General features: G+C 38.2%; 5 protein-coding genes and 1 long non-coding RNA gene across 14 annotated transcripts; 4 read left to right on the top strand and 2 right to left on the bottom strand.

The window, feature by feature from the left end:
* Positions 1-25543: 25543 nt before the first annotated feature.
* Positions 25544-30602, bottom strand: syt4 (synaptotagmin IV). The gene is made up of 4 exons (XM_055199333.2): positions 30308-30602; positions 28814-29652; positions 26828-26948; positions 25544-26620 (listed from the first exon to the last, which is right to left on the bottom strand). The coding sequence occupies exons 1-4, from the start codon at positions 30339-30341 to the stop codon at positions 26310-26312; spliced, it is 1305 nt and encodes a 434-aa protein (XP_055055308.2). The 5' UTR covers positions 30342-30602; the 3' UTR covers positions 25544-26309.
* A 2558-nt stretch (positions 30603-33160) lies between these two features.
* vbp1 (von Hippel-Lindau binding protein 1) lies at positions 33161-37903 on the top strand. The gene is made up of 6 exons (XM_055199336.2): positions 33161-33318; positions 33594-33718; positions 33984-34050; positions 34221-34319; positions 36538-36676; positions 37390-37903. Exons 1-6 carry the CDS (start codon positions 33238-33240, stop codon positions 37464-37466), a joined length of 588 nt encoding a protein of 195 aa, XP_055055311.1. The 5' UTR covers positions 33161-33237; the 3' UTR covers positions 37467-37903.
* A 3602-nt stretch (positions 37904-41505) lies between these two features.
* Positions 41506-45700, bottom strand: rab39bb (RAB39B, member RAS oncogene family b). Its single transcript, XM_055199320.2, has 3 exons — positions 45071-45700; positions 43274-43500; positions 41506-42460 (listed from the first exon to the last, which is right to left on the bottom strand). Exons 2-3 carry the CDS (start codon positions 43486-43488, stop codon positions 42034-42036), a joined length of 642 nt encoding a protein of 213 aa, XP_055055295.1. The 5' UTR covers positions 43489-43500; positions 45071-45700; the 3' UTR covers positions 41506-42033.
* A 154-nt stretch (positions 45701-45854) lies between these two features.
* Positions 45855-50371, top strand: LOC129440153 (ras-related protein Rab-38). 2 transcript variants are annotated; one of them, XM_055199307.2, is made up of 4 exons: positions 45855-46099; positions 46236-46433; positions 49603-49883; positions 49983-50371. In XM_055199307.2, the coding sequence occupies exons 2-4, from the start codon at positions 46241-46243 to the stop codon at positions 50181-50183; spliced, it is 675 nt and encodes a 224-aa protein (XP_055055282.1). In that variant the 5' UTR covers positions 45855-46099; positions 46236-46240; the 3' UTR covers positions 50184-50371. The 2 variants fall into 2 exon arrangements, with proteins under 2 accessions (XP_055055282.1, XP_055055274.1); XM_055199299.2 differs by having other exon boundaries at positions 45856-46433.
* A 3156-nt stretch (positions 50372-53527) lies between these two features.
* On the top strand, positions 53528-57413 carry LOC129440150 (uncharacterized). The gene is made up of 3 exons (XR_012360426.1): positions 53528-54057; positions 54200-54280; positions 56450-57413. It is a non-coding gene; the product is annotated as an uncharacterized lncRNA (long non-coding RNA).
* A 4089-nt stretch (positions 57414-61502) lies between these two features.
* LOC129440115 (phosphatidylinositol-binding clathrin assembly protein) lies at positions 61503-135233 on the top strand. 8 transcript variants are annotated; one of them, XM_055199220.2, is made up of 21 exons: positions 61504-62877; positions 81369-81511; positions 92137-92212; positions 92302-92404; positions 92619-92712; positions 92825-92936; positions 95819-95925; positions 97221-97262; positions 101136-101156; positions 103048-103133; positions 105844-105967; positions 112084-112217; positions 112389-112486; positions 115877-115987; positions 116933-117064; positions 117362-117392; positions 117477-117627; positions 118382-118405; positions 128159-128215; positions 128306-128422; positions 132342-135233. In XM_055199220.2, exons 1-21 carry the CDS (start codon positions 62748-62750, stop codon positions 132354-132356), a joined length of 1908 nt encoding a protein of 635 aa, XP_055055195.2. In that variant the 5' UTR covers positions 61504-62747; the 3' UTR covers positions 132357-135233. The 8 variants fall into 8 exon arrangements, with proteins under 8 accessions (XP_055055233.2, XP_055055225.2, XP_055055195.2 ...); XM_055199258.2 differs by lacking the exon at positions 115877-115987 and having other exon boundaries at positions 61503-62877; positions 116948-117064; XM_055199250.2 differs by lacking the exon at positions 115877-115987 and having other exon boundaries at positions 61503-62877.
* Positions 135234-135560: the final 327 nt, after the last annotated feature.

The following is a 135560-nucleotide window of genomic DNA, read 5'->3' as shown; positions in this document are numbered from 1 at the left end:
CAAAGTTATTTTAATTATTTAATAGTATTTTACAATTGAAAAGCAAATAATTTTTTTATTTTACTTACACAGTTTTGCTGTTTCACATTAAGGCTTCTTCTGGCTGTGAATTCGCAGAGCGCGGCTTTATGCACGTGAACATCACAGCATTTCTTACTCATTTAGACTATATTAAAACGCGCAGATTATAACTGGCAAGACTGAACATCTACGATGTTTGAAACTATAAAGGTTGATTTGTGATAATGGGCTCTATCTTACACCCGGCGCAATGCAGCGCAACAAAAACCTAGTCTAAAGTCAATGGCGCAATATGTTTTTTTGTTATTTAAAGAGCGCATTAGCAATATGCGCCGAAACGGGACGACAACGCGGGTTTGCTTAACACATAGGATACATAAATGCACAGCAGCACGAAAACGCTTTTAAATATGAAAGATTTAAGGATTGAATGAGAAAGATTATTATTGAGTCTCTTGGACATAATTGAGGACTAATTATGAGACGATAGAAGGCACAAAGAGCTGCTTCACCTGCAGCCTGGTAAATAAATGCTTTGCTTTAAACAAATGCATGTTTTTAAATGTTTTTAAATGCTACCTCACGGATTTATTGTATATGATGACTCTGTACCTGTGGATATGGTGAGATGAGAAACATTTTTAAGTAATGCTTAAAAAACTGACGCTGTCCAAGTGCTGAACCTTGCGGAGACTTTGCTGTTTGTAAATTCTTTATCTCCTGTTTGTAACGTAACAAATAAAGTATTTTTACAGTACAAACCTTTTCTTACATACTTGTAAATTATTTTTTGATGATATATTAGATAGCCATTTAAAGCAATTAAAAGCCTGCTTTTTTACTTCCATGGGGCAGGTGGCCTTTCTGTGTGGAGTTTCTGCATGTTCTCCCTGTGTCAGCGTGGGTTTACTCCAGGTGCTCCGGTTTCCTCCCAAAAACATGCAAGTTAGGCAAATTGGAGATACCAAATGTCCCTCCCCCAACTTGTGTATAAATCAACTTGTCTGGATAAACTTGTGTATGGATTACCTGGTTCTCGCCATGAATATAGCCGTAGATGCTGGAATGGGGTTAAGAAATAAAGGAAGAAGAAGATTTTACTTCCATGACTAAATGAAAACGGGTTTTAAAGGTTTTAATGAAAAAAATAACAATTTCAAAACAAGTGTAAAACAACACAATTATTTAACATTAATCTTAAAATGGGGATCTTCTTCCTCCGCTTAGTTTTTCAGTTTCAACTGAGGGGTTTTACCATTAACGGCTATTTTCAATCAACAAGCAGTCGGTGTTCATGCCAATTTGATTGTTTAAGATAGAGCCTGATTTGTGAAAATTATATCATATATATATATATTAATAACAAACTACTTTTTTTACTGTTTCAGACGGACGTCGGTCTTTTTTATACTACATAATCTCTCTATTTTCGCACAGTCCTTCCCGTTCACTTTGAACATTTCTCGTTGTGAATGAACGTTGATTTGCGTTTAAATACCTGTGTCTGAACCATAACTTGTTGCGATGACAGATGCGCACAGGCTGAATCTAAAACTAGTCAATTGTTTCTGACTGCAACACTGCATGTTCATTTTAATAGCCGTTAATTATAAAATGTGTAGGCCTATCTGTCTTCCGCATTCACCGGCTTCCCAGCAAGCAATTTTGGCTAAAACAAGGCAAAATTTAGGTTGTCAGTGAAAGTCTAATAGTATAATAGCCCAAGAATAGACGATGCTTATGTTTACAACATGTAAAAGAAATTAAAGCAAAAACCTTGAACACCTGTTGCTTACATGATGGAATACAGTACTTCTCCAAGTTTTTTTGGCAAGCGGCATGTAACCAAATTCAAGGTTATTTAGGGTAGAAGTGTGTTCCTATTGCACAAGCCGGACTATAGAGTCTCGGTTTTTGCTTGCTGTGTTAACATAATTTGACAAAACTCGAAGAAATGTACAAAATGCGTAGAATGATGATGTTTACATGCATGAAGCAAAGCACTGCGATCACTGCCAAAGAAGTCTGAATGTGAAATAGCTAATAATCGCGTTTTTTAATTTTAGTTTTAAATGTATAATAAAGGTGCCAAAATCATAAACAAAAATCTGAAAATACATCAATATTTGTTTTTTTGGGGTAGGATGTTCTAAATACAGTTTGAATTTAAAATTTGAAATTTAATATTGCATTTTAAAAATACAACAACCGTTTATATTTTATTTTTCATATCATGGTTTATAAAGGAAAAATGAATGGACGCAAAAGTACACGGACCCTATTTCCTTTCATTCATGGTTTTGTTGATTGTTAATTTTGATTTGTATTTATTTCTTTTTGATTTAATTGATATTTGGTAAGATAGTACGTTCACTCTTCTGATTTGAATTGATTTTGCGTTCATTAAACAGAAAATTTGGTTAAAATATTTTGTTATATTATGTATTAAATATTTTTTCTTAACTACATGCATCCCTTTGCAATGTCTAGTAATATGCTAGCAATGCTAAAAGTAACTTGAATGCTAAAAGTAATATTAATAATGTAACTGTAATTTTTACTGTAACTGTAAGTTTGTTATAATCAGTGGTGTCATAACAAGACTTGAAATTTACTTTTGACTGTGTGAAAAATTAGTTTTTTTAATCATCCGGCCTGACCCTTCTCTGTGAAGGTTAATATTATATCTTTTTATACAACAGTTCTTTCTGGTTCTCGAATCTGATTGGCTAAGAGCTATGCGATATTGTGCTGATAACGGCACTGTAACCGCTTCACCTTGCGTATCATTCCGCCACCTAGTGAATGGAGGTCCTAAGCAGGCTCATCTCTGAATGGAAAAACACAGACGCCCTGATCCATTACACGTATGCGCAAGGTATACAGTAGGTGGCAGTAATACTCCCAAGGAGTGAGCAGCCATTAAACGAAAAGAAGGAGCAGACGCCCTGTTTTGAATCACTCTCCGTGTGTCTCATTATTTTACTAGCTCATAAATCAGTCTGTGAATCCCCAATCGGAAGTTATGCCGTCAAAGATCAGCTCTCTTGTATACGTTAAAGTTAATGGGAGAAATGTCTTGTCACATCGTGTGGACGATTAACACTTGGAAAGAGGAATATAAACACTCGTTTTTTTCAGGACCTATTATCTCTTATCAGAACGCGAAAACACCGTGCAACTGCAGGTAACGTAAGCACCGCAGCTTTTAAATGTGGACATTGATCATTTACTTTATCGTGACGTGACTATTAAATCATGTTATGAGATATCGCCACTGGTATATTTATAAGCAGCATGCAAAAACATCTCTCTGACACGTTTTATATAGTATAACGTTTTATATAGTACTGACAAGAACAAAGTTAAATAATAATAATCGAGTGCTCGTATCGCGTTAAGAATAAATGAGAAAGCAATAGTAACGTTATACAAGTATAGTTTTATTCACTTTTTTCGCGCCAAAACAATAACACCACAAAAGACACTAAATATGAATAAAAAAACAAGTAATAGTTTGATCATGACACCAAATACTGCTGATTTGATCTCATTTTGACGATCATAAACAAACAAGGCCAACATGAGAGCCAGGTAATCCCTGTCAGAGATGTAGCCCAGAGAGGGCGGTGGTCAGCGGGGCGAGTGAACACTGACGTCCGCTCATGCTTTGGTTCTCATTCGTACCGAATCTCACTAAGCAAACGTTCAAACAGGCGCTATCTTTACTAATCGACTGCAGATTTAAATATAATACATATACATTCTCGACTGAACTAATCTTAAAACTACACTTTGTGACCAAGAAACGGTAATATAAAGTAACGGCTTTTCCGTCCATTGAGTTGTTATGAGCTTCAAAGCAGTGTTTCCTGTCATTCTGGCCGCCCTCAAATCCGTGGCGGAAGAAGTAGTTCTCAAACAAAGAGGCTTTTAAAATAACTCCGTTGTTGTTTTCTTGTTTTCGTTTTTCAAACGTGTGCCGTCGAACTGTTGTATAAAAGCAATATCGCTCTCGGAGTCGTGTGATATAGCTCTATATCATCACGGCTGTGATTGCCTCCGGCACTCGGCCTACGGCCTCGTGCCTCTGGCCTAATCACAGCCGTGATGATATAGAGCTATATCACACTCCTACTCGAGCGATATTGCTTAATTAAACTCATTGACACATTTCATCTCTGACAGTAGGATATGGACAAAGTCCACATGCAGCATCTCATCACATAATCATTCACATTTCTGTCTTTCTTTCTTTCTTTCTTACCCACAATATGGTGTAAATAACAGAAGCAAGACTTTATTTATTTGTATTCTGTGCGGTGACTGGATAGTCTGCACCTCTGTATGTGTGTAATTTACTATAATGAATGATTGTTGCTGAAACTCACAGTTCAGGCTCCTGGGCACATCAGTTAAATAATAAAAGAATGTTGCCAATGCAAAATGAGCTTTATTTTAAAATATAAAGGGGGTGAATGAGAAAAGTCATTTGTAGTCTTTGCAAGTCTGGCTACAAGGGACATAAATCTGCTTCTGTTTCATGCTCACTGTGGGTGGATCAGGGCTGAGAGGGTGAGAAAGAAAAAGACAGACAAAAATGCTTAGCACAAAATGCATGAGAAAACAAAACAATAAAAATTAATGCTAGTTGTTTTTAAGCTTGATGCTTTATTTGCTTTATTTCTGCCAATGATGGCTATTCACTCTGTATGCTTTGTTGCTTGTGCCTGAAAATCTCCAGAGGTTTTGTGAATGACAGAAAGGACACTGTGATCCTGTGATTTGAGTGACATTCTCCTTGCATCAACAAAACTGGTCGATGTTTGCCTAATTACAGTGTTTCTTTTTCTCAGACACACACACACACACACGCACGCACACACATACACACACAATTAAAGATGCACAGGCTGTCTGGTCAGTTGTAGATCATTAGCCTTGCATGTGCTGGAGCAGGATGCAATTAAAATTGGTTGTTTAATGCAATGACCTGATGCTCTGAGATCATCTTCAGTTTACCCCACCCACACAGAGGTCTAATCTGAGCTGCCATGGTGGTGGTCGGGTGTTGACACTAGTGAGCTTGTGAACACAGGACTGCTGATATTCAACATAAACATGGTCACATACTGTACAGTCAATATTCTTCAATGTCAGTAAATGAGCGACTTAAAAGGTCAGACTGACAAAACCAGACAGATGACATTGAGAGCTGCAAGAGTCGAGTTCCTTTAAATGGCTGCGCAAATGTTTATCCTTTGTGCTGTGTCATACTGAAAGAAGAAAAGATTCTCAATGGCAAAGAATAGAAAAAATACTTACATAAGCCTGCATTCTTTGCTTTGAGTTGTTGTCAGGGTTGTCGAAATGTAGGTACATTTTCTTGTGAAAGTAAACTATTCCTGTGGTTAAGAATAGTTTAGCAGACTCTCCGAAAAAAAAGTTTCAAAGTTGCCACTGGGGCGGTACCTTTTCAAAAAGTACACTTGTGTACCTAAAGATGCATATTTGTACCTCAAAGGTACAAAATGGTACATAGGAAAGAAACCTTCCCAGTGACAATGTTCTGTCATAAAGGAACTATACTCTCATTCTGGCGTAATAATCAAGGACGTTGCTGTAATATCACCCAGGCAATGATATTACCCACTGCCCCGAAAATAGTCCCCTGACATTGAAAGTTAGTAAAGGGACTATTTTCGGCTGCTACGTACAGTAATATCATCGTGCCTCCTGCAGCCATGTTACAGCAGCAAAGTCCTTGATTATTACGCCAGAATGAGAGTATAGATCCTAGAAATTTTTTGTCGGTCTTAGTACACAATGGCCCTCATTTATCAAAAGTGCGTAGAAACGGCCGTATATGTTGGCGTAAGATTATGCTTACACTCCTCTGACCGCCTGATTTATGAAGCTGTGGGTACCTCTGAAATTTAGGTGTACGCAATACCTGCCCTTCATAAATGCTGTGGCTGAAAACGATCGTCATAAGAATAACACGCCCCTATATATTTAAGTCTCCGCTTCCCCCACACCCTAATTTTACGACATGGACACACAAAAGACGGTAAAAAAGAGAAATGATGTGGAGATCGAGACCATCACCAGGGAAGTAGAAAAAAACAAATTTCTTTATTTGGAAGCTTAAAGAGTGGGATAAAAGGGGCCCATAAAAAAATATGGTCCCAAATTACCAGTTCAGTAAATAGTGTGGGGGTTGAGAAGCGCACTCCAGCAAAGGTGAGAAATGTTTTATTGCTTAATAAAAGTGATCAAGTTAAACATGAGTGCTCTTGTTTATTGTAGGTGAAAAAAAGTGGTCCGATCTAAAGATGGCCACAAAGAGGCGCATTTCCGCAATGAAGAGAAGCCAGAGTCAGACTGGGGGAGGACCACCGGATCCAAGCCTCCAGCTGACACGATGAGCGGGTGGCAGCCCTCATCAGAACAGCGTCTTTAGAAGGTATCAGGGGGAGATACCGACGACATTTATGGTAAAAATAAAATTTTATAGACCACTGTAAAAAAACACAAGTCAACTCGTTTTATTTAAATTTTGCTGTATTGTTTTGCAGATGATGACACTGCAGGTCCCAGCGCCCTTGAGGCATCTCCCACTCAGCCCATCCAGGAACCCTCACCCAGAGTCTGAGCAGGTCCAAGCGAGGGAAGCCGAGGCTCGTCCACCTGCCTCTCGCGCGCAACGGCCAAGGGTCCTGACGAATGAGGTCCTGGAAAGACAGACAGAAATTTGTAGACTACTGGTCGAAATTAACAATTCTTTAGTTTCAATTAATACGACATTAAAACAAATAAATGAAAACTTAAAAAAATAAAAAAACAATGCAAACTGAGTCTCTGTTATTTTAACTTGCCCTTAAAACCGCCGAACAAGGTCCTGTCTGAGCTGAACAGCTCCTAAAGCCGGTGGTGCTGCCCACTGCTCCACTGGCATCTTGGGTCTGGGGCCAGCACGTCAAATGGCACACGATTCATCTCAGCCATGTTGTGCAAGATGGCACATGCCAAAATAATGTTGCATACTTTCTGTGGCGAATAGAGCAGCGTGCCCCCCGCGTGTGCCAGGCAGAGCCATCTACCTTTTAGAAGCCCCACGCAGCGCTCCACAGTGGCTCGTGTTCGTGCGTGCGCGTGATTGAAGTTGCGCTCCTGATGCGTCTCGGGGTTTGGCACAGGGGTGATCAAAAAGTTTAAAAGAGGATAACCCATGTCACCTGAAGAGGAAAAGAGAGGTTAGGAAAGGAATATATTTTGCAAACTAAATTAGCTCTTAGTACTCACCTAAAAGATAACCAAGACCCCTTAATGCGTCCTCCTGCAGTTGTCTGCGCACGCTGCTGTGCTAAAAAATTTAGGCATTGTGGGTGCCTCCAGGCCATCGTGCCACAACATTAATAGGCAGAGTCTGGCATCACAAATTATTTGCCCATTGACTGAATGATAATTTTTGCGGTTGATGTATGCATAATCATTAACCGATGGTGGTTTCAGACGCACGTGGGTTCAGTCAATTGCACTTATGACATTGCAGTCCTGATGCCAGCCAGCACGGATGGCAGCATGCGGCTCATGGTGGGTTGGGATATGCCAGACCTGTCTGCAATCTCCCGTTGAAAGGTTCCAGTGGCCAAGAACCCCATTGTGGAGAGAACCTGACTGGAGCAGGTAAGGCCCTTGACCACCAAGTTTCACGTAGGAGGTAGGGCTCCAGGTTATTGCACAGCTCCAGGAGAAAATGCCTTGGAAGTCGGAATCTGTTCATCAGCCATTCATCTGATTCATTCAGAAGATCACGCCTATCCCTAAAAACTTGTTCCCTTCTCAAGGGCGCATATGCGTCTTTTAAAAGCGCCGGGTCAGCCATCATTGCAAACTGGTGTATGGTGGAAATCCAGTTTAAATAGCTGTTTGAATGAGCAAATGCCCTATCACAATCCATTACTTTACAGCACGTGTTTTGAAACAGTTAGCACTTCACATTTCGTATCACGTCACATCTATTAGGGTGTACAATAGTGATGATGATGTGATGTGGAGTACCATTCATTCAAATTAATAATTGCATGACAATTTGTAATGTTATCATTAGTATTCTTATGTTTTTTAATATTAATGAGGCTTATTGTTATTTAGAAGAATGTCATTATTGTTTGTATTTTTATTATTATTTAAAAGAAGAAGAATGTAGTTTTTATTATTTCTGCAGTCGGAATTATTTTTTGGTCATTGAAAGCCTTTCATTACTGAACCCAGTCCGTGCGCACCTGCCGGGCCTAACCCTTAAACGTCAGGTAAAGCGCACAGGCTCGCAACTGAAGGAATACATATGCCAACAAATCAAATGCTTTGATAAAGTCACACAAATTAAACATTGAAGTCCATGTTGCACAAAAATAAACACTGAAGTTTATAATTACCATGTTTTCTTTATTTTGTGTTTTTTTTTTACAGTGGATCACAATATATCATATCTTTAAGTAGTCAGTGCGTTTTGTGGTGTTAGGAAGTGTTTTTCTGCGCATTTCGGCACTAACTCAAAACGTGCGTTCATGTACACCACCTCCTGAGCTGGTGTAGGATTTGAGCGTGCCTTACGCCAACGTCCATATTGATAAATCTCAAAGTCACCGTGGTTTTAGGCGTACGCTGGAAATATGGTGTACGCACATTTGATAAATGAGGGCCAATTTAACTACAAAAGAGTCAAGTTTTAAATAGGAAAAATATCCAAACTCTATTTTTTAGCATGATGCTAATGGTCTAATCAGATTCAATGGATTATGCTAAGCTATGCTAAAAGTGGTAGCCAGGGGCGGATTTAGTGATTTGGGGGCCCAAGGCAAAATCATGTGTGTCGGGGCCCTAACTCTTTCTCATCGCTATCTCTCTCTTTTTTTCTCGAGGTTACCTAAGTTTCAGCCCCCAATGAGGTTGAGATACAGTGTGTGTATATATATATATATATATATATATACACACTGTCAGAAATAAAGGTACAAAACTGTACCTTTTCTGTCACTGGGGCTGTACCCTTTCAAAAAGTACAGCTTTGCACCTGAGGATTTCATTTTACTACCTCAGATATACCAAAGAGAGCTTATAAGTACCTCAAAAATACATATTAGTATCTCAAAAGGTACATATTGGTACTAAATGTTTACATCTGTACCTAATGGTCCATACAATTACCTTTTTAAAGAGTGCTGCCCCACTAGCTTTTTTCTAACAATGTAGGTCCTTAAGGTACAGTTATCTACCCAAAATTGTATTCTGTTTTGTATTCCTGTACATACATATACATACATACAGTATTGTTTGAATACTATGATTGGATTTTATATTAACCACAGTACTACATGGTAAAAAAGATGTGTAGATTTATGTACTTTTTTATTTTACTTTGTGTACTGAATTTCTTTAATATATTTTCATTTAATGCCACATTACATCCACAATATATTTTAAATTAAAATACTTTGTATTCAAATGAACATAATACGATGAAAAGAAACATAATATGGTTTTAAAATAATGCAAGCATAGGTGTTAAGAACTCGAGACAAGATAAACAAGGAGTGAAATTTGACTTTATACAGTGGATGGTAAAGCGTCATGTATTGCTTCTGCATTACATTATGTAAATAGTTTTTATATGAATGAACTATACAGATGTCATCTATCAGATACATCATGTACTTTGACGTTCGCTAGTGAAATACAGGGCAAAGGCGATGCATGGTACAGTTTTCATATGAGATTTAAATGAGACTAAAGCGATCACGAACTTGTGTGCATATTGGGGAATGCATTACAATCTTTAGTGGCGCTGGGCAGACATTTCAGCTGACTAAAACTTACCTAAAGGCTACTGTACCTGAGATTACACGCTAATATTATATAAACTGTAGAACCTGTATTATTTGCGGAGCATACTCACCGGCACACTATCAGTGTCCGTGGCCGAGAGAGAGCTGTGTCTGACGGAAAAGAGGTTGCTGAGAGCAGCACAGAACGTGTGGTGTTTGTGTGGAGAAAAGTGGAGACTTTGGCTACATTTTTGTGTGAATCATCTTTTCTGCTCGATTGGTGTAGCAACGTTTCATTCTTAGTTTATTTCCTTGCAGCTTCGCTCTTTTAATGTATCATTCTCTCTCGCTGCTGCCTGCAGCTTTGCTGGCTTTGTTGATTTGAGCTACGCGCCGCGCGCATGCGCTGGTGCATGGAATGATCCACTCTAAACTATAATGGGGGGCGGATTTGTGCAGATGTAATAATAACGTTCAAATCTTTTATGGGAATATACTGAAAAACACAAAAGATGTTTAAATAGAATTCCTAATTAAACAAAATTATTATAGTCTTTTGGAAATCTTGATGATAACCAGGGGCAAAAAGTGGCAGCTCACCAAGTACACCCCTGCGTTTTGGGGCCCCTTGGTAACGCGGGGCCCAAGGCAATTGCCGACCTTTGCCTAATGGGTAAGTCCGCCCCTGGTGGTAGCACCAGACCCGGGGATCGGCTGAATGGATTCCAAAGCGTTGAAGGTCGGATGTTTGACTCTGGGGGAGCTGGAAGATGGGCATGTTTTCAAAAAAAGTGGAGGGTCCCTTTAAATCTTACTTATTTTTTGTAAAAATTGCTTTAATTTTACTGCATGGAAAAGCTTTCTTCAGATATTTTTTCATAAAAGAAGAATCCACAAAAGTGTTTACAAATGATGTATGAATGAATTAAACTACACTTTTTTTTTGACTGTACTACCACTTTAAGATGAGAGATGAGAGAGCAGATTTCTTTGACTTTGGTCATTTAGCTCTACTGCTAATCTTTGTGTCTTTTTAAAGGTCAGTCTTGCACTAAACAGCAAGCACAAATTAGGCTCCCCAAAGAACAGGAAGAGATAAAAGGGGGAAGTTGGGCTGGGCGATTAGATCTTAGACTGATCGATGGAGGATATATGATCTGGTTCAGTTTAGTGCTGTAGAGAGAGGGAGAGAGAGACTAATGTTTGCAAGGGGAGAGAGCTGGGTAAAATACCAAAGTGTGTGGGTATGGCACGGTATCTGAGCTGACTAATGGCTGTTCATGGCAAATCTTCAGATGACCGGAGGGAATAGATGAGTTTAGCGGGAGAGAGTGAGAAAGAGAGCGAAAAATGCAGATATAGATATGGATATTGAGAGTGAGAGAGTGTGATAAGACATAAATTGTTCAAGAGAGTCTTTAGCACCAGAGAAAACTTGGAAAACATTTTAAACCTTGCTGACATTTCCCGACTCCCTTGAGCTCGCTCGCTTTTTGTCTGTTTCCTCATACGTTTTTCGTTACATTGCTATCATTAAAATTGAGTACATAGTCTCAGATGGCACAGCTACTGTATAGTACAGGCTCTAAAATCAGTGGGAAGGTCTGGTTAAGAATTCATAGGCTCCATTTTAACCCCAGTCCTGAAACTGCTGGTCAGAAATAATTCTGTGGATGAATATGTATTGTCCATCTGAAAACCATGTTACAGGTTACTGTTGTTAACACTTTACTTTACTTTACTTTACTTTATTGTCCACGTAATGGAAATTTGTCTCTGGCTTCACATACATCAATACAACAACACATAACACATAAAATACAATAAGAAGTGAGAATAAAAACAAAGTACACATCAATCATTACCATTTAAAATCTTGACAGCATTTGGCACAAAGGATAATTGGTAAACCTTCCTACTCGTGGTTAGCTGCCTATAACGTCTTCCCAACGGCAGCAGTTGAAACTTGCTATGTAGAGGATGAGAGACATCCCCTACTATCTTTAAAGCCTTTTCCTTACTTTTTCTCTGTGTCTTGCCAATTATCTTGCTTGCCTCAATCACATTCTTGGAAATCACAAGCTTTTATTCACAACAGTCAGGTTACCATACCATGATGTCATATTAAAAACCAGAATACTTTCCACAAAATTTTTATAAACCATTTCCAGTATAATCTTGCTCACACCAAAGTGATTCAACCTCCTAATTAAATGTAACCTCTGGTGAGCCTTCTTACAGATGCTATTGGTATTTTCTAAGAAATTAAGTTGGACATCAATATATGTCCCCAAATACTTAAAATTACTGACAAATTCTATTAGATTTCCATTTAGTACTACAGGTTCCACCCCCAAAATATTACGCTTGTCTCCAGTTATTACCAACTCCTTTGTCTTATTTGTGTTTATCACCAGTGCACTCGACTGGCACCACTCAAAAAGGGCTTCAGCATGTTCATAATATGCAGAAGCACTACCAGCATCCACTTTCATAAGACCCAAAAGTGCCATATCATTGGCATATTTAAGGACACTAAACCCCTCATTGTTTATCTTATGCTCATTAATATACAAGGAAAATAATATTGGTGATAAAATTGCTCCCTGAGGGGCTCCTGTATTTAAAGCAACACTATGTAGTTTTTTTACCTTTAAATAATGTCTCTAAAATTATTTCAGTGATAGAACAGCTTTTAACTTGACAAATTGTACTGTTGCTGCAACCTGAGCAGCCTCCTAGCTGCTACAAGCACACTCTGAAAGTGGCGGTGGAGGGTAGAGCACACAGCCCGCCCCTCCCCCTGCCTGCAGAAGAGTGTCTGATACCAGGCACTGTTGCGCTTTTCAACCACATGGGGGTACTGTAAGTCATTTTTAAATGGAAACTACATAGTGTTGCTTTAATGTGATAATTCCAGACAATTTGCCATTAATAGCCACTCTTTGCGGGCGATTAGATAGAAAATCTTTAATCCCCAGATAAGTCCTCCATTTACCCCCAAATCAATCAGTCGCTGAATTAAAATGTGAATCTTCATCGTGTTAAAAGCTGATGTGAAATCTAAAAACAAAATTCTAGCATAATTTGAAGCTAATTGTACATGCTCAGCAACTGAATTATATAATGTTAAAACTGCATCATCAGTACCTCGTGCTTTTTTGTACGCGAATTGCAATGGATCCAAGACATCACTCACAAATACATTAAGTGCCGCATAATTACCCTTTCCATACATTTCCCCAAAACAGATGTTAATGATATTGTTCTAAAATCATTTAACCCTTTTGCTCCAGTAATTTTGGGTACAGGACAACTGTGGGGACCTTCCATAGGTTTGGTACTATTTGTGTATTTAACAAAAGCTGGAATAACTGTGTAAAGACCCCTGTCAATTGATAAACGCAATCCTTTAGTACACGCCCATTCAACCCATCAGGTCCAGGTGCCTTATTTGATTTTGTGCGGGACAAGCAATATGCAATTTCATGTTCTTCCAGGGTAATGTTTTCATATAAGGGAATATCAGAACAGATCCTATCAACCTCAGTGCTACATTCATCAGTGTCAAATCTGCCAAAAAATACATTTAGTTCATCAGCAAAAGATGCATTATGAAAGTGAGTGGGGTTCATTTCCTTTCCCTTCCTTCCCATCATCACATTCAGTCCCTCCCAAGCTTGCACCTCATAGGAAAAATAAATAAGATTGTCCAGTGAGTTCTTAAAGGGACACTCGTACTTAAAGGTGCAGTGTGTAATTTTTAAAAGGATCTCTTGACAGAAATGCAAAATAATATACAAAACCATATTATCAGGGGTGTATGAAGACCTTTTATAATGAACCGTTATGTGCTTATTACCTTAGAATGAGACGTTTTTTATCTTCATACACGAGGGTCCCCTTACATGGAAGTCGCCATTTTGTGCCGCCCAGTTTATACAGAAGCTCTTAAAAGACAAACTTTTTACCAAGTTGTCTCCGATAATGACATGTTTGTCCAGTGACGGCTACCGTAGCTTCCCTATGTGTTTCAAAAGCGAGAGGTGAGGAGTGGACTGAGCCATTGGTTGCAATTCACAACCTCACCACTAGATGCCGCTAAAATTTACACACTGCACCTTTAAATATGCTCATTTTAAGGAGGCACAATGATATTACACAGCAGCTGAAAATAGTCCCCTTAGTATCTTTCAATAGCACGGGACTATTTTCGGGCATTACGTAATATCATTGCACCTTATGCAGCCATGTGACGGCAACAAAGTCCTTGATTATTACGCCAGAATGAGAGTATAGTTCCTAGCCATATCTGCCTAGAAAATAAAAACTTTTAATTTTCCGTCGGCCTTCGTACACGATGTAACTACAGCAGAGTCAAGTATTAAATATCAAAACTCTTTGGTTATTTTTTAAAGTGACACCATGTAATTTTTCAACCTTCATAATAAATTTTCAAGACCCTTGTGATAGTACATCGACTTTAAATAGGTTGAATGACATGTCTACCATAGCCTGACGGGGTCTGTATCACTTTTACTCGTATTTTAAAACTTAGGGTTTCTGGTAGTAACCAGAGCACAAAAAAAACTACAAAATTCGACTGCTTTACGGCATACGTCACTTCCTCCACACAATTTGTTTTTAATGTGAATTTTGCTGGAGGCTACTTAAGGAGTGTAGAGAGCAGTTTCTACTATGTGACTCTGTGGCAAAGTCTTTAGTGTCACGGACCTATGACACGGGCGACCCGGGTTCGATTCCCCTTTAAGGCAATTTTTTATATAAACTGTTGATTCATACATAAATGCGATGTTCTTTATAAATTACGGCGATTATATTGCATATAGTTCCCTGTATTCAGATGCTGTGTTCACGTATTTACCTTTCTTTTACTGTGTCTATGGTATTTACATTACAATCCAGGATGCTACAGCAGTCAAACTTGCTCACAGTGTAAAACCAAACCCTATTCATTCACCAATCAGATCCGAGCGTTTCTCTCTTCTCTCTTCCTCATTTGCTGCGTTCCGCTGTCACTCGCGTGACGTATTACAAAGCGGCAGACCTAAACGCATCGGTTTACTTGGATTTGGAGCGATTTTCACACAAAAAAGAGGAATAACGAGCGCCATTGCGGAAAATCCTGGTGGCGAGGAAGAGAGAGGATGCAACAATATTTGTTTGGAAAAAGGCAAGGAAATACGTCTGGCCGTTTCTGAATTGGAAGGCTGCAGCCTCCGGAGGTCAAATATGCAGGCTGCACACGTCATCAAGCCTGGGTTATTAAGGTAAACTGAGCATTACATTCGCAAGTCATAAGGATACTGCAAAAATTTACGATTAACTAAGTATAATAGTCAACTTTGTAATTGTTAATATTGTGAAATAAGACAGTCTTGATGACGTATACAGCTTAGAAATAAGACATCCGGAGGCTGCAACCTTCAGATTGAGAAATGGCTTCTGCCACGACGAGTTCCTCATCAGAAAGTTGTAACATGACTGCGTTTCTCCCTGTTGTCTCAAAATGTTGATCGTTTAGCATTTTAAATGTTTAGTTTTTAGTTTAGTTTTAAGATTGGCCAGTTCCTTTCCTTTGCGACAGTGCTGCGGCGCTTGTGGGCTCTAGGGGCGCTAGAAGTGAAAAATACGTGTCTAGCACCCCCTAGTGGCCAAAAAGTTTCATGGTGTCCCTTTAAGCGTGATGCTAATGGTCTAATTAGATTCAATGAATTAGGCTAAGCTATGTTAAAAGTGGTAGCGCCAGACCATCAGCTGAATGGATTCCAAAAAAGAATAAAATGTTTAACTGTAGGGGAGCTCGAAAATTAGAATATTTTCAAAAAAGTGGAGTGTTCCTTTTAGTTTTTTTAGACCCTTATGGCAGTAACAATCTAACTTGCAACCCCCATTATTTGTGTTATATGGAAGCCAACATGGTAGCAATATAGTCACTGTGTTACTTGCAATAAATGTAATTTTATTACTTTATTTTCAGAAAATATAAGTAAGTAAGGAGACAAGTAACACCTGGACTTGTTTTTCAGATTTATGTTGTCTGTCTTTATCTCTTTTACGCCCCAGTCCTTCTCTCTCTCTCTCTCTCTCTCTCTCTCTCTCTCTCTCTCTCTTTTCATTCTGAAGGTATTCCCTTCTTTATTTAGATTGCACTATCATTATGACTTAGGCTATTTTGCATTTCATTCGTGTGTGTGTGTGTGTATGTGTTGTTTTGGCTGTGCATCCATCATGTCTCCCAGGGTTTTGAGGGCACAGAAGCAATTTGTCATGTCACATTCCCGCCAGTGATTTTTGGACCGTCTACACACTTTCCCCAGTCACGACCGCTCACTCATTTCCTCACTCCCTCGTTCATTCACCCTCTCCGTCTCCATAACAGCCATAGAAGTTTTGCCTTGACAATTTGGTGGAAGCTCTATTCAGTATTTCACACACGCTCAGGTGCAGCTGCTTTGCTTTATATTCAGTCCAACTCTCAAGCGATAAGACTTATCTTTTGCTGTGTAAGTGTGTATTAGTACATGTACTGTCTTAAAGGGGGGTCTAAAGCTATTTCATGCATTCTAAACGATTAATACTGTTTCAGAATTGGATTCCTTCTGCTTATAGGCAAAGTGTCCAAAAATAGTTTTTCTGTGCAAATTGATTAAGCCCCGCCCACTTAAAGTCTAGCATTAACATAGTTTCCACCCTCAGCGAGTTGTACTCTGTCCACTAGATACTATTGTCTTAGACTGTATTAATCAGATCTATTTTAACTGAAAGTGCTCACTGTCTGCGTGTAAGAAAGTTAAAAGCTGTCGCTCATTTGCATTTAAAGGTACAGACAATAAAACTTGCTCCCATCCAAATAGGTTCATTTTGGACATGCTATAATAAATCATCTGTGAGGTATTTTGAGCTAAAACTTCACAGACACATTCTGGGCACACCTGGGAGATATATTACATCTTGTAAAAAAGGCCATAATAGGTGCCCTTTAAAGGTAGGGTAACAGATTTGATCCTAAAACATTTTTAGTTATGCTGATTAAAAGTCTCCTCACATCCTGATAGCAATTATTGTGTTAAGTTGTTTAAATGTATTTGTAGAAATTTATGTCATCTGTGAAAGGCGTAGGACCAAAAAATGTTCAACCAATCATAGATTTCGGTCCGAACGGACGTTTCCTTTTTTGTCCCTCATACGTAAGCGTAATTTGAATGCCACCGCGCAGCGAGTCCACGCAGACACCATACGTCATCGGCGCGTTCACGTGCGCTCACCTCCTGTCTGTAAACAGCGAGAACAGCAAACTTTTCTGCTGAATTGACAACCTTTACAGGAGCCACAAAACTAAAGGCATCTTTTATAACAACAACAGCAAAAACTGCCTGGATCAGTAAGAGCAAAAACCCAAATGAACATCGGTAACTTTACTGCTTTACCACGAGATGCAAACAGCTGCAGGAGGCAAAGGGTCTGAAAGGGCCGTTGCACTGTTTATTTTGGTAAGGTAGGTACGCGATATGTTTGTATTGAGATGGATTCAGATATTCTACTTTGATGAAACATTGTGTTGCTTATGAAACTTGTGTTCGTTTACGGATTAGCATAACAATATAGTTACTACGTCTACACAAAGGACGTGTGCTTAAACTAATTCTGATGTAAACCAGTTGTTTATGTTGGTTATTTTGGTAATGTTATTCACTTTGTACTGCAAAGTTTTGTCACTGGTGAATGAGACATGAGATGTGGCTGTCTGATCTGTGCGTGTTCATGTGTTTTGAAAGAGGCGTGACTTTGGATGGCGATTTGACTTGAGGGTGGGATCGGGAATGAAATCCTCAAGTCAAATCGCTAGGCGGCTACCGTTAGCATTTTTCAAAATGTGTTACCTTACCTTTAAGGCTGAATTTTATTGAAATGGGGCAGTCCTAACACAGGCGGTAAGTAAGTGCATAATGTAAATGACATGAACATATGTATGGAATCATAAAGCCGGGTACACACCAAAAGATAATCGGGCTGATTTTGGGCCGATTTCCCTCCTTCCGACAATCCTAGCTATGTCCCGAGTATCGCGAAGGTTTCACAGATTATCTTATCAGATTGTCCCTTCATGTAAGGTGTGTAAGAGGGTCCGAACCTGCTCGGAAGAACGTCGGAGCCGCGCCGATCGCGAATCGTAAATATTCAACATGTTGAATATTTACGATCAGAAATCCTGATGTGTGTGGGGAATCCCGAGGACAAACGCGAGCATGCTATTGAGATAATCACGTGAAACGAAACCATATCCAATCAGAAAGCGAGATGAGGGAAGACGGAAGCAGTCATGGCGCAGTACAAAGGCCCGCTTCTCAATTCGTAGGTCGCATTTGCAGGCTGCATAGACATCATCAAGACTGTCTTGTTTTTAGAATATTAACAGTTATAAAATTAACTATTATTCCTAGTATCGTATATTGTTGTAATATACTTATGACTTGCGAATGTAATGCTCAGTTAACTTGAATAAACCAGGTTTCATGACGTATGCAGCCTGCATATGCGACCTCCGCAGGCTACAGCCTTCGGATTGAGAAACGGCCAAAGTGAAGTTGATGTGGACAGCAGAGATGGAGGATCAGCTTGTTGATTTGTGGCAACAGTACAAATGTTTATACAACGTGTCTTGTAAAAATTATTCCAATCACTCTCATTGAAATGTCTTCCTGCATATCGTCCGCCATGCTTATTCTGAATTCTCGCGAGATTGAGGGATTTCCTGTGTTCACAGTTGAGACTCTGGTTAAAAATCTGTTTGTGTGTGGTGTGCTGTCTTTGACTCATAATGGCACACCACACACTATAGGAGCAAAACGGTTAAATCTAGGATTTTTTTATCCTCATGTTTGTGGTCTATCACATTTTGACAATCTTATAAGATGTAAAAAATCTTCTGGTGTGTACCCAGCATTAGTTGTCCAGAAATAGTGGGATAATGTTTTGTATATGTTGCCTGCTCATGCCTGGTACGTGCAGGGGCTCGGGTGTTTCTGTGAAAGTAACAGTACATCTGCCTTTTATAAATCTGATAAAACTAAAGACTCTTCAGAGATATGATGGATGAATTATTACTCTATAGGTACTTAAGATTAACATGAGATTAGCAGAAACACTGTGTTAGGTGACCTTTAAGTATAAAAATATGAAGACCTCAGATCCAAAACCCTCCATGTTCTGTAAATGAGTATTTTTTTTACCAGATTCTGCCAAAAAAATGTATTTCTGAATGGCCTGAGGCTAGGATTTGATGAACAGAATACATGCAAAGAGCATTCAGTTAATATCGTCAACTCATTTTTACAGAGGTGGCGTTTAGCGGCTGTATATTTAGAACATGCACAATTAGTTGAAAAAACACATTTTATTTTACACGTACCTTTTTTATCAATACTTGAATAAATATATTGAAATATTGTCCATTGATCTCCATGTTTTACATCCAACCATTTGTCCAATTCTTCAATGTATAATCAAGTTAAAGTCTCATTAAGCCAACTGTGAATTTGCTAGTGAGTCATCCAATTAATAAGCAAATGAAGTTCCTTATGCAATAAAATTATTATTTAGACAGTCTTTTTAAAGGTCTCCAATTAAAGTTTTTATTTAATTAAGTGTGTGCTTCAAAGGTTATGTGGTTGTTCAGTTGTCCTTGCAGTTGAAGGTTTTCCTCTTTCAGCTTTATGAGTCACCATACTTCTCCTCTGATATCCTGTCATGCTCCTGGACACATTCATCTGTAATCAAAAGGATTTAAGCCGAAAATAGCAATTTCATTCATTTTATTTTAATATTGTTACTGTATCTGTGTTCACATCAGGTAATCTTCCACTGTCCACAATCGTCCACAGCATAATAGTTCCTGGAGACCAGTGTAGCAGTGCAGCTTTTTATTTGCACTTTAAAGGTAATAATAGATTTGACTGGATGTATGACGCACGTTCTGACCTGGCAATTAGGTTCTACACAATGTTTTAAATTGATGAACAGATGTCTCAGGGACATAAGCTGTGAATGTGATCCACACTGCTGTGTGTTGAAGTTTTAGGTGTCAAGCATGATGACATTTAGAAAAAATAAAGAAGTAAAATGAAAACACTGTAAATTATGTAAGGAATAATTGATGACAGGCTGTAGAATTATAAGAAAATAATGCACACCCAAGCTAGTTATGCAGTGTTACACCACGGGTGTGCATTATTTATAAAAAAAATTCAAAGGACCGGAGTCAATTATTCCACTCATGGTTACCACTAACATTGCTATGGTGCCTATATTTTTAAAGGGGACATATCATGAAAATCTGACTTTTTTGATGTTTAAGTGCTATATTGGGTCCCCAGCACTTCTATCAATCTAGAAAATGTGAAAAATATCAACCCAATAACTTAGTTTTGGTAAATCATTCACTGCAAGCATGTGAAAAAATAGGTCATAGAAATTTGGCTCCCCTTGTGATGTCAGAAGGGGACAATACTGCCCCTTAATCTGCACTATCCAACCACGGCACTGCCATTTAGTGCAGAGATCAGCTCATTTGCATTTTAAAGGACACCCCAAAACAGCACATTTTTGCTCACACCTAAGAAGTGGCAATTTTAACATTTTATAATTAATGATCTATATGGTATTCTGAGCTAAAACTTTCCATACGTATTCTGGGGGGACCAAAGATTTATTTTACAGCTTAAAAAAGTCTTGTGAAATGTCTCCATTAAGACGTATAGTTGCACATAAACGTGTAGAGTATTATCATCATTGCCATTATGCCTTTTAAACACCTCAAAGCCATCCATTGTGATGTGTCTGGGGGACCTTCAGCCCATATCTCAGCTTACTGTGTATTTTTCCCTCTTTGCCGTTTAAGCATCTGTTTCTTTTCATGTTTAATTATTTCATTCCTGACACTACAGTCATGAGCTGCTCTGAATACTAAGTCAGAGATCCAGCTTTCATAAGCAGCACATCTCCTCCCTCTCTCTTTCTCTCACATCCTCCTGATATTTAATCTTCTCCCTTCATCAAACACTGCTTGACAGATGCAATGTTCTCTCCATTTTTATCGCTTTCTACTTCTACTTTTTTACTCGCCATTATCTCTCTCTCTCTCTCTCTCTCTCTCTCTCTCTCCTTCTGTCTGCCCTGTTTCTCTCTTACTATCGCTTTGTTCCTGTGAGATATTGAAAACCATCCACTTTTGTATATACGCCCACCAATTTCTTTCTTGTTTTCTCTCTCTTCTAAGTCCCTCATTCCCCAGTACAATGTTTTGCCGTTTCATAATCTGCTTTATTTGGATGAAAAATGATTGGACTTTTCGTACTGCCAAGAAGCAGTTTGAACATTAAACTTCCTTGCATTATTCTTTCTTTATTTAATATTTACACCATTCCAGCATCTATGTCTTCATGGTGAGAAATGAAAACTGTAGCATAAATTCTACCACTAACGCCCCATTCAGACAGCCAACGACAAGCAGTAGCAGAGCGACGCGATCTCATTCATTTCAATGGAAACCTGGCGACTTCCGGCGTTGGCGACCGTATGGGCGTGTCCAGCGACGCAAGAAAGTTAAGAAAAGTTTAACTTTATGCAAATGTCGTATTTCGTAACCCCTCGTTCAGACAGCCAGCGACGTTATCGCTGTGTGTCGCTTGTCTCTTTCAATGAGGCGTTTCTAAATCTGCTTGTCATAAACAAATGAGTACCATCCACCCCAGTAACTGACGAGAGAAGGATGACGTGAACTCCACTGCTTTGTTCTAATTGGTAGTCGCTCCCGAAATTCACTCGACATTTGCATAAAGTTAAACTTTTCTTAACTTTCTCGCGTCGCTGGACACGCCCATACGGTCGCCAACAGTCACTTTTGCTCGTGTCGCCGGAAGTCGCCAGGTTTCCATTGAAATGAAAGAGATCGCGTCGCTCTGCTACTGCTTGTCGTTGGCTGTCTGAATGGGGCGTGAGAAGAGCCCTATTTTAACAATCTAAGCGCATTGTCTAAAGCGCACAGGAACAACATCTAAATGGGCTGTCCGAATCCACTTTTGCTAATTTAACGACGGGAAAAATGGTTTGTGCGCCGAGCGCATGGTCGAAAAGGGTTGGTACAATTTTTTAATGAGAAATGGGAGTATTTCGGGGGTAACGTGCAATAAACCAATGAGAATCTCAGCTCTCATCCCCTTTAAAAGCCTGTTGCGCTGGCGCTATGTCTAATCCCTATTTAGATGATGGACTTTGTAAACTGAAAAACTAAGCGGAGGAAGAAGATCCCCAGTTTAAGATTAATGTTAAATAATTGTGTTGTTTTCACTTGTATTGAATTTTTTTTTTTTTGGATTAAAACCTTTAAAACCCGTTTTCTTTTAGTCATGGAAGTAAAAAAGCAGGCTTATAGTTGCTTTAAATGTATGGCTATCCAATATCATCAAAAAATAATTTACAAGTATGTAAGAAAAGGTTTGTACTCTAAAAAATACTTTATTTTTAACAAATAGGAGATTTTTACATTCAATCCTTTAATCTTTCATATTTAAAAGCGTTTTGTGCTGCTGCACATTCATGTATGTGTTAAGCAAACTCGCGTTGTAGTCCCGTTTAGGCGCATATTACTAATGCGCTCTTTAAATAACAAAAAATATATATTGCGCCATTGCCTCAAAATAGCAACGCGCCAACAATGCGCCTGAACACACCTCGTTTTCAGACCAGAACGCCCATGGACGCAAAAGGGGGCGCAAATGCATTTGCTATTTAAACAACGCGGCGCTAAACGTGAAAATTATAATTGCGCAAGGTGGAAAATAGCAAATGACACTTGCGTTGCGCATTGCGCTGCATTGCGCCGGGTGTAAGATAGAGCCCTAAATGTGCATATACTGACGCTGATGTTCAAGTACAACATGGATTGTAGGCAACAGTTTACTTCCTGGGATTTATGATGTAGTAAAGACCAATATTATCATAATTCCTCCCGCTTTGGACTCACAGTCTGTAAGTTAACTCCAGTTAGCATTGAATTGATGGCAAGATCCAGTTAATCCATACACAAGTTTTATTCAGACAAGTTGAACCATACACAGGTTGGGGGAGGGACAATTTTGGTATCTCCAATTTGCCTAACTTACATGTTTTTGGCCTGTAGGAAGAAACCGGAGTACCCGGAGAAAAACCCACACTGACACAGGGAGAACAGGCAAACTTCACACAGAAAGGCCACCTGACCTAACCGAGGCTCAATTCCAGGGCCCCATAAGAAAATGACGTAATGTGAACTCAAACAAGAATACATTTAACTTAAAATTTCAACTTAATTCACCAAGTTCAGTAAACTTAATTTTAAGTTGATTTAACTTGAGATAATTTGTAATATCAATTGCTTTGTCCAAAATCTCCATTTAGTTAACTGAGTTACTTGTAGTGTTATAAATTTTATTATTACACAAAATTCATGACTCAGTCATTGAATAAACTTGATTCTTTACATAACACAAAACTGTGTCTTTGACATGAAATGTCAGTACTGTGGAAAGAACTACAATAAAATGTGCTAAAAAGGGTTAATGTAAGTAAACACTGATCGCCTGAACGCTGACTTCACAAAATGATCATTACAACAAAACAATATTAATAATATAAGAGCTTAAACCTCTATGACATTTAATTAACAAATATTTAAGTAGTTAAAGTTCTTATCAGTTCTTATTCTGTGAAAAAGCTAAATATTGAGGCAAAAGAGATTATGGGTATTCCTTACAACATGTGCTGATAATTTTAAGTTAATTTCACTTGAATGTTTTAGTTTAATGAATTGTATATGCTTAAAGGGATGGTTCGGCCAAAAACGATATTAAATGATTTGCTCGCCCCCAAGCTGTCCGAGTTGCATATGTCCATCGTTTTTCAGACAAACACATTTTCAGATATTTTAGAAAATATTTTAGATCTTTCTGTTGATTAAATGTAATGTTACGGGGTCCAGCAATAGACCACGACCTTCAAGTCCAAAAAAAGTGCGTCCATCCTTCACAAATTAAATCCAAACGGCTCCAGGATGATAAACAAAGGTCTTCTGAGGGTAATCCGTGCGGTGTTGTTGTAGAAATATCCATATTTAAAATGTTATTAACGTAATTAACTACCTTCCGGTAGCGCCGCCATCTTGGAGTCATCCGCATTCAGGATGAGCGCTTACGCAGCATACAGCGGTTTCTCTGCTGCTGCTCTGTCCCCCGCCCTCCGAATTTGTCATACGTCACTAAGAAAAGTGCGTACACTACGCTAATACTCTCTCCTGAGTCTAAGATGGCGGCGCTACCGGAAGCTAGTTAATTACGTTAATACAATTTTAAATGCACTTTTTTTGGACTTGAAGGTCGTGGACTATTGCTGGACCCCGTAACATTACATTTAATCAACAGAAAGATCTAAAATATTTTCTAAAATATCCGAAAATGTGTTTGTCTGAAAAACGATGGACATATGCAACTTCGACAGCTTTGGGGTGAGTAAATACTTTATTGTTTAAATAAAGACAATATCTGGGTTAACAGCTTTGTTGGGTTAATAAATAAACCACTCATGGTTGGGTTAACAACAACCGAGCATAGATTTATTTATACCCCAACATGTCTTCTGTCTAATATTTACCCAGCATTGGGTTAAAAATAACCCTGCTGAATTTAGGGTGCTCTTGGTACATAATTTATTCTTTCTGCTTTATATTTACTTTTGAACCTAATTTGTCCTTTATCTCTTACTTTAGCCAGACCCTGACCATTTTTTACAGTTGAGAATTGTTAACAGAGAATTGTTCCCTTTTAAAAAAAATCAGTATTGCTGGTCCCTTGCATTCAATGCTAATATACTTCTTGTTGTTCTTTCAGGCTTCCCTTAGTCAGCCAGCAGAAAGATTATGTTGACTGACCAGCATTTATTGCTAGTTAACAACATGGCTTCCAGATACACCAGCCTCAAGCCTGAATAAACCAGCAGAGCTATTATGAAAATGTTTATTTTCAGAGATGAGATGTTTCATTATAATAACTCTTTATTTTTCCACATCTCTTGACACCCACGTGCATGTGTTCTTCCGTTTGCTTTTGTAGCACTGCTGTGCTTTCCTCTCCATTGCGATTTTTAAACTATTTTGCTCTCATACAAATACAATTTCATAAAATGCCTATTTCTATTTGTTTGCATTTGTATTTATAGTGTGTGCACATGTTGTTTCAGAACTTCGGAGCACTGACACAGCGGTGTCGCACCTGGCTTGCTGACGTCATTGTTTAGAAACATAACTTTTGATCTTTTTTGCCATAGAAGAACAGAACATTCAATCACGTCTCTATATTCCAAGCCTTGCCAACCTGCCTACATGGCTTTCTGAAGATAAAGCTCTATTTTAATGCCATATATCAAATAACTAGGTCTTGCTGGCTGCATTTAAAAAAGATTGCCAGGAACAAAATGGAACAAAACACTGCTAAGAGTCTAAAGGAATGAGGGTGGATGTTAGCAGCCTGGCGTACAATTTATATATTTTAAATTTGTACATTACATCATCTCCCTTTCTCTCTCAATTATTATTGCAGCTATAAACAAATAAATTTAAATTAAATCACTAAATAATGACATGAGAAGACAGTTTTTTCTCAGAACTGGATATTTTATAATAAGACATGTACAAGTCACTTCCACCATTGTGCTCACAGTGAAGAGAACAACACTTCCTTGCACTCCACTACAACTGAACTACAGGTAACACACACACAGACACACACTCAAATTCGCACACATATATACGCGCACTGCATGCGGTCTTCAGTTCAGTTCGTGCAGTTGTTCTGCAGTATTACATCAGCCTCTGCTCGTGTGTGCCAAATATAGAAGATCCATCCTCCCAACGTATGAAGTGCATTCAGGCAAAAACATGAAAACAAACCCAAGTCAAGAAATCAGGTATAAAAGGAAGAGAAATTAATACATTTCCACATCTGAATAAATAAAAGATTAAAGCGTCTTTTTAAAAAATAAAAAGTATTTTACATAATCACATTACCAGGATTTTCTTTAATTGTATCGCATGAAGGGCTATTATTAACAGTGAGTAGAGAAGAACAGCAATAGCGACATTAATGACATTCGGTACTGCACAAGGTGGCAATCAATCGGGTTTCGAATGAAGCAAGCATCATTGGGCATCAGAGACTGTCTTTGGAATCATTAATTGGCCGGGATCAGCTGGCGCCTCCCCCTAAGAAGAAGCCCCGCCCCAATGATATGACTCGTATGACTGTTGCTTGACAGAGGATATAACTGCGACAAGTTCGACTCCCACCCACTCATCCATGGATTTTAATGACAGTTTCTGGGCTCCTGTTGGCATGGCAACCAACAAAGCTAGTCTTCAGACAGCACGTGCCACTTAGCGATCTGTCGCCGCGGGTGGTCGCATATCTCGCGCCAGTGCTCGCCGGCGGTGCCAGGGGAGGAGGTGCCAAGGAGAAGCCGGCCAATGATGGGCGTACGGGACGTCCTGTCGGAGTCCAGCAGGAGGAGCTCAACGCTGGTGTCTCGCAGACCATCCTCCGAGGGCAGGTCGAAAACAAAGAGCTCGTTGAAGACGGGATTGGGAGCACATTTTTTCACATGCGTCTTCTTCTTACACACTCGCTTCTTCCCCTGGAACAAGTTCACCTTTACGTAAGGGTCTGGAAAGGGAGGGAGACAGAAATCGATACTTGAATCGATATGATAAATGAGAGCATCATCTGAACTGACAGCTTTACAAACTGTTTTAGTTACGGTTGGCACATATGCATTTCCTCAGCCTAAAAAAATTAAATCATGTACAAATACGTCCAAGTTATGTAGATTCCACAATGTTGACCTTCAACTATTTTATACCCAGTGCTCACCTGATGGTCCATTGGAGTCGGCCTTGGGCAGGTGTCGAGCTTTCAGTACCACCACAGTCAGGGTGCTTGTGGTGGATTGATAGCACAGAGATAGTAGCAGCTCTCCACGACCGGCACTCCTCTGCAGGTATAAAGATAAAGACATTTTAGCATTCAGTTTAGGGCCTTTATCTCTCTCATCCATGAAGAAGATAATATCTATCCTAATGCACTGCATTAACGTCAGTGTATGTATTGTGTAAACGAGGCACTTTAAAGAGGACAACTTCTAAATGTTAATGTTACGAGAAACTGACTGTGAATCATTCCCTTGGCTAAACACCAATGTATGACTCCAATTATGTGTGAAGACGGCAGCATGTTGCCTTGGCAACCCATCAGCAGGGTTCTGCCGCTGCCACAGCAATGACTCTGAATATCTCTCTGCCAATGAGGCACAATTATCTGTGTTTAACTGCACACAGCCAGTCACCAATGAAAGATAAGAGCCGTCCTTTCAGCTCAAATGGAGCGAATTCTTTGGCGCATAACAGTGAAGTTGTGTCGTCAAAACTAAATTTTAAAAGCCATCAAGGGCAATGACTTCAGCCTTATGTTTTGATCATATATCACAGGCATTTCGGTCTCCAACAATGCTGATGCAAAGAGTGCAAGTAAATGGATACCTCTAAATATTTACATAGATTGTAGACTCTTCTTTAACACTTTAGTTGTGTTATGTGTTGTCCATTACAGGGTAATTAATAATTTAGAACCTGTGAACAATCAATACTTTACAATGGGTGGAAGGTGTTTTCATTGATCCAGCTGGACAAACACACACCCACATACCAATAATTGACTGCTCATTAAGAAGACATGCAACTTATTGTATAAGTTGGTAATTGAATACGAAGGGGCATCCAGTACGCACATAAAACCTTCATTAAACAAGCAATAGTACGTGTTGAAACATTTGAGAGTCAACACAAACCCAGTTTCTAATGCTGCGTTTACACCAGCCACGGTAGAGGCGGCAAGTGCAGATGATTTACATGTTAAGTCAATGCAAAGACGCGATTAGGTATCCTGCGGCGGTTCCGCGAGAATTGAGTGTTGGCGCGGGAAACGCGCGAGTTAAAAAATCTGAACTTCGGTGGATTTACGCGCTGCGTTAACCAATCAGGACCTTGCTGTAGTAGTGACGTGATTACAGGAAGTGAGCGCAGTCTCAGCGGAGTCACAGAAGCCCCTCCCATGACGCGAATTTCCGTGTGAATTTGTCGAATGACTAGAATTTCACGCGCGGCTTTCACGCAAGAATGAAGCGAGTGAACTCAAATGTTCAAGCTTCCAACTACGCGCGAAATACCGCGGCTGGTGTGAACTCTGCATAATACTGACAAAATCACCACACAACAAACCAGTATAGTGTATATGCATTTGCACATTGACAAGTCTCATTAACTCTTTCGCCGCCATTGACGAGATATCTCGTCAATCAAGAGAAAACGCTTCCCCGCCAATGACGAGTATTTTCGTCTTTCCGCAATGCCGCTTTTATCCACCAGGTGGCCCTTCTACAACTTTTTAAACCCGGAAGTATTGCCCTATGGCAAGCAGCTGCATGTCCGTGTCTATTTTAAAGATCGCTCTGAATGGGAAATCTATGAAAAGTCCGTCACAAAAATGGAATTATCTCTGCTTTTTGCTCAAAATGTGGTGTTTTTGCAGAAACCTACTCATATTCAAAAGCTGATTACAAAAGAACTACTGAGGGTAGGATGAAACGTTTTTTTGTTTGAAAGCAGAGGGTCTGTTCTTTCATTTGATGTATTGTATGTTTATATATTTAAAGAAGAACATTTGAAGGCATTAAACTTTTGTGAAAATCATGAAAAACGCTGGCGCTGGCAGTTTTTTTTTAAAACGCTGGCGGCGAAAGAGTTAACATACATATGTACTAAGTATCAATTGTAACAAGAAAATAGAATGAAGGCAACTTACCCTGACATTCCTTTTAATAATGTCCCGGCTCATGAGGACCCGCCCTTCGGTGAGGTCGATGTCAGCCAAAGGAACAAGGGTCTCTCCGATAACTTCGTCGCGTGAAAAACGATCAAAACTCAGCACCATGAAGTGCAGAGCCAGCTGGGACACGCGTGCGTATGGGATTCCATAGAAGCTGAAGGTCTCGTCGAAGGCTGGATCCAGAGTCTTCCTCAGGACACGTGTCTTCACCTTATGCTTCTTCTCAGGCAGCAAGGTCAACTTAATGTAGGGGTCAGAGGTCAGCGATTGCTCATCAGTGGGAGACAATCCATGAGCCTCTTTGATGTGAACCACGAATGCTTTCTTCTCAAAGTTGTACTCAACGGAGAAGAACAGCGTCCCCAGGCCACCCTCCCTATCCTGGGATTTTTCCACGGCCGGGGTCGGTGCCTGACTTGAAAGGTTGCTTTCAGGAGTACCAGCCTCTTGATTACCACCCTGCCCAAAGCCTGCTTGAAGGGATGGGATATCCAGGTCCGGGGAACTACGCACTTTCATTTGGAAGTTTCCGTTGAGATCTCGTTTCTCCAGGTCGAGGTGGAGATCTGGTCGCCCATTAGTGGGACTGGTGGTCTGTTTTTCATGGTCTGGTGTCTTATCTTCTCCGAACTTTTTCTTTCCATTTAGGCCCTCGGGATAGATGTCGACCCCCTTCAGCATGTGGACAAACTTGTAGGGTGGGGTCTTGTTACTGGTCTTATTGTCTTTGCGCTGACAGCAAATCCATGCAAAGATCGAGACACTGAAGACCAGGCCGAACACACTCACTACAGCCACGCTCACAGGAACCTCCGCTATGTAGAAAAGAGGAAATTTGGAATGCCAAAAACATCAATATTTTCTTTCACTTGATAGGTATATAGTCTCATAATTGTATTGAAATATGTCACTAATAAGAGAATGGCGATTTTTAAATTATATTAGGAGGTCCTTTACAATTAAATTATCAACCAGAAAAATAATGGCTGTCTTTCACACCAATCAAGGTCACCAGAAATCAGTGTGGGAACTTTAAATAATGCATAAAATTAATAATACACCATTTAAATTGCTGTAAACCATGTAGGATATATATACTCATCGTGGTTGTCAAAACCAGTGAAACTATATTAATGTTGTGTGCACTAGTGTCTGGGTATCTGGAAATTTCCGTTTTCATGGTGGGTGCAGCACCCCACTGAATTTGCCAAGGCGCTATGTCAGCCTTTCTGTCTTTTTTCTGTCTTTCTGTTACGGATTATTAATCTTTAAACGCTTTTGACAGCGCTGCTGTCACGCGTCGCTTTAAACATTTTCAGTTATGTCATCGTCTAACAGACCACGCACCTAGTTATGACGATGCCAGCCCATCATGCATTTCCGTTACTGAGTCACGTTTAAAAACATAAAATTACAATTAAATAAATAACATTTGCACACCTAATTGTGAAGTAATTCAAATTTACTTACCGAAATGAGCGTCCTCTGACTCCACTGGTGCCATTGTAAACGCGCGCTCTGTCCAAGGTACTGAAAAGATGCCGCCGCGCACGACTCTTTACCGCACGCCTTTCGCTTCAGACGGATAAATGCAGGGCTAAATAATTTTACAGCTGTAATTGATTTAAAAACCCAAGCCTGTTTATTGTTGCTCCCTGAAACACAATGCGCACAACAACCCCTTTCCGAGAGGTTTCTTCACACACACCCAGTGCTGATACTCGCTGCGCTATGAATGTGCCTGAAAACCGACGCCACCCCAATTCCCCTCCTCCTTCCCTCCAGTGAGTTCATCGCTTCTGACGCAGTTCTGACGAACAACTGTGCCTGAAATCACTGCCCTGCGCACTCATGTCAGCACAACAGGTCAGTATATCATTGAGATTGCTCAAGGTTTACGGCCTGTTTGTGTGTGTGTTTTCAAACATGTCCGAGAAGGTGCAGGTGAAATGGTTTTTGTTACAGGTCTAGGAAACTGAGCTGGTGACTAAATTTATTTGAAAAATGCAGACCAAATTATAAACCCAGACAACTGCCCATAATGACTAGGCCTGATAATGGAAATAATGTCTTCCAGAAATACACGTTTGTTAATAGTTTACCACGTCATTAAAATGTCAAAATGTAATAATAAACACAGTTTCTTTTTGTTTTACTGGCATGGGTTTGGGTCCAATGATTATGCTCAGTTTACCTGTTTACATCAGTTTGGTTACACTGGTAACACCCATAATTGGTGTGGATTAAAATGTCTGGAACAATGTATAAATGCACATCGTTAAGTGAACTTTTAAAGGATAGAATAGCTAATTTCTCACAGGCTTGAAAAAGTGACCAACTGACCAAACAAACGGCTTTCGTGGAACAAACATAACTTCCTGTAAATGTCATAAAGGAATCAATAACAATGATATCAATAACAGAAGTAATGCTCCGTTCAGACGGGTAACAGCGCCAACGCATGTGTGTCTGATAAAACCGTCTACACCAGTGTTACCCAACCAGGGGGGCAGGGCCCACAGGGGGCCCTTACGAAATTTAACCATGGTTTTATTGTGTTAAAAATGTAGTAACCATGGTTTGTTGGTGTATTGATTACTATTAGCAAAACCATGGTTTTACTACACTAACCATGGTTTAAATATGGTTTTTGAAAAACATTGTTGTCAAAACCAGTGGCGGATTTAGCAAATTGGGGGCCCAAGGCGAAGGTATGTATGGGGCCCCTGTATCCGATCTTTTTAAGAGAATGAAAAAAAATGTTTTACTCCAAAATGAATGTTTCCCAAAATATGTGTCAAAGAAGACCCATATAGATTTGTCACAAACAATCATTCCATTTGCTGAAACAGAGAAAGTTGTGACCAAATTAAGACTCAACAGCACCCCATAGTGGAGGAAAACATCCCCAACATAACGTAAGGGTTCAATATGTTTTTTTCTGTAGTAATGTTATATATTTCATCACAACATCATTTTTATCAGTGTAGGGCTATGGCTATTACTAGCAGACATTTGACTCACCAAAGCCCCATCATTGCTTTTTTCTTTACTTTGAGCAGCTTGGGTAGGCTAAGATTTCATTTTCGCATTTATATTTGTCTTGATTAATCTCTGTTTGTGTACTTTCCCAGTCCTCCTGTCACTCTGTGTTAAAACCGCCTCTGGTTAAATCCATGGTTATTTGTGGTTACCATGGTTTTACTACAGTAACCATGTTTTTTCTTGTTTTAACTGTAGTAAAACCATGGTTAATTTTCGTAAGGGGGGGCCTCAGCAGATTTCCACGGGGACCTTACATTTTTTAAAAACGGGACAAAACAAGCATTAAATAAGCTAAAACATCAAAAATCAAGATGTTTCTAAATTTTTGGCCATTTTATTAGCGAATATACATCTGTCTAGTCATTCCAAGCTCCAGTTAATTTTTTTTTTTTTTTTTAATTGAGTGAGTGCAGGACCTGTAAATATTGTTGTGGGCAACTAGGGGGCCTTGAAGTGAAAAGGGTTGGGAACCATTGGTCTACACCACATCACCCAGCTAATAAAAAAAGGTCTACCTGGGGTCCGTTTCAGGAAGGAGGTTCAACCAACTCTGAGGTAAAATTTGAACTCTGAGTTGATTTACCCTGAGATGGGAAACTCTGAGTTTTCGGTTACAGAACTTCTGAAATGAGTTAGTTCAATCTGGGAACAGATCTGAAACGGAAAACCCAGAAGTTCCCTCATTTCAGGGTTAACATACTCAGAGTTTGCACGTACCTCCTTTCTGAAACGGGCCCCTGTCCCTCTGTTTCTTGCTGCACTAAATTTTTCAAGTTTATCAACTTGAATTAAGCCTACAATGATTTCCAACTTTCTGACTTATGAGAGTTGCTATAATTTATAAAAAAATAAAGTTGAATTAGCTTAAGTAATTAATTTTATTTTCATAATTTATAGCAACTCATGCAACAAGGAATTTCTACAGTGTATGGGGCTTGTAGTGCATATAAGCTTGTAGTGCATATTAGAGTAGTCTAAATATAATTTTTAAACAGACTGAAGGTAAATTGTCATGTGACTTTCATCTTATCGCGAATGTAAAACTCCAAACAACTGTCTGGTAATAGCAGAGAGCCTATGTCGCTCATGGCGTTGTTTGAATGCAACGCGACATCTGCTGGTTAAATCCGAAGTTGTTTCAAAAACATACGGCGATTGCACTGAATTTGAACATAAAGAACATTTTAAAAGTCTCTTGACAAAAAAAACATTGTAAAGACATCTGTGAACCAATATAATCCAACACTCACTTAACGTTAAAACGATACGCTTGTACTTTTATTATGCAGTCAACACACATACGTAAGAGCAGCAGGCGCGTGCGTAAAGAGGAAGAGCCGTAAAGTCTCTCCAAAATGGCGACGACCATAGAGAGTGGCAATGCAGGAGCTGCGAATAAGAAAAAACACCTTGGTATCCCCGAAGCAATATTTGTGGTCAGTCGGAATATGACACATGATTATATTTCAAGTTTGTACTGTCGGTAGATTTCAGAAAGGGCTGTACGATGGTCTGTTCTTTATTTAAACGGCTTTCTTAAGCAGAATGCGCCCTGCTTGTCTCCTTATAAGGCTGGAGGCATTGCTTGTTCATGTCGTAAACGTGCAACGAGCTTTGGATGCATGGATAAACAGTGCTTTTATACTCAATAAACTTTCAAGGGTTAGATGTTGTTGGTGTGATATAAAACATTGTTATTGTGATTGTGCAGGAAGATGTGGACGCCTTCATGAAACAGCCCGGCAATGACACAGCAGACGCCGTACTGAGAAAGCTGGATGAACAATATCAGAAATATAAATATATGGAGCTCAATCTGACCCAAAAGAAGCTCAGGTTTGATTATGACTAATTCTACAATGTTCAGTAAAAAGCAATAATTAAATTTCTTTGTCATAAATAACTTATTTCATTTGAATAAATTAAATATACCACTGATATGTATAGATTATGTAAACATTTGTGTGACTATTGTTTACTTTAATTTTCTCTGTGTAGGTTATATCATGACCAAAAATGTTTTTACTACTAAGATTCTGACAAATAATCAGGAAATAATATTATTTTGATACCTTTAAAAGCTTAAATTGGTCTTTTCCAGGTTGAAAAGTCAAATTCCACAAATTAAACAGACGTTAGAAATTCTACGGCATATGCAGAAAAAGAAGGTAAACCGATCAGTTACTTCAATATTGATTTTTAAGTCCCATATCTTAAAGTAAACATACGTTTGAAAAGGTGTACCAGATCTAAGATCAGCTTCCTAATGATGCACGTTTGTTTTGTTCACTGTCATTTTCCTTGATCTCTCATATTTTGTTTGTATGTCCAATCACAGGACACTACAGATCCCATGGAGACACATTTTCTGTTGGCTGATAATGTCTATTGCAAGGCCTCTGTTCCACCTACAGATAAAGTGTGTTTGTGGCTTGGGGTAAGTGTTGATGTTATTTTGTTGCATTAAAGGGGACATATCGTGAAAATCTGACTTTTTCCATGTTTAAGTGCTATAATTGTGTCCCTAGTGCTTCTATCAACCTAGAAAATGTGAAAAAGATCAACCCAGTAACTTAGTTTTGGTAAACCATTCTCTGCAAGCATTTGAAAAAATAGGTCATTGTAATTTGGCTCCTATTGTGTTGTCAGAATAGGATAATACCGACCCCTTTATCTGCACTATCCAACCACGGCACAGCCATTTAGTACAGAGAGAAAGGAAATAATTCACAGCACAACTGAGTTTCAACTGCAACAAACCACCATCATTGCGATCAGTGTTTGCACTTCATCCGCTCATTTGCATTTTAAATGACACACCCAAAAACGGCACACTTTTGCTCAGGCCTACAAAGTGGCAATTTGAACATGTTGTAATGAATTATCTGTGGGGTATTTTGAGCTAGAACTTCAATTACACACTCTGGGGACACCCAGAGTCTCTTAATATGACCCGTTTAAGAGCAGAAATGAATTGATCACATTTACCTTTCTGAAAGATTCTGCATCTTATTTTGAGACAAATATAATAATATTTATTATAGTGTAAGTAAATTAATCTCTTCCAGCTATTATCTCCAAGCCCTTGTCTCAAACAACTTGTTATATAGAAGTCACTTGTTTAGATCTTTTTACTACTAATGGATTAAGTCCAACCCTACTTTGGTCTCCTGGGTTGCTTATAATAAAAACATTTTTGTTTTATCAGTTTTGTAAAACAGTTTGTGACAGTCCTCAATTTTGATTGGTCAATAACTGTGTTTTATTCATGATATAAAGCACAGTTATGACCGCTGTACCCAATGATTCTGTGTATCACTGCCCAGCACCCTTAGCAATGTAAACATATGTGACACATTCTGGTGCTGTTCACAGTTGGTCAGGGACTATTTTTTACAACGGAAGGCTTTTATTCATTTTGGTTAATGAAAATTGCATGAATACTTATAAAATAAAAAAATATATTTGTGTGGTAACCATTTTATAAAAGCTATATTAGGTACTTAAAGCAACACTATGTAGTTTCCATGTAAAAATGACTTACAGCTCCCCCATGTGGTTGAAAAGCGCAACAGTGCCTGGAATCAGACACTCTTCTGCAGACAGGGGGAGGGGCGGGGCTGTGTTCTCTACCCTCCACTGCCACTTTCAGAGTGTGCTTGTAGCAGCTAGGAGGCTGCTCAGGTTGCAGCAACAGTACAATTTGTCCAGTTAAAAGTTGTTCTATCACTGAAATAATTTTATAGACATTATTCAAAGGTAAAAAAGCTACATAGTGTTGCTTTAAGGTTAGTACTATATCATAAATAAGTCACAGGAGGCCTGCAACCCTTTCAGCACAGCCTCTCATATCCTACTGCTTGCATATAAAGTAGGGCTACACGATAACTCGCATGCGATACCACGCGCATCTCGTCAGTAATCGCGGTTCCTTTGATTAGTAGTAAATTGCCATCAGCTGCTTTCAGATAGAGCGGCATTTACTACACAGAACCGTAGTTCCCTGACAAGCTGGGCCATATCACATACATATAATAGGCAATACGTCTGTGATAATTAACACAAAATTGCCCCGATTGTCAGTGAACTACGGTTCTGTGTAGTAAATGCCGCTTCATCTGAAAGCAGCTGATGGCGATTTACTACTAATCAAGGAACCGGCTTTACTGACGACATGCGCGTGAACAATCACATGCGATTTATCGTGCAGCCAATACATAAAGCACAATGTGAGTATTGTTTTGAAATGTGGCACATTTGGTATGACATGGTTTGACATTATGATTTTCATAGGAGGGTAGTGCCAATGGTGTAGTTGGACCTTGGTTTGTACAGACGACTTGTGTAGTCTTTTTAAGTGCTTTGTAAACACTGTAGCTTATGACCTGCGTTTAGTTTTGATCACCAAGCTGAACTATTATGTGGCATTGAAAAACGTATGAACTAAAATTGTGCTTTTAAAGCACATCTTTAATTTCTTTGTGCGGAGCTTTAAAGGCGTGGTTACTATGAGCTTTTAATGGCTTTGTGAAGATTTCCCTGTTGTGCTCTCTTTTGTGTTTTTTATTGCTTATCTCTCGTCTTTAATTTCTGTTCTGGAACGTGAGTGTGTAGTTTCATGTTAATTTAAGTGTAATTTTTTTCTTGCATACCAGGCTAATGTCATGTTAGAGTATGACATCGATGAGGCCCAGGCGCTGTTAGAGAAAAACTTAGCGACAGCTTCTCGGAATCTGGACGGTCTGGAAGAGGACCTGGACTTTCTCCGAGACCAGTTCACAACCACTGAAGTCAGTATCCTTAAACAAGGCCAGCTGTGGAAACGGGACTTTTTTATTTCCATAATGATGGGCACTTCTTTATTGTCTAACAAAACATAAATATTTATTTGAACATCATCTATACATTTTCTCATCTATACAGCTAAAAAAATGGCTTCTTTGTGTGTGCCAGTGTTTTGTTAATAATTAAAGGCGGAGTCCGCGATGTTTGAAAGCCAATGTTGATATTTGAAATCACCTAAACAAACACGCCCCACCCCAATAGAATCTGGACCTTCTGTTGATAGAACCGCCCCACACATACGCTACCCGGCATGGATGTCGGTTAGTAGACACGCTCCTTACTGCTGATTGGCTATAAGTTTGTTTTGGTAGTCGGCCCGTCTCCTTTTCCAAAGCGTTTTTCAAACATCGTGGACTCCGCCTTTAATTTTGATATATAACTACAAGAGGTATCACGTTTTTTACCATATGCACTATGTCCTTGTCATACATGTAATGTCATATCAATTCCTATTAATCAGTGACGCTGTTCGCACATGCAACAGTGGCTGAAAGGAATTTTTTACATGAAAATTCAACAATTCACATCACATATGCTATGAACGTCATATTTTCCAAAAGGAATATATATATATAAAGCTGATGTTTGCATTGTGAAACCTTCTTCATTTTAAATAAGCGCATTTAACTTCTTTGAGATCCACCTTAACTATCCTCCAACAGACATGGCACGTGTTTACAATTGGGACGTCAAGAGAAGGAGCAAAGACAATCTCCTCAAATCTGCTGAGCGGTCTTAGTGGAGGAGACATCATTTGGTCCCACCCCCAAATCCTTCCCTATCTGAAAATTCAGCCTCATGTATCTGTTTGCACCAATACCAACTGTTATCTATTGATTTATTACTTTTTAAAGTATTTTTTTTCAAGTAAAAAGGTGAAAAACATAAAACAAAATGAAAAAATGGCAGTTTTCTTGTTTTCTTTGAAAAATTAGCTGTGTTTCAGAAGGTGATACTTCACAGGGTCTACACATTTGTCTTCCTCTGTGTGACTCTCATTTGTTTTTCAGTATGCATCTGAGATTTAGGTTCTCTTAAGGTAAACTGCTCTAAATTCAATGGCCCCTGTGTCTTTCTGTGGACTTTTACTTGCTATGTTTTGGTGGAAATGCCATTTAATATACATGCATGAAAATATAAAGGGGATTTCTTACCTCAGTTATCAACCTCCTGCAATTCCCTTTCCTTCACTGTTCCTCATCTAATGCCTGTTTTTCACCTTGTCTTTAATCTTCTTTGTCATATTGTATCCATTAAACGCTGAACACAGAACTAATAATGAAGTGATTTGGAAAAGGCACAAAATTAGTGACATGGTCTGTGTTATTAATTGCAGTTTTTTTTTTAATAACTTCTGATTGAGGTTCTGGTGATGAACAAAATCAATTTGCTTCGATCGGTGCAACTTATTAAATATGTGGCTGCATTTCTATCTTTTGCTTCCAGTCATTAGCAGTCATAAATGGTAAAATTGGGTCAACTTAAAGAGGTGGTCTGCCCTTTTGCCATATTAAACTGTGTTATTACCTCAACTTAGACAAATTAATACATATCTGTCTGGTTTCGGTGCGTGCACTGTACGGCGCGTCGTGGATGTGTTAGCATTTAGCCTAGACCCATTCATTCCTATAGTACCAAACAGGGAAGCCACCAAACACTTCTGGGTTTTCCCTATTTAAAGACAGTTACATGAGGAGTAATACCTGTAAGTAGGTGCCACAAAATAAAACTTTTTTTTGGTACCATAGGAATGAATGGGGCTGGGCTGGATGCTAGCGCATTCGCGGCGCGCTGTACAGTGCACGCATTGAAAAAAAAGATAGGTATGTGTTGGTTCGTCTGGGTTGAGGTAGTAAAATAGTTTGATGTGACAAAAGGGTAGACTATTCCTTTAAAAAATAACTTTACAAATTAACAAATTTTCAACTTAGAATTTTCACTTAAACAAATTTTTAGGTGTTTCCAATTGAATTCAGTTTTTAAGTTGATCTAAGCAGCTTTCACTTATTAAAGTGTATAGGAAACAGTGGAATCTTAAATCTTTTATTCGAGGGTGCACGATGCAAAGCTCGTCACATTATATATGTGTGTGGCACTTCGTGTCAAAATATGTTCGACGCGTCATGTAAACTATGTGCATTACGCATCACATCAAAATACGTCTGCTGCAGACGCTTCGAGGGGGTTTATTATAAAAGAGACGCTCACGTTTTCCAGATACTCACTTAATCTCATATGTAATCAGAGTTTAGTGATAAATTAGTGTATTGCGAGTATTTTTTTTTTTTAACTTGAGCGTCTCTGTTATCAGAAACCCTTTTGACATGTGTGCAGCAGGTGCATATTTTTACATGGTTCACATGGCGCCACAAACACATATTTTGACTGGACAAGCAACACGCGACACTCCAAACTGATTTTTTAAATTCACGCCCCTTGAAAGAGAAGTCACCGGCCGCCATTGATCTTAAACTTATGCTGCCTATACAATTACATTCACTTGGAAGCAACAACCATAGGGCTGGAAAGATGCCTTGACTCTGGGTGAGAACTTGGCAAGTGATAACACACAAGAAGAACATTTTTCACATTAAGTTTAATCTCGATTTATATTTTAAGTTCCCTTGATAAAGACATACAAGGTGTCTCAAATTATTTGAAATCGTAGCAAGTGTACTCACAGTCTTTGCTAAACCAATCCCTACCTGGATCCAAAAGCTAGACGGGACAGTGAATGGTAAACCCAGTCCAAAATCCTCTGGTCCTTCCCTGAGATCTCCTCATTCACTTTATAAAATGGCAATTATTATCTAGTATTGTGACAGACCATGCTCAGCCAGTCATGGTACCATTGTCTTTTCCAGTCAGATTTTAGGAGGCAGATTTACTTTGTTGGACCTGAAATAAAGACTCACTAACACTCTTTGGGATAAAAGGTGAAAAAGATGTACCATGGTGCAATATGTTAATTTCTAAATTCAATATGTTAATGTTTCTTTATAATTCTAGAGTGAGTAATGGGAAATTTTAGAGGCCTTTTATGATAATGTGTGATATAGATATGTTCTAGGTATGCTATAGTAAAACAATGCCCCCAAATTGAATCATTTTTGGCTTCCATACATTTGACTTCCAGTACAAACAGCAATAAAAACACACCTTGCAATATATACACTCACAGAAAAAAAGGTACATGAAGGTACAAAAGTTGTCACTGGGACAGTATGTTTTTAAAAAGTACACCTTTGTACCTAAAAGGCACATATTGGTACCTCTAAGGTACCAGCGAGTGGTTCTCTTTTTCAGCATGCGCCCCTCATGTATACGGTGCATCCCTTAGAAAACGTATGGAATAAAACAATCGAAAAATTAACATTTGAATTAAACATTAAATTATACCATGGGCCTGTTAAATGCTTTATTTTGATTGGTTGAGAAATGTTCCATGGGTGTTGATTATTTTTCTGTAAAATGCACACCTACCCTTTCAAATACCTTAAAATAACCACAAGAGCAATGTCATAGCAATTTCTGTGGTATAAGTGGAATAACTGACACCGGTCCTTTAAAATATTAGAAAATAATGCACACCCAGTGTTAGTTCGCTTCGTATTACAACCTTGGTTGTGCATTACTTTTGAATAATTAAACAGCCAGTTGTCAATTACTCCTAACCTATTCAATGTAGTGCTGTTGGTAGTGCTGCACAATTAATCGCATCGCAATCGCGATGTCAGCCTGTGCGATTATATGACAGCAAAATGTTGCAATTATATTAAATAAATAAATGTGTGGACTTGTTAACACAAACTTTCTGATAACAGTTTGATGATTTTCCTTGCTGTTTAAAAAAGAAAGAAAAACGAACAAAAAAGGCAGTGCACGTGATGTGCGTCGTCACTTGTGTGTGCGCAGCGCGGAAATACCAGAGCGAAGATGGATGCAGAGGAGATTGACAGTTATCTGGTAGCTGAAAAAAAACCTCTATGTCTGTTGTATGGCGGTATTTTGGATTTAGGATTACTGACACTGAGCAGTTGCTATGTCACGTGGCAATACGAAAACATTTCTTGTTTTACAAATACACATTTTAGCATTATTACTAAACTGTGTGTGGATTTTCCTTAAAATCCATCAAGTTGACTCATGATACCATTTATTATAATCGCAACCGCACATCGCAATATTAGCATCAATAACCGCAATGGGAAAATTACCCAAATTGTGCAGCCCTAGTTGTTGGTTAGGCTTATTTTTTCTGATATTTAATTACACATAATTTATGATAAATTTATTGATATTATAAGATGTCATCAAACCAAACCCCCCTGGCATCTTTATAGGGCCCCCAGTTTGAAGCCCCTGCCTATGGTACCTCCAAGCTACATATCTAAATGGTACCTATTGGCCTTTTTAAAATACCGTCCCAGTGACAAAAAGCTACAACTTCTGTCCTTTTTCTTCTGAGTATGTATTAAAAATGTTCTACCTCTGTGTTAATTCACTAAACTAAAAAAGAGATTCTGAAAGTTCAAATTTTGGTTCCCTAAAGAACATTTCAATCAATGTTTCAGAAATTAATTATTTTTTTCCTTTTTTTGAAAACAAGTACCATTTGTGCATGTTGTGGATGTTAAAGGTACCTTATGGACCGTATCAACTAAGAACATTTTAGGAACTATCATACAACTTGTGTGACAATTATCTAAACCATTTTGAGAGCTGAAAATTTAAGTTGTGTAGCCATGAATATATATAAAAAATTACAGGTCAGATGTCAGTTCTTTATATTGCATTTTTTCCTCTCTTGTCATTGTCCTTAAAGTCAATAATCAAACAATCCACACATCAAACAATCAAAGTGTTCATGTCTAAGATCTTCAAGTCCCAAACATGAATAGGTATCCCAGCTTTGTCAGTGAACTCATGTACAACTCCCCTGAAGACACCCGGAACAGATTTGGTCCCAGATACAAGTGTTGTCTGAAGCAAACATCTTCACTTTTGAAAGTTGAACTTTCGTGTCTCAATATGAATAACGGATGGGCTGATACAGTTAAAGTGCAGTTTGGCCATTCTTTATGTGGGCGTCAAAAAGAAAATGTATTAACCATTCAGACTACAGGAATCTGTTTGGCCATAAAGTCGTGTGATTAGGGATATGAGCAAAATAGTACAGAAAAGGATAAATAGAGCACAGTGGGTCTTTAGGCATTCAACAGGCATAAAAGTGGCAATGATGAAGACTGATCCTGTGATTGGAGGAAGCGGTATGTTTGAAAGCTAACACGGCGGTGATTGCTGATTCAACAGAAGCAACGGCGGTCACCCTTTGTCACTTCTTCTGAAGAATGCACCACATTTGGTACAAAGCCACTCTTCACTCCTTCCCAGCCTTCCTGGATGGTAATCTCCCCATTCTTAACTAACTCAAATATATCCTGTGTTAGCTCTGTGAATGCTCTCTCCACGTTAATAGCATCACGTGCCGAAGTCTCCACGTAGCGCATGCCGTACGCCGCTGCAAGCTTCTCGGCTTCTTGGCGGCTTACCTGCCGCTGTGGTTCCAAATCGCATTTGTGGCCGACCAACAAAAAGACGATGCTGTGGGGCTGGACGTGGCTACGGGCCTCCTCTAGCCACTCGTGAACATTCTGGAAGGAGCGCCGGTTTGTTATGTCAAAGAGCAGCAAACCTCCAACAGAGTTACGGTAGTAAGCTCTAGTAATAGACCTAAAGAGGACATAACAAAATCAGTGAATGATATAGAAAAGGTCTGTAGGAGGAACTGTTTTAGATGGTTACATGGGAGGGAGTTTCATGGACTTTCATGGAGATTGCTTGTATTAGAGGATAGAAATTAAAAGAAACTGTAGAGATTAAAACAGGACAAAAAAATTGGTGAAGGAGCAGTAAAAGATAGAAAATTAAATTAAATTAAATTAAATTAAATTAAATTAAATTAAATTAAATTAAATTAAATTAAATTAAATTAAATTAAATTAAATTAAATTAAATTAAATTAAATTAAATTAAATTAAATTAAGACTTATCTCCATAAGTCTGTCAAAAATGCCATTTAAAGGGACACTCCACTAGAGTTAAACATTAGATTTTTACTGTTTTGGAATCCATTTAGCTGATCTCCGGGTCTGGCGGTAACGCTTTTAGCATAGCTTAGCATAATCCATTGAATCTTAGTAGACAATTTAGCATCGCGCTCAAAAATAACCAAAGCGTTTTCGATATTTTTCCTATTTAAAACTTGACTCTTCTGTAGTTACATCGTGTACTAAGACCAACGGAAAAATAAAAGTTGTGGTAACTTTCAATAGCAAGGTACTATTTTCGGGCACTGCGTAATATCATCATCAGTGTGTACATTTTAGTGGCATCTAGTGGTGATGTTGCAAATTGCAACCAACGGCTCAGTCCACGGCTCAACCCTCACATTTAAAACGCACAGAAAAGCTACGGCAGCCACCACAGGACAAACATATCATCGTTGGAGAAAACTTAGTAAAAAAGTGTGCGGCCTTGCAATACCTGAAGCGCTCCTGTCCGGCTGTATCCCAAATCTGTAATTTAACCCGCTTCCCAGGTTCAATCTCCACCAAGCGAGAGAAAAAATCCACCCCGACAGTCGGATCTGACACCTGTGCAAAGCGGCCCTCTGTGAATCGTCTTATTAAACATGATTTTCCAACAGTGGAGTCCCCAATGACAATCAGTCGAAACTGGTAAAGCCAAATTGCCTCCATGACTACTCCGGTCTGTTAAAGGAAAAAAGCACATTTTAAAAAGTTGTTGCTGCGATGGTACCTTTTTAAAAAGTCCTGATATGTACCATTCTGGTGTATATATGTATATATATGTACCTTTTAGGTACAAAAGTGAACTTTTTTGAAAAGCCCCAATGGCAACGTTTGTATCTTCTTGTACCTTTATTTCTGAGAGTGTGGGTAACATTTTACAGAGAGGTTGTATAGTATTTGTCAACATTAGTATGCATAAGCTAAAAGGAAATAACAATGAGCAATATAGCTTTTGAGCATTTATTAATCTTTTTAATCTGTTTATTTTGCATTATTAATAATGTTAACAGTTAGCTTACAACTTTTTTTATTTTTAAAAATGTATTAGTAAATGCTGAAATTAACAGCTAAGATTAATAAATGCTGTAGAAATACTCCTCATTGTTAGTTTATGTTAGCTAATGCATAGCCTAACTAATGTTAACAACCTTGAAAGTTTTACCAATTTATGTCATACTGCATTTCAAATAAGAAACAGTCACTCTAAAAACAAACAATGCTATATAGCACCAAAAGTGGTTCTTTGCTCGTAATCATAGAAGAACCGTTTTTAGTGCCATATAGCACCAGTGAAGCACCTGTAGAACCAAATAGGGGCCATATAGCACCACATATGGTTCTACATAGCACTATTTGGTTCTACACAGGTGCTTCACTGGTGCTTCACCGGTGCTATATGGCACTAAAAACGGTTCTTCTATGATTATGAGCAAAGAACCACTTTTGGTGCTATATAGCACCGTTTGTTTTTAGAGTGTACAGTAGTAAAGATCACTTTAAATCTTTTGTAAGAAGAGTTACATAAGCATTAGAAAATAGCATAAACATAGCATAACATCTTAACAAAAAAAAAACTTAAGTGTAAACACATACACTGTAAAAAATGTCTGTAGAAATTACAGTATTAATGGGTATTACTGGCAACTAGCTGCCAGTAACTTACTGTAGATTTTACATTTATGTTATTTACTGGCAACATTTTGTTCAAAGTTAAAAGAACATGAAACATTTTCAGACTTTATCTTCTACAGTAAGTTACTGGCAACCAGCTGCATAATTACAGCAAATTTTTTACAGTGTAGTGTAAACATTAAGGGGTTTATTGCATCCATGGCTTGCAACCTGGCTTTAGGATGTAAGGTAGTAACTGATGGTTATTGTATACACTTCCTTATTGCTATTTAAAGGCATCCCTGACACAGCAGTATCACATTTTTTCTTTATTCATAATAAATAATTTTATTCATGCATTTATTTCTGTGTATATGTTCTTAGACATATGCAATTTAATGATAATAAAACCTTTATGGCAGTTATCACGATCCAGTGTGTAATGTCTGTTCGATTTGATGCTTTCTTGATTAGGAGGGTAGCCTATGGCTATCGACTATTTTTGCAATCAGACTGCTATTGTTTTCTGTTTTAAATTGACAAAATATTGTTTAGTAACCATTCTCTATTTTGTGTATACAGGCGCAACCACCACGCTTTATGAGTATATGCAGATGCTTTATTCGGTACTACTTACATTGTTGTTTGTTCGGCTCAGTGGTGGCAAACAGCAGATTCCATAGTCGTATAAGAGTTTAAACCTCTTAAGAAAACGATGGAAGAAATGTCAGACTTAACTATTCACATAATAAATCAAACTAGCCGAATTATAAAATAAACATCCGTCTTAAGACAAAAACAAACAGGTGCAAACTGCGCCGCGTAGGCGGTCTCTTTTCCTTGGTAAAAGATGAGTCGGCGTGAAGTTGAAATTGTCTGTGTCTAGATTAAAGTCGCACAAAAGTCAAAGATTCTTTATGTCTGACATGTGTACATCCACCATCTAAAAGATTTAGAAATGTTTGGGTGTTTTGTGCTGATGAAATGGAAGCGACACGAGCAGCATCATATTCCCTGACTCATCCCGCATCAGCACCAGTACCACAATCATCCTAATAGCAGCGACAAACAAACGCGCGTGAACATTATAAAGACAAGTTAACCTAAAACATCAAATATTTTCTGTATGTTTAGATTGTGCTATACAGCAACTAAGTTAGTTACACAAATCGACTATTTTGTATTTACTTCCAAATTAACTGTTTCTTCATGTAGCATTGTTTTCATGTATCCACTTTGTGAAAGATGTTTTGATTACTATAAGTTAACAATTTTTGCTTCCGAGAACGGTTAAATTTTTCGTTATTTAAGTTCCTAAAAATAACCAAACGGAAACTGAATGCAAACGTTTGTGTTCATTTCTGTACATGCGCTCCATATTAGAAGTGTTACGAGCAGGCAACCGAATATGGGAGTTGTAGTTTATTCTCTATGCCTATAATCCAACGCAATCTCCGTTAATGTACAAAATTTGATTCAGTAGTTCAGTTGGACTTTTAAGGATGTCTCGTTGTTTAGTTTAAAAGCCGTGGTATTGTTCACGGCGTGACGAAGAGTTGTCAACAGGCAAATTGCGAAGCTTCTCACCTCAGAAGAAACAGCTTAGGCTATGAAAAAGAGCTGCAAAACTTGACAGCATTCAGACACGCACCCACAATACCACAGCGTATGTTTGACAGTTTAGATTGTATCGGAGACAACAAAAATGTAGAAAATTCTGCGTATAGGCCTTGTTTAGCAGAAACATCTTTATTGTTTGATAAAAAAACAATTATTTTGGACTTCAACTTAAATTTATTCAGCTGAAATGCAGCAGGAGCGGTTACTCAAAGTCCTTGTCATTGGAGATCTAGGTGTGGGGAAAACGTCGATAATAAAGCGTTACGTCCATCAGGTTTTTTCTCAACATTACCGCGCTACTATCGGTGTTGACTTTGCTCTCAAAGTCTTGAATTGGGATCACCAGACCGTCATACGACTGCAGCTTTGGGACATTGCGGGTGAGTATCCAGAACTTTTCTTGCAGTTGCAATTTGTGTAATTATATGTCTGTAATTTTTTGTAAATTACAAAACAAAATGATTGAGTTCTAACGTCATTAAATAAAATGTTTCTAAAAAGGGTTCTTCAAAGTGATGCTACAGCATAAAAAAACCAGTTTGGTTTCAAATACCCTTTAGTTTCATTTTTTATGGTTCTGTTGATGCTAAAGGTTCTTTATGAAACCATACTGCCTAACAAAGCTTTTGTAAACTTTATATTTAAAGGTGTCACTTTATAGATAAATACCCTCATGATGATAGACTTACAGAGATGACATTTAATAATCGTACTTTCAAAATGAATTTGTCAACATTTCGTTGAACTTCATAAAAGGTTTATGGGTTAGTTCACCCAAAAATTGAGTCATCATTTACTCAACCTGTGGCTGGTTGCATAAACCTTTAAGACTAGTCTTAAAAGTTAGTCATGAATTTTTTTCTTCAAGACTGATCATAACTGTTTTAAGTATGTTACATAGAAAGGTAGATTGTTCTAATTTAAATCCAAATAATAAGACTGATTAGCCCTAACTAATTGCTAGTTAGTTAGACTCTTTCTTAAGATGCAGTCTTATTGTCACGGCTATGTTGGTTGCTTGACCGGACACTGCGGATGTTGTTCAAACCTGTATGATTTCTGTTGAACACAAAAGAAGATATTTTGATTATTGACTGCTATAGTAGGAAAAACAAATATTATGGAAGTGAATGGGTACTGTCAACTGTGCGCTCATCATATATCAAAATATCTTCTTTTGTGTTCAACAAAATAAAGAAACACATACAGGTTTAGAGGGTGAGTAAAGTGTCATTTTTGGGTGAACTGTCCCTTAAAGGCGAGGTGCATGATTTTTGAAAAAGACTTTGAAAAAGGGAGTTGGGCCGAGTACCACACCAGGCCCGGCTCCAGATATGAGATGAAAGGTGGGCCGGTTGGATTGGGGGGGGTGTCTATAGTTTTAATATCATATATTTAAGACAATTGTTAGGGTTGTTTATTATTGTTGCGTTTATGTTTTATATATATATATATATATATATATATATATATATATATATATATATATATATATATATATAAATATATATATATATATATATATATATATATATATATATATATATATATATATATATATATATATATATATATATATATATATATAAATGGTCAACATGTTTATTTTTACATTCTCTCTTTTTTGCATTTGTAATATTTTTCTACCCCTCAACAGATCTTGTATCAATTAAAGGAGCATTTCACCCGTAGAAACATTAATCTTTATTGAAAGTGCGTCATATTTGTAGTCGAAATGTAACATACATTTCGAATTTGGTGCCTATTTGAATGAGAAAAGGGGTGTTTGTAGTCTCACCCCTCTACAAAGATATTGGACTTTCTGCTTTCAGTGATGCAAAATGATGATTTTTACATAATTGAAAGAAGGAAGTGCAACACTAAAATCTGTATTTCTCCGGTCTCAGCGAAAACTGAGGAAATGATGCACGACCATTCAAAAACATGACTGGGGTTCTAACTATACAAAGCTTAACGTACGTAACTTTAGATTTGATAAAAGGGGCAGTTCTTTTAAAATAACTATTTACATCAACTAATACAAACTTGTTACAAACTTAATTTTATGTGAAATGCTGTTTTTCTTAAGAATTATTCTCACGTCTGGTAATATAGTATAACATTACAGATTTTTGGCCAAAAGATTGGCTGGTATGTGGTTTGGGACCAGGGTGGGCCAAGCCTCTGATTGGGTGGGCCAGGCCCACTCTGTCCCCCCCTTGGACTCGGGCCGGCTTGCAGCAAATCAGCAGTGAGGGGCATGTCTACTAACCGACATCTTGCCTGGGTTGCATATTTGTGGGGCGGGTCTATCAAAAAAAGGTCCAGATTGGGGCGTGTTTGTTTAGGTGATTTCAAATATTAACATTGGCTTTCAGAGATCATGCACCCCGCATTTAAAGTATCTATTAAACTTTTAAATTAATTTTTTTTTTTGCTGTTATTTTATGCTACCTTCATGTACATACATTTGCACATACTGAGCAATTTATGGAATACTAATTTAATAGATTAGTTCTGGTCCATTTAAATTTTATAACACTGACACGATTGACTATTCACAGCAGAAATAACCATGCACCAAAAAGGCATAATTGTTGTCCTTTACCAAAAAAGTAATAGCACATTCTGCAGACAAACAGAAACAGATTGACAATATTATACTGGAGTAATGTCTGTAGCACTCTGCATGCATGCCCGTGATAATGTCATTAAATACGCTCCTTGGGGTGCTTTGTTCAGGATTTTTCTTGTTCGCGGACGATGTGGTTGTGAGCTCACAAGGGTATGAATCGCTCTCTCTGTTTATGCTCAGATTAAACTAAAGCACAGGGATAGGAATGTGTGTCTCGTGTTAAAATTCACAAATCACGTGCTTGTTGGACTCATGTGAGAGACCTCACATGGCCTACTGGCAGCATTTAAAAATACTTTGCTCCCAGCACAAACACACAAAATACACACCAGCTCCAAGAAATAAAGATTCTCACTAATATGAGTGATAGATTGAGAAACTTTGCATGCATGCTTACTCCACTAATTCTGTGAAAAGTAGTATGTAAGTGTTTGTAGAGATGCAATCTTGATAAGATTAAATATGACTGGAATAAATGAAGAGTTTCGTAGCAAAACGAGATAACCACCGTTTTTTTAATTGTTCAGAAATCTCGTTTTTTGGTTGTGCATTCCAATTAATTTCAATGCAACTGCAGTTGGTTTGTTTTGATTTAAACCTTCATAACTTAAAAAATACAGCTAAGTAGCACCATAAAACAACATAATAACATGATAACATAATAATAAACATGTTTTGACAAAAATGTTAAAAAATGGATTTATCTCGTTTTGCAACGAAACTCTTCAAATATTTATGTCAGCAAAGTTACTGAATGCAATATCATTATTAATGTAATTTCCCCCGAACTTGGATGAAGCCCAGGAAACTGGAGGATATACAGTCTCATCCCTTAATACAATAAAGGGAAACAAATAATTTGCAGTATGTGACAAATTACACAAAACGCTCTTCCATCACTCTTTCTTTCTTAGGACAAGAGAGGTATGGCAACATGACACGTGTGTATTACCGAGAGGCTGTAGGTGCGCTGGTGGTTTTCGACATGACGCGCTCCTCCACCTTTCAAGCTGTATTGAAATGGAAAAAGGATCTTGATTCCAAAGTTGCACTTGGCAACGGACGGCCTCTGCCAGCTGTTCTGTTGGCCAACAAGTTTGATCAGAATTCATATGGTTTATGTTCAAAATTGCCAAAACTTGATAGTTTTTCAAGGGACCATGGTTTTGTGGGTTGGTTTGAGACATCTGCCAAGGTACATAATATAAACCATAACTTTTTATCATCTTCATGATCCATTATTCAACTAGCTGCACATTTCTACTCATGCTCACCCTTCTTCTCTTTTTCACAGGACAACACAAACATTGATGCAGCCATCATGTGTCTTGTCAAAAATATAATGGCCATTGACGTGGAGGACATTCCTGTGGATTCAGACTCCAGTGTACTGGTCCTGCCTGCCTTTGATTATAACCTGCGAGAGCGCAGTAGCCCTAGCTGCTCTGTCTGCACCAAATTCCACTCTAGTAGAAAACCTCACAGTGAATTATAGAGAGAGAGACGGTTATAGAGAAAACAGAAAAAGACAAAACGGTCACACCCTTTGTTCGGCCTAGTTTTTGCTGAACTAAGCCTTTGTGGGAAAGACAAGACATAACATTCAACGTTACATCCTAACATTTCTCGAATCAGCCTCAAAACCAAGATACAAAATTGCATATTACTTATTGCTTTTGATGTTTTTAAAGGCGGGGTGCATGATCTCTGAAAGCCAATGTTGACATTTGAAATCACCTAAACAAACACAGACCCATGCCACACATACGCAACCCAGGCAACGATGTTGGTTAGTAGACATGCCCAAGTTACATGCTACAAGTCAGTGGTGGCTCGTGACTGCTCATCCGAGGGGCACTAATTCAAAATAGGTGTTTGGAGTGTCATGTGGTTCCTTTTTTAAAAATGTGTTTTGTGCGTCGAGAGATCTTGTGTGCATCACATGTTATGTCAAAATGGGTGCCTGCTGCACACGCGTCAAAACCATTTATGATAAAAGAGATGCCCACGTTCACAAAATAGACGCAAGACACTCCTTTAATAGTAAACATTGATTACACATGAGATTATGCGAGTATCTGGCAAATGCGAGCGTCGAGCGTCTCTTTTATTATAAACCCTTTGGATGCGTCTGCGGCGGGCACTTATTTTGACAAGACACGTGAGATCTCTTGATGCGCAGAACACATATTTGGAAAAAGGAACCACACATATGACGGGCTACATACATGTTGTGACGAACTACGCATCGAGCGCCCTCGAGAAAATAAGTCATCGGCCGCCACTGCTACAAGTGTGTTTTGGTGCTCGACTCCCTTTTCCAAAGTGTTTTTCAAAAATCATGCACCCCGCCTTTAAATGTAAAAACCACGTAAACGTCATAAGTAGACCAGACAACAGTATAAAGCAATAAAAATGCAGATACATTTACATGTGCCAAAACTAACGATGTCATCAATAAACATGCACCATTTTCCCAGAGTTTTAAAAACTTTTTTAAAGTTTAAGACTTAAAAAGTAAGGGTTCTTGTGGTTTACTTCTCAAGAACAGCAATGTGTGCACATTTGCCTCAGATTTGTTTGACTTTATTTTAAATGGCTTTAATGCTGTCCCTGACAAGATCAAGTACACTTATCAGATATAGGGAGGCTGGGCTAATTGTCACAAAAGTTGCAGAATATGTGGAGCCACAATTCTAATAACACAATTTCTTATTGCTTATTTTCTCTTTAGATATTTTGTTTGTTCATTTTGAAACCTACCAAAGTAGAATTTTTTTGTGTAGTCTTGCCTAAACAAGACAATATACTCTGATAAAAGAAACCAAGCAGTTTTATTTTTAATTTTCTATGATGTTTCATAGCAGGATTCAACATTAATAATGTATTCTATATGGTACTGTATGTGATTGTGTGTACACTTTGTTTTTAAATTATGCAATAGTGGTGTAAATGTTCAATGCTTTTTTAGCCAAGACTTTAAGTGAAATGTTCGCTCCAGTAAACAATAACAGTAGTCCCATAAAGACTGCTATGTTTTTTAGTTACTGATGTTTGCAATTTTAGGGCATATTGGTTAATAATTATGTATTTTCTTTTATTTTTTTATATGTATATATTGTGAGATCCCAGATGGTGGGGATGATCATAAATAAAATTCAACGATAAGGCATCACGTGCCAACATTATATTTAATTAAATAATTAGCAGGGGACTGCATGTGAAATTGGGAAATTAACCCTTGTGCATCAATTAAAAAAAGTTACACATAGATTCATAGGGGGAAAAAATGTCCATGTCCAAAAAGAGTCATATTATAGATTTATATTTTTTTCCACTTTCACTGATGTCCTTTTTTTTAACCAGCATCAGCTCTAATCACAATGACCAAACATTCATTAATTTTCGGAATTTTAACCCTTTAAATGCTGTTTTTTATGAAAAAAAGAATTTTTTTAATTATTTTCAATTAACTAAATTCTAAGCAGATTTTTTTCTTTGATTATTACAGCCTTGGAAATGTCAATGATTAACATCAACATTAATTTTTCTGCATTCATATTTTTTATGCAGTATCAGATTTTAAAAACAAGTTACCTCTCAGGTCCATACAGCATTTACATAATGCCACTGTTGTTTTTTATGAAAAAAAACGACACCTCATTTGCAGAGGTTGTAGTCTTGTGATTTCCAGTACAATATATATTTTTTTCATTCAAACTGTTCACACACACACACACACACACACACACACACACACACACACACACACACACACACACACACACACACACACACACACACACACACACACAATTATAGCTTCATATTTTATCTAATTGGATAAGCCGAAAACAGCAGAAAACAATTTGCTTTATATGCCAAAGATAAAAAATGGCACCATCTGGTAAAAAATAGTAAAAATTTAAATTTTGAAGCCTTGCCAACAGAATGAAAGCCTGTTAACAAAGATTGCATAATTTTATAGATGAATGGCACCGGGATTAAAAATTGCAGTTTTAATGGGTTTCAATGGGGACATTTTTGTCCAAAAGGTCCTGAAAGTATTTTGTGTACCTAGTAGAATTTTTTTTTTTTAAAGGAAATTAAGGTGAAATATTAAAATTCCAATAAAAATACACACCTGTGGCAAATTTTATGCAGTTAGCATTAACGCAGGGAAAGTTATAAAAAACAAAACAAAACTGAAAAAGCCAAAAATGTCCTCAAGGGTGCACAATTAACAGGTAAATACAAAGTGTTATGTTTTGCGTCCGTGCCTATGCCAAAATTAAAGCATTAGGTGTGTCGACTGAATGCACGTGACGGGTATGTAAATATGTCCATGCAGTTGCGCGCGCGTTTTATGTAATCATGACCCATGCTTACTGTCTGCCAGCAGAGCAAATTTTCACTCATTTCCCTGCCTTTTACTCGCTAGGATCTTTCTCCAGCTCCGCCCATTCATGCCTCATCGCCCATAATTTAGGCATCCTCACAGCTGCTTTCTATTAATAGGCTAGCATCACTGTTGACACGATATAATATGTTTTCGGATATGCAATTATCTATAGCCACTGCTGCCTGCATATTATGGCCACACAATGTTTATAATCTCACAGAACAGTAACAATTACTTTCTTTTTTATGATTTGGATTGCTATCATATCCACAATCTTTTCGCTGCTTCTCCCATATAGGTAAGTATGAAGCATGTCTAGAAGTGACCTTTTCTTAAACCTACTTTTATTAAGGCATGGTGCTAAAGGTATTTGTGTAATCTGTGGCAATGTATTAAAATATAAATCCCACACCACAACAAAGAAGAAAACCTAAATGCCATTAGGTAGGCTATATAATAAAACCAAAGTTTTTTTTCTTATGTTAAGATTTTAAGTGTTAAAGCTCGAAGCATTTGAGAGAAAGAGAGAGACAATGGCACATTTTATCGTTTGAAAATGGGAGTGAGTTGGAGGGGATAATGATAGATTAGAGAGCATCGCATTCAACCTCGACTTCATCTCACACATACAGAAGTACAGAAGTGCCGTACATTCAGCCTTGTGCAATAATTATAGGTCTGAGAGCATCCATACAGGATATATTGCACTGTATAGCAACGCGAATAAAGGACAAATATTGTGACATTTGGTCGTCTACAGCAGAAGGTGACAGCGTTACGATGCGTTGCCATCACCGTGTGATCAAAGCTCTTAAAGTGCGTGTTGGACAGAAAGGTGTTACTATCTTTTCACTGTTGTTGAGGATAGTGGCAGAATAACGACCGGAGAGTCCAATCGTCATTTACAAATACCTGAGAGAGGACAGTGAAGATGTTTTCCAGAAAATCACGTTCCTACTGAGAGTTGGTAAGATAATTTTTTAAAGACGTTTAGTCTTTGAAAACAATCAGAAGTGGACCATTAATTTTAAATTATCAAAAATAAGTATTTATTTTTAAAGAAGTAGCTGTATCTATTTTTAAAAGTCACTTCTGTTTTCTTTGGAAAGGCTACAGCATCAGTGAACTCCACAGTATGGAGTGGATAGGGGCAGAATTGCTGTTGCTTTTAATTTTCCCGTTAAATTCAGGTAGGTTAAGATACTGTATATGTTTATCTTTTATGTTTTTGTATTCTGAAACTGAAAAGGCTGCCAGTCTCTCCCTTTGCTTTTTTAAAATAACTTAATATTATTAATAATTAGTAGTGTGTTGTATCTGCAAAGATTAATCGCGATTAATCGCATACAAAATAAAAGTGGATTTTTGCCTAATATGTGTGTGTACTGTGTGTAATTATTATGTATATTTAAACACATACACATTTTTTAATTAATATTATTATTGCTATTACTACTAATACTTATTATTTATATTATTTTATTTTTTTAATCTTCTTCCTGATCCTTCACTCTCCCCCTAAGTCCGGATGAAATTAGTATTTTTGTTAATTTGTTTATCATTACTATTATTGCTATCTGTCGTTTCATATTAATATAATTTTTCATTATTCTTACTGGTTGGAATGTATGCTTTGTGGATCTATGTATTTGCATTTTGCATTTCACTTCTAATCTGTAAATATTGTAGTTGTCTGTTTGCAAAAAAAAAAAAAAAATATATATATATATATATATATATATATATATATATATATTTTTTTTTTTTTTTTTTTTCTCGTTGCAAAACGAGATAACCACCATTTTTTTAATTGTTCAGAAATCTTGTTTTTTGGTTGTGCATTCCAATTAATTTCAATTCAACTGCAGTTGGTTTGTTTTGATTTAAACATTCATAACTTAAAAAATACAGCTAAGTAGCACCATAAAACAAAATAATAACTTGATAACATAATAATAAACATGTTTTGAAAAAAATGTAAAAGAAAATGAATTTATCTCGTTTTGCAACGAAACTCTTCATATATATATATATATATATATATATATATACATACACACACACACACACACACACACACACACACACACACACACACACACACACACACACACACACACACACACATATATACATATATACATATATATATACATACATACACACATACATACACACATACATACATACATGTAAATGTTTCTTTAAACATATATGAATGTGTGTATTTATATATACATAATAATTACAAACAGCACACACTTGTATATTATGTTAAAAATCACTTTTGTTTTGTATGCGATTAATCACGATTAATCTTTGCCTAACACTAATTATTAATGAGCTGTATAGCTATTGTAGTAATGTTTCTTTTTTCAGTTATTTAGCTATAGTATACACTCTAAAAACAAACGGTGCTATATAGCACCAAAAGTGGTTCTTTGCTCGTAATCATAGAAGAACCGTTTTACTGCCATATAGCACCGGTGAAGCACCAGTGAAGCACCTGTGTAGAACCATATAGTGCTTTGTAGAACCATATGTGGTGCTATAGTGGTGCTATATGGCCCCTATATGGTTCTACACAGGTGCTTCACCGGTGCTATATGGCACTAAAAACGGTTCTTCTATGATTACGATCCAAAGCAACAGTTTTGGTGCTATATAGCACTGTTTGTTTTTTTAGAGTGTACACTAAAAATATTGGTGCTAAATGGCACTAAAAACTCGTAATCATAGGGGAACCATTTTTGGTGCACCTATGAAGAACCATCCGGGAGTGATATCTCTACTGAAAAATCCAGCTTAGACCAGCATAAGCTGGTGAGTTGGTTTTAGCTGGTCTCCCAGCTTGGTTTTAGCTGGTGTTGCTGGTGAGCTGGTCTAGTAGCTGTGCTTTAGTCACTTTTTCAGCTGGTCTAGCTGGTCAGGCTGGGAGACCAGCTGACCCACCAGCTTTACCAGGCTTAGAGGACCAGCTTAGACCAGCTACTGCCACCTAAAACCAGCTACCAGCTTACGCTGGTCTTAGCTGGATTTTTCAGTAGGGATAGCACCACTATAGCGCCACATATGCTTCTACATAGCACAATATGGTTCTACACAGGTGCTACATAGGTGCTATTTGGCACTTAAAATGGTTCCCCTATGATTACGAGCCAGTGAACCACTTTTAGTGCTATTTAGCACTGTTTGTTTTTACAGTGTAGTAGGTTATCCTAGAATAATAAGGTCATAATAAGGTACAATGGTATGCAAATACAGAAAAAACATGAAAATTATGACCTTAGACTGAAATATATGGCTTAGTATCAACACTAAAGTATAAATAAACAACATGTCTCTTCTGAATGTTCCAGCCCAGAGCTCTGAACTACCAGTAATGGAGAGTGACATGTTTCCTGACTTTGCCTATCAACCTGGGCCATCATACCTGAGTCTCATTCTTTTGGCTCTTACTGTGGGTCTGTCTGGCAGTGTCTACCTGTGTTTGTTGCGATACATTTGCACAGGCTGTTGCAAGCCTGTAATCGTTAGACCTGAGGATGACAGCATGTCAGGTGTGGTGTAAAAGCCTTTACCTTGTATGTGTGGGGGGTAGGTTTATTTGTATGCTGAAACTGTTAATCATTTTGAGTAGTAGCTGGCATTGTCTGTCAGCAGTCGTTCAGTTAATTGTTGTGGCTACACAAGGCTTTGTTGTAAACAAAGTACTATGGCTGAAAAAAGGTCATGCATTCTCAGAAACAATGGTACAAGAAGGTACAAAAGTTGTTATTGGGGGGTGGTACCTTTTCAAAAAGTACACTTCTACCTAAAAGGTGCATATTGGTACCTAAAAGTTATTGGTACCTTAGAGCGAAGTTCGTCACAACATGTATGTAGCCCGTCATGTGTGTGGTACGTAATTTCAAAGGATGTGTTCTGCGAGTCGGGTGGGCTTATGTGCATCACGTGTCTTGTCAAAATAAGTGCCTGCCGCAGACGCGTCTAGAGGGTTTGTGATGGAACAGACGCTCGCGTTTGCCAGATACTCACATAATCTCATGCAAAATCAGAGTTTACTGTTAAGGGAGTGTCTTGCGTGTATTTTGTGAACGTAAACGTCTCATTGATCATAAACGGTTTTGGCGCGTGTGCGGCAGGCACTTATTTTGACGGGGCACGTGATGCACATGGTTCACATGATGCAAAAAACACATATTTTGAAAACACGAGAAACACACATGACACTCCGAACACATATTTTGGATTTGCGCTCCTCGAAAGGACAGTCATGAGCCACCACTGATCGGTACCAAAATGGTACATATTAGGACCTTTTTTTTTTTGTACCTTTTTTACTGTCTTTGGGTTTTTATATTTTTAAGAAAATGCTGTAAATCATTTGTAAAATCATTAACAAGTAATCATTCTTCTTTTGTGGGTAACAAGTTGAAGCCTCCTCTGAAGGACAACAGAATGTCAAACTTTGTATTTATAAAACATGAGTTATGTTAAGATTGATGTAGTTAACTATTATACATATATTTAATTTTATAAAAAATTTAAAGAAAAAACATTTTTTCTTGTAAACATACCCTGTTTATTAAACTAGTATGCTCTCAGAAAAAGTGATGATTTCGTTCTAGCAACTGTTGCCAGGGAGCTACCTGAATCTAGTTGCTATGGTATTAGTTCCATTTTTATACCTCTAGATGGGGCTGTTGCATAAGCTGTTTACACCAATGAGCCATTACATTATGACCACCCTTGTTCTAGAACTGCAGCAATGAGCGAACCTGGCAACCAAACAATGGTACAGGTACAGTTCATAGAGCAGTGTTTATACCACCCAATGAGTGTTTGGTGTCAGAATTGGAAAGCTAATGATTCATCTGATTTTTATTGTGAAGGCACGGCACCTTGGAACTTCAATCTCAGAAACAGCGTGCCTTGTGGGTTGTTCATGTGCCACTGTGGTGAGTATACAGTATTCCCAAAGTGGTGCACGGATGGCCAGATGACAAAGTGCAGCTCTATGGTGCCAGGGGGGTGTAGAGATGGATGCCCATTATTGACAGTGGCAGCGTAGCCGACGACTTAGCCAGGTCTCCATTCTAACTGCACGCCATCACCAACAGTGCATGAAATGGGCTCAAGATCATTGTTATTGGGCAGTGGATGGTTGGAAGAAAGTAGTCTTGTCTGAGACTTACTCCTGGTGCATCATGTTGATGGACGAGGTCAGATATGCTTATTACCAATAGGCTATGGCACCTGGATAAACTGTTGAATGAACAGGGTGTGGGTGATGTTTACTAGGGACACTTTAGGACCCGTTATCACAATTGCACCATCACCTCGCTGTGGACCAAGTGCACTTGTTCATTGCAACTGTGTTCCATAAATATTAACGCGCCATGCAGCACTGCCAGAATCATCAAGAAGTGGTTCGAAGAACATGATGGTGAATTTCTGTTAATGCCTTGGCTTCCAAATTCACATGACTTGAACCAAATTGAACATAGTGCTTCGACTTGGAAAAATGGGTTTGAGCTACATCACCACCTCCCCGCAATATACCGGAGGGCCTGCTGTTGACATGGTACCAGATACCCCAGGAAACCTATAGCCACCGCGTCAAATCAGTGCTTCGCCTCATAGCTGCTGTTTTGTAGGCTAAAGTAAGCCCTACAGGATATTACGCTGGTGGTCATAATGTATTGGCTTATCAGTGTACATCACTTACATGCTACACACAGTAGATGCTATGGAAATACTTTTGTAGATGACTGCATTGTAATTTAAACATATTAAAACTTATTGTAAATGTGTTTACTTTGTTATATGGCCTTTTAATGTTTACAACACTTATTAGCAATATTTTTATAATATTCAACTCAAAACTCAACTCAAATTTTATTTATAGAGCACTTTTAAAACAATTTATTCTTAGAAAGAATAAAATCAAAGCATAGAAAGACAATATAAAATAGATAAGACAGAAACAACACACACACGCACGCACGCACACTACTTCATTAGTGATGTGAGAAACAACAGCAATAAAAAAAAGCAATACAAAGGTTACTAAAAATTATTTTCATCTTTAAGGATTACGTCTGAGCTCACTGTGAATTTTAGCGAATTACAAAAAGGTTTTAATTTTAGGATTAATTATAATTTTTATCTTGTTTGAGTCATAAATGAACCATGAGAAAGGAAACTCTTAAAGTTGACAGATCCTAAAATGAGAAGTGTTCTGATGCTCCTCCCAAATGAAGTCAAGATTGTGGTTTTGCTTAAACCACTTCCTCATGAAGAGAGGTGTGCTGTTATTCCCCTATAGAAACATATTTCCTCTTGCTTACCTCATCCTTTTGACACAGTGTTTATTTCTTTGGACAACGTCAAGGTCATCTCATTTTTTTATCTGACATAATATAACAATGTGGTTTATAAATTGTACAAATAAAAACATAACGTCAAAATATGTTATTTTTTGATCTATTGCCCTCTGTTTTATAGCGTGTTATGGCACTTAAATGTAAATAATTTAGAAGATAATATTTAGATTTAACCCAAAACACATCTCTCATTGCACTTAATGGGCACAAAAGAAAATGAATACTTTAAAAGAAAAAACAGGATAATGTTGTTTTCGCAGTCGTGCTCTGCTTCATTTAATAAATGCCACAAAAGAGTAAAAAAAAACCCCACACAAAAGTCATTCTAGTCCTTCTTTGTAATTCATAAAAACACACAAACCTGTAGAGCATCTGACAAAGCTGGAGCAAAAGTGATGTAGTACACACAAAAACTAACACCAGTAAATCTATCTGCTTCTAACAAGCAGCTAGATGTAGATTATCCTGCAAATTACACTGCCACTTGCCACATGAGTAAATAAGTGGAAATCAAAATATTGATTTTAAATACTTTATTAGCTAATTTGTAAAGAGACAGCGAAGGGATACATTTACCATGTAAGAAGTACCGGTCAGGGAGTACCCGGATGAGCGGTGTGTTTTCAGTTTAGCAGTTATCTGGGAATAACCACTGAATTCCATTACTGACCATTGAGAACCAAATTGAGAACCAAGTATTCCAGAAAGCAACGTTTGATATACTCCTTTAGTGGCTCATGATGGAACTGCAGATGGTTAGAGAAATTGTGATTGTCACAAAGTGACGTGACATGACACAAATAAAAAAACTTTTATTTTATATTTTAAATAAGATTTTAAGGTAAATAAAAATATTTTTTCTGGTCTTATATTAACATTTGTTCACAAACGAGGTGTTAAAGTTTTAACTCCTTATTATTAACCCTTTAACTATCACCCACACATTTTTTGATGGGTGGGGAATGTAATGTGCACCTTCAAATTAATATAGCTCTGGCATTCTTTGGTTTAGAAGCCTAAATCTTGGTCGTAGTTGTTAATATAAAAAATTGTTATAGTAGTTAGTAAATTAAAATAATGCAATAAAGTATATATTTAAAAACAACACAACTGAAAAAGTCTCATGCCCTAAATGCTAAAAAAATAAAGCCATAAGCCTCAACTTTGATCCAAATTTCAAGTTACCTCAAGACTCACTTCTCATCATACAATTCATAGTCCATTTACTGTATGTTTTGTTGTATTGCTACTTGTATTGCAATTTCTTATGTAATGTATATCTGACTGTGTGATGCTATTTCTATGTAAAGCGACCTTGGGTTTGAGAAATGTGCTATATAAAATAAACGTATTATTATTATTATTATTATTAAGATAAAATGACAAAAATTAGGTTTATCTGAAACTTTTTGTAGTTTTATCAACCAAGGCCACTAGGTGTCATTGGTTTGCTGCATACTATTGCCACAAATTAATAAATCACTGTCACTGCATTATTACTAATGCAAATGAAATATGAAAACTAGGTTCTTGGAGCTTTCCAATGATATATAGTTTGTCAATATTATTTTAGGTTTATAATGTGATATGCGTGTTATAAATATGTAAAAACAAATTGGGCCCATGTGTGTGCCCGTAACATTTTAGAAATTACTCTCACTACGTTACACTTTTCGCAAAACAGTGATACAATTTAAAAAACTAGACACTTTTAGAGCTTTTCAACGATGTATAGTTTGAAAAGAAGATTATTATAGTTTTGGATTAGGATAGTAACGGTTAAATTGGTAAGGTAAGGGGTTAAAGTGTTAAAAAATATATTTGAAATATCAGAGAGTACTTTAGGTAGCTAATTTAGGTCATACAGAAGCGTCAAATATATTTCGAAACCGCAACGAGCGTACATATAGAGTGGCAATGCTATTTCCCATGAACTGCTACACTGAAGAACGCAACTCGCTCCCGTCCAATCAGAATCCAGCTCTTTGGTCACCTGACCGCAGCGAAGCCATTTTGTCCTGAGCGGCTCCGCCAGCGCATTCTTCACCAAACCGGAATAACAGAGATCTGACAGGACGAACCACAGCCTACAGAGACAGCGCCAGACAGGGGGTTTACAGCTACACCACCACTCAACCAGTCCCGACACACTCGGCGTCTCCTAGTGTCTCCACAAACGGGAACGTGTCGTGTTGGCGAACTTAACGGAGACTTTAAGCGGGACGGAAGGGTAGAGAAGCAGGCATCCGGTTAGACGCGCTGGCTCAGCGGGCTGGAGTCCAACTTGAGCTGGACACTTTCGCTCATTCTCGTCGGGATGCGCCCTGGACTTTTTTAAACTAAATTTACGTCGGTTTTTGAGATGGTGTATGAACAATGAATATTTGGTAACTCTTATCCTTGCGCTTGGTTGTTTTTGGTTAGTAACGTAGTACATTGTAATACAGGAAACCTGGAGCAGTAACGAAACCTCAGATGTGATTTATCTACTCAGCTGGCTGGGAAAATAGTTTAGTTTTGTTTACTGATCACATCAGTCCATTGTATAGATTGGCTGCACAATTTTAAAATCAGTTTCGTTTTGTTGCTAGTGTAGTTAAAGTGAGCTTTACTGCGGTTTTAAAAGCTCTTGGCCAAGTCTCTCATAGGGTTTGGTTTATGTCTATGCATATTTCTTGCCAGCAAACCTGTCTGAGTTCCTGACTGGTTAGATCATAGTGCCAGTGTAATAACAGATTTATAAAGGGAGATAAAAACAACAGAACAGATTTGATCTCAAGCTGTTCTGCTTTTCTTTTGTATATATATAGGCTGAATTTCCTATGATAGGTCTATATTGGTGAGGCTCAATCTGGCTGCCAGGTGATATTTTCTGCCTGAAACCTTTGTGCTAAGCTGACTGATAGCGATGACATTTCCCAAAAGTTGTTTTGTATCTTCAGACTTTATTATCAGTTCTTGTTGCAAATGCTGCATCAGTAATATTAGCTAACAAAAGCTCAGTTTACCCCAAAAATCAGTCACGGCATCTTCAATTGTGACAACATTTTTACTAGATATTTTTGTTAGCTAACTTTTTCCTTTTTTTTGCTACACCTAATGCCAGTTGACTAGATAAGTCAAGTTACAGTCTCAAGCTCGTTCATTAATCTAAGTTAGTCAGGTGTATTTTTTTATTAAGTCATATACTAGGTCCTGGTGAATACATACACCAGGTGAGACAAGGTCAAGTTTAGTAGTCATTAACGGATATCACAGCTGAATAAAAATGTCAGGACAGTCCATCACGGATCGCATCGCTGCGGCCCAACACAGCATGACTGGATCGGCCATCAGCAAAGCCGTCTGCAAGGCCTCAACGCATGAAGTCAGTGGACCCAAAAAGAAACACCTTGATTGTAAGTATGTCCGAAATGCTTGTCATGACTTTACGAAAAAGCTTAAAGTCTTTCCTTGCCTATCCTTAGCTGTCTGCACACCAGTGATGAATTAAGACATGTTCGTGGTGGGAATGCTGATCTGTCTCTGTTCAAAAAGCTGATGCATCTGTAATGTGCTTTGCACGTTCAATGGCTTTCCTTTCCCCTGAGTGTTTAAGCAGTCATTCTTCTATTATGATATATATGTGGTATTGCAGCATTGTTGAGGAGGTTAGGTCATTCTGGAATCAGCTTGATCTATTAATATCCAGTAGCCGCTCCTTCCTGTTTTTGTGAATGCTGTATGTCAAACTTGTCCGTCAATCTCCGGTGCGTCGTGTGGCGTACGTAAGCACGCCTCTTTTTACGTCTTGTATGATCTCTCTCTGACAGTCATGCCGAAGACGTTTTTGGTGTGGGTGCGTTGAAGGTCAGTACAGGGATGTGTTCAGTCTGCTGAACGTTGAGTCATTGATTCTTTTGAATACAACAGGATTAATTCAGAATGCAGCACGTCAGTTTCATCCTCCAAGAGCATCCAGTGCAAGAGAAAGGGTTACAAACAGAAGGGTGCTGAAGTACATGTTAAAGTTAGAAAGTGACTTGACATTCACACATCTGCTGTCTTTTACTACGATTGAATGAGGAAGGCTGCTGGTGCACCTGTAATCAGGTTACATATCAAAACCTAGCCTCCGTCTGTTCCAATTGTGAAGTAAATCTTTTTAAAATTCGCAAAAAATTAAAACAAACAAATGTGAATTAGGTGCATTTCCATCAAGTTGTTAGAGTGAATGACGGTGGTATTTGTAACCTAGTAACTAACAGTTAATAAAACAAGGCACGCTTAGGAAATACAGAAGGAGAAATGCTGAATTTTTAATGCAGGCACATTGCGACGACGTCGAGGCCCATATATGGTAAAGACAACGTCAGCTGATATAGCTAGACGATCAGTCACATGTGTTTAATTTTCCCTACGTCAGAATTTACTCTCCAAATGTGTTTTCATCTACCATTATTCGCATTACTCTTAAAAGAGCACCTATTTCATTGCTAAAAAACAACGTTATTTTGTGTATTTGGTATGCTACAATGTGTTTGTGTGGTTTATAATTAAACTAGGGCTTCAAATAGATTAAAAAAATTAATCTAGATTAATCGCATGATTTCATGAGTTAACTCGCGATTAATCGCAAATTAATTGCACATTTTTATCCGTTCTAAATTTACCCTAATTTAACACTTTTCAGGTTTTTAATACTCTAATCATATATACATATATAGATGCTTTATGCAAATGTATGTTAACAACAGCCTGTTTACATTTTTAATAGAACCATCAAGCCATTGTTTTGTATATGCATTTTCCTTTCAGAAGAATTTTCTTTCTCCATTTTTGTTTGATGCTGCATCATTTGTGACATGACTTGTGCTGGCAAATTGAGTCGGAATTAGCAAATTTTCAGAAAAATTGTTGTTCATATTGTGACATTCTCTATTAAAACATAGAACAATGCATGATTTGGGGGAATATAACAAAATATGACAGAACTACACCTGTTTGAAGTTGAAAGAGTCAGCAAAGTTAAATTACCAGAAAAATGACCATATCCATACATTAAATTACCACATCAATACCTTAAAATCACTGATAAAACTATAAGATTTAGCACACACAAAGCAAAAACATCATCAATATATGTTAAACTTTTTTTCTTTTGTTTGATTGACATTGTGACAGACTGCTTAAAATTTAAGTGATCTAATATGATGTTACACATCAGATATTTTTACCCAACAGTTAACCAAACATTTACTTAAGACATAACAGATTATAGATCCTACCTGCATGAATTCTTATCAAAACAGATATTTGTAAAACTAAAATTTTGTGTAGATGTCTATATATCCGGGTCGCGCACTCGCACGTCTGTGTGCACGCGCTTCAGATGTCAGTCAGTCAGCGTGAGGAAGATCGCTTTTGAGTCTTGTCACTCTTAATAACTCTTTAACATTAATCAGGTACCAAACTTTATCTCCCTTAATTACTCTTTTAACATCAAGCAAGTCCTGCAGTCTATTTTCTAAGTCATGCATAAAAGCGAAACCAAAATGAATTGAGACGCATCTTTGTATTAGATTAAGCATTGACAGGAACGTTACACCTCAGACGTATAAATAAAGATCATTTCAGATGTCCAACGAGCATTTAGAGCATTGGATTTGCTAGACGATTTGGTTAATGTTCTTATTTCTATGAAAACCTTTGTATCATTTGGATAGGATCCCATTTGTCTGCGTCTCTGTTCATTCAACTATGGGCTAGACCAAGGGTCAAACAGAAATTGCACGTTGCGTTAATAGCCGTTAATAAAATTAGTGGCGTTAAAATGAATTTGCGTTAACACGTTATTAACGCGTTAATTTTGACAGCCCTAAATTAAACACATTATTTTCCACATAACTTCTGACGTCCTGAAACGCACAGATTTGAAAAGCTCTGTCCCTGATTGGTCAGCTAATCTGAACGTTGTGATTGGCCAGAATACCTCTGACGTCAGCCGGAAATGTGATGCTCCTTACCATGTTTAAAAGATTCAGTTGGTAACAGGAGTTAACTTGCAGGCTGTGAGTCCAAGCGGGAGGAATTATGACAATGTCGGTCTTTACTACATCACCAGTCCCAGGAAGTAAACTGTTGCCTACAATCCGTGTGTTTGTTGTAGTTCAAGAAAAGGGATTTATGTTGGAAACGATAACTCGCGTCAACGTTTACTTTGGGGTTTGTACCTTTTGCATATCGTTAACATGTACTAATACACACTTACACACCAAAAGAAATGTAAAAACTTGTAGTGCTGCCTCACGATTAGTCGCGACTAATCGTTTGCAGAATAAAAGTTTTTGTTTACATAATATATGTGGGTGTACTGTGTATAATAATTATGTATAAATACACATACACACATGCATGTATATAATTAAGAAACATTTGCATGTGTATATACATGTTTATATTTATATATAATCTATATTATATATAAATATAAATATTTATTATATACATATATTTTTTTCTTAAAATTATACATTTATGTGTGTGTATTTATATAAACATAATTATTATACACAGTACACACACATTTATTATGTAAACAAAAACTTTTATTCTGCAAACGATTAGTCGCGACTAATCGTGAGGCAGCACTAAAAACATGAATCGGACAATAGGTGCTCTTTAACTCTTTCCCCGCCAGCGTTTAAAAAAAAAGTTGCCAGCCAGCGCCAGCATTTTTCATGATTTTCACAAAAGTTTAATGCCTTCCAGAAAATGTTCTTCTTTAAATATATATAAACAATACATCAAATGAAAGAACAGACCCTCTGCTTTAAAAAAAAAACCCTGTTTCATCCTACCTTCATTATTTCTCTTTTTATCACCTCTCAAATATGGGTAGGTTTCTTCAAAAACACCCACTTTTGAGCAAAAAGCTGAGATAATTCCATTTTTGTGAAGGACTTTTGATTGAGATCAGATGCAGAGCGAACTTTAAAACATACACGGAGTTCTCTCATTCTCACGTAAGGCGCTACTTCCACGTTGTATAAGTTGCGGAAGCATTATCCTGGTGGACAATAGCGGTATTGCGGAAATGGCAGGGAAACGTTTTCTCGTAATTGACGAGTTATCTCGTCAATGGCGGAGAAAGAGTTAAGTCAAAAACCACCTTAAGCAAGCGTAAAAGCTTTTTTGCGAATTAAGGGATTTTTATGTGAAATTTAGCATTTCCATCACTCGTTTCTTATGTGATACTTCAAAATGTGCATAAAATTGGGGCGATGGACACCCAGCTATTGTGGAAACACGCAGTGAAGAGCTTTTTCCTCATTTGTTTAATGCCCTGATGTGATAAATATGCAGTTATAGAGGAAAAAATTTCAATATCCTACATAAATCTCTAATGGCAGGTTAAAGTTGTAGGGAAGACGTGTAAAATCAACTTTTTTTCTTTAATAGTTTGATTAAAATTTAATTTAAACCACACTTAATTTTGCGGTATCTAATAAAGTTACTGCCAACTGGCAAAATAGCTCTGCTTTATTTACTCATTAAAGCCATTTTTACTCTCATTTGGTGCTTGACAAATGTTAATTTTGGTCCCTGTCTGTTGTGTTGTAAAACTCAGAAATTACTGCAGCCTTGAAGACGATAAACTCTGACTTGTTTTCTGATTCATCAATGTTTGCAGAACACAGCTTCATATTTAGTCTGGATTTTGATCTTGTGGCTGCCACCTGTTATATAGCACAGCAGCTACAGTTAGTGTGTTGAGTTTTACATTTATTATTTCATACTGGACATTTTGCTTGTATTTTCCTTTTGCACACAGACAGCACTGAGACTTTTACTGAGTCAACAAACACAAATATTGCACCCTGACCTGTATGTGAGCAGTGAGTGGAGTGTTTTTATGGGCTCGGCCTTGCACTGAAACCAATAGGCTTACTGTGGAGCTGTTCCCAGATTGGCTCAAAAATTATCCTGTTACAAATCTCAGCATCAGATGGTGGATCCATGAAGCGTTTTGTGGTGCTTCATAATGTGCAATGCACACAAACTTTTATCTTGATTATGTTGTAGCTTAAGTGTGTGTTTATAGCTTTATAAACTCTCGTTATTCTTTCATTGAATGATGCAGTTCAATTGGCAAATGTCTGTGCATTTTCCAAAAGCCAGAGTACATACTTTGTTTTCCAGTGGACTTATAAAAACCTAAAGTTGTTTTGATGAATACTGTATTTCTACATTGAGTGTTTAAAAAAAATCCTGTATTGACATAGTTTATGATGAGAGATGCGGAGACAGTAAGATATCCTACTGCGTATCCAAACATCAGTGTTTTTTCCTAATTAAACCCGCTGTCATGCTAGACTGAACATCTCAACAAACAGGACATGACCACATGCTCTAGGACTTCTGTTTATAGATGGTTTCATCGGACGCACGTGTGGTGATGTGATTATGCATCCAAGTGGAACTTTACTTCCGGTCTCTGTTTGTTTAATGGTCTGAGTAGTGGCTTAACCGAACTCTGGAACAACTACCTTGTTGAAAATATAAATGTTTTGGTTTCCTAAAGACATGGGGAGACAGTGATCATGGCTTACTGCTATTTGAAGGCAGATTTGGCAGCCTATCTTTAGTTAAGATTGCATACGTTATAGTACACATTTTACACACTAATGTTAGCTAAGTGTAGTTTTTGATACGCTTTAGCAATGATTTCAACTAAGGTAATCTACTTGTTGTTTATTTTGCTTGTTATCATAAATAAACTACTCTAAAAGGACTTTGTTATTATTGATTCTTTACAGAGTTTACCGGAAGTTACGTGTGTTCCACGAAAGCCATTTGTTTATGTTGTTACTAGGGGTGTGACGAGACACGAAATTGGGCTCATGAGAACAAGACGAGACAAGATTTTTACTTTTTTTTTTTTTTTTTAAGAAAAAATCCTCAATGATAAAATAAATTAATGGGAAACTGAATTCACATTATTCTGAAATGTTTGAACTAATCTAGGACTGTCCATAACAATTATTTTGCTAATTGATAATGATATAATAATAAAAATAGACCCAAGTGAGCAATAACCTTTAAAATTACACAATAATGACGATGCAATAATAATTGGTTCCAATAAAGTATCAAAACAAGTGAAACGCATTACAGTAATATGTTAGCCTGGCTAACACCAGACCAGTCTCATAGAGAATGAGACGTGGTCTGGGAACCATATGCTCATTTTCTCATATTTGAGGCGTGGTTTACAAATGCCCAGAGCCGTTTATTGGGCGCTACGAATGTTTATCAAATGCGTCTGTACGTAACTCATAGCCAATCGTTTCAATTATACCAGATGATGTAGAGCGACACAAATTCAAACGTAAACAACTTTTATCAGTACGTATGCACACAGCTGAAAGCTATGCAACTAACCGGTAGCTGTATATTTAATTAAAAAGCAACACAACTTAGTGGCACTGTGACAACCACAGTACAGGCATAATGACAATATGATATTTATAAATACCACTTACCATGTATAAGTTAAATGGACTTCCTCGACGACGATGAATAGCAGGTTGGTCCTATAAAACTCTGTGGCTATCATGTCTTGCCATATCCAAACATGCTTCTTGGAAATGAAATAGTTTAATGCCAAAAGTTGCTCTTTTTTTTTAAATAAACTTCTTTCAAAACTACTTAGAACACTATCTAAGGCTGCATTAAAAAGTAACTTCGCATATGCTGCTGTGTGGGATAAACAAAACTGCTTTGGTGTGTTGCATAGACGTCGTCATCGTCTTGCTGCCCCCTCCCCATTCTGTGATTGGTTTCCTATTTCAGGGGAAAAATTGGTCCATGGTTTCCATGCTAGACTTGCAGCATGAATAAATTTGCGCGCAAGGCAGCATGGGGAAACCCAGGCTAATATTACAGTAATTTAAATTTTACGATGAACTAAATATAATAGTAAACTTTATAATTGTTAATATTCTGTAATAAGACAGTCTTTATGAAGTATGCAGTCTACAAATGCGACCTCAAAAGGATGCACCTTTTGTTTTAGAAACGGCCAGCATTTCACCTCCACGAGGAATCGCGTGACATAATTAATTTCGCGATACACATTTAATCTTGTGAGATCGTGTTGCAGCCCTAGTTGTTACTGCCATAACCGTCTATAAAATAATAATACACCACAATAACACATTAGAATGCAAAAAAACTTTTCTCAATACTGCACAGCTGAAGCTTAAAAATTGGGTATGATTATTTATTGGTTACATGACTTGTCGCCATACAAATTTGCATGGCGTTCACCAAGCTTTCTGCATAACAGAATATTTCACACAGTGCATTGATCCCAGAAAATAAAATTGATAAAATTACCAGAATGTCTTCTGTGTGAATGCAAACATGTGTAGAAACGTGTGCATGACAAACATGTCTTTACGGGATCTTTTACAGAATGTGTGTGAATGCATGCACAGAATATAGAAAATCGATGAACAAAACTCAAATGATCCCAGCCCCAGGACAAATCCCGGACACAATTTTCCGTAATCTGTGTGAAAATTGCTAATGTATGGAGGAAACTTATTGTTCAGGGGTTTGCTTTTTTTATAGCTCAGGAGCTTTGATGCAGTTCTCAGTTATGTTAAATTTAAGGGTCACGTTAGTGTAGTGTTGTCCGATATTCTCCATAGTGAGATCGTGCTGCTGTCAGCACGTGAGATAGGGCAATAGTTTCCTTATTTTTATTTTTTTTAAACTCATTTATCTATGACAAGCCACTGGATTGGTTGACAAAAACATAAGCTGCTTTCTTTAAGGGCAGCTGGCAACACTGTCACGACCGCAACCTTCTTAAACATGATGCCATTAATCTGAGCGCGTCATTGATGTCTGGGCACACTGTAAATTACTTGGGTGGCAGAGAACGGGAACAACCTTCTCAATGGTTTAAAGCCCTGTGTGCATTACAACCTCTCTAGAGTGCATTACAAGCTCAGGTGCAAGGAAATGTCAGAGGGGGAGCACCTTATAAGTTCAGTTGCACGGTCAAGTCCGAACTCACAAGTTCTTTTATGCTAGAAAAAGCATGCAATACGCAATGGTGTCGCAAGTGCAGGTTATGTGAGAATGTTAATGTGAAACCATGATGATGATGATGATAACAATAGCATAATAACCAATAAAAACTTTAATGGACAAGCAAGTCAACTATCATCATGAAGGCAATCAGTGATAGTATCGTCTATCGGCACAACCCTACCTTAGTTTCAGATGTTTTTCTTAAAACAGCAACGTTTGAGTATGGAACTATACAATTGATGTAGGTTGTATATGGAAAATAATCTGGATTTGGGTAAATTTGATAAGAAAGAGTTTTGGCATTTGAGATTTCTAGGTCTTTACTCAGTGAAAATATGTAACATACAGAAGACTAAAGGAGAAGTTTTCCTTTCTTCTGCTTCTAATATCATTGACATTTAGGAGAAACAACTATTTTGTTATGGAGATCTCTGATTTTACTTTCTTATGGGACCAGCAAAAATGGCCCATGCAGGCATCATGGCCCAGACTTTGTTGTAAGTCTAAGGGTGCGTCTCATTTCTCTGTCTTACCCCTTCCCCTTACCCCTTCACCTCGGTTTTGTGCGTTCATGTGAGGCGAAGTGGTGTCTCGATTCTCAGTTTGATCAAGGGCTAGGGCCAAAGCGTAGGGATACATAGCCCTTGAAACAAAGTGTGATAAGGACCACACTTGAAAGAGAGGGGTAAACGTTAACGTAGGAATATCTAAGGAGAGCCGGCATCAAGACGTTTTATTGATGAACGTCGAACTGTCAAGGAGTCGCACAAATGAAAGTACCGTTATTTTCTGCAGTTTAATTGAAATTATATTATGACACTCATGTTTTATGATACTTTTAATAAAATGTTCAAGCTGTTTTAATTGTAATGTTTTCGTTTTGAATCGCTAGTTAAGGCGCTAGCAAGCAGCTAAGTTATGTGCTATTTGTTGAGCTCTGCTCAGGCAATCCATACCACAACCTGAGACAACGCCATCTTCTTTGATTGTCAACGCTTGTCTGTTTACGTAGCAGCCAGTTAGCGGCAAGGGAAGGTGACGCAAATGGTTATCGAGTTGTGTCTCATTTTTTAGACAAACGATCTTTCTTACCCCTTTCCCCTTTACTCGGTTTCAAGGGGCAAGGGGAAGACGAAGACAAAGGGGAAGGGGTAAGACAGAGAAATGAGATTGGCCCTAAGTCTAGAGTGTGTTAGCATTGAAAATTTTGATGTGGACAGTTAAATTAATGTTATGGAGCAAAGATGAAAACCATTCTCATAAACTGCACCCAGCCGTTCAGAATACAGATTACTCTCAGGATGTTGTGTCCACTGTTTCAGCCATCTCTAAAAGGGCAAACTGCTCCAGAGATTAGTACTCTTTACTTATGAACTCATTGTAATTTGTGTATGATGAATGTATAGTATTACTTGAAATGCTTAGAAATGAGTAGAAATAGACTCGTGATTGGCTAAAATTGATAATGGAGGATCTCCTTGAGTAACAGGAGTAAAGTAGTTTTTTAAGAGTGATAAGTGCTGATAAATGTTATTTGAACATCATTCAGTGCGAACACACAAATGCACCACTTGGACATACTGCATGACCCATTACTTCTGTTCGTGGAATGCTTGTAGTGCTGATCTTGACTATTTATAGCTAATGTAAGGGCCTTTGGCTCTTTTTGATAGCTTGTTTTTTGTACCTTAAGAAGAGCCCTTGGCTCCATTTCTGACATCCCCTCTGCTAGACCTGGATCTTTATTTATGACACATCCCAGAGGAGCAAATACTCACATCTTTTAGTTGTACATCTAAACTAAAGATGTGCAAAACAACACTTTTTAAAATTAGCAAAATATAATTAATTAATTCCTATTTATAGGAAGTAGTCAGCGTAATTGCGTAAACTAGCTGTGTTATCACAGATGCGTAATAACAGGAAGCATAGCTCAAAGCAGACAATTTTAAGTCTACACAGTAATTATCATGAGATTTGTCATTGCGGGTGCCCCGGGCAGAGAGTTTAACATCTTTTTTAGCTCACTGCTGCTTTAAATAATGAAATCTATAATAGAAAGACAATATAGTTAAACTTCCTATTAAGTGTGATTTATAGTTCTGTGTTGGACCTGTGCCGTAGCTATGCTGTAGCACTGTGTAGCCTGACGGGCACCTCTTTTAAACTGTAACGACGCGTCATTTCTGTGCGCATATCATGCGCTGTGATTGGTCTGCGAGAACCGCTCCCTCAGGTCAAATGTTGTACGTTGCTGAAAATAAAATGTATTGTGTCCAGTTGAAAAGTTGATGTTTGTATACTCAGACATTTGAAAATAACGCATTTTAGTGTTGCAATGGCAATACCGCAACATCGAAACCGCCAAATTCTGCATGTGTAGTTGCATGTCGATGCGAACAATGACGCAGAAGTTAAAATGAAACTTTTGTGTAGCCTACTGCGTATGTCTGGCACAGATTTGTAAAGTAGCCTTTACTTACCAACTAGCTAGATGTTTGACGACAAATATAGTTGACCATAATTTTTTTTCAATCTTTGCTTAAAGATGCTTAAAGATTTATGAGCGCATATTTGTGCAAATGAACAGCAAGCGCATCAGTGATGCCCGTGTGCACGCTAAATTGTTATTGCGAGAGCGAAACCGATATGGTATTAATTCAGTGTTTATAATGCTAATACTTCAACTTTAACCGAAAAGAATTTTAACCAAAACTTACATTTGCTGTGTCCGAAATCGCATACTGTGACAGTAGGTACTGTATTAGATGAAGTACCTACTCATCGACAGTTGAATTCTATATAGTATGAATATGGATAGTATGAATAAATTCGACGTACTACATTCGCCATGTTGTCGTACATCACGTGACATACGTCGTCATATCATAACAACAAGTTGGTCTTTAACTGGAATGACGTTAAACTAGCACAATTTGCATTTGAATAGAGCTGCGTTACCGTTTTCAGCATTTTTTTATAAATCGAATCCATCGAATGAACACTTCGTGATCTTGCCAGAAATAGTAGGTCATCCGTGTACTTTTCGCCTAATGTTTTTTGAATGCTATGAATTCAGACATACTACTCCCCTCACCTACTGCTTTTCACCTACTATATAGTACTGAAGTAGGCGGTTTTGGACACAGCCATGGTTTTTAAAGTGGAAAGGTATTGTTGAAAAAAGGAATACACAAATTCTAAATAAACTGAAGCGATTGTACATTATTCCGTGTTGTCAATGTCAACATTTAGACAGGATTTCAGCTTTAATGTAGGTTTGTTTACACAAATTTATTGCTACCTGAAGTGCTGATACAGAAGTGAGAAGTTAAAGATCATGCAATGTATCACCACAAAAAGTTATTACAACTTTCCATTAATTGAGTAATCTGAATGAGAATCATATATCAACCGTTTGTGGTCTCCCATTTCACATTGATTTTTCATTTGTCTTTGTGCATAAAACATGTTTTTGTTTTACATTTTCTGATTTTTAATATGAAATTGGGTGAGCTCTGTGTCCACTCGGTTCCTACCAATGTTTGGCTTATATTTTAGGATGAAATTGTGACGAAAGTACCAATTTGATTTGCACAATGTTTTTTTGAATGTGTGCAAAGGATTGTGGGTGATTTCAGAGAACGAAGGATAAGGTTCATGCATTCTTCAAAAGTGGCCGAATGAAGGGCACAAAACAGAATCTGCCTTCGAAGCATTCTTCGGATTGAGATGATGACCCCCGCGTGGGCATCATTAGTGTGCTCACTTTTTAGTGGCGTGGAATTGCCTCTATAAAGATGATTTATTTATTCACTTACAGCAATGAGTTATAAAGAGTTTACTTGATGTGTTGTCTTCACCCGATAATATGCATGTTATTTTGGTCTGTGCTTAACTGCATCAGAGGTAGTGACTTTGAACATAAGTTATTTTGATTTGTGTGACTTCATGTGCAGTATTTATTTAGTATTGTATTGTAATTTTTATGTTGTATAAATTATTGTACATTTTAGTTGTTGTGTCTAAGACATGGCAATCCTCCAAACCAAATTTCCTCTTGAAGACCATAACATGCTCTGTACTGTCTCACTCTCTATTGTGCCCAGGAAAACCCTTCATCATTTTTATTACAATTTTTTTTATAGTTGTCATACTGTACTGCATTTTTTTATTTTCTCTAATCTGAATTTTATTGAATGTTTTATTAATATCTGTATTTGCCATATAGCCACTGACTATATCAAACTCTCAATTAATATGTTGATGTTCTTCCTGAACATGGACCGTACATTCAGGTTAATTCCAGTTGTCAAAAGACTTTCAACATCTGTTTTTCCTGGGTCTTAATCAAGTGAATGAGAAGCGGAATGATCTTAAAGGGGACATTTCACAAGACTTTTTTTAAGATGTCAAATAAAGCTGTGGTTGTAATAAAAGGTGAAAAGAGGGAGAGACAAATAATGCAAGGAATTTAATGCAAGGAAATACTTGTATTCCAAGAACTGTATCACTGAACTCAATGTTCAAGAATCGCATAGGCCTTTTACAAAAATTTCCCTGTCATCAAATATATGGTCCCAAAGTTGATATAAGACCAGCCACGTCTCTCTACACCATCAACCCCAGATAAAAGCTGTTTCCTTTTCTAGCACACAATTCACAATCACAGCAACGAGGCCATCAACACACAGCTGGGAAGGAAATGGAGGGAGATATTTAGACATAGCAAACAAGCTCTGAAAGAGAAATCCAGCTATTTTTAAAAGAGGTCCAGGTTCTCCAGACAGAAGGAGCACAGGCGTTTATTTGAAGAAGATCTTCTCCTTCAAACTAGTTAAAGCAAGCAGCTGCTTATAGACTCTGTGTGCTCATTAAATGCGAAAAAAAATTCTGCTCTTATCTGCAGGTGAGGAGGGTTGGCTTTTAAAGATTTGCTTTTGAGCATATAGAAAGCTCAACAGGTCTGGAGGTGTATATTTTTATGCTGTTTGCAACAATTCCCAAATAAGTTTGGAAAAAATAATGCAAAAAGGGAAATAAAGTGACAAAACGAATAGCTTGGTTCGTTTTACAATTTTGAGTTAATTCAACGTAAAAATATGTGTTAAGGGGACACTCCACTTTTTTTGAAAAATGCTCATTTTCCGGCTCCCCTAGAGTTGAGGATCTGATTTTTGCAGTTTTTGGTGTCCGTTCGGCTGATCTCTGGGTCTGGCGCTGCCACTTTTGGCATAGCTTATCCATTGAATTTAGTTGGACCATTGGCATTGGGCTAAAAAGTAACCAAAGAGTTTTGATATTTCTCCTATTTAAAACTTGACTCTTCTGTAGTTACATGGTGTACTAAGACCGATGGAAAATTAAAAGCGGTTTTCTAGGCAGATTTGGCTAGGAACTATACTCTCGTTCCGGCATAATAATCACAGACTTTGTTGCCGTAACATGGCTACAGGAGGCGTAATGATATTATGCAGTTCCCGAAAATAGTCCTTTACTATTGAAAGTTACTAAGTAAAATATCAAAACTCTGTTTTTTTTTTGCGTGATGCTAATGGTCTAATCAGGTTCAATTGATTGTGCTAAGCTATGCTAAAAGTAGTACCGCCAGACCTGGAGATGAGCTGAATGGATTCCAAAATGGTAAAATCAAATGTTTAACTCTAGGGAGCTGGACAATGAGCATATTTTTTTTAAAAAGTGTCCCTTTAACCTTAAAAGTTGTGAAAAAATGTCAACTAATATTCTTAAGTTTAATTAACTCAAAATGGCAACTGGGTAACTTGGTTTTTAAGTTGAACCAACTTTTTTATGGTGTTGCTGAAACAATAAATGTTGACCAGCCTCAACATCTAGTGCATTATGGGATACTTCTGTGGTGCTGAGGCAAAGGGGCAAGGTTGTGGCCAGAAGGGGTCGATTCAGGTACGGCCAACATCTCGTGAAATATTGCTGGATGAGTGCCATTTTCATCCCAGTCCTACCCCCAAACTTAACCCTAAACCCAATATTTCATGGGATTTAGGCCATAGCTATATCTTCTCTAACCAAAACGGTTTTTATCCTAATCTTACCACCAAACTTAACCCTAAACCCAACGTTCTGCTAGACTTGTCCATAACTGTATCCCCTCTAGCCAGAACCGAGGGGCAAGGAGACCAAACTTGGTATCAGTGATTACAACATTAGCATGACAGCTGTGATGGTTCAGAGGTGAGCACCAGCTATGGTCTACTGGCTTACAGCTGGACAGACTGTTAGGCCACCTGGTGAATTTATATCCTTGTACATACAGCACAGGCTTCCTGCCAAACTTCCCGTGCCTCATCAAAGCTCAATCCTGATTAATTTGTTAGCCCAGCCGCCGCTGAGAATAATCATGCTTTGAATCAAAAGTGCATTCATTTGTAATTTTTCACTTTTGCATCTTGCTTGCTTCAAGTCCAAGGCAGTCACTGCCAAGCAGTTATTGTGGTAGTGTGTATGTTGGAGCGAAAACTCGTGGATATTTTAAGCTTCTGTCATCTGTGACTGGTGACAGGCTCGGTCTGGCGTGGAACGTTCCAAAGGCTTTGTTGTGTGTCAGGCTAACAATAAGACAAGAGGATGACCTCATCGCTTCGTGGCCGTTCATTTGCTGTGATGTGATGACATCACTGGGTCATGGCTTTCTGTCACACCTTGGATTTGTTTTTCACTGCTGCAGCTCATTTCATGCATCGGTGCGCACACCATATAGAAGCGTGCAGGTGTATGCGTGTAGAGGAAAACGTGAAAACCGATTGTCTGTCTTGGTGAAAGAGTGTTAGACGGTTTATTTAAAGGCTGCGGTGTGAAAAGCAGTTTTTTCTCTGGGGCTTTTTGGGAATCTGTGTGCTGAGTAAGTAACACACAGAAGCAGTGTAATGGAGATAATCTGAGATTTGAGGAATGTGTGCATTGGTGCTTGGTTTTTGCAATGGCCATATTATAACACATAACAGATTGTGATGCATTATGACTGTGATTTAAGCTGCGGCAGCGAAACACTGCGAAGGATCTTTGACCACACATAAACTTAATGCGGCCTTAGACTTCATTAGGGAAAGAAAATGAAGTGAGAAAATCAATTCAAAGTGTCAACGCACAAAATCTGAGTATAAAAAATCAGGATGGTTGTATCGGCATATCCCCTAATGTGCAATGTGTGAATCCATTGTGTAGTGTATCTGCAGGGTTGTATTCAGCCTTACATTCCCTCTACTATGCATTGTCAGCTGTTGATGCACAAGAATGGCGAGTTTAGCTTTTTCTCTTCTGTTATTTGCACCTCTCTCAGTCTCTCACCGTTTAAGACAATGGACTTTCTGATCAATATCGTCCAAATGTGTTCTGCTCAATCTGATTAAATCAGCACATATCCTCTCTTCAGAACCAGATAAATTTCTCTCTTTCTCCCCCTCCCTCCCAAAGGAGCCAATCAGATCGCAAGCTCTCCTCCTGACCGTCGCTGAAAACAAGCAAGAGCGAGAAGAGAGCGAGAGAGCTGCCGTGGTGCATTCCAAGGCAGTGTTTTATTCTTAAATTTTTTTTTTATGAAATTAGAAAAAAATAAATGAAACTAAAATTTATTTATATGATTCCAAAACGATATCAAAATAAATGTAGATTTATAATAGTAGCTTGAGCATGTGAAGATTTAATAAGCTCAGAAAAGGGATAATGGGTCAGTACTCGTATTTTGGGTTAAATATTTAAATATCTACTGTAGCTAGGGCTGTCACGGTTATAAAATTTGTCTGATGGTTAATTGGCTAATAAATTGTGACGATTATGACGATTAATTGCTTGTTTCAGGACTTTGGCGATTAGGGTTGGGCGATAAACCGGTAGACATGATTAACCGGTAAAAATTTGTCAACCGGTAGAGATTTTTGACTATCGTCTCTATCGAGGTTTCGCGCCCACGTCACGCTCCTGTGCGCGTTGTCATAAAAACGTAACGTTTGTACACGTATTTGAGCACCGCAGTTTTAAAACAAGTTATTTTAGGCCATTGAAACACAAACAACAGATCTATATGCGTGCGCTCTTTCTGTCTGTGAGAAGCACAAGCCGCGTGACGGCTGCTCTTTCTGTTTGTGAGGAGCGCGCAAGTCGCGCAACCGCTGCTCATTAAGCTCGTGAACATTTTCCCCGATTTATTGGCCTTAAATACATATATGCGTCAAATTTCCGTTTTATTTCTTTGACATTTAATTATCATACAATTTTTGTTTGTTCATGAAATCATTTTCCACATTGTTGTGATTATTTAAATTAAATATTTTGCAAGGTTTACCTGGCAGTAAATATTAATAAACAAAACACATATTTATTTATTTATTTAAAGAATATATTTAAAAAAAAACTGAAAATTCTTTATATGAAATAAAGTAAATGCAATAAAGTGTCTAAAAAAATAACTGAAAATAAAAATGCGATCAAAATAAACTGACTATACCAGGGGTGCGTTTCCTGAACAACGACGCAACTCGCTGCTGAACCAACATAGTACGATGCTTAGTTGGAGAAACAAACTACTGCATAGTAACTTTGTCGCACATTCGTCATTTGAACAATGTTGGTTTAACAACATAGTTGATGATTTCATATGGGAGGTGAAGTACTAATTAATCCGTGCAAATCGTTTAATGTGATATTATTGCTGTAATAACATATATTGCATCGGAAGACTGATTTTGTTATCGTGATTTAGTTATCTGTTGTTTATTTTCAGGATATTTAATTCACACGCAATTTCCCTCTTACGTCACTCCTTCCCAGGGATTCCCCAGGATCTTAAAGCTCGTAGACCTGCGCGAATGCGTGGTTTCAAATGCAGTGCTTTAATTCTGTTTAAAAACCTAAAGACATAAAATACAATTTTAATGTAGTACAATGTATCATTCTAAATATATGTTTTTTGCTTATTTTGTTCAAAAGCATGATCAACGTAAGTCTATATATGATAATAACAAGGAATGATGCTTCTAATCACAGGTGAAGAGCTGTCGTTCAAACCACACAAGTTTGCGATGCAACTTGCGAATATTCGTTTGAACTATGGTTTCGGGAAACACCAAATCGTTGAATTTTGTCAGTAACGACGAAACTTACGACAGTAGTTGGCTACTGATGCTTTCGAGAAACGCACCCCAGAACAGGCCTTAAAATAGTAGCCAAACATGTCTGTAGTGGCTTTAAAAAAATATAAATTCCTTACAGATCCTTAAGAATAGCATCCTTCACTTCCCTAAATTAGGAATTGCTGTTTTGGAAATGTATGTTTTACCTGGCAGTACATACTGCTTATCAAAATTTTGCAGCATTTCTTTAAATGATGTTTTTCCACTGTATTGAATGACTTTGGATTTATCGCGTTACACTATCAGTTAAGGAGCGCCATCTGATACTGTCTCGTTTATACAGGCGCTGCAGCTCCCCCTTGTGTTTTTTATAGAGATGTGCAATCATTGCGGTGATCTGAAATCTTTGAGATGAGGTCAAACTATTGCGACGATGAGACTATGAGACGATTATTTAATCATTGTGACAGCCCTGATTGTAGCGCAAATCATAATGGAATAAAAGAAAAAAGGTTGTTAAACCTGTGAGCATAAATTCACCAAGGCGTTTACATTCGATGTATGTTTTCAATTGTTTCCAATGAAAGCACTGCGCTTTGCTCTGCTTTTTTTCAGTGATCAGCACCAATCGGCCAAAATTAATTGGAAGGGCTCAACTCGTCAATGTCACTTTTCACTCATCCGTCCAATCACAGTGGAGGAGGGGCGGGACGAATGTCCAGTCGCATCTTACAACGGTTAATAAACAAAACAGAAGTATCATAGCAACCAAAACGCTCAGCTTAAAAATGCTGTCAAGCGCCCGCAGTCGGCGTTCGCCTGGCGTTTTCAGCCACGGTGTACACGCCCTTCTAAAGTGATCAGTCTCACAATTTTTTCTTCTAGCACAACAGCTGTGTGTATTTAAATTACAGTGCTAAGGCAGATTATCTACACAAAGTCTTGCTTCCATGCTTACTAATGCTTACATCTTCAATTCATGTGCCAGTTGTACCTCGTCGACACGCTATGAGTGTGTACTTCATAGACCTATAGCTCATAGTAGTGCACTGTCTGTTTTGCCGGTTTCTTGTGATTCATCATCAGACTCCTATAGGGAGCTGCACTAGTTTAGAGTTCCCTATTAGAACAACAGACAGACCCACAGGGCCAAAAACCGACAGATACTAAGTCGTCGTCTCCCTCATTACCTGCTCTGTGTGTCTCAATGTGTGAAAAGATGTTTCTCTCAAGGGAAAGGAAAAAGAGGTTTGTGTTTGAAGAACAGAAAAGCATGCAGTGGGCTGTAAAGGGGGAATGTCTTCATTATGCAAACAGGACAGAACAGAAACGAAAGTTTTTGAGACTCTGATAGGCTTTGAGAGAGGCTGCTTACGGATTGCAAATCTGGGATGCTGCTGCATATTTTAGGAGGCGACTCTCTTTGGATCTTCCCTCCGTGTGCATGTTGCGTAACCGAATGACGTTTAGAAGCCTGTCTAGCCGTCATTGTATTATTATTTGAGATCTGCTTCCATTAGCACTCGCTGTAGATGTGCGCTAATGCGTGTTTCATGCAACGTGAGCATCTTCTCAGCATGTGTGTCCAATGCTGTGTTTATTGAAAAGAGACTTGAGACATCTTGTGTGGGAAGCACTGAATATAAGATACAGCGATTCAGCGACTGTTGCTGTAATATGTGTCATGTGTGTTTCAGATTTGATTCACTGCACCAATGAGATGAATGTGAACGTGCCCCAGCTGGCCGACACTTTGTTTGAAAGGACCGCCAACAGCAGTTGGGTCGTGGTCTTCAAAGCTCTCATCACCACACACCACCTGATGATGTATGGAAATGAGGTGAGTATTCACAAACCTCCTCTGATCAGTTTCTTATAAATTTCAATAGGGTGATTCTCACAAAATGCGGACTTAAAAGGTGTCCAGCATTTTTTTTTAAACCATTGAAGGCAATTTTTTTGCACCTATAAGATTAAGGTCTGAACTTACTTTAACCATTATTTTTAGAGGATTTAAAAAATATTTCCTATAGAATTATTTACATTTTTTAGATTATCATTATTAAAAAATTATCATTACCGCAACATGATATTATATTAAATATATGCATTTACAAACTCATGTTTCGGTAATGAGAACTAAAAAGTTGTCTAGGTACTATGACAAACAAAATATTAGCTTTTTTTTTAATGTTAGTTCCTTGAGGGCTTAAACGATGATTGAAAATTGTTGCAGAGTTTGAGAGAATTTTTCTTGACACATTTATATTCCTTATTATTGTCTCTACATTTACCAATGATCACCAAATAACACATGTTTCTTTACTCTAAATGTTCATAGTATAACATGTACTGAAGCTTTTTATTTTTTAGATTTTTTAATTATAAATATTTCCATGTCAAAGAACTAAAATCCAGACATTGCGGTAATGAAAAATTTCCCCTAAAATGTTGAAAAAAAAATTGGTTTGTATGATGTCATTTGAAATCATGTGGAAAATAGTACATGAAGAGATGCTTCTAAATTTGATACTCTTACTTTGCATTTACTTTTTTTATCAAAATGTTTCATGACACCACATAAGTCTAATTTCGCGAGAATCACCCAATACTCTTTTGGGTTACATTGACGGTTACAAAAGTACTTTTGACCCTTTAATTGTGGCCAAAATAAAACACTAGTCTAAATAGGCAATTCTTCAAAAAATTGTTTGTGCTTCATTTATAACAATGATGACCTCAGATTGCAAAAATTCATGCACATTGTTTATTTCCATATAAAACGGTCCAAGATTGCAATTAAAAATTTAAATATTTTTTTCACACTTTCATTTAACAAATAATCTGTGTCTCATGTATACGGGAAAAAAGCTAGCTAACTTAACATACAGATTTGTGTCTTTTTTCTATTATCTTTGGGGGCGGGTATATAAAAAATGTTTGTGCCTTTGTAAAAGTCTGTATCTGATAAATACACTGTGAAACTATGAAGCACACACATGCTAATGATATATGATGTGCGAGTTTATAAGCGTCCCCACTATTTCGTGCATGCCAGCAGAAGACCTATATACATTCAAGCACATGCACACCCTACTAATGACAAACAGCGTGTAGGCGAACATGACACATAAACACGCTGATGATGTATACATTCAGAAGATGACCCAGATGCGCACTGCCCTCTTAAAGGAGTAGGTCCCCGAAATATAAAAATTGTGCAATTTGTCCCAAATCTCATACTCCAGAAGTAAAAAAATAACTTCACGCAGGCTATTTTCCCCCATGCAGTGACAGTTCAGTGACCACATCTGTTATAAACAGACTGAATCTTTAGCTCTACAGTAGCTCTCGAAAACTGGTGCCTGTGGTGCAGGTTTTACATTATAATGTTTATCCACTAGACATTAGAACTAATGATGTTTGATGATGTTGTTTTCCAACTTGCGCCATATTTGATAGCTAAGGCAGAAAAGAAGATTTTCTAAGAATAACGACTTAAATTTCGGTTTGATTCTGACACAAAGCTGTCGCATACAAATGCATTATATTACCAAAATGTATCGTTTCCTTTTGCTATGCACTTGCTTTTTTCTATGGATCCTGCAAGATTTAGTATGTATCTCTGCTCATTTTATGTACACATCCAAACTCTTTGCATGTGTCCTTGTGAATTCACTTTAGCTATAAACTAAAAAGCCCTTCACTATGTCCTGAGCTCACCAGTGTAGAGATACTGTCCTTCAGCACACCCTGTTCTGCGGCATGACAATGCACTAATCAGCCAGGGGTGTTTTTTTGTTATCGGTGGTGAACGTCTGGTCCCGATTGGGTTTGGTCTTAATCCTTTACCCCGTTATGGCTTCTAACAACAAATGTTCGATTATCACTGTCTGTCGACGAGGAGAGACGTTTGGAGGACATTTGTCTTGTCAGCAGTGGCCCTGCGAGAGGGCACAGGAAGGACCAGAGATAAGGTATTGTTGATAAGGGCGTGTTCGCTCGCACGCGTTTTGTGTGAATTGGAGAGGAAAAAAGACAATGTCAGTCACTGATGAGCCAGATACCAATTTGCTTTAGTGACATCACCGGGATTGTTGTTGTCTGAAGAAGAGATTAAGTAAAGGTGGCTTCGAAAATTGCTGCCGGTGAGGTGACTTAGGACTTGGGTGAGGGATAGTCGGAGGATGGTTTTGAATTTTAATCACCTGGTTCATGCCGGGTCACAATGGACAAATTGGTTGCAACGGGATACCACTTCACTTGCTGTTCATCATCTTCAGTTGCCGAGGAAAGACTAAGTGGGCGAGAAGACTGAGCTAATATTCAAGATAGAGAGGGTGTGTGTGTGTATAAGGGAAGTCCAGTGGGATCTGGTTAACAGTGGAGACTCTGATAAAGGTTTGTGTAATATAGATAAATAACCTCCTGCTGATATATTTAATGAGACTTGCCTCAGTCTGCTGAGAAATATAAGAATTTAAGTCTCTTTGGTTTCATCATTTACTTTCTGTCAATACTTTTTGAGCTGAGGCAATACACAAAACAAACAGTTGCTCAGCTTCAGAAAAACAGCCGTGTTTACCAGAAGATCAAACAGCGGTACTACGCAATACGCTGCAGGAGTTTGATTTGTTAAATTTGTCATTTACTCTAGTTTTGAACTGCTAATAACATTAGTTTAGAACAAGGGTTCCCAAACATTTCACGTCACACTTAACCCTAATAAGACCCTTGGGGTCAATTCTACCCCCAAGCCACTTTTCGTTAGTTAAAATACATGGTTCCCTTTATCTCGGTGGAATAAGATTTTGTGACTTTTCCAGATTATCTGTCAAGGTTCATATAAAAAAACTGGGCTTGATTCGGTCGTTCTAAAGAGGCGTAAAAAAATTCACTTAATTAGTCCCTTTAGGGGTAAAAATGACCCCAATTGAAATGAATGGGAAATGCAAAAAAATCATTTTTTTATTTTTATTTGTAAAAAAATCTATCCATCCAGAATAAATCTGAAAATTTCAACACAGAAAGGTAGGCCTGGTACTAGAGCACAAATGTATCATAGAAAATACATGCTCAATCACACACACACACAAACAGACACACACAAACACACACACAAAGGTATGACTGCCATAGAGACCATTTCTTATAGAATTTGGCAAAAAAACAGCTACAAATGCAAAACAAAGATGTAAAATACTTACACAGGTGTGCGCACATACACACACACATGCACAAACACACACTAACACAGACTCGCACACAAAGACACAGTAAAACTTTTTTATGTCGTTTCTAATGTTTATATAAACATAAATTCACAAAATGTATCACTAAAGTACTGATGTTGAGCAGTTGGCCACATTCAGTGAAATGAATAGGTCTCTATGGGCATCTGCTGGTCGAAGGGATTTATTTCCTAAACTGTAACCATAAAACTGTTTTTTTCTAAACACCAAATGGCTGAATTCAACACACAACATCTAGATCAATATCTAAATCAAATTTAGATCATAATTTATGTGAATTTTTCATAAAATGTGTTTTTTTTCAGGCAAGCTAATGGTGTAGTCCAGGAATTGAGTGGTAAACGGGTATAAAAGTACTTCATATCTCCCAAAACACAGCATTAATGTATAGATGGGAAGTAAATGAAAAAAAAAGTATATATTATTTGTATTATTAAAAGTATATATTTTTTGTAATCACTCTTTTAATCTCTGGGGTCACTTTTACCCCCAAGGAACTATAACCTATACTGGAAAATAGGGGCTTATGAGGGTTAAACAGGTGTAATATTTCCAGGGCCCCACCAATGTATAAAAAAAAAATGAGGGAAAACAGATTTCTTCACTTTTATAAGAGAGTAGTTTTCCTTGTCATTTTATTAAAGAAATGTCAGATTTACTGCAATATCCAAATGTATTATAGTGCCTCATATCAAAATCATTGTCATTACTTGTGATTAGTTGGACTAACTGTTTCTGTGTCATTCACCACTAGATCCAAGCAACTTTGTGCGATCCACCTTATCCCACTGTTAAAGTAGCAATGCACCATAAAACTGCACATAATTTCATAAGCAATCCATAATAAAACTATTGTGTGCATTTAAAAACAATGAAGCACATGCCACTTTCGACCGCTTCTGTCCTGAATACTTTGAGGCGGTGGTCTGCGAGACTGTGGTCTGCGAGACTGTGGGCGAGTCTCTCCACTGTCATTTAAACGCGAGCGGGAGTAATGACGGGTTTATGGACGCAAACTAATATTATGTCAGAGTCTGCTGCTTTTGTTGTAAGTAAACATGCTGCACAGTGTTTTGTACATGTATATGTTAAAGCTTTCTCTGATATTTCAGCGCAATTGATGAAATAAGATCACGGAACTTTAACACGCTTGCAAAATGATACTACGCGGAGATCAGCCGCTTTAGTTTTATCAATGAAAGGCTAAAAATAGCACTCGAACACATTCAACCACATGTGCGTTTACACTACAAAAGCAATCCAATCGAAAGGGTTTTCGACTACCTCTGAATGTGGTTGAAAGTGGTCGAAAGTGGATGAGCTCAAAACGTTTTGAACACCGTTTACACTTTGCATTAACGTCGTCCACTTGTGATCCGATCGACGAAAGCGCATGTTAATGCCAAGTGTAAACAGCCTGAAAGAGCTGCACATGAAAAGTGTTTGTTGGAATTCTTTTAAAAGCTACTTCAAACTACAGCTGTCACATTACTAATGTGATTTCTATAGAGAAATAGTATTTATGGTACATTTACACGGGGTGAAAGCGTTAAATGGACAATAAGTAGGATTTTTCCCCATCTACTGGTGAAATTGTATTTTGCATTCAAACGAATAGTGCTCTCTAGCACCTCGCTTTTCCAAATGTGTGTTGCAACTACGGTAGCCGTTATGTACTCACTGATCTCCTTGTCCGTTTCAGCTGGTTCACGTGTTCTGGATGAAAATGTATTGCAGTAGGCTAGTGCTTTTTGTCCCTCTCTGCTATTATAGTTTTTCAATATGGCGAAATGACATGGAAGCCTCCTTGGACTTACCCGTTCAATGTAAATAAAGAGAAGAAATTCTAAGCTTACAAAGATGATCATCGGCAGAGGTAATTTGACACAAATGAGGACATATTTATGAATAAAGACATTGATTTTGATTAATAAAACACTTAAAAAACTACACATTGTCTCTTAACGCTTCTCATTTACCTTTAATGGGTGATGTCATGCGTTGCCAAACGGAATTGTGGATCTGTCAACTTCGCGCCACTTTTTTAATGGAAAAAATGTATTTAATTATACACATATAAACCAAGTATCCAGGTCATTGAATGGTGATGTAATTAACCGCATGAGTTTTATCGCGAAGGAGACAAGCAAATATATTTTACAGACATCCTCTTAAGAGACAATTACCATCCAATAGGGATTTAGTATGACTTATGTACTGGAATGTAAATATTCCAAAGCCATCCAACTGATTTAAAATTAAAATGATATCAATATTCAATGTTAGCCTTGCAAATATCAGCTTACACTTACACATGGTTATGGCTAATAGAACTAAATTTAATTAAAATAGCATCATTTAAATGTTGGTCTGTTTATTTATACAAAGCCGTCATATCTTCAGAAAAATATAGCAAATGTAAAAGTTGTATAGACTTATTTCATTGTGCTTTTGACAGCCCCAACATTCTTTCAATTTTTTGCTTCATTTCAGAAAGAAAACCATATGTGAACCACAAGATGAGGCTAATTCTGACAGCCCTTTTTAATTTCGAGTTGAAATATTCTTTTAAGCTACCCGTCCTCCAAATACTGACCGTGCAGCTGTGTCTACTGAAATATGTATTAAAGGGTTTTTTTACTGGACATGGGTGTGAAACGGGGGGAAAGTGGGTCTGTTTAACATTCTGGTCGTGTGCTGACTTTTGAGGTCTCTGCTGTGTCGGGTCTGTTTGCATAATGGATGTTGTTTGTGAGTGATGTGCGCTAGCTAAGGTAATTATTACCTTTATGAAACATTCTCACACTCCCCTGACAACTCTTTCCTGCTCTACCCTGCAGGCAGGAACTGCAAATCTGGGCTGAAAACAAACAGCTGGTGCTCAGTAATTCATATGAAGGGGGTATGGATAAGCAACTTGTGGGAATTGGTGACTCAACTTGTTGGATTGGACCATTCAGATTTTTCAGTTTCGTGTTTGACGATGTGGCACCCATAATGCTTTGTCACTTTCTTCTTCACGGTTGTAAAATGCCATAACTTGCATTCCCTGCCCATTAGATGTTCAAAGATTCTGCGAGCGTTAAAATGCGCGTGTAGTCGTAAATTTCAGCACTTCATTAGCTTTGTTCAGCGCTTGAAGTTTATTTCTTTGATATGACAAGCGCTGGGTCGGTCACCCGTTTCTATTTAACATTCTGGCATGGATTTGTTTTCATTTCTTCAGATATGACTCCAGCACTTTTACTCTTATGAAAAGAAAACGGTTTGTGTTCGGAAAAATAATTGCCATCGAACTACACGCCTCCTCTCGAATCCCGTCATTATCTTTTTGTGCTCGACGATTTTCTTTAAGCCTTTGTTTTTTTTAAACGGCAGCAATTGCTCAGGCTGTATCCATAGAAACATCAGATCACGTATGGAGCGAGAGAGCGAAGACCAGCAGTCTATGTGTTATCAGGGCATCATCACGCAGCCTATTTACACATGTTCCCTGCAGAGTTAGTGCTCTCTCTTGTCACATGCACACACACAGTCTTGTAGATTTCACGTACAGGTTACAATGGTTCTCGATTGGCTAAACGCGAACGAACCCAATGCTGAAATCTTCCCTCTGTCTGAAATACTGCGTTAATAGCAGCTGGTTTGTTTAGGAGAAAAACTCTCTGCCGAAGAGCCTCCTGCCTTAATAATAAATGACGTCTCGCTCTGACAGTGCTTGAGGTTTGTTCTCACATTAATTATTTGCTAAGCAGAGAATGCGGGGTCCGTCTTGCCCTATCAATCTAAATTTTTCTCATCCTTTACTTCTGACATCCATTTAAATATGCCCTTCCATACCTCAGCAATGTAGAAACGCATTTGGTGCAGACGAACAGGATTCGCAGACTCCATCGAATTAGTAATCTATATTGATCTGTGCTCCGGAGTAGAATGGTATTCTTTGCATTTTGGTGCTCACGTGGTCTGCCATTTATTTTCCAGGAGGTTTCTGTACAAGGTTAAGCGACAGTGCAAGAAAGATAGCACACGCTCTGCACTTCTGCCATTCTGGGATTTTTCGTCATGGTCTGAATGTGTTACGTCTTACTACGAGTGTACTCGCATGCACTATCCAAACAAACCGCACCTGAGGGCGTTTGACCTCCAAAGCCTGATTCGTTTGACTAGTTTGAGTGCTCCGTACCCGGGCACGGTTTGATTAATCGGGCCCTGGCCTGATTGCAGAGGTGGGCTCGGGCACAGTTCACACACCTAGAGCCTGTTCAAAAGGTGAGATGTCAGTTGTGCGACAGTCATTCAACTTCATCTGCTGAAACCTTCTGATGCGTGTATGTGAACATCTGAGCGACAAACGATGGATCAACTTAGCAATATGATGGGAGGGCGTGTGTCATTGCGCCCCAAGCGACTCAAAATAGAAGTCACAAACTTAAAGGGGTAGTTTACCCCAAAATGATAATTTTATCATAAACGACTTACCCATGTGTCGTTCTAAACCACCAAGTGCTCCATTGTCTTCAGAACACGTTTAAAGATATTTTTGATGAAAACCGGGAGGCTTTTGTCTGTCCTATTGACTTCAGTTACATTCACAATCCATTTCCCAGAAAAGAACAAAAGACATCGCCAAAATGGTGCATGTTCCATTAGTCGTTCAATAATAATATTATTACGCGAAAATAATATTATAAAGCGATAAAAACACTTTGGTGCGCAAAGAAAACAAAACGAACGATTTTATTCAACAATTTCTTCTACTCCATGGTTGTTCAGTGTGCGTTCACGACTAAACTATGTGGCATGCTGCTGACATCACCTGTTGACGTAGTTGCCAATGTTTTTTCCACTTTTTTTAAAAAGCATTATGCAAACATTGTAAACAAACTTAAACAGCTCGTACAAATGCGCAAATTACTTGCCAGCGTATTCTGTGTCTGTACGCTGGCAACTACGTCAGCAGGTGACGTCAGCAGCATGCGGCGTAGTCTGCTCGTAAACGCGCACTGAACAACCAAGGAGAAGAATAAGTTGTTGAATAAAATCGTTCGTAGGGCTGGGCAAAAAAAAAAAAGATTTTTCGAAAAACCGTTTTTTAAAAATGTGTTCGATTCAAAATCGATTCTCAAAGAGCAGAATCGTTTTCCCCCCCCATATTTATTTCCGCAAACATTGAACGTAAGATTAACGTTAATCTAATTACTAGTCTTCTTCACTATATATCACTGTCTTTTTTGCCTTGCACGATGTTACCAAGGAGCGAGAGGCGAGCCTGTCATTCATTCAGTGCTTAAAATGGCGGTTTCAGGTGCTTCATCAACTTTGATGCCACATTCACATAAAAAGTCAGAGGTATGGAAGCATTTTAGATTTTGCAAGAAAGATGACGACGTGGCTTTTAATTTCTTTTTATTAATTACCCACTTATAAACTGCTGTTCACTGTTCTTTTTTATTAATATAGTTTTTTTATTAAGTCTATATTCATTGAGTTGAATCGAGAATCCAGTATGAAAACCGACACGAGAACCGGAATCCAAAATTGAACCGAGAACCGAAATCAAATCGGTTTGATAGCCTGTGAATCGAAATTGAATCGATCTGGAACATCTGAATCGAAACCCAGCCCTAATCGTTCGTTTTGGGGTTTTTTTTTCCACAAAAGTGTTTTCATCGCTTGATAATATTACTATCGAATGACTGATGGAATATGGACCTTTTGGCAATGTCTTTCATTCTTTTCTGGGAAACGGATTGTAAGTCAATGGGACAGACAAAAGCTTCCCAGTTTTCAATCGGAGCGCTTGGTGGTTTGGAGCGACACGGGGGTGGGTGATTTGTGGTGAAGTTGTCATTTTGGGGTGAACTATCCCTTTAAAATAACAAAAACCATAGTGTTGAGAAAGAGCTTAACTTCCTCTTTTCTTCAAAACATTTGCATCTTAATGACAACAGCGTGCTTGGACATGGATCGATACAAGTACAGTGTGAATGCAAGCTAAAGGGGGCAATCACGGGCACAGTTCACGGTAACCGTGCCTAGTATGAGTGCACGGTAAGCCTCAGTATGTCAGTAGCTTTTTATAACGGTCGGAAATACTAAGCTTTGATTGACTGCACATGTTTGACCCTATTCACTGCATATTTGTCTTATCCAGAATAATAATGCGAAGGTTGAGTAACGTCACTTAAAGCCCCGATAAGATGACCAGGGCCACCACAGGCACCATAAGCTCCTTTGAGATTACAGTTCATTGTTTAGTCTCTAGTAAAGCTTGTGTGGCCTCTTTCCTCTTTATACACCTGCTGTCAGACTGTTGTTTGGCTGAACCACCACTTTTAACCTCCCAAACTTTAGCACAGTAATGCGGCATTTTTTGTAGCCTCATGTCCCCACAATCGACCTTTTGAATACTTATGCCACAGGCAAAAAAAACGGCCCCCGCCAGGACCATTCCACTGTGCCAAGCACATTTTGCCGGACTGCAGGTCCTCATGTTGTTCCTACCTGGGGTAAAAATGCTTAAGGCTCCATCCCAGCACCTAAAAACTGTTCTGCAGACTGTTTCCTTTAATGCTCCGATCTACAAAATAAGAGCAAGGTTACATACTGTAGCTCTAACTGCTTTCTAGTTTCTATGTTTAAAAGAATCGATGGCATTGGCATTTTCTGTACGTCGTGGACATGCAATTTATTTTATACACAGCTTTCCCATTAATCATTGGTTGACATACTAGAATGTTTTCTCTTGTTCCTCAGTCTTGGAATAGTGTTTAGGCACTACAAAGGTTTAAAGGGTCCATTTAGGGTACATGACACTTCATCATGGATGCTACATGCACCAATGGTTTCGGAATGAATCATATCTTGGCTTGTATCTACTGCGTTCCCAAACATCTGAACATGCACGGTCCCATCATGATGAAACCCGGAACACTGTGTATTCCTCTCTCCTTTTCCCAAACCCACCACAGCTACTAGAGCTGATGGGACAGGGCTGGGTGGAGTAGGAGAATAGCGGTAGACACGCCTGGCAACTCTTGCACATAGTTTTGCATTTCACAGTGTACTGTAAATTCAGAAGGGAGTTTCCATTTGTCTGGGATGTACGTGCTTCTGCATACTTCATACAGATAAATAACTGCAGGAGCACATGGAGAATATCAAAATGCTTAAATGTCTGTTTTGATTATGCTGTACTTTCTACCCGCAGCGTTTCATTCAGTATCTGGCCTCGAGAAACACACTCTTCAATCTCAGCAATTTCCTCGATAAAGGTGCATTGCAAGGTACGTAATGCGAGCACGTCGTCTTTATCCAAAGCATTACATACGGTACATATGCAAATGATGATTTACCCCTTGACTTTTGTCTTTAGGCTATGACATGTCCACATTCATCAGGCGGTACAGCAGATATCTGAACGAGAAAGCGCTTTCTTATAGATTGGTAGCCGTGGACTTCACCAAGATGAAGAGAGGGTGGGTAACCTCAGTAGTGTCTTCTGCCTAGAGTCATTTCACTATTCAAACAAACTGCCTCAGCAGGACACAATCTAATCAGACTAGCTCATTACTCCCATAATTAAGTTGTTTTTAAAAGCTTGTTAAGTAGCTGATATTTTTAAAAGCCTAAGTAAGATCGAGAGCAAGTGGTGTGGAGCTCTGATTGTTTGTTTGTTTGTTTGCCTCTCAGTATCGACGGGGTCATGCGCACCATGAACACAGAGAAGCTGATCAAAACTTTGCCCATCATTCAAAACCAGCTGGACGCGCTGCTGGACTTCCAGGTAGTGTTTGCGTTGAGAACCTTTTAAAACTACAACAATTCAATCCAAGTGATTCGGTATGATATATACATATACCTTCTTTTTTATATAATGTGTGGGCGCGTGTCCGTAGGCCAACCCGAATGAGCTGACTAATGGTGTGATCAATGCTGCCTTCATGCTGCTCTTCAAAGACTCCATCCGTCTGTTTGCTGCCTATAATGAGGGCGTTATCAACCTGCTGGGTAAGAGTTATCCACACCACCTTCACGCCGCAGTGTGCTCTTATCTGATGATCTGCTTTAGGGGTTAGAAGAAACAAGTTCATTGTACTTACTGCTAATCGGGTCATTTTTTTTTCAAAGCAAGTTATTGCACAAACAACGTTTGAACTTTGTGGAGTTGTTTCACTTAAAGTAGTGTTCTACTGAATTTGTTATTGGCTCAAGTTGATAAATAGATAGCTAGGCATGATGATACAGTTTTTCGAAACTTAATCCATGCTTGCAAATTTTATTGCATTAGAAACAAATGATCATACAAATTAAACAATTTATATTAGACTTACTGAACTCATTTCACTTTTATTAGACATTACTTTAAGTTTGTATAAAGTCAGATATTAATGTGTTTTGAGTTTGAGACCACAGAAAATGTTACAATTTTTTAATCTCCCAACCAAATTTCGATGATAAAAAATAAGTTATCAAAATTTTGGAAAAACAGGCATGATTCTCTGCTGTCAAACACCGGGGGCGTGTTCGCTGTCGGCAGTAAAACCACACCCACTCATGAAAAAGCTGCCGTCTCTCTTTACTTTCAAATATCGCTACAACCTAAATGGATGCTTGTGATTGTGTTACTGTTCGTTCATGCCGCAGCCGGCGAAAGCGCCAAAAAGCGTTATAGCTGCCCTGCCAAAGACGCTATCCACACTATTCCTACGCCCCATGACGCTTTGCGCGAATTATGGGTGCGACTTCTGGCACGAACTGTCACTGAAACGACAAATTCGTATCCCTCGCAATAGGTCTACCATTAGCTGTAGTGGCTCACCGAAAGTTTTACCCATATGAGCTCAAAGATGGCGGCGCCCGCATTTACGTCAGGAATAAGGTGGATAGAAAAAGTGTAGTGGACGCTCTGATGCTCGAATGCATTCTCTGGAATCCTTACAAGGGGAGGTTTCCGTCTTCCGATTGGTTGCCGCCGAAGGTTTCCGCCTTCCAACCATAGACTTTAAAAAAAGATGGACGACGCCTGTTCGCTCTCTTCCATTGGTGAAAAGTGAAGCCACCAATGTCCCGATACGGCGCTGACATTTTGGGTCTTGAGTCTGCGCAGTAGTGATTTCGGGACCAGTCCTGCGCAGTAGTGAGCAGGAAGTAAAACCGCGAAATCAAGGCCCTGCCTTCGCTCTCGCAGAATGCGCAAATCACAACTGTCAATCATGACGTCATACCACCGTTTTTTAAGGGTTAAATAACTAACTAAAAACAACCTTATTTTAAAAACAAACACTTGAATTTACATCAGCATGATAAAACTACAGTAAATGACAGAAACCAGCTTCAGAAAAAAGATAATTGAAGTGTAATTAAATTGTTTAGTTGGTCTCAAATCACATTGAATAACATGGGGGAGGCGGGGTTTATGACCTATATTGGGACCAGTCACTGGGGGGCAATCGAGACGTTTTGACTTCACTTTTCAGGGCTTGTGCGGCACGCTTGCTTCCAACTGGTTGCCGCCAAACCGCGTCATAGCTCATTACCATAAAGTTGAGTTGATTTCAACTCTCCTCGACGTTCATACCGTCCAAGACGCGCCACCTTGCCGGAATTTGCCGCCGGCTCTTATTAAAAATGAACAACTTCCGGCCACTTCGATGCTCTCACCAGTGGCGGTGTGAACGCACAGTTATGGGTGAGGCTAAGTGTGTCATCCAGCCACTGTTAATTGGCCCTTCTAAAACAGTGGTTCTCAAACTCTTTCTGCGTGTGGCCCGCCTTGTGTACGGCACATTCCTTTGCAGCCCCCCAAAAAAAAATTATGTCAAAAACCAGTTCACCATTTAAACTTAAAATTTGAATTAAACAAAATATATTCAATTTTACTAAGCAGTGCTGATGGTTTGTAGCCTTATTTTTTTTAGGTTAAATTACACAGAATTCATGATAAATTAATGTATTTTATAAAATGACATAAAACTGGGGCCCCCCTGGCATCATCTCGCAGCCCCCAGTTTGAGAACCACTGGCCTAAAATATTCAGAAATGGTTCAAACTTGTTTACTGATCTAACTCTGCAATTCAGTACTACATAGTTTACAGTCTTTATGGTGTGTTTCAGCAATTTCTAACATTTTATAATGTGTTTAGAAACTATTTTCAAGATTGACTTCACAGGGACTTTAACTAACTGGAAACAATGCCATTAGTCGCTGTTTATTATCTATGGCTATATTTTGAGATCTGACACAAGGGAGGGCTGCCACTTGTTTATCAGCCAAATGTGATTGTTATCGGTGGATGCAGATAATCTCCAAATGACCAATTTATCATCCTGTCATGATGATCTACTGACTTTAAAGCACTAGGCTACAGCATCTTCAGTCATACAGGCATACAGTTTTATACATACGACCCTTGTTCTGAGTGTACCGCAGAATCAACAAAACCCTGTCAGACACTTCAGCTCCTGCTGTTTTGACCTGCTGACTGCTGATATATTACGGTGGAGTTTAAGAGACCAGCGTGGAGCTGTCAGCACAGCCGAGGCTTTAATTCCCTGCCAGCCCTTGTTTCTTTGCTACGAGTCGTTTCAGCTCTGATTATTCAACTGTTAAGCCAGTTTGTGCCGTTTTCCAGAGAAGCGGCCATTAAATGCTTTTTATTTTTTAGCTTTTTATTTTTTAACGAGTGACGTTTAGGTTTACGGGCTGAAAATGCATTAGGTCGTTCTTGAGCGAGCCATTACAATAGGAGTTTAACCCCCCCGCTGCTTTTGTCAAACAGCCTGAGAGCGTTTTGACAGGCCTCTGATGGATAATTGCGATCGGTTTGAGTCACTCCCCCAATCGTTTCACCTCTCTCTCCCTTTTTCTTTCTTTGTCCCTCCATTTTAGAGAAATATTTTGATATGAAGAAAAATCAGTGTAAAGATGCCTTGGAAATCTACAAGAAGTTTCTGTACAGGATGACCAAGCTGTCAGAGTTTCTCAAAGTGGCTGAGGTACCAACACCATCACACACACACACACACACACACACACACACACAGAATGGGGAGTGTTTTGCTAAAAACAGGTTTGAGGTTAGAAATACGTTACCCCCCCCCCCCTCCTTAACTCTGCAACACCAGTCATTTTTTCCTCTCTCTGACCCATATTTCTCTGGCCTTCAGTTTCACTTTTATGCATGGATGCCATGTATCACATTGTTTTGGCATAGCATTGCCCCTCATCATGTACAGTACTGTCTGTAAACATGTACAGTACATGTGCCACCTCTTCAGTTCAACAGTGACCCGGTATGTGATACAGTATAATTTTTTTCCAAAAACCTCCAAGCTCATCTTTAGTCTAATGTGGCATTCACACCAGACACGGAAGAGGCGGCAAGCGCGAGTGATTGATTTACATGTTAAGTCAAGGCAAAGACGCGAAAATGCATCCCGTGGCCCCGATGGCGCAGAATGCATTAATTTAGCATTGAAGAATTGAGAGTTGAAAAATCTGAACATTGGCGGATATTTGCGCCGCGTCAACCAATCAAGAGCTTGCTCTACGTGATTGCAGGGAGCGAGCGGATTCTCAGAAGCCCCTCCCATGACGCAAATTTCCGCGTGAATGTCTCGAATTACTAGAATTTCACGCACGAATGAAACGAGTAAACTCAAAATGTTCAAGCATCCAACTACGCACAAATAGCGTGTTTTTGCTGCCTCTTCCGCGTCTGGTGTGAATGCCACATAAGATGTCTATTACACTGATAAATACTTTATCCAGTACCTGCTTAAAAAGATCCATGTGTTAAGTGGTCTGTTTTTATTTGCTAGTCCCAAAGTGGTACATACCCCTTATTTCGTAGTCATGTAATCTGACTAGCCGCTCCTCTGATCTGTCAGGTACTACAGGGATGTGTAATGTTCAAATTGGGACCCGTCTAGTCAAACAGAGAATACCCATCACAGTGTGAGGGTCCAATTTGCTTTTTGTAACGCCGTCCTTGTCTCATACAAAACTCATCATTTGTTGGTATACCGCCAGTGTTTTAACATAGTAAATTTTTTTATTATCTTTTTTAAATGTTAATCACCTCACACCCATGATCGGCTGTGTGAGACATTATTAATGTGTGCATCCGTTCCCATTGGTCCTCCGTGACCCGCGGCATGCCACACCTCTGTTATTTTTGTTGTTTTTATTTGTTTCAATTTACAGTCACTGCATGAGGTAATGACCCTTTGTTATGTTTTCCTTATTCCTCCCCTCCTCGTTTGTTTACCGTTTTTGTTTTATGACACAGCAAGTTGGGATTGATCAGGGTGACATCCCAGATCTCACTCAGGTCAGTGTACATTTCATCTTCACATTCTGTTTATTCCTCTTTTCCTCACCGCCCTGCTACTGTGTTGTTTATACCCTCTTAATCTTTTCTTCTTTCTCTGTGTGTTCACCTGTCTTCGTCCTCTCTCTGCGTGTCTGACGTGTTGTTTCTGTACTCATGCTCACCGTGTTTGTCTCCTGGTTTCTCTGCAAGTGTTGGCTTTAGAAAGATAGACTAGTTCACTAGAAACCTAGAAAGTTTTGTCATTTACTAATTTTCATGTTTTTTGTTTTTCCAAATAGGCCAAATGACAAAAAGCACCATAAAATATGGTCCATATGGCTTATATTCCCAGTCTTCTGCTTAAGCATATGATCCGTTCTCCCTGGTTTCTAAACAAATCTTTTATATTCACATTTACTGGTGATGCGCAGGTCGAGGTTTTTTCCAACCCGCGGGTCCTGCTTTTATGAAATTATTTTTACAACCCGCACCATTAAATAGACATAACAGTTACTAGGCATTGTAAGATTACATCGCCATGTAAACTGGCAACAACATCTTATGAATCATAGAAACCAGCATGGTCATATTAATAACAAGATAGGATAATGATGCACATTTACAAAGCAGCGCTTGTATTCATCTGTAGAAAAACTATAAATACCTCTACATTAGATTTAGCAGCTTGACCTTCTTTTTCTTTTTAATTGTGTAAATTCCCGACCTTAAAGGTCACATTCTCCCTAATACCATTTTTCAAACTTTAGTTAGTGTGTAATGTTGCTGTTAGAGCATAAATAATACCTGCAAAATGATAAAGCTCAAAGTTCATTGCCAGGCGATATATTTTCTTTAACAGAATTCCCCTTTCAAAGTCCGGTTTGGTTACAGCCCTCTAATTCCCAATTGAATGATGTCAATAAAAAGTTTTTGACTAAGCTCCGCCCACAGGAATATGTCAGTCGCCAAGCTTTGGCTCAAACGGCTCTGCTAAAATAAGCTGCTGTCTAATCACAACACACTAAACAAACTACACAAGCAGAACTTGATACGTATTTCTGAAGGAGGGATGTCATAGAACAAGGAACAAGGTTTTTTACACGTGAAACATGAACACATGTTATATTGCGCACGGTAAACACAATCAAAGCTTCAAAAAATAGAAAGAACGGGACCTTTAATTTTCCCGCACCTCGTCTTCAATCTTCACTTTTATTTCTCTGCTTGTTTTGTTGTTGTGGCTGGCGGCAGAAGCTGCTTGCGCTTTTGTGACGTGAGTTCAAAGGTGTAAGGACATCACACACGTTGGTACGTAGGCCTACGTATTGCATCCTTATCAAAGAACCTAATAAAGTATGAAAATATATATTCCCAAATATATATTCCCAAATAGGGAATTGCACGCAACATACATTTTTTTTATTGCACGCGCAAATAAAGTCACAATTTCTTTACCCGCCCCAACCTGCTGAATTACCCGCGGGGCCCTTCGGTTATGAGACCTGCGCATCACTGATAGGGATGTATTGGGTGTTGATATTTATTGGCCGGCTTTTGAATTTAATTTTTGAATACATTTTAAACCATTGGCCTATCAGCTATAGCATCAAAAGCCCAATATAGCCAGCTTACATAGAATCAGAGTAAATTTGCTTTAGTGCTGCAGTAATACTGATGTAATAAGGTCACAGGTGTGCATTTCTAGTATCATTTACAACAGATTTGAACATGGCTCGACCAATCATAGTCAAAGTCTGGAACTATCAGTTTTATATTAAAAAGTATTTGAAAACAGAAATAATCTCTCAGGGTTGTCATGCTGTCTTAAAGTGTGTGTATTTTGTTTTTTAATCTTCCAAAAATCAGCCTTAAAAATCATTTAATGCATCCTGTCCTTTTTAACTGTACATTACATTGATGGATTTTGTCTTTTCTATTCACAGTGACTTAAAGAGACAATCCACTTTTTTGAAATTATGTTCATTTTCCAGCTTCCCTAGAGTTAAACATTTGATTCTTACTGTTTTGGAATCCATTCGGCTGATCTCCGGGTCTGGTGCTGCCACTTTTGGCATGGCTTGGCACAATCCATTGGGTCTGATTGGACCATTGGCATCGCGCTGGAAAAGTAACCAGAGAGTTTCTATATTTTTCCTATTTAAAACTTGACTCTTCTGTGGTTGCATCGTGTGCTGGGACCGACGGAGAGTTGAAGGCTGCGATTTTCTAGGCAGATATGGCTTCTAGGCCTGCTGCAGCCATGTTTCAACAGCAGACCTTGATTATTACGTCAGAACGAGAGTATAGTTCCTAGCCATATCTGCCTAGAAAATCTCAACTTTTAATTTTCCGTCGGTCTTCGTAAACGATGTAACTACAACAAAGTCAAGATTTAAATAGGAAAAATATCTATTTTTTAACAATTTGGTTATTTTTTGGCGCAATGCTGGTGGTCTAATCAGATTCAATGCATTGTGCTAAGCGCCGGACCCGGGGATCGGCTGGATGGATTCCAAAACAGTAAGAATCAAATGTTTAACTCTAGGGGAGATGGAAAATAAGCATATTTTCAAAAAAGTGGAGTGTCCCTTTAATGTCCATTCATGCTATATTTTAACGTGCGTTTCTTGGCTATCAAATTTGATCATCTAAAAGAATAAAACTTAAAAGATTTACACTCATTACACTTCTCATAATCTGTCAATGCAATAGAGCTAGGGTGGGTGTCTAGATTTTAGGTGAAAAGCATTTAAATTTCTGATTGTATGGCATTCGATTCCAGTTTTTTATGGTGCTTTTGTCATTTTTATTTAGAAATACTACAGGAAAGATTTGCATGGAATGACTGAAGTTGCAGTGTTGGAGGACATGTTCGGTGTTTTACACTTGAAGCCCTGTTTGTTTTCAGATTGTTTATGATGAAATAGAATGGTTTTGGTCCCGAGAGTTTTCGGGTTTTTGTTCTATCGCCTCCCATCTCTACAATGGGTGTATATGCATTCCTAAAATGCATTAAACTTTCGTTTACAAAGACGTGAAACTCACCGAGTGGTCAGGGGTGTTCACTAATATGCTCACACAAAAATCGCTGCAAAAGATGCTTTTCAACAGGTTTTATTATAGTTTTTGTCCAACTCCATTGACTTGTATTAGATGTGCTGTGAGGTACGGTATTACTCCGCCGCCGGGAACGTTGTTTGTATTCTTGCAATTGGCAAAGGTGGATTATCGTCACCAACTGGGCTGGAGTGTGTATTATTCAAGCTCTCAGCGGATCAATGTACGGGTGTGAGGCGTTTGGAAATATAGGTCCACAAGTTTACAACGAATGCTAAAACACCTGTTGGAAAGCATCTTTTGCAGCGATTTTTGTGTGAGCATATTACACCCCTGACCACTCGGTGAGTTTCACGTCTTTGTAAACGAAAGTTTAATGCATTTTAGGAAGGATTGTTCCAGTGCACCTATGCAGCCATTGCAGAGATGAGAGGTGAAACAACAAACACCCGAAAATTCTTGGGACAGCATCATATGTCCAAATTTTAGTGAAAACCGTTCTATTTCATCATAAACAATCTGAAAACAGGGCTTTAAGTGTAAAATACCGAACTTGTCCTTTAGTGCTGCAACTTGGGTCATTTTGTGTGAATTTTTCCTGTAGTATTTTTAAAATAAAATATCTGACCATAGCACTTGATAGGAGGTTTCAAACACTGCTGTCTATCTAGTTGTCAAATGTGTCTTATGATTATGATAGCGTTCAGCATGGCTTTGTTGAGCTGTACAGAGTGATGTCTCTGTTTGCTGACACTACAGACTGGGGTTAACGCGCTATATTGAATCAAAGGCATTTACTTCTTGCAGTAACTGGTTGTTTATTGTTCCTTTCAGACGACTAGAGGATCTTACCTTGTAGGTGGTGGGTTATATGCACTGTCTGTATTTGACACTGACCTGCCGCAAAGCCTGTTTGTACTAGTGCTGGGTGTTAAATCTGAGATTCAAAATGTATTTTTGTTGGTAATATAAAATGATTCAACATTCTGACTATTGCTATCATTTTAATATGATTATTATCAGGTTTTTACATGTCGTGCCACTCACTATTTGTGTCGCGGCCAATAATCTTAGACATGAATATTTAAATATAACATCTTTGATTTAAACCTAATTGAAATTGTAATAGATTTGATGTTTGATTCAAATCATTTAGCTATTTCAGTGACATTTGCGTCATTACAAATTGCTGCATTATATTACACAAAATGTTTATGGATGTTTCTGCATGCATTGCTTTAAATTGTTCTAGTAAAAATATATGAATATATATTGCCGATACGCAGGAAAGATTAAATAATATAATATTCTCTTTATTAAATGACAGACGTGTCTTGATTACATTGTTTAAAGCTACCGTATATCTCCCAGCCCTAGTTTGTTGCTGACTGCATGAGCGGATTCATGCCTTTTAAATCAGTCTATATTCCTGAATGTGGCCCAAAGCGCCGTCCTCAGCCCACACTATACTGGCATGGCTGTACATCGACTTTACTGATGATCTGAGGGTTGCCTCTAAATATATTGTTTGATCAGTTTGTTGGCTCAGATCAGCACTAAAGGAACTCTTCTGCTGAGTTGCATGGCAGTCGTACGCTTACGAAACCTCCTGTCCATCAAAGCAGAAGGTGGAGCTCTTGAACACAGAACAAAGGAAATAGATTTTTACCTGATGTCCTTTTTCACCTTTACACGAGAAAACAGCCCCAGCGGCCCTGCGTTTGAGATGAAGTATTCATATAACCCTCAATTTTTCCTCTGCTTAGCCAACAATCTCATCTATAATGTAGTCATTTAATCAAAAGCCCATTCTCGCTCTCTTTTCTCCGAGGAAATCAAATCAGGCAAGAAAAAGCAAATTAGAAGATGTACTGTAACGCTTTCATCTTTTCTTTTTATCTCCATTCTCTGGAAGTGATGCATTTTCTCGCTTAGTCGAAATATTCATTTTCTTTTCTATTAGAGTCGGAGCTACCGCATTAGTATTTTTTTCTTTATTGGCCTCTAGATTAAACTCAAACTCTCCTCTCATTTATGTGGAGAAAAATGCCAGCCTAGATCAGATCCAGACATGCTGGCAGGGTTCAGGCAGAGAGCTTACCTTTCTTTGAGTGTATAAGTGTCGGGTAAATGCAAGATGTCAGCTTTGGAAACTTGGCACCGAGCACTTGTTTCATTTGCCCATCGTGAGGTCTGAGCTTGTGCTAACATTTACTCTCATGTGAAGGAAGCAGCGTGATGCTGTGTCTATTAAGCTTGCTTATCTGGGATCAGTGTAATGCTCCTTTATATAGTTATTATATGTTAACTTTTATCAGTTTTAATTAAAGGACATCCAAGCCAATATTGAGACTAAAAATGCGTAGGTCAGGGTTTCCGGTCCCACATCTCTTGGTGAACAGAGGAAGAGGATGCAAGGACCTCCTGTTACATATCGTGTTGTTTTTAAGGTCTGACCTATAAGAAGTAATGTTTATGCATACTCTCTGATGCTTATGTACAGACAAATATACTTAGTTTAAGGTCTGACTCTTGCATGTTACCTCTATAAATGAATTCTTCTCTTAATCGGTTTCCTGTTTTGTGCTTTTATTTTCTTTGCCTGTTCGCCTTACTTCACTACTAGAAGCTTAAAGCATGTTCCTATTTGCTTAGACTTTGTGTGTCAAGCGGGTGTTACTGTAAATTTGAATGTGTTTTCTTAAACTGCTGCTGCTTTCTGTTCATGCTCATCTCTCTCCTGCAGGCTCCCAGCAGTCTCCTGGAAGCTCTTGAGCAGCATCTGGCCTCTCTGGAGGGCAAGAAAACCAAGGAGCTCTCTGCAGACAACAGGTAAAGAATCCTATAGAGAATTATTTTAAATCCAAACAATTTATGGTAAGTGCTACCAGAAAAAATTTAATAACCTTACTGCTGAAATTTAGCTATTGAAAGTCATTTAGCGGATTTATTCAGGTGTGATAATCGCATGTAAATGTGGGATTGAATCCCGTGAGTGATCATTGTATGTGTGTACAGTATGAATCTGGCTTGACATATTGGTAACCATAGCAATGTGCTAGAGTCTTACAGCTCCACCATCGTTCCATTTTATTGGGGCGTACACACCAAACGCTAAGCGTATATTCGCATTGCATTACTCGCTCAATATTACTTGCAGGATTTATTTGAACGAAGTAGCATATATTGGGTAAAAATTAGCCCTAAAACAAACAAAAAATAAATAAATTATCATCCACAACAATAAACTTCATAATTACAGCGGGGAAAATAAGTATTTGAGCATTTTTATTTGTAAGGGGATTTCTAAGTGGGCTTTTGACACAAAATTCCATAAGATGTAGCCATCAAGCCAAATATTGAATTCATACAAAGAAATAAGAACATTTAAGTATACAAGTTGAGTCATAATAAATAAAGTGAAATGACACGGGAATAAGTATTGAACACATTTTATTTAATACTTTGTAGACAAGCCTTTGTTGGTCATTACAGCTTCTAGACGCCTCTTGTATGGAGAGACCAGTCGTCTGCATTGCTCTATTCTCTATTCATCCTGCCATTTAAATAATATGAAGTCTGCCAGTACCCCTTGCTGAAAAGCAGCCCCAAAGCATGATGCTTTCACCCCCAAACTTAACTGTTGGTGTGGTGTTCTTGGGGTGGGCAGTGCCATTTCTTCTCCAAACATGGTGTGTAGAATGACTACCAAAAAGTTCAATTTTGCTTTCATCTGACCATACTATAGTCTCCCAATAATCTACAGGCTTCTCCAAATGCTCTTTCGCAAACTTTAACCTCAACATGCTTTTTGTTCAGCAATGAACAAAAGCAGAGTCTTGCTTGGTGAGCGTGCATGGATGCCATGGCGGTTCAGCGCATTGCTTATAGTTTTCTTTGAAACAACAGTACCTGCTGATGCAAGGTCTTCCTGAAGTTCTGCCCGAGTGGTTCTTGACTCTTTGAGAACTGTCCTGATTATTCTTCAGGACTTCTCGAACAGGGATCTTACGTAGAGCACCTGATCGTGGCCGTTTTATGGTGAAGTAATGCACTTTCTATTTCTGGATAATGGCCCCAACATTGCTCACAGGAACATTCAGCATTCTGGAAATGTACCTATAACCATTCCCATCAAAATGCTTTTTAACGATAAGATTATGAAGATCTTGAAAGACCTCTTTGCTTTTACCCATCATGAAGTCTTTCCTGTGTCCCTCCTGTGTAATGAGAAGCCTTTATAGGCCATCAGTTAGGACTAAAGCAGCTGATATCAATTAGTACTGATAGGGGTCAGGGTTTCTCTCTCAATACTGACAGATTTTAGGTGATCTCTTGGCTTTCTATGCCATTTTGCACCTTGTTCTCTTCATTTGTTCAATACTTATTCCCTGTGTCATTTCACTATTATGACTCAACTTGTATACTTAAATGTTCTGATTTCTTTGTATGAATTCAATATTTGGCTTGATGGCTACATCTGGTGGAAATTTTGTGTGAATAGCCCACTTAGAAATTCCCTTACTGATAAAAATGCTGATGTGTCACATACTTATTTTCTCCGCTGTATATCGCATATTGTCTGTAAACTCTTGTGTTACCAAGGCAACAACTGATCCGTTTGTATAACAAAGGACGTTACCAGCCTCAAAGTGAAAAATGAAACCATAACCGTACCGGCTTGGATGGATCGGCACGGAAATGAATGATTACCCAACGAAAACCGCTTGGCACGTAATGGAAAGCATGAAGTTGTTATCCAATTGGAAACTTATTATTATTTTACAAACCACCTTTATTAGCTTCTGACTTGTTTATTCGGGTGTATGGATTACCTTGAGACATTGTTCATTTTTGCAGATGTGGATTTAATGTAAATGCGGTTGCCACTACCTGAATTTGTCAGCGGTTAATTATGATTGTGGCGGTCAGTAGAAACTCAATGTTTGTGTAGATTGTGATTAAGCACTCATAATAGGAGTTACAGCTGTATTTTGCCTTAGTGTGTAATTGGCTATGGAGATTAATAAACATTAATAGATGTTTTATGTTTTGAACAGTGTTCAAATGGGCTTGAACAGTGGCAATTTTGTGCCTAGATTGTGTCCATCTAGAAATAATTAATGTGGGTTTAGATTAACTCATGAACAATAATGTACCTTCTGTCCAGACAGAGACATTAGAGAAGTAATCCCTTTACGATCTAAAAATGGCAATTTGTGAACATAATGGGGATGTTTTTGTCAAGTAACTTCCCCAAAGCTACTGTCAGCTTCAGCAACCATCATTACGATGAGTGTGGGCTAAACACATTAGCGTCTTCTCCTCACGGCCTTATCTTTATCTGGTCACCTCAGCTCCTAAAAGTACCTTGAGTATCTACTGTACAGCACCTAAGAGCGGAGCTCTGCAGTACTACTGTGTGCTATAAGAAAAGAAGAGAGGCAGCTGTTTTAGATCACATTGATGACACCACTGCCCTCTTATCCTGAATGCACATAATGTCCTTTGTTTCCTTATCTGTTAATATCTGTTTCTACAGAGCAAACACTCTTTCCAATGCTGTGTCGTCCCTGTCCAACACGGGAATGTCCTTCAGCAGGATGGATGAGAAGGAGAAACAACAGGCCCTGGAAGAAGAACAAGCCCGTCTGCAGGCACTCAAGGTTGGCCATCATCTTTTTCATAATCCCCTTCATCCAGAGGGCTCTCTGAAAGGCTTTCACATTTTAAATTGTTAACTCCGGGTTATTCTTAACTCTTAATAAGCCTTATCCTGTCCCATGTTTCACACTGCTCAAACTCGACTCTGGTTTATTTTTAATCCTGGAGGGTCTTGGGATGTCTCTCTTCTTAACCGGGGCATTGCTACCCCCTGAGAAAACGTCTCTACTAAAGCAATTGCCATCTCATATTTTAAACATTTAACACAAAAGTTACACATAAGTAATGCGAGATGGTTACACATATCACCTTTTTAGTTCAAAATTATTATGTTTTATTGAAACTGAGAGCGGTCCAGAACAGCTGGCTATAAATGGCAGACACATAAATGAGGGCTTAGAAACTGTGATGAAACTAAATCTACCATGGCCAGTAGCTACTGTTTTATCATCATGGCCTTAGGTAGCAAAGTCAAAGTCGTAAAACATATTTTATTTGTGAAGTAAAGGTTGATCTAGTGCTTGGGACAAATACATCAGCCCCTGAAGCCCCCCTCATAACGTCACTGTTGTAAACCTCAGGTTTTATGTGCCTATTTGCATATTTATCACATTAAAAGGTGTCGTAGAATGGAAAACTGTAGGCATAGATGAATAATAAGAGTAATGACATGGTACATGGTAATGACAAATCGTGACCCTCAAACACAATGGGTTTCTCTTCCTTATGTAATCCTCAGGCATGCAATGCCAACCTCAACATAACATAACATTAAATTAAGTACAATTTTGTTACAATGCTAAACAAAGTTGTGACTGCTGAGTTATATGCCAATTAATGTTATATGCTATCTCCAAACAATTAATTATTCCTCAAATTCCATATCTTCGTGTGATACAGGCTCAAACATAAAGTTTACACACCTGTGGCAGCCGATGACTTCTTTTTTTGAGGGCGCACGATGCGAAGTTCGTCACAACATGTATGTAGCCCGTCATGTGTGTGGTTTGTAATTTTAAAATGTGTTCGGGGCGTCGAGTAAACCTATGTGCATCACGTGTCTTGCCAAAATAAGTCCCTTCTGCAGATGCGTCTAAAGGGTTTATGATAAAAGAGACGCTCGCGTTTGCCAGATACTTGCATAATCTGCTAATCAAAGTTTAGTGTTAAGGGAGTGCCTTGCGTGTATTTTGTGAACGTGAGCGTCTCTTTTATCATAAACATTTTTGACGCTTGTGCTACAGGCACTTAATTTTACTAAACACGTGATGCACATGAATCACATGACGCAACAAACACATATTTTGAAAACACGAGCAACACACATGACACTCCAAACACATATTTTGAATTTGCCACTATTATGCGTTCACACCAGCCACAGAAAAAGGGGTCAAGCGCAAGTGATTTCAATGTTAAGTCAATGTGAAGACGCGTTGACGCGTGTCTGGAGGTCTCATGCGTGAATGAAGTGTTTAGCGTGGCGCGGTAGACGTGCTGCGTTAACCAATCAGGAGCTTGCTCTAGTAGTGATGTGATTACAGGAAGCAAGCAGATTCGCAGAAGCCCCTCCCATGACGCGAATTTCAGCGTGAATGTCTCGATGACTAGAATTTCAAGTCCGGCTTTCACGCGTGAGTGAAGCTAGTAAACTCAAAATGTCCAATCGGCAAACTAGACGCGGTAGATGCAAATTTGACGCGGCTGGTGTGAACCCACAATTACACACACACAGAGCTATTGAAAGGAGCTGCTCTGTGAAACGGCCATTCAGAGCAGAGCTCAACATTATTATTCATAACCCTTTCAAATAAGGTAATAATAGACTGTTTCATTCTGGGGGCAAATCCTAGGGTTGTAAATGGACATGTAAACCATCTCTGGATCATTTTTACATTTCACATACCTTCTATGTAGATATCAGAAAACAATTTAACATATTATTTCAGTGCTTTCTTTGGCACCTTTAATTAGATTGATTTTACAGAATGTAAACTGCTGGTCCAACTTTTAAAACCTCGCTTTGTGAAACCATTGTGGTTATTTTAATTTACATGTTAAATGTTTTCAGGTGCTTCCTACAGACATCGAAACTAAGCACACTGTGTGAAAGTTTCTGCAACATGAATATTTAATGATTTAAGCACAGAGGCAGGTGGTTGTTTGTTGCTAAACAGCTCAGCATCAATTCTAGCACGGCACTGTTTCACACCGCATAACTTTGGCACCACAAATATAAGCGGTTTGTAACTCAGATTGAAAAGCAGTGTTAGCTAAGGGTTTAAAAATGGCCAGGTGTCAAGTGTGATGTGATGAGCTCTTGAATGCCCACATTTGAACCAACCATCTGTTGCCGATTCAGCTTAAAGTGTGTGCAGAAAGTGCCATTTTGTTCCTGTTTTTCATTGTCCACTCGAATAAGGCAAATTTCTGTAGATTGTAGAAATGTTTGTTGGAACCGGTAGATTTGGAGCTACTGTTTTGGGAACACCGTGTCCTACACACACAAATGTGTGTGAGGTGTGTGTTTACTTTATACGCCCTTGTGCTTTAATGATTAGCCTCCAGCAGCAAGTGGTCAACAAGGTTAATCAAACTCCATTGTCCCCATTGGGAGGTACTGTCTCATACATTGCGGGACGCACATACACAAACAGGTCGAATGACAGGGAAGTCAGCTGGTCTGCAATGTGTCCCCAGATGCTCCATATCGTAATAGTTTAAACATTCAGAACAATTTCAAAGTCCGACATAAAAGTATTTACACAGTTTGTGCTGAGATTAGTTTGCGTGAAATTAAACTGCTTATTGTTTTCTGAAGAGACATACACAGAGTTGTGGGGAGATGAGGCTTTGTCTTTCTCGGCTACTGTTTTTTTCCTTCTGTTTCTTAACATTTCAAAGGGTGTTTTGAAACGCATTTAACTCAGTAACGGCTACACATTCCATGTCGCAACCCATTTCCCTTCTTGTTTTAGGAAGTTTTTTGCTGAAGCTACAATTTAAAGTCCTTTGTGCACACAATTTTGTGCACAGTGTAGCACTTTTAACTGTAAACAAACCAGAAAAACACATTATTTTGAAAAAATGTATTAATTCTGTAAAGTGAATACTATCATGCTGTCCATACACGATATACAGTTTTCTTGCTGTTTTATATTTTTTGGATTTGGTTTTCTACATGACATCATCAAAAATAATGTAAAGAACATTGTGTGAAAATATAATCTTGACTGAGTGCGGCAATGTCAAAGATTGAGATTAATGTGAAATCAATGATTGAAATCAAACTTTGGATGCTTCTAATCTCAAAAATAGATTGAGACTTTAGCTTTGGTTTTACAGACAGGGTCACAATTTGTCAATACCCACCGCTGCAGCTCGTGGACAAACTTGTTCATTTTTGCAGATATCCTGGCCTTATTAGCACAGATTACTTTAAATTTTCAGTATTATATGCATAAGCAGGCTCATGATGTCATGGGCAGTGTAAGGAAGACTGAATATTGGCACCAAAGGGATCTGCTTTCTAATACAATGTAGCCAGACCTTCAGACTGACATCTGATACTGTGTCCTTACCAGACGCGATGCGATTCCAGCGATGTGCAATTTGTCTGTCCATACCAAAACCAAAAAAGGGTCATGGTGTGACACAGTCACTTAGAAAACACAGCTAATCAGAACAGTTTTGCTCTGTTTGCGGTTTGTTCAGGTTTTTGCTCTCACGCCCTACTGAAAAATCCAGCTAAGACCAGCATAAGCTGGTGAGCTGGTTTTAGCTGGTTTTGCTGGTGTAGGAAGCTGGTTTTGCTGGTGTAGCAAGCTGGTCTATGTGTGTTTTGGTCACATTTTAAGCTGGACTTAGCTGGTGAGGCTGGAATACCAGCTGGCCCACCAGCATGACCAGCGTTAGTCAGGCTGGGAGGACCAGCGTAAACCACCTTAAACCAGCTAAAACCAGCTCCCAGCTTATGCTGGTTTTAGCTGGATTCTTCAGTAGGGCGCATTGCAGCTGAGATGCGCACACAGATAGACTCCATCCCAATTCGAAGGCGACGTCCTCCAAAGGCCATATTTGAAGGCCACTGACATTACATCGGTGCGACGAAGGCTGTCCAAATTCGGAGGCTTTTTTAAAAACCTCCAGAATGCATCTTTTGTTTCCTGTGAAATAAAGGATCCATCAGATGGATCCCTCACAGCCTTGGATATCTCAAGATTGCATGTCTGTGACATCTGGGTATTTTAAAATAAACATTCTTAACTGTAGTTAAATAAATATTAATATTTAACGTCACTGTTTTACACGGAAAGTTCAGAGTACCCCAAATTTTTGTAAAAAGTGATTACATAAAATTTTTAATATTTTAATCAAAAATTTTAAGTAAAGAAAATTAAAAAAAAATCAGTTAACCCAAACTTAAAATTTTACATTTCATTTTGTTTAATATTTAAGTACGCTATACATAAATCTACTGTTTGTTTTAAGGACTGTTTATCATGTATTTTTTGTATACTGTACTTAAAACTTTTTTTACCATTTTAATTTTTGTTCACAAGTCACAGTAAAAGATCATGTGACTCATGAAAATTTAAGACCAGTGAAAGTGTTAAAACGCCAACATTAATTGATGTTAAACACTATTGAGTCTTTCTCTTTACTGAAAACCACATAAAATATAACTTATTTTCGAAAAATGCTCTCGTATTGCAGGCTCATGCAAAGCATGCCGGGAACTGGAACATTCTCAACCAATAGTGTTGATTTAACTTTAAACTGAAGCAAATTTGCAGTGCTAGACTCTTTCATAGCTTACCTGGCAAATCGAACTCATCACAACCACAAAAAGTTTGTAATTATTTGCAATGTTTGTTACAGTAAGGCTGTGGTATTGAAATGATTTCGTTTGGAAGTAATACATAAAATTTTTACGTTTTTTGACTCATTTTATTTGAGTTTGTGGAACTTAAAATGGTAAACTCGTTGAAAACACACAAAACTTTTAAGTTGAATTAACTTTTTTCACAGGTTTGAGTTTAGTTCACTTGTTTTAAATGAGTAGATTGTACCGTTCGGGTTTCAATAATGTGAATTAATATTATTGCTGCAATACTGTGCATGTTGCGTTTTACTTTTAGTATATTTTTAAGGTTGGTATATTTGATATACTTTTGGGTAGTGTAATCTGCATCAACACATCATATTCTCTAAAATAAAATAAAAAAATCTGGCTCCATATTTATTTAGTAAAGGTCTCAAACGTTTCTGCTGTTGTGTCCTGCCGACAGACACGGTGGGCGGGAACAGCAGGTGACGCAACTCGCTCTGTAGGCTAGACTGTCTCATTTCACTTCGCTTTGTGGACTTTGGAGGCTGCATCCTTTAAACACAGAGTCCCGCCTTCAAAATCCAGCCTTCGAATTGGGATGCACCTACCCATAAACAGACACATCCCTTTGCTTTTTATGGCTTTCCTTTTGCAACTTGAGGCATTTGTTATATATTTCTGCTTTTAAACATCTATAATCAGTCTCTCCTCATCCATGTTTGATGATTAATATTCATAATGCGCAAAACTTTCATTGAATGAGATCTCTGCCTGTCAGCCGCGTTGTCGCAGAAATAGAAATGTTCCGGTATCTCATTGTAGCTTGTTAGGGCAAAAAAATTTACACAGAAAAGATACCTTTTATTGCCCATCGTAGTATCGTGTCGCATCTAGTTAGGACACAGTGTGTTCTGAATGCCATCAATTTTATCAACAGCCCTGCATGCAGGTTTTGGTACACAAGTCTTCGTGTTCTTTAATAGCGTTGGTTTCGGCTGGCCCAGTAAGGTTATGGTCTGATCTAGTCTGTACTCTTTTTGTCAGGGGAAGGGTGTCTCAAGGGAGGCTCTCTGGAGAAAAGCGAAAAGCTCACGCTTCTCTCAAATCATCAATCTCTTCCACAGCCGAACACAAACACACTGGTGGCAGATCTCAGCCGTAGCAGACTGACACTCAGCTGCCTAAGTGGCTGTAATCTGTCTGATTTCACAGCCAAACAGTATTCTGATGAATTCATGTGTGTTTTCAGTTCTTTATAGATGGTTTTGTTGTGTTTTATTTGTATAGGACCAGCGTCTAAAGGAGATTGGTATGCACACCCCCTCTGCCTCCCCCAGCACACATTCTATGGGCAGTGCCAACAACCATACCACAGGCATGGACCTATTTGCCAACAACACAAGCCCAATGTCAACTAACAGGTTAATACTATCGAAACATACTAGACAGTATATAGCTTATATTATATTATATTAGATGCCATGTTTTAAAACTTTGATCTTCATAGAAAAATTTAAACCTGCACAGAAACAATGTTTATTTGTTGTTGAATTTGTAAAGCCTGTACCGAACTCTTTATTTCTGTTGTACAGCATGCCAAACCTCAACAGCGACCTGTTTGACCTCCAGCCTGCCTTCGTCCCTGCCGTGCAGAGCACTCCTATCACCACCAACAGCAGTGCCTGGGGAGGTACGTCCCACTTCATTCATACACTTACACACTGCCGAGATCAGCTTCCTCTTATACATCACCACTTTAAATTTAGTTTCCAAAAAATCATTAGAGCAGATCAATCCTTTGTTAACTGTAAATGTTTATTCAATTATTCGTTCATTCATTTGTTCCTTCGTACTGTACATTGCCTTTGTTGTAAATCCTAGTTTCCATAGGCCGTGCACCAAATGCCACCCTTAGCGAATCCACAGTTTGGTGACTGTAGTAGAGTAGGAGTTATGGCGCTTTTCCATTGCATAGTACCCCACGGGTCAGGTCAGATCACTTCACTTTAGCTTGGTTAGCTTTTCCATCGAGTTTAGTAACACTTTGGAGCTGGAGGGAGAGTAGGCGGGTCTTTATATTTGCGCTGCCTACTGCTGTGACATCATACAAATGAGAGCGTCATTGTACATTCCCATACATTCATTTATTTCTCAGTCCGCCACAAAATCAAAATTGTCCACCATAAATAAATGTTTGCACATCGCATTTATCACTACTTCTGTCTCACATGAGTTTCTGGACAAAAACCCGTGGCGTAAGTCGACGCGCTTTGCTGAGCTTCATTTAAGTTATATGCGGACGAGCGTGTTGCGAATGTGCCACCACAAACTGCAAGTCTGGAAAAAACTGTTACCATGGGTTCACACCAGCCGCGTTTGAGGCGTCAAATTCGCGTCTAGTTTGCCGCTTGAACATTTTGCGTTTACTCGCTTCATTTGCGCGTGAAAGCCGCGCGTGAAATAGTCATCGAGACATTCACGCGGAAATTTGTGTCATGGGAGGGGCTTCTGCGACTCTGCTAGCTTCCTGTAATCACGTCACTACTAGAGCAAGCTCCTGATTGTTTAACGCGGTGCGTTTTTCCGCCAAAGTTCAAATATTTTAACTCGCGCGTTATTTTAACAACGCTCGATTCGCGCCATCTGCGCGAACTACACGCGTGAATGAGGTGGAATCATATCTACCGTGCAGGGCTAAATGCCTCATTCGCTCTGCGAGACCTCCAGTCAACGCGACTTAACATTGAAATAACTTGTGCTTGACATCTCTACCGTGGCTGGTGTGAACACAGCATTGTGGTGATCCTGATTCTCAACCTGTGAATGTTATTGGTAGTGACGATTCTCTCAGACCAATCAGTGATCTACAGTGTTTTCGCATCACGTTTTGGTATCAGCTCGGCTCGCTTGGAACCCCAACCGAGGTGGTACTTAAAGTATCGGGTACTACGTACTGCACCCAGTGGAAAAGCCCCCAAAAGTAAGCTGACCCGACCCAAACCATGGGGTACTATGCAATGGACGTGCTCCATTATAAATCACTTGTGAGCAACCTTCTGAAACATAAAATTACAATTCGGAAAATCTTAGAGTCTTGTGAATCTCAGGAACGAGAGCCGCTAAACGCCACCTCCGTCAAAAATAAGATAATGATTGTAACCAATGCTCTTGACACGTACTATATGTTCATCAAATGCTTTCGCGTCAAATCCACTTAATCCAACACTCAGGCCATTCAGAAATACAGGGTTTTAGGCAGAATCCATTATCAAGAATCTGATAAAAAATGCATCTGAAATTTTCACAGGCAATACAGAAAAGTAGGCCATAAGTTTGCACTTAAAGAGCGTCATTTGGCACAAGACCATACGTGCTTATGATTCCCACAACTCGCTAGATTTGTAGGCAACCAAGGTTTTTTCATGCTAATATTTTGTGTACCCATCCCTCCTGTCCTGTAAACTTTAGGACATTGTTTTCTGTATATTCGAAAGCGTGACCGAATTGTGTGCGGGTCCGCCAGGGGATTATCGCTGTGGCTGTAAGCAGCGCTGTTCATATTCAGCACTTCAGCACATCTGCCGGGGTGTGAATTAAGGTCACAAGGTGCAGAGTGTAGACATACTGCCAGACTCTTAACTATTCCAGAATTTGTAGGTCACAGTGTGCATTCGGCGTGTGCGCTTTACAGCTAGTGGGCAGGTGCGCTGAGGGCACCATCTTAAGCCGGCCGGCCTCACAATGAGACTCAGATCTGCAGGGACCCACATATGCTACTAACAGCACAAAGTCACGATAATGCAGACAGACAGAAAAACGGCGAAGGGAACAACTGCTGAGCAAAGAGCCACGGGCACAAATTTAAGCTGTTTGTTATTTACAATTGGAGCCGTATGATTATGGTAGGGGTGTTTTGAATTATCAGTTGCTGAAAAAAAGTCTCTCATGATTGATAATCTTGCCCAAGCTATTATTTCAACTTCTCAGTGTTTTTCCAGAGCTCAATTGCTGTCTCTCACAGTACTCAAGGACACTTAACAAAAAAATATATAAATATTTATGACATTTCTAACTATTAACCAATTCATGTCAAGCATTGAATGTATTACAAATATTAAGAAGTACATTAAAAATTACTGTGCATTGTTGGGCTGCCTAAAAACATGGTTTGGAGGGCTGTTTATAATAATATTATGTACAGTATGGTTTTAAAGGGGACATATGATGAAAATCTGACTTTTTTCATGTTTAAGTGCTATAAGTGGGTCCCCAGTGCTTCTATCAACTTAGAAAATGTGAAAAAGATCAACCCAGTAACTTAGTTTTGGTAAACCAATCTCTGCAAGCATGGGAAAAAATAGATCATTGAAATTTGCCTCCCCTTGTGATGTCAGAAGGGGATAATACTGCCCCTTAATCTGCACTATCCAACCACGGCACTGCCATTTAGTGCATAGATCAGCTCATTTGCATTTAAAAGGACACCCCCAGAAACGGCACATTTTTGCTTACACAAACAAAGTGGTAATTTGAAGGTGTTATAATAAATAATCTATATGGTATTTTAAGCTAAAACTTCACATATGCACTCTGGGGACACCAACGATTTATTTGACGTCTTGTGAAATGTCCCCTTTAAGCTAATAATGCTGTATCAGTATTTTTAAAGTAGGAATTTAGTTGTATAGGAGAATTTTGGTGATGACCACCATTCAGAGAAGGTATGAGGGATGGCAACAACATATACAGTACTGTAGCATAAGGTCAATGGACAACAATGTACCAATTTTCAAAGAAGAAATAAAGTTTTTATTTAATATGCAGTTTTTGGATTTGCTGTAACTGGTGACTGATACGGCATGATAGATCTTGTATTAAAGATCTCATTATAGTCTCTGTCGTGACGAAATTCTTAAAGGAAGCATTAAAGGGGTTTTACAATAATAATATTATTATTATTCATACGGTTTTACAGACAATTTTGATGTTAGTGCAGCACTTTTCTTCATCTTGTGTGTCCAAATGTGTGTGTGACATTTCTTTTGTCTTTGCATGTTGTATGTGTGTGTGTTACTGTCAGGTCTAGAGAGCAGCACTCTTCACCCCATGACTTTCATTCCCACCATGAATGTAGATTTTGATGCAGTTTTTGGGACTAAAACATCTGATAGTGACGTGAAGCCTTCAGCTGGTAAAACATTTCATCAGTGTGATGATTAATAACAGCGCTTATTAATATTTTAAGGTTTTGCAGCTGCGCTTAAAAACTAAGCAACCTCCACTTCAAAATGAAACTCTTCTGCTGGTTTTGCTGCTGTGTGGCGAATGTGTTTACGGCTGGCACAAACTGCAGGCATTCGGTTTTGGAGAATTGGGAATATTTTCTTCGCTCACTCACTTACTCCGTGGCTGTGGAAAACCTGTTATCATCCTTTCATTCATCCACTGTGTATGTGTGTGTGTTACTGGTGGCTGTATGCTGACTGGCGTTGTTTTCTATCTGTTAAACGCCTCTCATTACACACCTTATCTGAACTGAGAACAGACATACACACACTTCTACGCTTCTACTTACAAATATTATCTTTTCCTGCCGCTTTTACTTACCTCTCTTTTCTATTGTCTAACCTTATTGCTGCCCATTCTGCTCTCTTCACTGGATTGTGATGGCTGATCTGATCCGATGTGGTGAGTGTACTCATTTTTTATCTCAGACCTTCTTTATTCCTGCTGGCGAAGCAGGAAGAGGAACTGTATAAATATGGCATGTGTCAGCAGACTTCCTCTCGCTCTCCGTTAGCCTTCTCTCTAATTAACGAAACCTCCTTTTTCGGTTCATGTCGACTGTAATGGGCCCAAAACATGAACCGATGAGGAGAAGCAGGACTCCCTACAGTATTCTTCTCTCAGATCTTGGAGTGCTTCCTATCGCCCTGACCTCGTGTCTGGCTGTGGATCTCACTCACAAGGGCTCGCCCCTGCTGATCACTGATCATTATAAACATCAGCAGGAACCCAGCATGCTTCCTTCGGCTTGTCTCGCTCCTGCCTTTGTGCTTCTTTTTAAGGCTGCGACATGAATATGGTCTCACTAACACTAACACTTGACCGTGTTGATTTTTGTCTTTGCTCGCAGGTTATGATGCATTAGGAGACTTGTTGAAACCTACAATGACGGTTCACAGTCAGGCTCCTGTAATGCCTCATCATACAGGTGGGAAACTGCTGGCCAGTGACCTGGACTCCTCTCTGGCCAATCTCGTAGGCAGTGAGTCTCTCTCTATATCTCTCCCAGCTTTATTGCTTTCTTTATTTACTTGATCACAAGTCCCTGACCTTCAAATTGCATTTGTGCTACTCTACTGAGCACAAATTCGGCAGCACCATATGGAGCTAGGTGCGTTCGTGCGTGTGTGCGTGTAAGCTGGACAGAGATGAATTAAACCCAGCTTAAGGGAGATGAATTGGTCTCTGATGCCTTCTGTGATGTATGTCTTCCAGTATTACGCTGATGTGAGTCTGTGTTATAACAGTCTCTCTCTCTCTATCTCTCTTTCTCTCTCAGACCTGCAGTTTGGGGGAATACCAGGCACAAAGTAAGGAGTCTAAATAAACTCTTTAGATTATAGAAACCTGTCTAGTATCTGTCTCCACCGTCATGTGTGCTGTTGTATATGCAGGTCTGATATGCAGTGGACTCAGCCCGGAGAGAAGAAGTTAACCGGTGGCACTAACTGGCAGTCGAAGACGATGAGCAGCACCACTGCCTGGAGCCCCGCCCCCATGCCACCTGCCGCCATGCCACCTGCTGCCATGCCCGTGCCACACATGGTGAGCATGCACGCACATGCAAAATATACCCATACTGCATATGTGATCAGTCCCACACACACAATATTATATACGCTGCTTACACAATTTTATTACGTGGCTTCTTTGGGATGTTTGATTCTTAATGGTAGATGGTAGCATTGTGTGGTTTTTGTGTTAATGTAATCGACTATTCCTGCATGGCTTTGTGCATGTGGCTCTGTGATATATTTCAAATAAATAATGTTTAGTCAGCAGATCATTATTGCAAAATGAAATCCTCCAGGGTGAAGCTTTCAGTTTTGTTTCGTGACAGGAATTTGCTGTTATTTACAGACCTTTTCGCACATGTTAACTTCACACAATGTAGATGCATAAACCAAAATTCAAACCAGATGTACACATTTCATGCACTAGTACTCAGAGTCAATATCAACATATGGTTTGTAAACTCTTTCAGGAAATAGCAGCGTGAGTGTGTGTTTACTTCCTGTGATATTGACCCGGCTGGACAGGTTAACTGTTAGTGTTTAGTGATGAGTTTTGACTGTTCACATGTGTTTAAAGGCTTCAGACTGTATTGGACTGCTGAACTACATGAGCTGAGAGCGTGAATGAGTGAATGACTAACCTTGGATGTATCTCTCTCTGTCTTTCCACCTCTTCTGTGGTCGGCATCTATCTGCCCTGTTTCTTCTCTTGTCTCATGTCTTCACTCTATTTCTGTCTCACTGTTTCTGTCTCTCCGTCTTTTCTCTCGTGCTTAACCCAGCAGACTGGAATGTTCTATACTGGTTATGTAAGTACCTCCTATAACTGACAGTTATCTGTTAAAGTGCTCAGAGCATCACAGGGGATTGATTCTTGTTTCCTTATCTTTTACTTTTTGTCTTGATTTCTTTCTTAACCTTGATTTTATTCTTAACCTGAATTAGGTTCTTAGGGGGCGTGCACACCAATGCTTTTATGCCCACGGCGGCATATGTATTCAATTGTTTCCAATGGAAGTGCAGCGTTTTTCAAAAAAGCTAGCAGCTAGCATTTTTTCTCTGCGCTGAAAGACGGTGAACGTGATTTCACCAAGTAGGATGTGATCCTGGATCAACATTTTCATTACTATTCAACTAGTAAGATTGCAGGATTAGGGTGTATGTTAGATTTAGTTTTAGGATTTGGTTAGGGGCTTTTAAAAAATACCCCTCAAACTATTATTTCACACTAATTTGAGGGTTTAAAATGGTTAGGGTTTGAGTTAAGGTTAAGTTGGGGTATCTTTGATTAAAACTCCAGGATCACATCTTACTTGGTGAAATCACGGCGACCCTGAAGGACAGCGCTAGGCGTTTTTTCTGCACTGAGCGCCGAGAGTTGAAAAATATCCAAACTTTGGGTGAAAAGCTCAGCTCATCAATGTCAGTTCTCACGGCCGTCCAATCACAGTGGAGGAGGGATCGGACAAATATCACAACAACCAACCGGCGCATTGGCTGATAAACAAAGCAGAAGTAGCACCGCAACCAAAACCATTAGCTGCAAGCTGTCAGTCGCGTCCGCCGGGTGTTTCAGCCACGTAAAAATGCTTTAGTGTGTCCCTTAGTGTGGTCAAGATGAAATCACAGATGGGAATCCGTTTTGATTTTAAGCAACTAGCGTCTGAAAATTAATCAAATTCTGTTAAACCATAAAAATTAAATGCAAAAACATTTTTGTAAACCAATATACAATAATTAGTGCAGTCATTTAAAAAATAATAAACTAATAAACTGAAAATGAACTGAAGTGAAGTAACAGCAGAAAATCTAGTCTTTGTGTTTGTGTGAAGACATCCTACCCTAAGAGCAAGCCTGATCTCACGAGAAATCTCATAATAAAAACTTACAAATTGCCATGAGATAGCGTTGAATGGACCCAGATAGTTTTATTAGTATGTCAACAGACTAGGGATGCACCGGATTCGGATTCGTTCGAATACTGAGCTTTTTGACAGGGTTCGGGTTCGGCCGAATCCTAGATTTTTTTTCCACCGAACCAAACCCTAGGCTTGCGCTACGCTGGTCGACGTCACGCGGCCGTTGATTACACACATCGGGTGCTGACGTGGAGATGAGTTTTTTTCTTTCGGTGAGCCTTAGGGGCTGGACACACCAAAACTTTTAAACGCGGCTGAAAACGCCTTGAGGACGCCGAATGCCAGCTGTTTTTCACCCGAGCGCTTGGTAGCTGTGATGCTTCAGCTGTGAGCCGGTAGGTTGCTGTGGTAATGTCCCGCCCCTCCTCCACTATAATTGGACAGTCGTGTGAAAACTGACATTGACGAGCGGAGCTTCTCACTCAAAGCTGAATATTTTTGAACTCTCAGCGCTGAGCGTGGAAAAAACCAGAGCGCCGGTTTTCAGGGCGGAAAAAACCCTCTAGCTGCTTGCTTATTGGAAAAACGAGTGTGTCGCAACGCATCGCTTTCATTATGTATAAGCTTATGGTAATTGTCAAAATAGTTTTTCCAACTTGTCATCCTGGCATAATGTTGCCTATCCTTTTTTTTACAGTTAAAATTAAATATAATGAAAAATACACTGCTGTGGACGTTGTTTACTTCATTAATGTGTTTTACTGTATTAATGGAATAAGGATGCGAGTAGGATTCGGTATTCGGAAAAATTATTATTAGTATAGCTCTGTCTGTTGTAAGGATGCACCGAATCCAGATTTTTTGGGTTCGGCCGAATACCAAATCCACTGTTTAAGATTCGGCCGAACCCAAAAAATCTGGATTCGGTGCATCCTTACAACAGACAGAGCTATACTAATAATAATTTTTCCGATGTGAATTGTAAAAAAAAATGCGAAACAAACGAAACCCCGCCTCTAAGCCCAACGTCACGGGCAAAACCGAATTGTACAAAAATGTACAAATTTGGTTATACGAATTAGCCACCTCTTAAAAAACATACGAACTGACAAGAAATAGCCTTGAATGGGCACAGAAAGTTTTATTAATTTTTTTTAAGCACTTTGGAGCATTTCTCAAATCATTTTTAAAATTTGCTAAATAATGCATGCATTTTTTTTTCAGAATAATTCGTACAAACTGCACAATATCATGGATATCTTGCAAAAGCCTTCGTTCACACTGCAGGCTGAAACGACCCAATTCTGATTTTTTTGCCCCTATGCGACCTGTATCTGATCTTTTAATGACAGTCTGAACGACACAGATCCGATCTTTTCAAATGTGACCCAGGCCACTTGGGTATGTGGTCCTGAACCCGATACGTATCCGATCTTTTGAAATGCGTCCTCCGTCTGAACGGCCAGGCCACATGTATCCGACCCATACGTCATAATTCTGTGTTGAAGTAGGCTGAAACAAACAACAACCATGGCGGACATTGCTAACACTGCTCCACAAAACGCCATGGCCAAAAACCTTGCTCTCCTTCTTCTTTTTATTTTTTTTAAAACGAGAAGATTGTAGGTGTGACCCCGAATAGTCGAAGATTCAATGCATCGATAGGAGAAGCCTGATTCGACTACAAATCTCACAGTCGTATCGTCGCAGATGTGTTATGAAATAGGGATCATTCAATTTTGGCCTTATGGGTGCACACGTTATCTGATTTCACATATAACAGCTTTCTCCCACTATATTAATATACAGCATATTATTATAATGCTGCAAATAATATGTGAAGTAGCAGCTTTCAATAAATATTTTTAAAATGCGTTAATAAATCCAACAACCCCTGTGACCGGGCTACACGTCCATAAGAGGTTTCTATGTTAATAAACCATTGCCTCTTTGTTTCTACATTAAAAGACAAAGCTGGCAATTCTGGTTATACTTTCGTTCTTTTAATAATTTCTTTACTTTTTTATTTTATTTATAAATCACTCTGGGTTATCTGATTTATCTATTTGGCATGTGTTTTGTTTCCGTGCACTTGAGGCATTTTGCACATTTGTTCTGCACTTTGTTACTTCTGACTTTATTTTATTAAAAAAATGGTATTTATCATAAACGTAAATTCTGATCTAATTTAAGTCTGTAAATTTTGGATTGCTTTTCGTTGTATCGATGTTGCGCTATTGCGTGCTGGCAATGCTTGCGCATGCAATTTAGCCGAACGGGCTAATTGCTCTGCGTCTCATATTTAGAAGTTCATCAAACTAAACATACAAACACGGATGTTTTTCGACGGGTATAAGTTTTTAAAATGTTAAATGTATTTAAACAGAGGTAAGCCGTTTCTTTAAATTTCGGTGCTGAAACGGAAAATATCTGCTATGCGTAGTGTCTATAAAATCATGAATTTCAGTGTTTTTCTTGTTATAAATTAACGTTTAATGATTTGTATATAAAGCTTCGTTTTTATTATTTACAGTAACGATCACAAAGTATTTGTCATTTCTCATTTGTTGTTTTTTTTTGTCATGACTGCTTTGACGTACTAAATCTCCAAATTAAATAAAAAACACTAAATTGTAGCCGGAGTTTCCAAGGCAGGATCCCCTTTGTTATTGGGGAGATTTTTTGCACAATTTATATATTACTTATGAATATTTTAGGAAATTATTTTTGACACACGATTTTGGATTTTAATTTCATTACTGTCTGTGCATCTCCGTGGCCTCATCCGAGCGCACTTTCTCCGCCTTGCGTCTTTTGAAGATACGGGCATCAGCACCATGACCCAGAATAGACTCACACACCTTTGGCTAATGCATGCCCACACAGAAATTCTGAACTCCCTGGGCATTCGTCCCCTAGCTCATGAGAGACTTTGGACTTTATTATACAACCGGCGCGATGGTAGTGTCTTTTGTTAGAGTAAAGGGCGCGTTGATAATATGCGCATACAGTATTAACGGAATGACAACGCGGGTTTGCTTTTCACATACATGGATGCGAAGCAGCACAAAAACGCTTTTTAATATGAAAAATTAAAGGATTAAAATGTAAAAGATTATTATTGAGTCTCTTGGACATAAATGGGGACTGATTATGAGACGTTAGAAGGCGCAAAGAGCTGCTTCATCTGTAGCTAAGTAAATAAATGCTTTTCTTTAAACAAATGCATCTATTTTTAAATGTTTTTAAATGCTACCCCACAAATTTATTGTATATAATCTGGGGATTTGGTGAGATGAGAACTCATCTCTTGTTTGTAACAAATAGTATTTTTAGAGTACAAACCTTATATAAAGCCTAATATATTCTAAAAATGTAATTATACACTATGTATATCTTTATAAAAGTATACAATATCAGAACTAAAACCATTATTATTTTTTTCAATTTATGAATTATTTATAAGTTTAAAAAAGACAGTAATAGTACTATTTAGTAAAAAAAGATCTTACGATCTTACGAAAGTACAATATGTTCGTCCGCATGGACATTGAAAATTGTAAAGTTTAATTAATATTATATGTTGTTATAATATTATATGTTGTATGTAAATATGTTGTATGTATGTGGGTCAAAGACGAAAATGGGGTTTAAAGCATAAAAAAAATAAAAGTGTAAAAGAGCTTTAAATTTAGTCTTTTTCACATACATTAGAATATGTCCTGTTTAACTTTATGTTTTTCTGAGCAAAAAATAATTACTACCATACATTTTTACTGGGATTTTACAGAAGACACCAACTAAAATGTCATTCAGTGTAACAATATTTTTATGCAAAAAAATATTATCAGACATTTTTAGAAAAACTATTATTTGATGACACATTACAAGACTCTATTTATAGATCACAGTGCAGACACCAAATACTAACTATTTGTCATTTTAAAGCATTTTACATTGCCAATATCCTTTAAACCATTAGTTTTTACCCATTTGTCAGCAAGAAGTTTTTGTAAGGAAGTGAAAATCAATTCAAATCAAATAAAATTTTTGTAGGATCACACATTATTTTACATATTTTAATAAGTACAGCTCAGAATAAGTATATTGTTTCATTTCTACATAAATATATCTGTTACACAGAATGACAATGGTTTGTTACACTGAATGACATTTTTGACAAAAATAGTTTCATTGTTTCCATTATTGCAATTATTTGAATATTATTCTGTATAATTTTATTCCTAAACAAATCACAGAAGTAGATGCTGAAATTAATAATCATTTTATTCCACAATACATATCATATTCGTAAAAATTAACTGAACAGGTGGTAATACTGTATAATAAGATCCAGAACTGCCCTTATACGTTTAGCTTCTGCCCTGCGTTTACTTTGATTTTCCCGCCATTGCTTTCGCCTCTTCTCAGCTGCAGCATCTGATAAATTCCTGATTGACAGGTGATCAGGATTTGCAGCCAAGGCAGCTTGCTTTCTTCTCTGGTTGCTGAAATACAGATTCCATGTAATTATTGACATAAAATTATTGACATAGATCTATATAAAACGTGTTATTAATTAAAAATACTTTCTGTTTGGCAACATAAATGACATGTTATCAGGATTTGTATTATGGGCGGAGAATCCCCTCAGTGGCCTCTCTTAAAGGGATAGTTCACCCAAAAATGAAAATTCTGTTATCATTTACTCACTCTCGTGTTGTTTCAAACCCGCATAAATGGAAGGAAGATATTTTGAGAAATGTTTGTAACCAAACCTTTTGTGGACCCCATACTGTGATAATAAAAATAATACTATGGAAGTAAATGGGGTCCACGAACGGTTTGGTTGCAAACATTGCTCAAAATATCTTCCTTTGTGTTTATCAGAACAAAAAAATTCATGCGGGTTTTTACCAACATGAGAGTGAGTGAATGATGACCAAGTTTTCATTTTTGGGTGAACTATCCCTTTAACTTGTGGTATAGGTAGGGTGGAGTCTCTATCTAAAAACAGCAGTAAACTATTATTCTGTAGGGCTAGGCTTGGACACAAATTTCACGATTTGATTCAATTTCAAATCAATTTGATATTGATTAACATCATCTGAAAACAGCATAGACTGAAAGATTGATTATTGGGATTTACAAATCACTATTGTTTCTTCAAAATTAGAATTGATTAAAATCGAGAAATCTATCTTTTTAAACCCAGCCCTATTATTTTTACATTGCACTCCTCAATACCTTTCTTGTCTCCTTGCTAAATGCATTGCCCTAGCTACTGGGTCTGCATTAACTTTCTGCCAGTGCCTAGAAACTTTTTGTTTGTGGGCATCTAAAAGAAATCAGTACCAAAACGACAAAAATGCATTAAAACATTAATATTGATAAAGTTTGATATATTTTTTTTGTGCTAAACATCCCTCATTTATCTGAAATAGAAATAAAATGCTAAAAATGTTATCTAAACAGTGACACTATCATTCAGTGTAATGGATGACACTGTGGTGTAACATACAATTTGCATTACACCGAATGACAAAACATTACCCTGAATGACGAAACTTTTACTTAAGCTAATATTAGTAGTTAACAACTAGATACCTATATCAAACAGTGAACTTGACCAGAAAGGTTTATCATCATTATTCACAACATCTACTTTTTTTTCAAAAAAATCTAACAATAAAAGTGTTTTTTTGCATTTCACTGAATGACAGTCATTTTTGTAACTCAAGATACCACACTATGAAAAGGTGAAATTATCAAATAATTAAGGGCAATAAACTTACCTTGCTGAATCACCACATGGTCTTCAGGGGGTCTTTTGATGATGTCACAGACTGCTTGATGAGTATTGTTTGTGTATTTAATTTCAAAATGGCTTCCTGATCCCATTACACCGAATGACCTCTGACAAACTGCATATTCGGGACAAAAGTCCCCTAGTTGTTTCAATATTTAACGAAAAAAATAACACATAGTCCTATTAATATAAAACAGCCAACACTTATGTGAACATGCCAAGGAAGCAATTTTTTTTTTAACATGGTATTTTATACGTTTATTTAAAAATGTATTAGTAAAATCATAGTCCGGACCATTACGCTGAATGACGATTTTACACTTTGGAGCATTATTAAACTCATATTTGGTCATTGTATTTTCACAAAAGTTATTTGAAACATAAAAGTAGACATTTTACTTGCATTTTATATGTTTTTTTTTTGTATGTAAAATCACTTTTGTAAATTATTTTTGATGCGGACACCAAAATGGTGACGTCTCGTCTTTGACCCATGTATATCTGAAGTTGTAAGAAAGTAATTTCCCCTGGGATTATTAAAAGTATTTCTGTTTCTGATTAATAGCGCATATATTTATCTGATAACTGATAATGTCTGTGTGTTTCAGACCCTGGCTGTGTGCACTGAAGTGTATATGACAATAAAGTAGTGAAACTCAATGTATTTATTTTTTAAATGTATTTTAAATAGGCCTATAGGCTCTCATAGGTTTTTTGTTAAAAAAAATAATTCACAGCACCCCCTGTTCAAAATGACCTCCAGCAGCCCTGGACTACACTGTTGTTGACATCCATGTTTAACGTTAGTTAACAAGTGACGTCATTGACCATTGAGTACTCTTCTGCGCATGCGGGTCACTTCTGGGTCATTTCACGTTCACACAGGAGATCACAAAAGGTCGCATTTAATTGGAAATGTGAACGGCCTTGCAAAAAAATCACATTTTTTCAAAAAATCGGAATTGAACATTAAGCCCTGCAGTATGAACGTAGCCATAGTTCATCTCTCAAAAGTATTTTTTTGTCAGTGAACATGTCAGTGCCATCAAAATGACATATGTGTCATTCAAGACAGTCAAAAGGTTTAGCCATGTTGTGAATATACCAAGTGTACACAATTGTATGTGTCAGTATTTTCTGGACGAATTTAATTTTTTTTTACCTTTTCTATGTAAACAAATTACACACATTGTGATATTGAAAAAAATCTTATTTTTAGTACAAATAAAAAAGTATACAATTAGAAAGGGTTACTGTACAGTGTAAGAATTGTCTAATTTCCTGTCACTCAAATTTTCAAGATTCACTTGACAAGTAAAAAACAAAACAAAAAAAACTATGGAAAACATGCTAACAGTAACAGATTATAACACAAAGGTCAACAATTTTGCATGACATGACTTGTACGATGAACTAATTCCTAATTGTTTTGAGGTGTAAGACTATTCAACAGAAACCAGTATAATGTATTTTGATGAAAATAAGCAAATGAAAGTGTAGGAAACAGCAGACAGTTGTACATAATCATCTGCATGCTTGTACCAAAGCATTTGCAATTTGTCCAAAATAAAGAGAATTTGCTTTTATGTTGTGCACAACGGACTTGATAATGTGCAGGTTGAACAAAGTAATAAGAAATGCTCCAAAGCGACTGAGAAAAACTGTAGCATAAGAACAGACAGAGCAATACTCATTCTGTTATAATAAACTTTTGTGAAATATGGATTTAATACTGAGCCATGGTCAATGTTGCTCATTTGCTGTATCTACAAGCTTTCAGCTATAAGCTACTACTACTTTTCACTGTGCTGTATACACACAGGAACAATAAGCTACCAAAGTTGTCACTGGGGCGATAACCTTTTTAAAAAGTACACTTTTGTACCTAAAAGAATACATACTGGTACCTCAAAGGTACATATATGTACCAAAATGGTACATATTAGGATCTTGTTTAAAGGTACCATCCTAGTTTTTTTTTGACAGTGCATGCTATAAAAGCGAAACACGATGCCCTACACAGTCAGGAACAAAATCACACTTGGTTTTATTAATGAGCAAATAAATAAGAAAATGTATAAAAATGCTAAAATATATAACAAAAACGATCAATATATATCAAAAATTTACATATTCTTAAACAAAAACTGAATTGTACCATTAATATCATTGTTTAAACAAACAAATTCTTGCGGTAATAACTGTGTAGCAGTAAATACGGCCATAACTATTTTTACTTGAGCTTGTTTGCCACAGTATGTGACATGGCAGAAATTTATGCTTCCGGGAAACATCTGCAGTTTAAAAAGTGTGAAACTGTAGGGATGATTTTTTTATTCTAGTGTTAAGAATTCATGCTGATGGTAAATAGGCCTTTACACTTTTCCCATACTGCTGAATGAGTGAAGAAAATGCCTGATAAATGCAAAAAGTGTCATGTGTTAATTGTGACATATGGATGTTTGTTCAGTCTCTCGAGCCCTTTCTGTAGCAGTTGGTGTATTTTATTTTGACTTGCAAACCAGCCATGTGCACATGCTTATGTTTAGGGGCTGCAGTTTATTTATTAGATATGGTACAAGATTAATGATACATGCTAAATGCCACCAGATAAATATCAATGCATTTTCTCTTGGAAATAAGATGTCAAACATATCCTGAATGTGAGAAAGTTAATGTCTTTCTGTAACATGTATTTTTATTAGTGGGGGGGCTATGAATTTTTATTAATATTTGTGCTCCAGAAGTGAAGTTTTGATTTAAGATTAACAGTTTAAATAGTAGTGTTTAAATAATCGTGTTATGGGCACAGAGAAGTTTAATTTGTACCTCACAATACAGTGGCGTTTGATCAATGAGTGTCAGTGTTTAACAGGTTTTTTCTTTCTCTGCAGGCTCCTGCTCCCATGGCGTTTCCCATGACAACACCTCAAGTGCCTGTGTATGGAATAGTGAGTATGACTAAAATGGCTGAAGACGCGTCTGGTGCAGAAAAGCTTTAAAACAATTATTAACACATTTGTGTGAACGTCTGGTTTTAGGTTCCTCCTCAGCTGGGACAGATGGGAGGGGTTCCACTGATGACCCAACAGCCCATGTTATACAACCAGACAGTTCTCAGACCCACTAACCCCTTCACCCCCATCCCAGGAGCCCAGGTACACACACACATACACAACAGTTAATCCCCTTATTATTCATACTGTTCATACAGGGAACACAAAAAATGCACATTCCAATACACTCCGAGTAGCCCCATTTGCAGAATGAATAAATGTAGATGCAATGTAAATCAATGTTTTAATTGAACTAACAGTGGACCACCTGTGTCCATGTGTGTGTGCTGTTTTTCAAAACAGCATGCTTAAATGTAACATTAAAGGAAAATTCAATATTTGACAATGAATGTGAATGTGTTAGAATTTAGCCCAGCTTCATTCATTCCTTATGCAGGGCTTAAAGTTTTCCGGATCTCTGGCGTGCAGATGCGAATTAAAAAAAAGAAAAAATATATTAATATCAGTTCGAGTTCACACGTTCGTCTACCAGTAGTATGAGATGAACACATCTTTTACTCTCAACCAAACTAACAAACTAGCCAATCAGAAGTAAAATGGGGTGGGTCTTTAAAAAGTGTGGTTGAGATCCAGCTGCAGATGCTGAGCGGAGACCGGAGATGTCATGTAGCAAGAAGTAAACGTAGTCCGCAGGATGGAAAGAGAGTTTATAATGCACAGGAAAGATATGACCTAATTGATAATGGACTTAAATCAGTGACGCTGGGCATAAATAGAAGAAATAAGGCAGAGACATGCAGCATTTTAGTAGTAGCTGGTGTAAATAAGAGAAGCAGGTGCTTGCATTTCAAACGCTGTCTCGCAATATCAGTATGAAGTTGCGTTTCTGTCAAAACATTTTGCTTGCATAATAATATTCTGTAGTCACATGCGATAGCGCATCCATGTGAACCAAATCCGACTTCATCCTGACGAACACATGCATTCGCTGATGGTTCGCGAATCTGGTTTGCGTGTGTGTGTTAACACATGCGATTACAGAATAATATAATGACAAACACACACACATTCGTGAAATGCATAGCTCTTGACTGTTATGCTTTGCCAAAAGAACAATGCAAAAGACAAATGCTCTTGACTAAATTCCTGTGTCTGGAGGGTCACAACATTATTTAAATGATGTAACTTTAATATTACAGTATCCATTTCAAATGTAGGGTGTAAAGGTTGCTTGGTGTTCAGTAATCAATAATAAATCTGTATTAAATGCCACCACTTATTATTCTATAAACATTAAACATGTTTTGACCAATGGCGAATCTCATTTGTGTGCCCTATTATTTCCATACATATATGCAACCAATGATTTTTAAGAACATAAAATTCCTCATAGATCTGTCACTTATTTTTACTCTCAAACTGCACCACATTGATGTATTTACCTTTAAATGCACAAAGTGACTAAATTTGTTCAGTCTGGTCATGGTTTACTTTGTGGCATATAATAAAAGATGACCAAAAAGTTTTAACAACATTTTTTTGTTTGCGCCATATTTTAGTGAGTATTCTTTTTTTACATTGCTGTCTCAAATAGCCCATCATAACCTGTAGTTTGAGCCTGTCAGGTGCTAATGGCAATGGCAGATACATTACTAGTTAGTTTCAACAATGTTTTTAACAACATTAAAGCTCAGGATTTTTTTGCTTTAACCCCTGCTTATGCTAGATTCACACCAAACATGGTAGAGGTGTCAAAAACTTGCTATTCGCACGTAGTTGGATGCTTAAACATTTTGAGTTTACTAGCTTCATTCGTGCATGAAAGCCGTGCATGAAATTTTACTAATTTGAGTCATTCACGCAGAAATGTGCATCATGGGAGGGGCTTCTGTGACTCTGCTCGTTTCCTGTAATCACGTCACTAATAGAGCAAGCTCCTGATTGGTTAACGAGGCCCGATGTTCCACCAAAGTTCAGATTTTTCAACTCGCGCGTTTCCCATGGCAACGCTCAATTTGCTTTATTCGCGAACTTGTGCTTGACACCTCTACCGCGGCAGATGTGAACGGAGCATTAGGATCCAAACAGGAATGAGTTTAGAAGCCAACAAACACTTCCATGTTTTCCCTATTTAAAGACTGTTACATGAGTAGTTACATGAGTAAGTATGGTTGCACAAAATTAAACATGCCGATTTTTTAAGCAGTTAAAAATGAGAACTATATGTATGGCGGAAGAGCACTTTGCAGCACTTCGACCTCTGGCGCAATAATATTGACGGAAGTTTAAGCGAGAGGGGGAGTAGTCAGGAGTGATGATGTTGCTGCACGCCGAGGTCGAAGTGCTGCAAACGAGGTGCTCTTCCAATATACAATAAAATAGTTCTCGTTTTTGTCCGCTTAGAAGTTGCCAGGTTTTATTTTGTGCCACCAGACTTTAAATAGGGAAAACATGGAGGTGTTTGGTGGCTTCAAAGTTCATTCCTTTTTGGATCCTAAGGAATGAATGGGGCTAGGCTAAATGCTAACACATTCGTGACGCGCTGTACAAAGATTAAAGTGCACACATTGAAAAAATATAAGTATGTATTAATTCGTCTAAGTTGAGGTAAGAACATAGTAAAATATTGAAAAACGGTGGTGTTTTCCTTTAAAACCCGGCACACAGCTTGTAGTCTGAAATAAAATTTCATACAAACACATCTCTCCTCCTGTGGCCAACAAATGCAATTGTTTAGCCCACCATTGATTTTGCACTATTTCAAGATGTTCTTCTGTGTCTTTACGGTACTTTTATAAAAAGTGGAAATAACATTTTTGCAAATATCAAATGAAAAACGGATTCAATTAAAGGAATATTCCATTTTCTTAAAAGAAAAATCCAGATAATTTACTCACCACCATGTCATCCAAAATGTTGATGTCTTTCTTTGTTCAGTCGAGAAGAAATTATGTTTTTTGAGGAAAACATTGCAGGATTTTTCTTATTTTAATGGACTTCAATAGACACCAACAATTAACACTTAACTCAACACGTAACAGTTTTTTTCAACGGAGTTTCAAAGGACTATAAACAATCCCAAACGAGGCATAAGGGTCTTATCTAGCGAAACGAGTGTCATTTTTGACAAGAAAAATAACAAATATCCACTTTTAAAGCACAACTTCTCGTCTAGGTCCGGTCCAGCGCAACCTAACGTAAATGCGTAGTGACGTAGGGAGGTCACGTGTTACATATATAAAACGCACATTTGCGGACCATTTTTAAACAATAAACTGACACAAAGACATTAATTAGTATCAGTTGACATACAACAACATAGGAACGCTCCTCTTTCTCCACACTTGTAAACACTGGGGTGGAGTTTCGTGTTCGTCTTCTGTGACCTCTTGATGTCATGACGTATTGCGTGGGGTCGCGCTGGCGCATCACGACTGGATCTAGACGAGAAGTTGTGCTTTAAAAGTGTATATTTGTTATTTTTATTGTCAAAAATGACAATCGTTTCGGTAGATAAGACCCTTATGTCTCGTTTGGGATTGTTTATAGTCCTTTGAAACTCCGTTGAAAAAAACTGTTACGTGTTAAGTGTTAATTGTTGGTGTCTATTAATGTCCATTAAAATGAGAAAAATCCTGACCTCGACTGAACAAAGAAAGACATCAACATTTTGGATGACATGGTGGTGAGTAAATTATCTGGATTTTTCTTTTAAGAAAATGGAATATTCCTTTAAAGTCATTTGCACTGGAAGTGACATTTGCACTATGAAGTGCATTGGTGACAAAAAAATAAGCATACATTCTAAAAACAAATGGTGCTAAATAGCACTAAAAGTGCTTCACTGGCTCGTAATCATAGGGGAACCATTTTAAGTGCCATATAGAACCTAAGTAGCACCATATTGTGCTATATAGAACCATATCTGGTGCTATAGTGGTGCTATATCACCCCCGGATGGTTCTTCATAGGTGCTATATAGCGCAAATGCATATATTTGGCGCAAATGCATTTGCTGTGAGATTTGACGCTGTTTTTTTTTTACTGTATGTCTGTGCAGATGCAGTTCATGTAGTAGCACTTCAGCAGATGGCTGAAGAAGAGGATCCAACTACCACCAAATGAAAGGAGGGAGAGGCAGACAAACAGAGAGGGAGAGAGAGCAAATGGAGAGGAATGTGTTTGCATCAACAATGCTTTACCTCATTGTCTGAAATGGCTCACCCAACACACAAACACACACACAGGTCTCACTATATTAGTGAGGGCATCTCATAGATTCCCACCGCTATCATATCAGGCTCACGGCAACCCCTCCCCTACCTCTAAAACTCACACAAACCCGTGAACAACATCAGATTAATAAAAACACGATTCGGCTGATTTCTAAGCATTTTTCACTACTGAGCACTTTGTTGTTTTTAAAATTAGCCCTTGAAGGTATCTAAACCTGTATACAGCCAGACTAAATGACAGTGTGTTTTATTATTCATCTCTAGAGTGTCATTTCTTTCCTAGGGCACTGCTTCTTCCATAGATTTTATTGCGAATCTTAAATTACCTTGTACAGAAAATTCTTGTTTTACTCGACAATTAGTATGAATTGGATCTGAAGCCCAGCACTTACTGTCAATGCTTTCTTGTGCTGATGAAAAATGCCTTAAAGGGTAGATGTTTCTAGATTATAGATGTCACACATGTTTATTAGCACAATGCTTCTCATTTTAAAAACAAGGAACGGATTTGATCCCCTAAGCACTTCACACGCGCATTTATGTGTAACAGAAATTTAATGAGCTGGTCTCTGAAACGTTAATAGTATATCAACAAATGACACGTCTTTATTTACATTCAGTTTAAATGGTCAAATCTGTGTTTATATCAGGTTGGGGTTGCTGCTTCAGACACGGCGGTATTATGCAAACACCGCTGTTGCGTCAGTCTGGATGTGTTACTTGAGCCACATAAAGAGCCTCTCTCCCTCACCTCCCACCTTGTTGTGTCACCCCAGGACACTGATAAACATATCAGTTCCTTGTCAGCTGTGTGAGACCCCGCCCACGTCTGCAACCCACCCAGGGAAATGAGTAAAATGATAACGTTAGTTGAGAGGGCGAATAAACATATTCTGTTTCTGATTAGGAGTTTGTTTTAAAGCTTTGTTTTTCGAGAATTACACGAATTCAGTCTGTTGCACATTTGCCAAATGATGAAATTTGTGGTTTGAGTTGTAACTACAGTAGCAAATGGACATCCTCACAGTAGCGAATTTAACACACATATCAGTGTTTGCCAACTTTTGAACCAAAATGAATCGCTAAAGTCTGGAGTTTTTGTTAACAGGGTTTATTTTTGCTTGTGCAGCCAAAGTGTTTAAGTCCTTTAACCCTTTATAGAGCGGATTTTCATGCCAGCCTTCATCCCATAATTCCTACTGTATTTCTTGCGTACCACATGCAGTGATGTAGGCTTGTATTCTGCATAGATTGGCAGTATGATGACGTCTGCCAGTGATTAAGTGTTTATTTTTTTACTTTTTTTTCAAAGGGCAAAGTGTGGAGATGTAGTTGCTGACCGTTGTGCGTGGCCAGGGAAGATGTTACAGCCCCAGTTAGATTATATTTTTGTGCATTCAACATTGTGACCAACAACATATATGATCATAAGCTGAACTTTTTTTGACAGAATAGCGCAGCTTACGTTTACTGATGTAGCTTGGCCATCCTTCAGTCACACAGGTTTAATTCGGATTTAACCCAACGTGTGTCGTACACGTATAGGAGAGTGGAAAAATTGTGAGCCTTTAGGGAGGGTGAAAGATCTCGAGACATGTTAGGGTGCTATCATGAGCCAGGGTTTCCATGGTAATCTCCAGTTTCAATTCCTTGCGGTCTTAAAAATCCCTGTGTTTTGGCACAGGTCGTTGAGCACATGTTTTCCACATTTTTTGACTCGAAACGTTATTCAGACTTCTGCCCTTCCTGTGGTGTAGCCTACACTGTTTCTTTCTTTGATAACCACTTACTTGCGTTTGCGTTCACGTTACTTTGCTAACTTCTAAATGTTAGATTATGGTTCACCACTTGCATGGGTTGACTGTGTTCACTTTATCATCATTTATGGCACCCTCCACGTGTACCACTGCTCAGCGTAGAGATGTCCGCCTCTCTCCCTCCCTCTAGTGGTTGTTGTTCGTTTAACCCACAACATGCGTCATCTTTCATGCCAGGATGTGTTAGTTTAATTGGAGTTTAACGTGATGCGATTGTGCGCGCAAAGCAAATACGATATCGGAGTGTCTCAGACTCTACTGCTTATTTCTTCATATTTCCAGACCACTTAGACTGATTTTACACGTCTAGGCTGGACTCATTAGCCGTCCCGCAGTGCTCAGCTCAGCAGAATCGATGTGTCAGCTTGTGGCGCACGTCCTGGACATCCGGTGGGGATTGTCTGTGTAATAAGTTGGTATCCAGGGTCCCTTTCATCTTAGCGTTGTCGGGAGCAGCTCGACTTCTCCGACTTTATTAACATGCATGCTTTGTTTTTAGATCCAGATTGTGTTTTTCCTTTAGGGTAGACCGTTTGTCCGCTGAATCGTGTGTTGTGCGCTTGTATGTCTAGCAACACATTTTTATTCGTATCTTTTTTTTTGTTACGGAAATTATATTTAGACATTTGTATTCAATAAGGCTTTGTAATCCCCGTGTATCAGCCCGGGGTTTCAAGGCTGCTGTTTTTGCCCATTTATCATCCAATGCCAAAAAGGAGAACGCCAACCTCCGCGTTTATGCTGATTTCACCACCACCTGTACATTTTTGTATTTATTTATGCAGACCATAATGATTTTATGCAAAATAACATGCAGAAATCTTGGGATTGTTTAACTTGTATTTTCTTTCATCGTCTTTCATTTTGTCTGATATAAATAAAGTCCTTTTTCATTCTTAAGTTGTTGGTCATTTTTATGTTTTTTATTTTTTATTTATTGTTGTTCACCATTCAGTTTCATTCATCTTATCTTTTTGGAGGGATAGTTCACCCAAAAATGAAATTTCTGTCATCGTTTGCTAGCTCTCATGTTGTTACAAACCTAAACAGGGCTCCAGACTAACTTTTTTCACTAGGAGCACAGTGGCCCCCAACTGAAAATTTTAGGGGGGCAACCAGAAAATTTAGGGGCACACACCGTAAATCAACATGCTAACCATATATTCAAATTTCTACTAAGTAATACACTGTATTACTAATAAATACTTTGATGATAGATGCAGAAAA

Source organism: Misgurnus anguillicaudatus, chromosome 21 (genome assembly GCF_027580225.2).
Source record: "Misgurnus anguillicaudatus chromosome 21, ASM2758022v2, whole genome shotgun sequence".
Classification (NCBI taxonomy): Eukaryota; Metazoa; Chordata; class Actinopteri; order Cypriniformes; family Cobitidae; genus Misgurnus; species Misgurnus anguillicaudatus.
Note: the sequence above shows the minus strand (reverse complement) of the source record. Positions and strands in the feature narration are given on the sequence as shown.

Excerpts from the sequence above, each read along its gene's own strand:
- LOC129440115 (XM_055199220.2), top strand. The coding sequence starts at position 62,748 with ATGTCAGGACAGTCCATCACGGATCGCATCGCTGCGGCCCAACACAGC. Across the intron at positions 95,926-97,220 it reads AGTTTCTCAAAGTGGCTGAG|CAAGTTGGGATTGATCAGGG; the intron begins GTACCAACACCA and ends TTTATGACACAG. Across the intron at positions 112,218-112,388 it reads AGCCCAATGTCAACTAACAG|CATGCCAAACCTCAACAGCG; the intron begins GTTAATACTATC and ends TCTGTTGTACAG.
- rab39bb (XM_055199320.2), bottom strand. The coding sequence starts at position 43,488 with ATGGAGGCAATTTGGCTTTACCAGTTTCGACTGATTGTCATTGGGGAC. Across the intron at positions 42,461-43,273 it reads GCCGGACAGGAGCGCTTCAG|GTCTATTACTAGAGCTTACT; the intron begins GTATTGCAAGGC and ends TGTCCTCTTTAG.
- vbp1 (XM_055199336.2), top strand. The coding sequence starts at position 33,238 with ATGGCGACGACCATAGAGAGTGGCAATGCAGGAGCTGCGAATAAGAAA. Across the intron at positions 33,319-33,593 it reads TCCCCGAAGCAATATTTGTG|GAAGATGTGGACGCCTTCAT; the intron begins GTCAGTCGGAAT and ends GTGATTGTGCAG. Across the intron at positions 36,677-37,389 it reads GTTCACAACCACTGAAGTCA|ACATGGCACGTGTTTACAAT; the intron begins GTATCCTTAAAC and ends ATCCTCCAACAG.
- LOC129440153 (XM_055199307.2), top strand. The coding sequence starts at position 46,241 with ATGCAGCAGGAGCGGTTACTCAAAGTCCTTGTCATTGGAGATCTAGGT. Across the intron at positions 46,434-49,602 it reads GCAGCTTTGGGACATTGCGG|GACAAGAGAGGTATGGCAAC; the intron begins GTGAGTATCCAG and ends TTTCTTTCTTAG. Across the intron at positions 49,884-49,982 it reads GGTTTGAGACATCTGCCAAG|GACAACACAAACATTGATGC; the intron begins GTACATAATATA and ends TCTTTTTCACAG.
- syt4 (XM_055199333.2), bottom strand. The coding sequence starts at position 30,341 with ATGGCACCAGTGGAGTCAGAGGACGCTCATTTCG. Across the intron at positions 29,653-30,307 it reads GTCAGAGGACGCTCATTTCG|CGGAGGTTCCTGTGAGCGTG; the intron begins GTAAGTAAATTT and ends TTTTCTACATAG. Across the intron at positions 26,621-26,827 it reads CGACTCCAATGGACCATCAG|ACCCTTACGTAAAGGTGAAC; the intron begins GTGAGCACTGGG and ends CTCCCTTTCCAG.